Source organism: Anolis sagrei, chromosome Y (assembly GCF_037176765.1).
Source record: "Anolis sagrei isolate rAnoSag1 chromosome Y, rAnoSag1.mat, whole genome shotgun sequence".
Lineage (NCBI taxonomy): Eukaryota > Metazoa > Chordata > Lepidosauria > Squamata > Dactyloidae > Anolis > Anolis sagrei.
This window is the reverse complement of record NC_090035.1, coordinates 11409331-11553509: the sequence shown is the minus strand read 5'-3', so window position 1 is coordinate 11553509 and position 144179 is coordinate 11409331. Positions and strand designations below refer to the sequence as shown.

Below are 144179 nucleotides of genomic sequence, written 5' to 3'. Positions count from 1 at the left end.
CTGTCTCCCTTCCTTCCTCCCTTCCCTCTTTCTGTCTTCCTCCCCCTCTTCTGTCTCTCTCCCTCCCTTCCTTCCTGTCTCCCTCCCTCCCTCCCTTCTCCCTCGGTCCCTTCCATCTCCCTTCCTTCAAAGCTCCCCCTTCTGGCTTCTTCCCTCCCTTCCTTCCTTCCCTCCTTCCTCCTCCCACCCATCTCCCTTCCTTCTGTCTCCCCCTCCCTCTCTTCTGTCTCCCTCCCTTCCTTTCTTCCTTCCTTCCTCCTCCCAACTCCCTTCCTTCTGTCTCCCTCCCTCCCTTCCTTCCTTCTCCCTTCCTTCTGTCTCCTTCTCCCTCTCTTCTGTCTCTCTCCCTCCTTCCCTCCCTCCCTTCTGTCTCCTTCTCCCTCTCTTCTGTCTTCCTCCCTCCCTCCCTCCCTTCCTTCCTTCTATCTCCCTCCCTCCTTTATTTATTTATTATTTACAGTACAGTAGAGTCTCGCTTACCAACCTTCATTGAAGCCCCCGGGGAGAGCACGGATGAGTTCCCTCTATCAGCTCCAGCTCCCCATGTGGGGACATGAGAGAAGCCTCCCACAAGGATGATAAAACATCAAAATATCCGGGCGTCGCCTGGGCAACGTCCTTGCAGACGGCCAATTCTCTCACACCAGAAGCGACTTGCAGTTTCTCAAGTCGCTCCTGACACGACCAAAAAAACCAACCTTCATTCATCCAACGTTCTGTATTATCCAACATGGTCTGCCTCCCATCCAGATCCACAGCTGTTTCAATACATTGCGATGTTTTGGTGCTAAATTCGTAAATACAGTCACTACTACATAATGTTACCATGTATTGAATTGCTTTTTTCTTTTGATTTGGTGTAAAACATGATGTTTAGGTGCTTCATTTATAAAATCATAATGTAATTTGAAGTTTAATATGTTTTCCCTTAATCCCTCCTTATTATCCAACATTCTGCCGACCCATTTATGTTGGATAAGCGAGACTCTACTTTGTTTGTATTCTGCCCTTCTCACTCTGAAGGGGACTCAGGGCGGATGACAGAATATATATATACGGCAAACATTCAATGCCGATTATACAATGATGAGACAGACAACAGACAGAGGCATATATATAGGCTTTCCCCATCTTTCAGCATCTTTGGAGGTTGTGTTCGATTCTGGCCACAGGGGGGTGCTGTCGCTCCATCTCCTTGCTAAAGAGCTTTCTTTGTTCCTAAACTTTCCTCCTTTATCTGATTGAAAAGACGTGCCTAAAATACTTCCCTGCTTTAATACGCTTCCTATTAATCTACTCACATTGCTGTTTTCGATTTGCTAGGTGGGTGAGGAGCTGAGATGAAGGTCAGGAGCTCACCCTGACCCAGCTTCGAACTGTCAACTTTTCAGTTGGCAAGATTGAATGCAGCTGCAACTGGTGATTAACCTGCTCTGCCAAAGCTGTCCCTTCTGTCTGTCTCCCTTCCTGTCTTCCTGACTCCCTTCCTTCCTTCTCCCTCTCTCTCTCCTTCCCTTCCTTTCTTCCATCTCCCTCCCTAGCTCTCCTCTGTTTTTCTCCCTTCCTTCTCCCCTTCTGCCTTCCTTCCTTACCTCTCTTCCTTTCTTCCTTCTGTCTCCCCTTCCTTCTTTCCCTTCCTCCTTCCTTCCCTCCTTCCTTCCTTTCTTCGATCTCCCTCCCTCGCTCTCCTGTGTCTTCCTCCCTTCCTTCTTCCCTTCTGCCTTCCTTCCTACCCTCTCTTCCTTTCTTCCTCCTGTCTCCCCTTCCCTCTCTCCCTTCCTCCTTCCTTCCTTTCTTCGATCTCCCTCCCTCGCTCTCCTCTGTCTTCCTCCCTTCCTTCTTTCCTTCTGCCTTCCTTCCTTACGTCTCTTCCTTTCTTCCTTCTGTCTCCCCTTCCCTCTCTCCCTTCCTCCTTCCTTCCTTTCTTCGGTCTCCCTCCCTCGCTCTCCTCTGTCTTTCTCCCTTCCTTCTTCCCTTCCGCCTTCCTTCCTTCCCTCCCTTCCTTTCTTCCTTCTGTCTCTCCTTCCCTCTGCCTCCTTCCTTCCCTCCTTCCTGCCTTCCATCTCCCTCCTTTGCTCTCCTCTGTCTTCCTTCCTTCTTCTCTTCCCCCTTCCTTCCTTCCCTCTCTTCCTTCTGTCCCCCTCCCTCCCCTCCTCCCTCCTTTCCTTTCCTTCCTTCCTTCCTTCCTTCCTTCCTTCCTTCCTTCCTTCCGACTCCCTCTCTCCTGTCTTCTCCTTTTTCCCTTCCCCTTTCCTTCCCTCTCTTCCTTCTGTCCCCCCTCCCTCTCTCCCCTTCTCCCTCCTTTTCTTCCTTCCTTCCAACTCCCTCCCTCGTTCTCCTGTCTTCTTCTCTTCCTTCCTTTTCCCCTTCCCCCTTCCTTCCCTCCCTTTCTTTCTTCCTTCTGTCTCCCCTTCCCTATCTCCCTCCCTCCCTTCTTCCCTCCCTTCCTTCTGCCTCCCTCCCTCTCTTCTGTCTTCCCCCCTCCTTTCCTTCTTTCCTTCTCTCTCTCCCTACTTCCCCTTTTCTCCTTTCTCCCCTGTTCAAGTGCAAAGGGCTGTTTGGGGTAGAGTTTCCCCCTTTCTGGACAAAACCTCACTCCAGCAGCAGAGACCACTAGGGCCCCATCTACACTGCCATATAATGCAGTTTAACTGCACTGAACAGCATGATGTGGCAGTGTAGGTACATATAATCCAGAGCTCTGGCCTGGGCTGGTCCATGAGGTCAGGAAGAGTCAGAAGGGACCAAACAAATAAACAATAACAACAGATGAGGCCTAAGCAGGCTCTTTGGCAAAGAAAGCCTTGAGCCTCCCTGTGCAAGTGTGCTGATGCTTCACACAACTACAACTCCCAGGATCGCATGGCACTCAGCATTGGCAGATCAAATAGCACCAAACTGCATTAAACTCACAGTGTAGATGCATTCCCTTCGGAGTCCCAAGTTAGAATCCCTGCTCAACCATAGAAAGCCATTGGACGGGTCACACTCTCTCAGCTTCAGAAGCAAACCAAAGAATGGTTTGAAAGCAAACAACAACAACAGAGTTAGAATCCTCGCTCAACCATAGAAAAGCCACTGGACGGGTCACACACTCTCAGCCTCAGAGGCCAACTAAATAATGGCTTGAAGGCAAACAACAACAACAACAGAGTTAGAATCCCCGCTCAACCATTGAAAACCATTGGATGAGTCACACTCTCTCAGCTTCAGAGGCCAACCAAAGAATGGCTTGAAGGAAAACAACAACAACAGAGTTAGAATCCCCATTCAATCATAGAAAGCCACTGGATGGGTCACACACTCTCAGCCTCAGAGGCCAACCAAAGAATGGTTTGAAAGCAAACAACAACAACAACAGAGTTAGAATCTGCGCTCAATCATAGAAAGCCACTGTACGGGTCACACACTCTCAGCCTCAAAGGCCAACTAAAGAATGGCTTGAAGGCAAACAACAACAACAACAACAGAGTTAGAATCCCCACTCAATCATAGAAAGCCACTGGATGGGTCACACACTCTCAGCCTCAGAAGCCAACTAAACAATGACTTGAAGACAAACAACAACAACAACAACAGAGTTAGAATCCCCGCTCAATCATAGAAAGCCACTCGACAGGTCGCACACTCTCAGCCTCAGAGGCCAACTAAAGAATGACCTGAAGGCAAGCAACAACAACAACAACAGAGTTAGAATCCCCGCTCAACCATAGAAAGCCACTGGACGGGTCACACACTCTCAGCATCAGAGGCCAAACCAAAGAATGATTTTAAGGCAAACAACAACAACAACAGAGTTAGAGTCCCTGCTCAACCATAGAAAGTCATTGGATGGGTCACACTCTCTCAGCCCCAGAAGCAAACCAAAGAATGGCTTGAAGGCAACCAACAACAACAGAGTTAGATTCCCAGCTCAACCATAGAAAGCCACTGGACGGGTCACACACTCTCAGCATCAGAGGCCAAACCAAAGAATGGTTTTAAGGCAAACAACAACAACAACAGAGTTAGAGTCCCTGCTCAACCATAGAAAGTCATTGGATGGGTCACACTCTCTCAGCCCCAGAAGCAAACCAAAGAATGGCTTGAAGGCAAACAACAACAGAGTTAGAATCCCCGCTCAACCATAGAGAGCCATTGGACGGGTCGCACACTCTCAACCTCAAGAGGCCAACCAAAGAATGGGTTGAAGGCAAACAACAACAACATCCACCTTTAATAACCAACGGTTACTGAAATAACAATTGGACGTAAATCCATTGAAACTGTAGAATAAATGTTAGAGCAAAGATGATAAATTCTATCAAAAATGACAATTATAGGGAAAGAAACAGCTGCTTTTGTCCAAACCTTACATCACATTTCTCTGTATTATTGTAAGCTTTGATATTGCTACGGGTCTGTGTATGTATGTATAAGTGTGTCTGTGTGTGTGTGTGTATCTATATCTATATTTCTCTATACACATACATACTATTCGTCCCCTGCCACATGTTGCTGTGATCCAGTCTGTGTATATGTGTTTTGTGTGTGTATATATGTGTATATATGTGTGTGCTTGTGTATATGTGCTTTTGCGCATGCATTGTAATGTTTTTTTGGGTTTTTTTGGCTTTTTAAGTCTCTTCTGCTGTGTTTTTCAGTGTGTTTATGAGTGATGGTCACTCGTTGGCCTGAGAGGTGTCTTGTGTCCAAATTTGGTGTCATTTTACCCAGTGGTTTTTGAGTTATGTTAATCCCACACACAAACATTACATTTTTATTTATATAGATATACTTGAATGCAGTATTATTAATAATAATAATAATCCAGAATTATTACATGTTAAAGTGTATACTTATTTTTTGTAAAAGATGGCCGTCGTAATAACAATCCAACATTGTAAGATGTTAGATCTGGCCTGGGCAGATTTTGGCCCTCCAGGTGTTTTGGACTCCAACTCCCACCATTCCTAACAGCTTCAGGCCCTTTCCTTTTGCCCCACATTTTTGGTAAATATCCAACTTCAGAAGGGCTGAGTAAGGGGAAGTAACATCTGAATGTATCAACACGCAACTCCAAAGCGAATTTTTGAACTTCAGGGGGCTGGGAATGAGAGACGTAACATCTGAACACCTGACACGCAACTCCAAAAAGACTCCCTGACGTCAAAGGCATCCTGAATGTGTCAACACGCACCTCCAAAGCGAGTTTTTGACCTTCAAGGGGCTGGGAAAGGGGGACGTAACGTCTGAATGCCTGACACGCAACTCCAAAGGGACCCTAAATGTGTCGACATGCAACTCCAAAGCGAGGTTTTGACCTTCAAGGGGCTGGGAAAGGGGAAGATAACATCTGAACGCCTGACACACAACTCCAAAGTTATTCCTTGACCTTAAAGGGGTCTTCAAAGGGGAAGTAACGTCTGAACATGTGGACACGCAACCCCAAAGCAAGTTTTTGATCTTCAAGGGGCTGGAAAAGGGGAAGGTAACGTCTGAATGCCAGACACGCAACTCCAAACTGACCCCCTGACGTCAATGGGGTCCTGGAAGGGGAATTAACGTCTGAACGTATCGACACATGACTCCAAAGCGAGTTTTTGACCTACAAGGAGCTGGGAAAGGGAGAGGTAACGTCTGAACGCTGGACACGCAACTCTAAACTGACTGACGCCTGACACACAACTCTAAACTGACTCTCTGATGTCAAAGGGATCCTGGAAGGGGAAGTCACGTCTGAATGTGTCTACAGGCAACTCCAAAGCGAGTTTTTGACCTTCAAGGGGCTGGGAAAGGGGGAGGTACCGTCTGAACGCTGGACACGCAACTCTAACCTGACTCCCTGATGTCAATGGGGTCCTGGAAGGGGAAGTCACGTCTGAATGTGTCTACAGGCAACTCCAAAGCGAGTTTTTGACCTTCAAGGAGCTGGGAAAGGGGGAGGTAACGTCTGAACGCTGGACACGCAACTCTAACCTGACTCCCTGATGTCAATGGGGTCCTGGAAGGGGAAGTCACGTCTGAATGTGTCTACAAGCAACTCCAAAGCGAGTTGTTGACCTTCAAGGGGCTGGGAAAGGGAGAGGTAACGTCTGAACGCCTGACACGCAACTCTAAACTGACTCCCTGACGTCAAAGGGACCTTGGAAGGGGAAGTCACATCTGAACGCATGGACACGCAACTCTTCCTCCATGGGTTCCAACCTGGTAAGCCACCTATATCCCTTTGGCGAATTAAACACGCGTCTTCGAGCATCACGCAAAAAATGCCACGATTCAGGGCGAAAAGAAAACAATCCTGTTGACAAACACGCCTCCCGTTAGCCATTGTTGTCTCGACACGGGAGTAACTCCATTGCAACCAATGGGTCTACTCTAATGGGAAAGCAAAACCAAACCAGCCTTTCTCAATGCAAGCCTTTGTTGGCTCGACACGGCGGTAAATGCATTGCACTGAATGGGTCTACTCCAATGGGGAAAATGTCATCACAAAAGGGGAAGAGGATTGGGTGCCTCGGGCCTCTTACCTCGACGAGGAAAGGGATGACCCTCCGTCGGGATTCCTCCATCAGACGCGCATCTGTCCCGGGAGATCCGCACTGAGGCTCTGCTCCACATCCAAGGGAGGGGGGGAATAAAGGAGGAAAGGGGGGAAGGTGGGAAAGGAGGAATGGAGCCCGGCTTGACAGGTTCAAGGACGAGAGCGTTGCCTTCCCTTCCCTTAGCCCGGGGCTTGGCTCTGCTTTGCCCAGCAGACACCCATCGCGCGTGGAAAGGCAATGCGGAGGAGAGAAGGAGGAGAGAGAGAGGGAGAGAGGAAGAAAGAGGGAAGGAGAGAAGGAGGGAGGACCAGGAAGGGAGCCGGGAGCCCTGCCTGGGAGCCTCGGAAGCCCGCTCTCCGGTTTCCAGCCCCCCTTTCCCCTTCTCCCCTTGGCAGACACGCAAAACACACAGACACACGCACTCACACGCACCCAGCAAGGACACGAAGGAGGGAGGGAAGGAGCCAAAGCCAGGCAGCGCCACCCAGAGGAGCAACACCGCCGACCAATGGACGCCTCTGGTATTGCAGCCAGGGGGCCAAGTTACTACACTGGAATGAATGGCTGTGAAATAGTAGTAGTAGTAGTAGTAGTAGTAGTAGTAGTAGTAGTAGCAGCAGCAGCAGCAGTGGTAATAGTAGTAGTAGTCGTAGTAATAATAATAATAATAATAATAATAATAATAATAATAATATAAAATAATAATAATATAAAATAATAATAATATAAAGTAATAATCTATATAAATAAAAATGTAATGTTTGTTTGTGGGATTAACATAACCCAAAAACCACTGGAAGAATTTATTGTCGAAGGCTTTCATGGCCGGAATCACTGGGTTGTTGTAGGTTTTTCCGGGCTATATGGCCATGTTCTAGAGGAATTTTTTCTCCGGACGTTTTGCCTGCATCTACAGCAAGCGTCCTCAGAGGTAGTGAGGTCTGTTGGAAGTAGGAAAAATGGGTTTATATATCTGTGGAATGACCAGGGTGAGACAAAGGACTTTTGTCTGCTGGGGCTAGCTGTGAATGTTTCAGCTCATCACCTTGGTTTGCATTCAATGGCTTGGAAGCGCCTGGGGGGAATCTCTTGTTGAGAGTGAATTGATGTGCCTGATTGTTTACTCTCTGTTGTTTTGCTGCTGTAATTTTTGAATTTTTTAATACTGGTAGCCAGATTTTGTTCATTTTCATGGTTTCTTCCTTTCTGTTGAAATTGTCCACATGCTTGTGGATTTCAGTGGCTTCTCTGTGTAGTCTGATATGGTGGTTGTTGGTGTGGTCCAGCACTTCTGTGTTCTCAAATAATGTGCTGTGTCCAGGTTAGTTCATCAGGTGCTCTGCTATGGCTGATTTTTCTGGTTGGAGTAGTTTGCACTGCCTTTCATGTTCCTTGATGCGTTTGGTGGTCCCTATGTAGACTTGTCCACAGCTGCATGGTACACGGTAGACTCCTGCAAAGGTGAGAGGATCCCTCTTGTACTTTGCTGAACATAGCATTTGTTGGATTTTCTTGGTGGGTCTGTAAGTGGTTCTGTAAGGCCAATGGAGACTCCACCTCAGACATCAGACGAGCTGCAAAACCGAGAACAAGCCACGAGAGTAAAGATGAAGATCCACCCAGAGGAAAAGTGTTCCTGCCATACATCAAGGGAACCACTGACCGCATAGGGAAACTGATGAGGAAACACTACATACAAACCACTTACAGACCCAGCAAGAAAATCCAGCAAATGCTCCATTCAGCAAAGGACAAAAGGGATCCTCTCACTTCTGCAGGAGTCTACCGTATTCCATGCAGCTGTGGACAAGTCTACAGAGGGACCACCAAACGCAGCAGCATTGCCCAAACACGCATCAAGGAACATGAAAGGCACTGCAGACTACTCCAACCAGAGAAGTCAGCCATAGCAGAGCACCTGATGAACCAGCCTGGACACAGCATATTATTGGAGAACACAGAATTGCTGGACCACACCAACAACCACCATGTCAGACTACACAGAGAAGCCATTGAAATCCACAAGCATGTGGACAATTTTAACAGAAAGGAGGAAACCATGAAAATGAACAAAATCTGGCTACCAGTATTAAAAAACTCAAAAATTACAACAGCAAAACAACAGAGGGGAAACAAACAGGCACATAAAATCACTCTCAACAAAAGATTCCCCCCAGGCACTTCCAAGCCATTGAATGCAAATCAAGGTGATCAGCTGAAACATTCACAGCTAGCCCCAGCAAACAAAAGTCCTTTGTCTCACCCTGGTCATTCCACAGATATATAAACCCATTTTCCCTACTTCCAACAGACCTCACTACCTCTGAGGATGCTTGCCATAGATGCAGGCAAAACGTCAGGAGAAAAATTGCCTCCAGAACATGGCCATATAGCCCAGAAAAACCTACAACAACCCAGTGATTCCGGGCATGAAAGCCTTCGACAATACAATGTAATGTTTGTTTGTGGGATTAACATAACTCAAAAACCACTGGAAGAATTGACACCAAATTTGGACACACAATAAATGTATCAGGCCAACGAGTGACCTTCACTCATAAAAACACTGAAAAACACAACAGAAGAGACTTAAAAGGCCAAAAAATTACATTACAACACATGTGCAAAACCATATATATATGCAAACACACATACACACATATATACACACACAAAACACATATACACAGACTGGGCCAGAGCAACAAGTGGCAGGGACAGCTAGTAAATAATAAATCTATATAAATAAAAATGTAATGTTCGTTTGTGGGATTAACATAACTCAAAATCCACTGGACGAACTGACACGAAATATGGACATAATACACCTATTAGGCCAACGAGTGACCATCACTCCTAAAACACTGAAAAACACAACAGAAGGGACTTCAAAAGCCAAAAGAGCAAAAAGACGCTACAGTACATGTGCAAAAGCGACTCCCCCGGCAAACAAAACACACAAAAGCATATCCACGCTCTCTTCCGGACTACAGCTCCCAGCATCCCCAAGACCAGGCCCTTTAGGAGAGGAGGATGATCCAAATGCACTGCTTCCAAGCTGCAAGCTTTCTTCTCCTTGGATCCCTTTGAGAGCATCCAAATCCCTGCATATTTCTAATTTCCTAATCCTGGATGCAACTCCCAGCAATCCTCCAGATTGATAGATGAGATAGAGATAGATAGGTAGGTAGATCGATCAGGAGGACTGCTGTGAGTTGCAGTCCAAGAATAGGTAGAGAAGGAAGAAAGGAAGGAAAGAGGAAGGCAAAGAAAAGGGAAGAAAGGGAAGTGGAAGAGAAGCAAGGAAAGAGAGAAGGAAAGAAAAAAAGGGAAGAAAGGAGAGAAAGAAAGGAGGAGAGAAAGAGGGAGGGAAAGTTGGCCACAGCAATGCGTGGCGGGAACAACTAGTAATAAATAATAATTTAAAAAACAAAGTATGGATCGTGGATGTTGCCATCCCAGATGACAGCAGGATTGAAGAGAAACAACTGGAAAAGCTGACACAATATGAGGATTTAAAGATGGAACTGGAAAGACTCTGGCACAAGCCAGTCAAGGTGGTGGCTTGGTGGTCGGCACACTGGGCGCAGTGCCTAAAGAGATTGGCCTGCACTTAAACACAATCGGCCCTGACAAAATTACCATCTGCCAGCTGCAGAAGGCCACCTTACTGGGATCTGCATGCACTATTCACCGATACATCACACAGTCCTAGACACTTGGGAAGTGTCCGACGTGTGATCCAATACAACAGCCAGCAGAGTGTCTGCTGTGGATTCACCTTGTTGTTTTCCATATAATAATAATAATAATAATAATAATAATAATAATAATGGTTCAAGCATAGGGAATCATGAGAGCTGTAGTTTAACAAGATCTGGAACACAAACTTGTAGCTATGCTGTGTAATGAATGCAGTTTGGAATCATTTGAATTGCCTTGACTCTATTATTCCTATTATTATTATTATTATTATTATTATTATTATTATTATTAGGCCATAGTTCAAACTTAGAGAATCCTGTTTGTTGTAGTTTCACCAAGTCTAGAGCCCAAAGCTATAGCTATGCTGTGGAATGAATGTAGTCTAGTGTCACTTAAACAGCCATGGCATATATAACAACAACAACAACAACAACAACAACAGTTGTTGTTTTTTATTACCCAACTCTCCTTATGGCTCAAGGCGGAGGACAACATAATCAAAATATGCCTGGAAAAGCACTCTGGTGTATTAAAACTTACACATATTAAAATACATGAAACCAAACTGAAAACACAATAAACACAGGTGTAAATTATACCATTCCTTCTTTCTCTGAATGTAAACGAATATAGATTGCAGAGATCCAAATCTGTTTATGCCTGCTTTCATTATAATAGGCTCCCCTTCTACACTGCCATATAATACAGATTATCAACGCAGATAATCCACATTTGAACTGGATCATAGGAGACCCCTTCTACACTGCCATATAAAATCCAGATTATCTGCTTTGTATTGGATTATATGGCAGTGTAGACTCAGATAATCCAGTTCAAAGCAGATAATGTGGATTGGATGGCATCCTTGAAGTGACTGGACTGACCTTGAAGGAGCTGGGGGTGGTGATGGCTGACAGGGAGCTCTGGCGTGGGCTGGTCCATGAGGTCACGAAGAGTCGGAGACGACTGAACGAATGAACAACAACAATGTGGATTATCAACTTTGACAATCTGGATTATATATTGCAGTTCAGAAGAGGCCTTAGAACCCTTCCACGCAGCCATATAATTCAGAATATCAAGGCAGAAAATTCCACAATATCTACTTTGAACTGGGTTGTCTGAGTCCACACTGCCATATATCCCAGTTCAAAGCAGATAATGTGTGATTTTATATAGCTGTGTGGAAGGGGCCTGAGTCTACACTGTCATATAATCCAGTTCAAAGAAGATGATCTGGATTTTATATGGCAGTGTAGATGGGGCCTGAAAGGACAAACATCTGTCATGGTTTCCGCTTGCTTATATTTTTCTTTAAAGTGAAATTAAAGGTTCTAATTTATGGCCCTTCCACGCAGTCCTATATCCAAGGATATCAAGGCAGAAAATCCCACAATATCTACTTTGAACTGGGTTATCTGAGTCCACACTGCCATATTTTCCAGTTCAAAGCAGATATTGTGGGATTTTCTGCCTAGATATTTGGGGATAGAGGGATGTGTGGAAGGGCCCTTAGCTCTCAGGCTTAAATCCTGCCTTGGAAAAGTGAAAACTGCATTTTAAAAAGGTCAAGCCATATATTTAGCAGCTGAAAGGGAGAGGTCAGTGAGTGATTTATAGTTCTCCCTGTTGACCCAGGTTCTGCAGATTTAGCAGCTTCTGTGGGAATCTGATAGAAAGCCAAATGCCTTGGAAGTTTACAGTCCTGGGGAGGAGAGTCAAAAGGAGAAGATGGAAACCTCCTGAGATAGTTGTTTTCGGGGGTGGGGGTCTTGATCTAAATCTCTGACTCTCTATGAGATAATTGTCTTAGAAAGTGCAGGGCCATAAAGGCATTCAGGGGAGTCAGAAGCAGCAACAGAAGATAAGTAATCGAGTGAAGAGCTGAGTGAGAAGGAGGGTTCCCATGGGAAACCACCTGTAGTTATGGAGATCAACAAAAGTCTTCTTGGGGAAGAGACTCAAAAAGAGAAGACAGAAACCTTCTGAGATAGTTGTTGTAGGGGGAAAGGGGTCTTGATCTGAAGGAAAAATAGGGGAAGGTGAGAAAGGGAGGGAAGGAAGGAGACAGAGGGAGGGAGTGTTGTAAATCAGCCACCAGAGGCTGATGGTTGAACTGATGATTTAGAGAGGATTGCGAGCTTTCCTGTGGCACAAAGTGATGGGGTCTCAAGTCTGAGAAATTCAAGTCTTGGAAATGATGAACTCTCTGTGAGATAACTGGCTTGGAAAGTGCAGGGCCACAAAGGCATTCAGGGGAGTCAGAAGCAGCAACAGAAGATAAGTAATTGAGTGAAGAGCTGAGTGAGAAGGAGGGTTCCCATGGGAACCCACCTGCAGTTATGGAGATCAACAAAAATCTTCTTGGGGAGGAGACTCAAAAAGAGAAGATGGAAACCTCCTGAGATAGTTGTTGTGGGGGGGAAAGGGGTCTTGATCTGAAGGAAAAAATAGGGGAAGGTGAGAAAGGGAAGGAAAGGAGGGAGGGAGGGGAAAAAGGAAGGAAGGAAGGAGACAGAGGAAGGGAGTGTTGTAGATCGGCCACCAGAGGCTGATGGTTTAACTGATGATTTAGAGAGGATTGTGAGCTTTCCTATGGCACAAAGTCATGGGGTCTCAAGTCTGAGAAATTCAAGTCTGGGAAATGATGACTCTCTGTGAAATAACTGGCTTGGAAAGTGCAGGGCCACAAAGGTATTCAGTGGAGTCAGAAGCAGCAACAGAAGATAAGTAGTTGAGTGAAGAGCTGAGTGATAAGGAGGGTTCCCATGGGAACCCACCTGTAGTTATGGAGATCAATAAAAGTCTTCTTGGGGAGGAGACTCAAAAAGAGAAGATGGAAACCTCTTGAGATAGTTGTTGTGGGGAAAAGGGGGTCTTGATCTGAAGGAAAAATAGGGGAAGGTGAGAAAGGGAGGGAAAGGAGGGAGGGAGGGAGGGAGGGAGGGAGGGAGGGAAGGAAGGAAGGAAGGAAGGAAGGAAGGAAGGAAGGAAGGAAGGAAGGAAGGAGACAGAGGGAGAGGGTGCTGTAGACCAGCTTCCAGAGGCTGATGGTTTAACTCCGTGGTTCTCAACCTGGGGTCCCCAGATATGTTTGGCCTACAACTCCCAGAAATCCCAGCCAATTTACCAGCGGTTAGGATTTCTGGGAGTTGAAGGCCAAAAACATCTGAGGACCCCAGGTTGAGAACCACTGGTTTAACTGATGATTTAGAGAGGATTGTGAGCTTTCCCATGGCACAAAGTGATGGGGTCTCAAGTCTGAGAAATTCAAGTCTTAGAAATGATGAACTCTCTGTGAGATAACTGGCTTGGAAAGTGCAGGAAGACATTCAGGGGAGTCAGAAATAGCAACAGAAGATACGTAATTGAGTGAAGAGCTGAGTAATAAGGAGGGTTCCCATGGGAACCCATCTGTAGTTATGGAGATCAACAAAAGTCTTCTTGGGGAGGAGACTCAAAAAAGAGAAGATGGAAACCTCCTGAGATAGTTATTGTGGGGAAAAGGGGGTCTTGATCTGAAGGAAAAATAGGGGAAGGTGAGAAAGGGACAGAGGGGGAAAAGGAGGAAGGAAGGAAGGGAGAAAGGAGACAAAGGGAGAGAGTGTTGTAGATCAGCCACCAGAGGCTGATGGTTGAACTGATGATTTAGAGAGGATTGTGAGCTTTCCCATGGCACTAAGTGATGGGGTCTCAAGTCTGAGAAATTCAAGTCTTGGAAATGACTCTCTGTGAGGCAACTGGCTTGGAAAGTGCAGGGCCACAAAAACATTCAGGGGAGTCAGAAATAGCAACAGAAGATAAGTAATTGAGTGAAGAGCTGAGTGATAAGGAGGGTTCCCTTGGGAACCCACCTGCAGTTATGGAGATCAACAAAAGTCTTCTTGAGGAGGAGACTCAAAAAGAGAAGATGGAAACCTCCTTATCACTCAGCTCTTCACAAAAGTCCAGTCACTTCAAGGATACCATCCATCCATCTTGTCCTTTCTTAGTCCTGATTTTTATATGCTTTAGCAACAGTAAGAACTGACCATGATTATGGAACAACAGATTGGGAAAGGCGTACGGCAGGGTTGTATACTCTCACCCAACCTATTCAACATGCGATGTGCGGGACTTGACGAATCCACACACACACACACTTTTCTTACCGCCATGTATTCCTTTTATCTAGCATCCAAGCAGCTGTTGTTGCTGCTACGGCAACAACAACAACAGAAAAAGCCACCAATTTGGCTTGCAACGAGCCCCAGCCGTGTCACCATAGAAACCCAAGCCAGAAGTGTTTCAAGGATGTGGCAGCAGGTGAAACATGAATTTCCATCCATTGCATTAGCTGAAGAGCAAGGCAAGGCACTCTAGTATTTCATAGCATTGAGCCATGGCAGATGATAGTGGTGTCAAAGTGTAGATCAGGCATGGTCCAACTTGGGCCCTCCAAGTGTTTTGGACTTCAACTCCCACCATTCCTACCAGGCTCGGGCTCTTTCCTTTTCCCCCTCAGCCGCTTAAGCGGCTGAGGGGGAAAAGGAAAGAGCCCGAGCCTGGTAGGAATGGTGGGAGTTGAAGTCCAAAACACCTGGAGGGTCCAAGTTGGACCATACTTGGTGTAGATGCTACCCAGGAGATGTCATATTTTCCCATAGAAAGGGATGTACATAGAGTAGTTAGGGACTGTAAAAGAGACTTGGAGGTCATAGGGCAAAAGTAACTTACCGTCAAGAAGATTGAATGGGATTAATCTTTCCCTTCTACATTCTCTCCTGCCGTGCCCATTCTTCCACATTATGATCCTTTCCCTATGTAGACGGCATACCCATAGGTCACATCCCAGTTTCCATTTTGAACCGTTGGATCATATGCAGTTGATATTTCATTCCCTTTTCTTCTTTCCTTCTCTGCTTCCTTCCTTCTCTATCTCTTTCCTTACCTCCCCCCTTTTTCTTTTCTCTCTTTTCTTCCTTCTGTGCCGCTTTCCTTCCTTCCTTAGCTTTTTGCTTCCATCCTTCCTTCTCTTTCCTTCTTTCCTTCCCTCCCTCTTTCTCTCCTCTTTCTCTTCTTCCTTTGCTCCCTCTCTCCTTCCTTCCCTTTTTATCTTTCCTTCCCTCCTTTCTTCCTTCTCTACCTCTTTCCTTCCCTCCCTCTTTCTCTCCTCTTTCTCTTCTTCATTTGTTTCCTCTTTCCTTCCTTCCCTTGTTCTTTCCTTCTCTCCTTCCTTCCTTCTCTACCTCTTTCCCTCCCCCTTTTTTTCTTTTCCTTCCTCTTTCTCTCCTTTCTTCCTTCTTTACCTCTTTCCTTCCTTAGCTTTTTGCTTCCATCCTCCCTTCTCTTTCCTTCTTTCCTTCCGTCCCTCTTTCTCTCCTTTTTTCTTTTCTTCCTTCACTCACTTTTCTTCCTTCCCTTTTTTCTTTCCTTCTCTGCCTCTTTCCTTCCTTCGCTTTTTGCTTCCATCCTTCCTTCTCTTTTCTTCTTTCCTTTCCTCCCTCTTTCTCTCCTTATTTCTTTTCTTCCTTCACTTTCCTCCTTCCTTCCTTCCTTCCTTCCTTCCTTCCTTCCTTCTCTACCTCTTTACTTCCTCCCCTCTTTTCCTTTTCCTTCCTCTTTCTCTCCTTTCTTCCTTCTCTACCTCTTTCCTTTCTTCCCTTTCTTCTTTCCTTCTCTCCTTCCTTCTCTATCTCTTTCATTCCCTCCCCCCTTTTGTTTTTTCCTTCCTCTTTCTCTCTTTTCTTCCTTCTGTGCCTCTTTCCTTCATTCCTTATCATTTTCCTTCCATCCTTCCTTCTCTTTCCTTCTTTCCTTCCCTCGTTTCCCTCCTTCCTTTGCTCCCTCTTTCCTTCCCTTTTCCTTTCCTTCTCTACATCTTTACTTCCTCCCCTCTTTTCCTTTTCCTTCCTCTTTCTCTCCTTTCTTCCTTCTCTACCTCTTTCCTTCCTTCCTTCCTTAGCTTTTTGTTTCTATCCTTCCTTCTCTTTCCTACCCTCCTTCCTTCCCTTCCTCTTTCTCCCCTTCTTTCTCTTCTTCCTTCACTTCTTCTTTCCTTCACTTTTTATCTTTCTTTCTCTACTTCCTTCCTTCTCTCTTTCCTTTCCTCCCACCTTTTTCTTTTCCTTCCTCTTTCTCTCTTTTCTTCCTTCTGTCCCTCTTTCCTTCCTTCCTTAGCTTTTTCCCCCATCCTTCCTTCTCTTTCCTTCTCTCCTTCCATCCCACCACCTTTCTCCCCTTCTTTCTCTTCTTTCTTCACTTCCTCTTTCCTTCCTTCTCTTTTTTCTTTCCTTCTCTCCTTCCTTCCTTCTCTACTTCTTTCCTTCCCTTCCCCCTTTTTCTTTTCCTTCCTCTTTCTCTCTTTTCTTCCTTCTGCACCTCTTTCCTTCCTTCCTTAGCTTTTTGCTTCCATCCTTCCTTCTCTTTCCTTCTTTCCTTCCCTCCTTCTTTCCCTGCTTCCTTCACTTCCTCTTTCCTTCCCTTTTTTCTTTCCTTCTCTCCTTCCTTCTCTATCTCTTTCCTTCCCTTCCGCCTTTTTCTTTTCTTTCCTCTTCCTCTTTCCTTCCTTCCTTAGTTTTTTGCTTCCACCCTCCCTTCTCTTTCCTTCTTTCCTTCCCTCCTTCTTTCCCTCCTTCATTTACTCCCTCTTTCCTTTCCTTTTTTCTTTCCTTCTCTCCTTCCTTCTCTACCTCTTTACTTCCTCCCCCTTTTCCTTCCTCTTTCTCTCCTTTCTTCCTTCTCTACCTCTTTCCTTTCTTCCTTCCTTAGCTTTTTGCTTCTATCCTTCCTTCTCTTTCCTACTCTCCTTCCTTCCCTTCCTCTTTCTCCCCTTCTTTCTTCACTTCCTCTTTCCTTCCTTTCCTTTTTTCTTTCCTTCTCTCCTTCCTTCCTTCTCTACTTCTTTCCATCCCTTCCCCCTTTTTCTTTTCCTTCCTCTTTCTCTCCTTTCTTCCTTCGCGACCTCTTCCCTTCCTTCCTTCGCTCTTTGCTTCCATCCTTCCTTCTCTTCCCTTCTTTCCTTCGCTACCTCTTTCCTTCCTTCCTTTGCTCTTTCCTTCCATGCTTCCTTCTCTCTTTCTTTTTTTCTTCCCTTCCTTCCCTCCTTCTTCCTTCCCTTTTTTCTATATCATCATTTACTTTTTTGTCATGTAGCTTTTTGGGTTTTTAAGTCCTTTCCGCTGTTTTTTTGGGGGGGAGGGGAGGTATGAATGATGGTCACTCATTGGTCTATTAGGGGTATAGTGCCCACATTTCGTGTCAATTAGTCCAGTGGTTTTTGAGTTATGTTAATCCCACAAATGAGCATTACATTTTTATTTATATAGACTAGCCATCTCCTGCCATGCGTTATTCAGATTACATGGGAAAGTTGTGAAATAAATTCACGGGAAACTGAATGATTTCATGGGTGTCTATTAAACAACAAACTGAAATTAAATCCAGACAAGACAGAGGTACTCCTGGTCAGTCGCAAGGCCGAACAGGGTATAGGGTTACAGCCTGTGCTGGACGGGGTCGCACTCCCCTTGAAGGCGCAGGTTCGCAGCTTGGGTGTGACCCTGGACTCGTCGCTGAGCCTGGAACCCCAGGTTTCAGCGGTGACCAGGGGAGCATTTGCACAGCTCAGGCTCGTGCGCCAGCTGCGCCCGTATCTTGGGAAGTCTGACTTGGCCACGGTGGTACACGCTTTGGTCACATCCCGCCTCGACTACTGCAACGCGCTCTACGTGGGGCTGCCCTTGAAAACGGCCCGGAAGCTCCAGCTAGTCCAGCGCGCGGCAGCCATGTTGTTAACAGGAGCAGGGCGTAGGGAGCACACAACGCCCCTGCTGTCCCAGCTCCACTGGCTGCCGATTTGCTACCGGGCCCAATTTAAGGTGCTGGTACTATCCTACAAAGCCCTAAACGGTTCCGGCCCAAAATACCTTGCAGACCGCATCTTGGCCTACGAGCCCACGAGGACCTTGAGATCATCCGGGGAGGCCCTTCTCTCGATCCCGTCTGCCTCACAGGCACGCCTGGCGGGGACGAGAGAGCGGGCCTTCTCGGTGGTGGCCCCCCGGCTGTGGAACGCCCTCCCTGCTGAAGTTAGACAGGCGCCCTCCCTTATGGCCTTTCGTAAGAGCCTGAAAACATGGCTCTTCGAGTTGGCCTTTAACTGAGTTCTATATCTTGGCAATGATGACCGGAATGGACCACGACTATGAGACTGACTATGACCCATGATATGACGAAGCGGATTTTTAGTATAAGTATATGTCAAGTAGTAGTAGCATGTTATGTATTGTTCTGATTACTGTAAATTGTCTTTTCTATGTTGTTGTTCACCGCCACGAGTCGCCCCCTGGGCTGAGAGTGGCGGTAAATAAGTGCAAGTAATAAATAAATAAATAAATAAATAAATTTACCTTAAAGTCAGTTCAGACAACACTGCATTAGAGTGAGAAGCTAAGCCTGAGTTCTCTTGTTCATGTTCAAGCCAAGCTTTGATTTTGGGTTTAATATATCCTGGAAGTTTTCTGTGTTCCTGTTCATGTACTCCTGTTCACATTTTACTAGTTATACCTTCTTGATTGCGGACGTACGCTGTACCTGTGATTTCTAGCTGTTCCTGGACTTTGTTGCCTCTAGAACCTTATTTGGATTATTATTTGGTTATCACTTGTTGCTAAACCTTTTTGGATTATGTATATATATATATATATATATATATATATATATATATATATATATATATATACATAATGTGCTTTGTGTGTGTATATTTTTGTATATGTGTGTTTGTGTATATATATGTGGTTTTGTGCATGCTTTGTAATATGTGTATATGTGTGTGCATATATTTGTATATATATATGTGTGTGTGTATATATATGTGTGTGTGTGTGTGTGTGTGTTTGTGTATATATGTGGTTTTGTGCATGCATTGTAACGTATTTTTTGTTTTTTAAGTCTCTTCTGCTGTGTATTTCAGTGTTTTTATGAGTGATGGTCACTCATTGGCCTGATAGGTGTATTGTGTCCAAATTTGGTGTCAATTCGTCCAGTGGTTGTTGAGTTATGTTAATCCCACAAACGAACATTACATTTTATTTATATAGCTAGAATAGAATAGAAGAGATCAGTCTGCTTTTAAATATCATCATGTAATACACTGCCATCACCAGCAGGTGGCACTGTAGGCAAAGACTGGGAAAAGAGGGCACTGGAGTAATGCTTTTGGCTGGTCTTTTGGAAGGAAAGCAAGGAAACCATTCAACTTTAAAGTGCTGCTCTCGCCCTGAGATTCCTCCCCAATTCTTTGAGGAATAGGGAAAAGGGACCAGGGAAGCCCTATATATCCTGCCTTTAAGGAATGTGAATTTAAACTCAGTTGCTGTTTTGATTAGGTTTCCTAGTAGGCCACAAGGTGAATAAGAGTCAAGAGTGTGATGCAGCAGCTAAAAAGACCAATACGATTCTAGGCTGCATCAATAGAAATCTAGCGTCTAGAGCAGAGCTTTCCAAACTAGTGTGTCACCTGTAGTCTATAGATGTGTTGCATGAAAAAATGATCCCCACAGACACAGGCTGTCTGGCAGGAAGGACACAGTCAAAACCCTCCTGGCAGATAGCCATCCAGCCTCAGTTCAAAAACTTCAATGGACCTCAGACAGTCTATACTTCACTAGAGTTGGAAACGATCCCCAAAGGGCATCTAGTCCAACCCCTTCTGCCATTCAGGAAGACACAGTCAAAACTCTCCTGGCAGATAGCCATCCAGCCTCAGTTCAAAAACCTCCAATGGACCTCAGGCACTCTATACTTCACTAGAGTTGGAAGCGATCCCCAAAGGGCATCTAGTCCAACCCCTTCTGCCATTCAGGAAGACACAGTGAAAGCCCTCCTGGCAGATAGCCATCCAGCCTCAGTTCAAAAACCACCCATGGACCTCAGGCACTCTATACTTCACTAGAGTTGGAAGCGATCCCCAAAGGGCATCTAGTCCAACCCCTTCTGCCATTCAGGAAGACACAGTGAAAGCCCTCCTGGCAGATAGCCATCCAGCCTCATTTCAAAAACCTCCCATGGACCTCAGGCAGTCTATACTTCACTAGAGTTGGAAACGATCCCCAAAGGGCATCTAGTCCAACCCCTTCTGGCATTGAGGAAGACACAGTCAAAACCCTCCTGGCAGATAGCCATCCAGCCTCAGTTCAAAAACCACCCATGGACCTCAGGCAGTCTATACTTCACTAGAGTTGGAAGGGATCCCCAAAGGGCATCTAGTCCAACCCCTTCTGCCATTCAGGAAGACACAGTCAAAACCCTCCTGGCAGATAGCCATCCAGCCTCAGTTCAAAAACTCCCATGGACCTCAGGCAGTCTATACTTCACTAGAGTTGGAAGCGATCCCCAAAGGGCATCTAGTCCAACCCCTTCTGCCATTCAGGAAGACACAGTCAAAGCCCTCCTGGCAGATAGCCATCCAGCCTCAGTTCAAAAACCTCCAATTGACCTCAGGCAGTCTATACTTCACTAGAGTTGGAAGGGATCCCCAAAGGGCATCTAGTCCAACCCCTTCTGACATTCAGGAAGACACAGTCAAAACCCTCCTGGTAGATAGCCATCCAGCCTCAGTTCAAAAACCTCCCATGGACCTCAGGCAGTCTATACTTCACTAGAGTTGGAAGCGATCCTCAAAGAGCATCTAGTCCAACCCCTTCTGCCATTCAGGAAGACACAGTCAAAGCCCTCCCAACAGATGGCCATCCAGCCTGCATTGAAAAGCCTCCAGAGAGTTTTCATCCCTGCAGAATTGGGGCGGTTCAAGTGCAGTTACAGTGATAACTTTTATAATTTGCATGATTTGTGGATTGATTTGCAGTAATTACCACTAAAATGGCTATGTTCCTAATTAAGAAAAAATCTGTTGACAACTATGCTTGTGAGGAAACACATGAAGCGGCTATAGAAGAAACTACACAAGAATCAACTGTAATATGTAAGAAGTCTTAAGGGGGAAAATCCAAACTTCGTTTATACAGTAAAGATGACACGAAACGTGCGTGTATAGTATATATTATATTATATGCAATTCTATAATTTATATATTGCATGAAACTCTTCTAAGGTTGGTTTGACCTCTGCTTTGGTAGTAAACGTGAATCACCGTTCCATGAAAGGATGTTAAAGTGGCTGGGGGGAGGAAAGGGCCTGAGGCTGTTAGGAATTGTGGGACTTGAAGTAGAAAACACCTAGAGTACAGAAGTTTGCCCATGCCTGGGTTAGATGGCCGTCTGTTGGGAGGGCTTGGATTGTGTCTTCCTATAATGTAATGTGTTGTCAACAACTCTTTTGGATGGGAGATAAAAAAACGTGGAATGTTCCAAAAGGTTTGTCCTTGTGAATTAGTCTCTGTTGAAGCAGTTCAACCGTTCTTTGTTTGTTTGCCCCAAATATAATAGACGGACAAAATACAGGAATTCCGTTTTTTCACAGTGTTCTCAATGGCAAAGGTGATACACAATTATGTATCTTCTGAACAACTCTGATGCATTATTTTGTGAGAACTTCTGCAAATTTTATTTTTGAGATTAGTAACTTTTAAATATTTGATTTGGTTTTTTATCTGTGACTAGCTGTACCTGCCACGCGTTGCTGTCGCCAACCTTCCCTCCCTCTTTCTCCCCTTCTTTGTTTCTCTTCTTCCTTTTTTCCTCCCTCTTTCCTTCCTTCCTTTGCTTTTTTCTTTCATTCTCTCCTTCCTTCCTTCCTTCCTTCCTTCCTTCCTTCCTTCCTTCCCTCCTCCTTTCCTTCCTTCCTTTTTTGCTTTCATTCTCTCCTTCCTTCCCTCACTCTTTCCTTCCTTCCTTTTTTCTTTCATTCTCTCCTTCCTTCCTTCCCTCCCTCTTCCCTTCCTTCTCTTTTTTTCCTTCTCTCCTTCCTTCCCCCCTCTTTCTTTCCTTCTTTCCCCCCTCTTTCCTTCCTTCTTTCTCTTTTTCTTTCATTCTCTCCTTCCTTCCTTCCTTCTTTCCTTCCTTCCTTCCTTCCTTCCTTCCTTCCTTCCTTCCTTCCTTCCCTCCCTCCCTCCCTCTTTCCTTCCTTCCTTTCCTTTTTTCTTTCATTCTCTCCTTCCTTCCTTCCTTCCTTCCTTCCTTCCTTCCTCCCTTCCTTCCCTTTTTTCTTTCATTCCCTCCTTCCTTCTCTCCCTGCCTCTTTCCTTCCTTCCTTCCTTCCTTCCTTCCCCTTTTTCTTTCATTCTCTCCTTGCTTCCTTCCCTCCCTCTTTCCTTCCTTTCTTTTCTTTCCTTTCATTTCATTTTCTCCTTCCTTCCTTCCTTCCTTCCTTCCTTTCATTCTCTCCTTCCTTTTTTTTCTTTCTCTCTCTCTCTCTCCTTCCTTCCTTCTCTTCCTCTTCCCTTCCTTCCCCTTTCTTTCCCTTCCTCTTTCTTCCATTTCTTCCTTCTCTACCTATTCTTGGACTGCAACTCCCAGTCTTCCTGATCAATCTATCTAGCTACCTATCTATCTCTATATAATCTGTCTGTCTGTCTGTCTGTCTGTCTATCTGGAGGATTGCTGGGAGTTGCAGTCCAGGATTAGGAAATTGGAAATATGCAGGGACTGGGATGTTTTCAAAGAAATCCAAGGAGAAGAAATCTTGCATTTTGGAAGCAGTGCATTTGGATCATCCTCCTCTCCTAAAGGGCCTGGTCCAGGGGATGCTGGGAGCTATAGTCTGGAAGAATGTGTGGATGTGCTATTGTGTGTTTTGCTTGCTGGGGGGGGGGGGGAGGAGAGTTGTTTTTGCGCATGTACTGTAGCATCTTTTTGCTTTTTTGGCCTTTTGAGTCCCTTCTGTTGTGTGTTTTTCAGTTTTTTTATGAGTGATGGTCACTCGTTGGCCTGATAGGTGTATTGTGTCCAAATTTTGTGTCAATTCGTCCAGTGGTTTTTGAGTTATGTTACTCCCACAAACGAAAATTACATTTTTATTTATATCGACTAGCCGTCCCCTGCCAGGCGTTGCTGTGGCCCAGTCTGGTGATCTGGAAAATTAAGTAATGCGAAAGTGTTGGTTTCTAATATATGTAATGTCTTTCTGTTTGTGGGTAAACAGTATTTCGTGTTGTTCCTTTGTCAGTGTTGATGTGGAGATTGTCAGGTTTGCCTACTCTGGAACATGCAACATATCATTGTTCTTCTTTAGGGGTCCCTTTCAAATCTATGATACTATATCTGTCATATACATATGTGTGTGTGTGTGTGTGAATCATATCTATCTATCTATCTGGCTGGATGGCTCTTTGTCAGAAGGGCTTTGATTATGTTTTCTTGCCCTGGTGAAGGGAGGTGGACTGGATGCCCTTCAGGCAGCATTTCTCAACCTGGGGGTTGGGACCCCTGAGGGGGTCACAAAGGGGTGTCAGAAGGGTTGCCAAAGACCACCAGAAAATACAGTATTTTCTGTTGGTCGTGGGGGTTCTGTGTGGGAGGTTTGGCCCAATTATATTATTGGTGGGGTTCAGAATGCTCTTTGATTGTAGGTTAACTATAAATCCCAGTAACTACAACTTCCAAATGTCAAGGTCTATTTCCCCCAAACACCCATCTGTGTTCATATTTGGGTATATGGAGCATTCATCCCAAGTTTGGTCTAGATCCTTCATTGTTTGAGTCCACAGTGTTCTCTGCATGTAGATGAACTACAACTCCCAAACTCAAGGTCAATGCCCACCAAACCCTTCTAGTGTTTTCTGTTGGTCATGGGAGTTCTGTGTGCCAAGTTTGGTTCAATCCATCATTGGTGGAGTTCAGAATGCTCTTTGATTATACGTAAACTATAAATCCCAGCAACTAAAACTCCCAAATTGGTTGTTTTGAGTGATGGTCACTCGTTGCCCTGATAGGTGTATTGTGTCCAAATTTGGTGTCAATTCATCCAGTGGTTTTTGAGTTACGCTAATCCTACAAATGAACATTACATTTTTATTTATATAGACTAGCTGTCCCCTGCCACATGTTGCTGTGGCCCAGTCTGGTGGTCTTTGGCAACCCCTCTGGCACCCCCTCATGACCTCCCCCAGGGATCCCAACCTTCTGTGTGGGTGGTTTGACTCAGTTCTATCGCTGGTGGGGTTCTGAATGCTCTTTGATTGTAGGTGAACTATAAATCCCAGCAACGACAACTCCAAAATGTCAAGGTCTATTTCCTCCAAACTCCCATCTGTGTTCATATTTGGGCATATGGAATATTTGTGCCAAGTTTGGTCCAGATCCATCATTGTTTGAGTCCACAGTGGTCTCTGGATGTAGGTGAACTACAACTCCCAAACCCTTCTAGTGTTTTCTGTTGGTCGTGGGAGTCCTGTGTAGGAGGTTTGGCCCAATTATATTATTGGTGGGGTTCTGAATGTTCTTTGACTGTAGGTGAACTATAAATCCCAGCAATGACAACTCCAAAATGTCAAGGTCTATTTCCCCCAAACTCCATCTGTGTTCATATTTGGGTGTATGGAATATTTGTGCCAAGTTTGGTCCAGATCCATCATTGTTTGAGTCCACAGTGGTCTCTGCATGTAGGTGAACTACAACTCCCAAACCCTTCTAATGTTTTCTGTTGATCATGGGAGTCCTGTGTGTCACCTTTGGTTCAATTCCATCATTGGTGGAGTTCAGAATGCTCTTTGATTGTCGGTGGACTATAAATCCTAAGAACTACAACTCCCAAATAACAAAATCAAAAATTTTTGAGTGAAAGACATACATTGGGTTGTTAGGTGTCTTCTGTCCAAATTTGGTGTCAACTCGTGCAGTGGTTTTTGAGTTCTGTTAATCCCACAAACGTACATTACAGTTTTATTTATTTAGATTTCCTCTGGCCTGTGTTGTGATTGTGTTGTTGCATGTCAATAAAGGTTGTGTATGTGTCTCCCGCTATAGCAGAATGGGGTTGGACTTGATGGCCTTTGGGGTCCCTTCCAACTCTAGGATTGTGTGATTTCTTTGCCTCTTGTCAAGTGACTTATATTTCTGGGCAAAATGTACAACCTTTTCGACAGCTCTCTCGCTGTTTCCAGGAAATTATTTCTGTCCCTTTCTTTCTTCTCTTCCTCTCTTGAGAGATAGAGAGAGGTCAGAACAACTCTCAAATCTAATAGAAGTCATCACGGGAGGAGGTCTGGATGACATTTGCAGAGTTGCAAAGCACTGGCTGTTCCAAGGCTTTGTGCAGTTGGGTTTCCCTCGCTTTGCATCCTTCCTCCCACAAGGCCAAGACCCATTCCCAGGCGAGTGAAAAGCAACAGGTCAAGATGTCCAAGGGGAATCGATATTCGGAGAAATCCTCTTTGTGCTGTTGCCCTCCTCTTCTGTTAAGTCCTTCTCGAGTTCTGCGAAAAGATGGGCACTTCAACCTCCTATATTATTATATACTAAGTAAGGGGCTTTGAATGAAATTAACAGCAAAAGAGAGACATACCCTTTCTCTGTAGAAAAAGAGCACTACGGAAGAAACAAGATGTGACATATTAAGGTACTTTCTTACACAGGATGCTTGTGGTTAACTTCAAAGGTTGTTTTTTTTAAGCACAGAGCCCTCGGTGGCGCAGTGGGTTAAAGCCCTGTGCCGGCAGGACTGAAGACCAACAGGTCGCAGGTTCGAATCCGGGGAGGGGCGGATGAGCTCCCTCTATCAGCTCCAGCTCCTCATGTGGGGACATGAGAGAAGCCTCCCACAAGGATGATAAAACATCAAAATCATCCGGGCGTCCCCGGGCAACGTCCTTGCAGACGGCCAATTCTCTCACAACAGGATACTCCTGACACGACAAAATTTATTTATTTATTTATTTATTTAAAAGTCTTATATACCGGCCTTCTCACCTCTCTTGAGGGACTCAGGCCAGTTTCCAACCATAATATCACAGACAATCAATAAAACATCATAATTCATATTACAGTAAAACATTAAAACAGCAATTACAATCAATAACTACTGAAAGGGTCTTTGAGATAAATTTGCAAATACTAAGTAAGGGGCTTTGAATGAAATTAACAGCAAAAGAGAGACATACCCTTTCTCTGTAGAAAAAGAGCACCACGGAAGAAACAAGATGTGACATCTTGTTTCTTCCGTGGTGCTCTTTTTCTACAGAAAAAACAACCTTTGAAGTTAACCACAAGCATCCTGTGTAAGAAAGTACCTTAATATGTGACATATTAAGGTACTTTCTTACACAGGATGCTTGTGGTTAACTTCAAATGTTTTTTTTTTTTGAAGCGCAGAGGCCGCATGTACAAGAAGGTACTTTCCATCAAAAGGTCAAGAGGGGGGGCTGGAAAGAGGGTACTTTCCATGACAAAAAAATGTTCTTGTTTACTTGATATTTAATGGTCAAAAGCCAAGGGGGCACGGCAGTCACTTGAAGGGTATCATCTGTGCATGCTACCCGGCTGTCCGTCTTCTTCATGAAGAAACTAAAATAAACCTTGTTTTTTGACCTTTTTTGGGACTGTCTCCTTCATTCTGTGCTCCCGCGACGTGGACCTAAAAAGATCCAATTTAAAGTCTCTAACACTACAATGGTCAGTCGTCACACTAAAATCGTTGTTCATCATCCTCCATCCATATCTCAGGGTGTTGACTCACTCGTCGAATGCCTGTCTCCATAGCCAAGTCTTCACCTGTTTCCTAAATGTCAGGATAGAAGGGGCGGTTTTGATCTCCAGTGGGAGAGTGTTCCAGAGCCAAGGGGCCACCACCAAGAAGGCCCTGCCCCTCGTCCCACCAGACGCACTTGAGAGGCCGTTGGGACCGAGAGCAGGGCGTCTCCAGACGATCTTAATAATCTTGATGGTTCATAGGGGAGAATACGTTCGGAGAGGTAAATAGGGCTGGAGTCGTTTAGGGCTTTATAGGTTAACACCAGCACTTTGAATTGTGCTCGGAAGCTAATTGGCAGCCAATGGAGCTGGTGTAGCAGCGGAGTGGTGTGCTCCCTGTACCCAGCACCCGTCAGTAGTCTGGCTGCCGAGCGTTGGACTAGCTGCAGCTTCCGGGCAGTCTTCAGAGGCAACCCCACATAGAGAGCGTTGCAGTAGTCTAAATGGGATGTAACTAAAGCGTGGACCACCGTGGCCAAGTCAGACTTCCCAAGGTATTATTATTATTATTATTATTATTATTATTATTATTTACATGTTATAACATTATTCTTATATTATTATTATTTACCTATTATAACATTATTCTTATATTATTATTATTATTATCAAGATTATTATTACTATTATTATTACTATTATTATTATTATCCACATTATTATTACTATTATTATTTACCTATTATAACATTATTCTTATATTATTATTATTTGCCACATTTTTATTATTATTATTATTTACCTATTTTAACATTATTCTTATATTATTATTATTTGCCACATTATTATTATTACTATTATTATTTACCTATTATAACATTATTCTTATATTATTATTATTTGCCACATTATTATTACTATTATTATTTACCTATTATAACATTATTCTTATATTATTATTATTTGCCACATTATTATTATTGCTATTATTATTTACCTATTATAACATTATTCTTATATTATTATTATTTGCCACATTATTATTATTGCTATTATTATTTACCTATTATAGCATTATTCTTATATTATTGTTATCCAGATTACTATTACTATTATTATTTACCTATTATAACATTATTATTATATTATTATTATTTGCCATATTATTATTATTATTACTAGTATTATTTACCTATTATAATATTATTCTTATATTATTATTATTTGCCACATTATTATTATTATTATTATTATTATTTACCTGTTATAACATTATTCTTATATTATATTATTATTATTATTTGCCACATTATTATTACTATTATTATTATTTACATATTATAACATTCTTATTATTATTATTTGCAACATTATTATTATTATTATTATTATTATTATTATTATTATGCTCGAAACAATCCACCTGTAAGGCACACCAGTTTCATTGTGGACATATGGGCCAATATTCCTTCAGATGGAATCCTTTTGTAGATTTCTGCCATGGCTCAATGCATTTGGATGCTGGGATTTATAGCTTTACAAGGACTGGAGCCCACTAATACATTTGCACAGCAGAATTAATATAATTTTGTGCCACTTGAAACTGCCACAACCCATTAATGCATCCACACTGTAGAATTAGTGCAATTTGGCACCACTTGAAACTGCCATGGCTCAATGCTATAGGATGCTGGGAGTTATAGTTTTACAAGTACTGGAGCCCACTAGTACATTTGCACTGCAGAATTAATATAGTTTGGTGCCACTTGAAACTACCATGACTTCATGCAATAGGATCATGGGGTTTATAGTTTTACAAGGACTGGAGCCCGCTAGTACATCTGCACTGCAGAATTAATATAGTTTGGTGCCACTTGAAACTGCCATGGCTTCATGCGATGGGATTCTGTGAGTTATCGTTGTACAAGGACTGGAGCCCACTAATATATTTGCACAGCAGAATTAATATAATTTGGTGCCACTTTAAACTGCTATGGCTCAATGCAATGAGATGCTGGGATTTATAGTTTTACAAGGACCACAGTCCTTGTAAATGCACCCACGCTGTAGAATTAGTGCAATTTGGACCCACTTGAAACTGCTATGGCTCAAGGCATTGGGATGCTGGGATTTATAGTTTTACAAGGACTGGAGCCCACTAGTACATTTACACTGCAGAATTAATATAGTTTGGTGCCACTTGAAACTGCCATGGCTCAATGCAATGGGATCATGAAAGTTACAGTTTTACAAGGACTGGAGCCCACTAGTATATCTGCACTGCAGAATTAATATAGTTTGGTGCCACTTGAAACTGCCATGGCTTAATGCAATGGGATGCTGAGATTTATAGTTTTACAAGGAATGGAGCCCACCAATGTGTCTATACTGTAGAATGCTAGGAATTATAGTTTGGCGAGACTCCAGCAATCTTTGACAGAAAAGGCTCAAGACCTTGTGGAACTACAACTCCCAGGATGGCCATCTGTCAGGGGTGATTTGAATGCAATATTCCTGCTTCTTGGCAGGGGGTTGGACTGGATGGCCCATGAGGTCTCTTCCAACTCTTTGATTCTAGGATTCTATGATTCTATGATTCTATGTACAGCATTCAACCTTGGCAGTTCAAGTAGGGTCAAAGTGCATTTATTAGATGATGCAGCTGTGCCTTAAAAGCAGCAACTTTAGTTGAATTTGCCTGCAGACCTCCTTTCCGTTTTGCCTTTTCCAAAGGTCTTCTGGAGCAAAAAGAACAAGCCACCTCACGTTTCAGTGCAGGAATGCTCATCGCTGGCATGGATCAATCAATAACATCCTCAGAGGAAATAATAAACACCTTGGGGCTGTTTTTCCTCCCAAGAAGCCCTTCTCACACATTCGAGCCATGTGTCGCCGCCGGAGGGAGGCTTCCCCACATGCGCAAACACTTGGGAAGCCGATCAAAAGTCACATTTCACCTTCGCTTTATTGACCTTGCAAAGGTAGTGGATCGCATCGCTCTCTGGACCGCCCTCCAAAAAATCGGATGCCCTGACAAATTTGTGAACATCCCACAACTCCTCCATGATAGCAAGAGTCTTGGACAGCAATGGCTCCCAAAGTGACCCATTTAAGGTGAAATCAGGAGTTCAAACAGGGATGTGTTATTGGCCCAACCTTATTTTCCATCTTCGTCGCTACCATATTTCGTCTTCTTGATGGGAAGCTTCCCACTGGAGTGGAAATTGTCTATCAGACAGATGGCAAACTATTTAAACTCAGCAGACTGAAAGCCAAAACTAAGGTCACAACAACATCTGTTATAGTGAAGTCGATAGGAACTTTAGAAGAGTATACCCCAGGAGGAGAGACCCTGCGGCCCCACCAAAGAGGGATCGCTACGTTGGTGAGAGAAGAGAAGTCTAGTTTTAAGCAATTTATTTTCCCTAAGTTCCCAAAAAGAATCTCACCAAAGTTGAAGAAAGCGCCACCGAGATGATTTATTAGCGATTCAGCTGAAAAGGATGAAAGGCAGCAATCATTCAACAAGCCAAGCATACATGTACAGAAATAAATACCATTTTTATAGAAAATACAGAGTTGTGTGGTTCAAATCCCCCACTCCCCGCCCCTCGCCCAGCTCGGTGATTGGCTGGCACGCAAACAGCTGGGAGGAGGCTTGGCCATCCCCCATGCGTCTGGGCCAATCACAGGGCTCCCATGGTGTGCCAGAGCCAATCAGAAGACTCCTGCTGCCTCTGCACTCCAGCGAATCAGAAGGAAAGGAGGCGGGATGAAGGAAAACAATGCATTCTTGAATGGATTATGGAGTTACAGGAAATGTCCAGGCGGCCTAACGAGTCCGAACCGGTCTTCAAGAAAAGCCAATCTATTGTGTTGTGATTGATCTGAGATAAGCATCGATGTGAGCGATACTACTTAATCCGGGTTTTCCTCTTGCAGTCAGGCAGGGGCACAATGGGGGAGATTTCAGGTGAATGTCTTTAATGGAAAGGCTTGAAAGGAAACGGGTTAGGAGGAAGAAAACTTTCCGAAGGTCCTCTTTCCCCCTATTGTAATGTGATTAAAAGTCTGCCAAGCAATTATCTCCCTGATGGTCAAATCCTCCGAAGTCAGAGAGATATTTCTTTGTTATTTTTCCATGCAAGAAATGTCCTCAGATAAGGGTTTCCACAATCGCTAATTGCTTTTCTTTTCAGAGGCAAGGCAACTTCCTTATACATTTTTCCAACAAAGGGAATGGGGCAGAAAGGGTCAGGAGAAAGTTACATACACAGGAGAAAATATGAGAATATAGAAATCATAATACAGAGAGTAAACCCAACTACCCTCCCCCAGTGTCCATAGTTCATATTATTCATAGGAAGGTCCATAAAGGGAAATATTTCCATCAGCAGCCCAGGTGTGTCTCAGATGGAAAAAGTCAAATACTTTTGCGGCATGATTTTCAGTAATAAATTGGTTACCTTCTGCTATAAACATATGAAAATAGGGCATAAAGCCTTGATTAAATGATACACACCAAATTGACCAAGGCTTAACCCTTATTATCCAGTCTGGTGACCTTGCCCTTAGCAAAACTATAAGTTACTATCTCTTATGGGGGGGGGGGGTCATGTTCGGCTTCATTACAATTCCAATATGCCGATGATAACATAGTCTGTGCACATTCAGAAGAACACCTACAAGCCACCCTAAACACCTTTGGAGAAGTGTACGAGAAGCTCAGCCTCTCATTGAACATCGGAAAAACCAAAGTGCTCTTCTGGCAGTCACTAGCTAATCGCTCTGCAATGCCAGAAATACAGATTAATGGTGTAACATTAGAAAATGTTGACAGTTTTCGCTACCTTGCAAGCCACAAAAGTCAACACTGACACTGAAATACAGCACTGCCTGAGCTCTGCGAGTGCAGCATTTTTCTGAAATAAAGAAAAGAGTGTTTGAGGATCGGGACATCCGTAGGGAGACCAAGGTGCTTGTTTATAAAGCCATTGTCCTCCCAACCCTGCTATATGCCTGCAAAAGGTGGACTGTCTACAAACGTCACACTCAACTCCTGGAATGATTCCATCAGCGTTGCCTCCGGAAAATCCTGCAAATCTCTTGGGAAGACAGGCAGACAAGTGACAGTGTGCTGGAAGAAGCATTGAGACGATGCTCCTATGCCATCAACTCTGCTGGACTGAAAACCACATTGTCCGAATGCCTGATCACCGTCTCCCAAAGCAGTTACTCTACTCCAAACTCAAGAACAGAAAATGAAATGTTGGTGGGCAGGAAAAAAGATTGGGCTTAAAGCTAACCTTAAAAACTGTGGCAGATACACCAAGAACTGGGGAGCCCTGGCCCTTGAGTTGGAGGTCAGCTGTGACCAGCAGTGCTGTGGAATTTGAAGAGGCACGAATGGAGGGCAAAAGGGAAAAATGTGCCAAGAGGAAGGCGCATCAAGCCAAACCTGACCAGGACCGCCTTCCACCTGGAAACCGATGTCCTCACTGAAGGAGAACATGCGGATCAAGAATAGGGCTCCACGGTCACCCACAAACCCACTGCCAAGACACAACACTTGGACAGCCATCGTAGACAACGAGGGATCGAGTAAAAAAGGAAGGAAGTCTCCAAAATACACCAGTATTCCCTTAAAAACCACTGTGATTTGTTATTTCTTTGGAGCAGCCAAGGAAACCCCAAACCCAATGCGATCAAGGGATGAAGAAATGCCAGTTGCCTTGGGCAGCTAGCAAACTATGTCCAGTTTGGACAACAAGAATGATATGGAGAAACTGGAAGATGTTTCCATTGGAACAACCAAATTGATCCATTGAGAGAAAAGAAGACTGAGGGCTGGCATGAGAGGTACCTTAAGAAAGCAAAGAAAATGGAGCTGGGTTAGAATTAATGCCATTGTACCCCACTTTAACTGCCATAGCTCGATGCTTGGAGCTGTAACTTGGCAGAGAAGGCTTTAGACCTTGTGAACCTACCTTACGCTTCCATAGCATTGAGCCAAGGCAGTTACGAGGGTTGAATGTAAACTAATGTCTCCACCTTCGTTACTTGGGTTTGGATGGGAATATTTTAATAAACCAAATGCAGAAATAATCCTTAGAATGTACTCTTTGACTACCACCATTCACTTCTCCACATAATCACCAGACAATTGGATACATTTCTGCCAACAATGAACAAGTTTTCTGAAGCCAACACGGGAGAAACCAACACTCTGTTTCCGCAACCAGCGTCTCACGGTTCTCTCATCCTGGGTACCCATTGTGCACAGATCTTCCGGTAGACAAGCAAAGTACTAATGTGACCCATATGCTCTTGTGAAATGCTGATTATGCTTGAAATTTCTCTACGAGTGATATGACGATCATCTTGAATCACTCTGTCAACCTTTTGCCTATGAAATTCAGTTGTTGCTGTCACAGGACATCCAGCTCTTTGTTTGTTGTGCAAGTCAGATGTTCCCACCTCAAAATCTTTAAACTTACTCGCCCAACAACGCACAGTACTCACATCAACACAATCAGCATAAACAGCTTGCATTCTCTGATGAATCTTCTTTGGGGTGACACCTTCTGCTGTCAAGAATTCAATGACTGAACGTTGCTTAAGTCGCATTGACCAACCGTCTGCACAGGGTTCCATACTTCGCACTTTAACAACACAACCATTCAATGCTAAGGCTTCCTGCCAAAATTGAACTGTAGAGGAGAGTCTACTGAACAAGCCAGTACCTGACGCATACCATTACTGCCATCTGTTGAGGAGTTACAAAGGTGGAGGCATTACTTTTCATTCAACCTTCATCAAATGGTAGTAAACCGCGTCAACTCTGCACAAACCAATTGGTTCAAATGGAAACAAGACAGAATCAGGGATACCTTGAAGCAGGAGATCGTACGTATCAACCCTGATGGCCCAGAGTTCTTCATTCAAATGCAAAACCCTGATGCAGTAAATATCTTGGATGGAAATATTTTGGAGCCATACATCTTCCATAATGGACTTGCACGGTCGTGTAACATCTGTATCCAAAAAAAGGGGGTTGCAATACTACATTGGGGAGCCATCAAAACATTAGATGCACCATGGGACTCATTGTGCATCATTCTGATTGTGCTCCGTTCCAATTGTGCATCATGTTGAGCTGTATCCAAACATCAACTAAGGAGTGCTCTTGAGCATGGAGATGTCATAGCTTTTGCACCGTTATTCCTGTTTTCAATTCACCTATCAGGGCTTCTTGGTGTTTTTACTATGTAATTTAGTGTATATTAGAGTGGGCAATGTGGTCTATGTAGCTAAATAGGTGTAATGTTGTGTATGGGAAGTGATAGAGGATCCCCACCATTTATTGCTTTCAAAGTGCTGCTCTCGCCCCAATGGAGAAAAGGGACCAGGCTCCATTATTTGAGGCCTTGGGATCTGACAGTCCTGAATTATAACACCTAATTTTGGTGTCCTTCATCTCCCTGCTTTCCTCGTGCAACAAGGACACGTTGCAGAAGCCTGAAAACAAACACTGAGTTCTGCGAAGGACTTCTTTCTGGATCCAGCCGCAACCTGTTTCAGGCCGGAGGGCAATTTGGGGAGAGACGCGAACAAGTTGAGCTATTCAAGGCAGAGGGAGTTGACTGCCTTCTCTATCCGACGGGAACGTTTCGGAGAACCCAAAGGAGGCATCAACAATGGGGTGCTTTTATTTCCATAAAGGGATTTGCATGTGGAGACATAGTACGCACCAAACAATGCCACCGCACACTTGAAAACATCAAACAATGCCACTCCACACTCGGAAATGTATTAAATAACAGCACGTGGATACGATGGCACCTGTCGAACGAACGAACCCCATGCCCTGGGTGGCTTGCCTTCAGAGAAACTGAATTCAAACTCAGTTTATTTATTCCCAACCTCCAAAGAGGGACTCGGGACTACTTCTAACTATATAAAAACACCAATAAAATACACAATTACATAAAATGATAATGAATATACATTTAAAACAGTTCACCAAGTTTAAAATGTGCTCCAAATCAGTCCAAAAAATGCGGTCCATACAATCTCATCTAAGCCAATAAAACCCATCTATTCTGTGAACGCTTGCTCTCACAGCCAAGTCGTAAGTATCTTCTGAAAATTCAGGAGGGAGGGGGCAGACATAACCTCTTTAGGGAGGGAGTTCCACAGCCGAGGGGCCACCACAGAGAAGGCCCTGTCTCTCGTTTCCACCAAACACAACTGTGATGGTGGCGGGACCGAGGGCAGGGCCTCCCCAGATGATCTTAAAGTAATATTAATATGTAATATTATGTAGTACTAGTGTTATGAATGATGTAATAGTACTATGCTAGTTATGTATTATGTAGTATGTTGTATGTACTTATGACTTGTAAGCCGCTCTGAGTCCCCTTCAGGGTGAGAAGGGCAACATATAAATGTCGTAAATAAATAAATAAATAAAAGTCCTTGATGGTTCATAGGGAGAGACACATTCAGACAGGTAAAGTGGGCCAGAGCCGTTTAGGACTTTATAGGTCATAACCAGCACTTTGAATTGTGCTCGGAAGCTAATAGGCAGCCAGTGGAGCTGGTGTAACAAGGGCATTGTGCACTCCCTGTACCCCGCTCGTGAAAGTAACCTGCCTGCCGAGCACTGGACTACCTGAAGCTTCTGAGCAGTCTTCAGAGGCAACCCCACATAGAGCGCGTTGCAGTAGTTTATTCGGGATTAACAAGAGCGAGGACCACCGTGGCCAAGTCAGACCTCCCAAGATACTGGCATAGATGGCACACAAGTTTCTATTTGGAAGGAATTGGCAATCATTTCTATGCTAGCCATCCCAGGTTGGCATAGACAGACCCAATTGGGATATCTCTTTCAAACTGGGACAGTTGTTGTGACACTCCACCTATTACTAAGACGTTGGGTTTAGAGCAATGGTTCCCAATGTGTGGTCCATGTGCCATCATTGGCCCCAAGAACTAAAATATGGTCCTCACTGTTACTACACCTTTGCAATGAGAGGGACTGGTCTCTCAAAACCCTCTTATAGTGCCGAGGCAATGGGGATGTCGGGAGGGGAGAGGCTGACTACCCACAAAAGGCACGACAACAAACCTGTTAACGAAACCTCTGTGTATCTATCCAGCATGCCAATGACTTAAACCTATTAGGGGAGGTTCTCCTTCAATATGGTGGTTACATTATATATCAAGATGGAGATAACCTCTCACAGTTTTGGCTTCCCCCAATGTAGAATACCTTTCCGAGTGGAGCCATTCCATGTGGCAGCCTTGGTATTTACTTACTTACTTACTTACTTACTTACTTACTGTATTTGTATACCGCCTTTCTCAGCCAATCGGCAACCCAAGGCGGTTTCCAACAAATCAGTACATATAAAAACATAATGCAGATTAAAACATTGAACAATATAAAACACCACAAAAGCAATAAAAACAACATCATTAGCGTCTCATTATTATCAAGCATTGTCCAGTTCCATTGTCAAATCGTTCAATTTCCTATATTACCTACTCTGCATTTGTAAACGCTTGCTTGAACAGCCATGTTTTAACTTGCCTCCGAAACGTTAAGAGGGAGGGAGCAGATCTAATCTCCCTAGGAAGGGTGTTCCATAGCCGAGGGGCCACCACTGAGAAGGCCCTGTCTCTCGTCCCCGCCAAACATACTTGAGACGAAGGCAGAACCGAGAGCAGGGCCTCCCCAGATGATCTTAGAGTCCTCGATGGTTCGTAAGGGGAGACACGTATCTTCAGTTTTAGGCCTGTTCCTGGTGTTTTTTGGTGTTCTGATTCAGAAAATTGCACTGGATAGACCACATCAGCTCTAGATTATTAAATATGGTTTTCTGTGGATGAGCAGATGGCAACTACTGGGTGGCATATGTTCTGTATCAGAAACTAGAGCTGATGTGGTCTATCCAAGGCAATTTTCTCAATCAGCACCCCAAATAACCAAACTGAATCTAAAGTTGACTAAAAACAGATTCATAACCCTTTTGGTACTAATGTTGGAGAGTAGTAGTCCCTGGTCAAAGTGGTCCCTGGTCAAAAAGGGGTTGGGAACCACATTCACCTTCAAGCTAATGAGATTTCTGGTTCCTGATGTGTGACATTTGCAATTAGCGAGGCTTGCCAGGCGTCCCTCTGCTGTCCACGGGACTTAGAAAAACTCCAAATTTCCAGCATCTCTAGGAGCAGAAAAGAGCAACCTTTGAATGTCAAAAAGCTCAGCAAAGCAGCCTCTGCAGACCCAGAACAATGATTCTGTGGAGGAGGTTTGCCAAAGCAATCTCCCTTTTGCAGGCATTTCGAACAAGTGGAGGTCAGCATGACAGAGTGAAAAATACTCCGTGTTCTGGCTCGCATCTGTACATCGGTCAAGAGCTCTCCAGCCGACATAAGAGCAGGAGAGAGGGGGGTTGTATAGGAAAGCAGGAATAGAGGAATACAAATGTGCGTTGAGCCACAATATGGGCCAATATTCCTCAAATACATACATATACGCATAAATATACAAATATACATATAGGACTTCATCCTAAACAATATTGGCCAATGTTCCTATATGCGAGGCAGACCAGATTTCATGCTTCATCGCTGGCTCTAACGTTGGGGACTTGTAGGTCTCAATCGAGAGATAAATAGTAGGGCTGGGCGGTTTCGTTTCGTTAATTCGTAATTCGTTAATAGTTCGTTATTTTTTTAATTACAAAACGATAACGAACCATTCTGGAGCAATTTTTTTAAAAAACGAATTTTTAAACACGTTTTGTAAATGCTTCGTATTTCGTTATTGTATTCGTTTCGTTATTGTTCTGAGGTCGTTTCGTTATTATTTCCGCATGTCTGGGGCAAGTTTTTTGTTTAATTAGTGAAAAAAAATTATAATATCACACCAACAGTCAACAACAGAGGGAGAGGGAAGCTTCAGAAGTTTTTGGAGGTTTTTTAGCGTATTTCGCGGTCGCGTCCGCCATTAACGAATCGATTCGTTATTGTTTCGGAAATCGATTCGTTAATGTTTTGTAATTTTTTCACATTTACGAAATTTCGTAAATATCGAACTTTTTAAAAGGAAAATTTTGTAATTATTTTAAATAACGAAACGCAAAAACCCCCAAAAAACGAATCGATTTTAGAAACAAATTTTTCCGTTGTTACCCAGGCCTAATAAATAGGGATGGCAATAATAATAATACCCAATTTCTTTGTTCCTAAGAAATATGTTTTTCCCCCTATAAACATATCTAAAAATGGGGTGTGTCTTATAATAGAGGGTGTTATATCTATAAGGGAACCCCCTGTGGTGCAGTGGGTTAAACCCCTGTGCCGGCAGGACTGAAGACCGACAGGTCACAGATTCAAATCCAGGGAGAGGCGGATGAGCTCCCTCTATCAGCTCCAGCTCCTCATGTGGGGACATGAGAGAAGCCTCCCACAAGGATGGTAAAACATCAAATCATCCAGATGTCCCCTGGGCAATGTCCTTGCAGACGGCCAATTCTCTCACACCAGAAGCGACTTGCTCCTGACACGACAAAAAAAAATCTATAAGGTAAAGGTAAAGGTTTCCCCCTGACATTAAGTCCAGTCGTGTCCGACTCTGGGGGTTGATGCTCACCTCCATTTCTAAGCCAAAGAGCTGGCATTGTTCGTAGACACCTCCAAGGTTATGTGGCCAGCATGACTACATGGAGCACTGTTACCTTCCCACCGGAGTGGTACCTATTGATCTACTCACATTTGCATATTTTTGAATTGCTAGGTTGGCAGAAGCTGGGCCTAACAGCAGAAGCTAATGCCGTTCCCCAGATTTGAACCTGTGGCCTTTCGGTCAACAAGCTCAGCAGCTCAGCGCTTTAACCCATTGCACATCTATATCTATATCTGGGTTGTTGTAGGTTTTTCCGGGCTATATGGCCATGTTCTAGAGGCATTTTCTCCTGACGTTTCGCCTGCATCTATGGCAAACATCCTCAGAGGTAGTGAGGTCTGTTGGAACTAGAAAAAAAGGGTATATCTATATCTATCTGTTGGTGACACAGAAATTAGTATGTGTCTTACAATCAATAATATCTTAGAATTGAGAAAAATGATAATAATTAATAATAGGTATCTGCCATATAGGTGAAGACATAACATCCAAGGAAACAAAGGGACTTGTGGGTCTCAACCAAGAGATAAAAGCAGGATACAAATATAATAATAATAATAATAATAATAATAATAATAATACCGTATTTCTTCAATTCTAAGGCAAACTTTGTTCCCATATAAACATCTCTAAAGATGGGGTGCATCTTAGAATCAAGCGTGTTTTATACATACATGTATGTTGTCTTATTGATAATGTTATATGTTTATCGTCTATGTTTTAATTGCTTGTATTGTTGTGATTATTGCTTGTATTGTTGGGCTCGGCCTCATGTAAGCCGCACCGAGTCCCTTGGGGAGATGGTAGCAGGGTACAAATAAAGTGTTATAAATAAAGCGTTATTATACCCGACACACACACACGCACACAGATTGTTTTCTTTGGTGGTACTTTTCTTTCGTGTCAGGAGTGACTTCAGAAACTGCAAGTCTCTTCTGGTATGAGGGAATTGGCCGATCTGCAAGGACATTGCCCAGCGGACGCCTGGATGTTTTGATGTTTTACCATCCTTGTGGGAGGCTTCTCTCATGTCCCCGCATGGAGAGCTGGAGCTGACAGAGGGAGCTCATCCGCGCTCTCCCTGGTTTGAACCTGCAACCTGTCAGTCTTCAGTCCTGCCAGCACAAGAGTTTACCCCACTGCGGCACCGTGGACTCCTGAAATTATACGTATTACAATCGATGGTGTCTTAGAATCAGAGAAATGTGGTAACAGTAATAATAACTCTCTGGCACATTGATGAAGACATAAAAGCTGCAACACCAAGAGTGCAACTACATTGTAGAATTCATGCACTTTAACTTCTATGGAATCCTGGGATTTGTGGCCAAACTACAACCCACACAATCCCCTAGTATTGAGCCATGGTGGCTAAAGTGGTACCAAACTGCATTAATTCTCCAGTGTAGATGCTCCCCGAGATACCTCTGGCCCTGGCGTTTTGACCAACCCATGAACTCACTCTTAGTCTGAACTCGAAGAATCCAAGCCTCCCAAAGAAATTCATTGCTATGGATAGTGCTTTTAACATTCTCACAGTTTTCAAATGATGATAGATGGGAGGTATGTTCAACAACCATCTTGTCCCAGCAGAGATGTTTGGATTTTCTGTGGATTATCATCTCCCAAAATGCCTTGGTTGTTGTGCAAAGGAGCCCAAGTTTCCTGCCTGGTGGGAAACGAGTTATTTTTTCTTGGAAAGTTTATTTTGGAAGCCCTCCTTTGCCTCTCCGTGTTTCTTCTGCTTTTACAAGCCTTCAGCCGACAAACGTACAAAAGCAAGGAGACATCCAGAACAAACACACAGGACCCATAGATTTATTAGAGGCAGGCGGAGGAGCTGACCTTGGCTCTTCTCAGATAAAAAATTCCTTTGACTTTTCCAAAGTTTTTATTATTATTATTATCCACTTTCTAGGAGAGTCTTGACGTATACATTTTTTGTACGTGGTGCTTTTCAAACCTTCCCTTGTCGACTATGTCCCTATTAAATGAGGACAATGGATCCACTCTGGGTTTTAGTCTGAACTTTAAGAGTTTGAGAGTCCCCACAGCATGCTCTCCAGGCATCCTCCTTCTTTGAAGGCTTTTAAACAGAGGTTGGATGCCCATCTGTTGGGGGCAGTTTGACTGTAGTTTTCCTGCATGGCAGGGGGTTGGACTAGATGGCCCATGTGGTCTCCTCCAACTCTGATTTTATGTTCCTGGGGTGCATCTACTGCACTGTCAAATGAATGCGGTTTGGCACCACTTTGACTGGCAATGCTCAAAGTCATGGACTCTTGGGAGTCATAATTTGGTGACCACCAGACCTCTTTGGCAGGGAAGGTTCTGGACTTTGTGAAACTACAACTTCCAGGATTCCATAGCACTGAAAGTGTTGCCAAACTACATTAATTTGACTGTGTAGCTGTATGTCTGGTTACTTCTCTGCCTCCCTCTTTTTAAGCTGCTTTTAAAATGTCCTGGTTTCTCTCTCTTCCGCTCACTTTCCTCCCCAGCTTATTTGTATTTCTGCAAAGAACAGAAGGAGGGGAAAGCAACAATGGAGAAATCCCAATAGATTTAGTCAAAAGCAAACTGCTACAGCATCTTCTAGTTTGCCTGTCCTTTCTCACACACATTATTGTTTTCCATTTGCCATTTTCTCACATGGCTTGGCACCCCATGTCTCCACATCCACCCCTGAAATGATCCTTATGTCCCACTGAAAACAAAACGTGATTCTGAGATGGAGAGATCCATCAAAGCTGCTGGATTCAAAACACAAAAGCAGCCTGTGTTTTGAATCCAGAGCCAGATAGTCATCTGACACACATGACTCCCTGGTTTTATAGTGTTTTGGCTACTAGTGGTTACAAAGGATCCAATGTGTGCACAAATATAGCACAACATGCCATTGTGGGTCTCCCCTGTGAGTCAAACACATACCCTGTGCCATGGGGCAAACTGCTTTGGGGATGAACTTCATTCGAAGGATTTTTTGGGAGGAGGATGGGGCATCTCCACTGTTGATTCAATGCAGTTTGACTGTCATGGCCCAATGCTAGGAAAACCTGAGCATTGCAGTGTGCACTCTTTGGCACAAAAGGCTCAAGGCCTTGTCAAATGATAACTCCCAGGATTCCATAGCTTTGAGCCGTGGCAGTTCAAGTGGCTCAATGCTATGGAATTTGGGCATATTGGGTATTTGTACCAAATTTTGTCCAGTGAATGAAAATACATCCTGCATGGGAGTTCTGAGTGCCAAGTTTGGTTCGATTCCATTGTTGGTGGAGTTCAGAATGCTCTTTGATTGTAGGTTAACTATAAATCCCAGCAACGACAAGTCCCCAATTGACAAAATCCACCCTGTCTCCAACCCCACAACAAAAATACATCCTGCATATCAGATATTTACATTATAGTAGCAAAGTTACAGTTATGAAGTAGCAACAAAAATAATGTTATGGTTGGGGGTCACCACAACATGACAAACTGTATTAAAGGGTCGCGGCATTAGGAAGGTTGAGAAACACTGACCCATATTGTAGAATCAACACATTTTCTCCCCACTTAAACTGTCATGCCTCAATGCTATGGAATCCTGGGAGGTGTAGTTTGCACTCTTCGTGGCAAAGAAGGCTCATATCCTTATAAAGCTACATCTCCATAGCCTTGAGCCTTGGCATAGAATCATAGAATCATAGAGTTGGAAGAGACCTCATGGGCCATCCAGTCCAACCCCCTGCCAAGAAGCAGGAATATTGCATTCAAATCACCCCTGACAGATGGCCATCCAGCCTCTAGTTAAAAGCTTCCAAAGAAGGAGCCTCCACCACACTCCGGGGCAGAGAGTTCCACTGCTGAATGGCTCTCACAGTCAGGAAGTTCTTCCTCATGTTCAGATGGAATCTCTTCTCTTGTAGTTTGGAGCCATTGTTTTGCGTCCTAGTCTCCAGGGAAGCAGAAAACAAGCTTGCTCCCTCCTCCCTGTGACTTCTTCTCACATATTTATACATGGCTATCATGTCTCCTCTCAGCCTTCTCTTCTTCAGGTTAAACATGCCCAGCTCCTTAAGCTGCTCCTCATAGGGCTTGTTCTCCAGACCCTTGATCATTTTAGTCGCCCTCCTCTGGACACATTTCAGCTGTCAATATCTCTCTTGAATTGTGGTGCCCAGAATTGGACACAATATTCCAGGTGTGGTCTAACCAAAGCAGAATAGAGCATGGGGAGCATTACTTCCTTAGATCTAGACACTATGCTCCTATTGATGCAGGCCAAAATCCCATTGGCTTTTTTTGCCACCACATCACATTGTTGGCTCGTGTTTAACTTGTTGTCCACAAGTAGTGTCAAACTGCATTCTTTCTATAGTGCAGATGCATCATTCGAGCTGCAATATATATTTTGTTTACTTACTCAAGCCTTCACAGATATATTTGTTTCCCTTCGCCAATATGCAAAAGTTTGGCAAAACATGGATTGGCTTTTTAGGAATGTGCATCTAATTTGCCTATTCTTTTCCATCATGAATTTTGAATCCACTAATTGCATACCCAGCAGTGCATTTGTTTGGAGCTCTACCTGTAACGCCGCCTTTTCCAGCAAGTGCCAGTGGTTAACCTTCATTTGAAGTTTTTTTTGGAGGAGGACAGGGCCTCTACACTGTAGGTTTAATGCAATTTAACTATCATAGCCCAATGCTATAGAAACCTGGGCATTGTAGTGTGTGCTCTTTGGCAGAGGAGGCTCAAGGCAGTTTCAAACTATAACTCCTATTATTCCATAGCCTTGAGTCATGGCTGCTCCAGTTGTACCAAACTGCATTCATTTAATGGCAACAACTTGCCAAGGAAGCAAACGTCGGCATGTGAAGCTAGGCCTCTAGGAGTCCTGGGTTCAAATCTCTTCTCAGGAGTGAACTTTGGCAAGTCATGCTCTCCCAGTGTCCAAGGCAGGCAACTTCAAACCACCTCTGAACAAGTCTTCCCAAGAAAATAGCCTCTGAGGCAACTTGGAGGCAAAAGCTATCAACTGTTTGTGAGCAAGGGGCTTCTGAGCATGCGCAGAGGATTTCCCCCCTGCCTTTTTAGTTCATGGAGTCACAGAATCACAAGTTCTGAACCTGCTGACCATCCAAGGCACAATTGGGACAGCGAGGCATGAAAATATGATCCCGCTGGGCTGCCTTTCCCTCTCTTTATTTCCAAACGATATCCGGTTTTTAATGAGCTCCAAAGGGTTAGCGTGGCTCGGCTGTATCCGAAAAGGCCTTCTGCATCCAGACTCACGTGTCGCCTATTGCAGTTCATTTTCCTCTCTCTCTTTTTTTGGCAAGAACTAGTTTCTTCCAACTTTTAAAAACTACTTGCTATTATGCATTAGCCCCATTTTGGCCCTTGAGTTGTGCTATTTTCACACAATTGGTTTTCAGCCTTCTTGAAATGTCATCTCCATAAGCCAGTTTGGTGTTGTGAACATTAGATTATGACTATGGGGAGACCTGGGTTTGGATCCCTGCTCCGTGGAAACTCAAAGTCACATTCTCTCAGCCTCAGAGGAAGGCAACCGCTCCTAAACAACTCTTCCCAAGGAAACTCTATAATAAGGTTTCCTTATGACTCAAAAGCACAAGAAAGAAGGTGGAAGGAGGAGAGAGAAACCGGGACATTTTAAAAATCAGCCAAAAAAAATATGGGAAAGCATAGGAGCAATTTTCAAATTGAGAGGAATTGGGTGTATAATCCAAAATGGAAGTCTTTTGAGGTCCCATGTTCTCTTACATGTGTTTCTAGCACTTTGAAATAAACTGGAACTATTTGTTTTGATGGTAAAGCGAGGGCTTTCTGAAGTGGTCCTCACCTCACTGTTGTTGCCATGCTTCCGTAATCGATTTCCGACTCTTCAAACCCCTGGTGAAGAGGTTGAACCTATTCAGAAAGGTTTTTTTGTACTTTCCAGATGGAAAGGAAAATAAGCAGAGTCTCACCACGGTTACATAAGGACCCATTTACCCTTTTAATATGCAGTGCATTAAGTGGGTTTCATGGAGAGCCTTTTTAGAGTTCAACTGGGATCAAGGAAAGATCGTAGGAGGATACTGGCTTTATTATTATTTTGTTCCTGTTTTGAATAGGTTTGCCCTCCTTTCAAATCTGCATCCAAGATCAAACTAGAACTCTCCAGGGATGGATGGCACAGCAAGGTGGACTGTTTGGTGGGATGAAAATCACACATAGTTCACATCTTTACAAATCCACACACTGTCTTGCCAGAGAAAAGATATACCACGTAGATAACCAGTAAATAACAAGGTGTTTAATCTTTGTTATGCAGAGCAACATATATACAGTCATGTGAACAGTTGCACTGACTCACACAATGTCCTCTGAGAAAGATTCAAATGGTGTCCATGTGAAGGATCTTCTTCCACCAGCTCAGAAGCAAAAATACAAAACTGACTTGGTACACTCCCTGCACAGAAAACCTAAACATGTAACTGTTGCCAAAACTCCCAGACTCAGCTAGCCTTTCAGCTGTGGCCCAACCAATAAGCTTCATGCTTTGCATTATTCAGTTAACACACTTACCAACTGATTTTTACATGCTCCAACAGACAGTGGACTCATTTCCACTGTGAGAATGCATGCAATTTGAAACTATTTTGATTGCCATGGTTCAGTGCTATGCAATCATAGTTGCAGTTTGCCCTTCTGGGACATAGAAGCTCTCAAGACCTTGAGGAATTACAACTCCCAGGATTTCGTTGCAGTTAAAATGCTGTCAAACTGCATTCACTCTACAGCAGTGGTTCCCAATCTTTTTTTGACCAGGGACCACTTGATCAAGAACTACTTTGACCAGGGACCACTCTCCAACATTAGTACCAAAATAGTTATGAATTAGTTTTTGCTCAACTTTAGATTTGGTTTGGTTATTTGGGTGCTGGTTCAGAAAACTGCACTGGATAGACCACCTTAACTCTGGTTTCTGATCCAGAATATATGCCCTCCAGTAGTCACCATCTTACTTACTTAAGCGATCCCTCGTTGCCTGAGTAGGATAGTCTTCCAGGATCAGAATTCTTGTGAGTCTGTGGGTGGCTGTGGAGCCCTATTCTTGATCTGCATCTTCTTCCGCAGTGAGAGCATCGGTTTCCAGATGGAAGGCGGTCCTGGTAGGGGTTGGCTTGCTGCGCCTTCCTCTTGGCACATTTCTCTCTTTCACCCTCCATTCGTTCCTCTTCAAATTCTGCAGCATTGCTGGTCACAACTGACCTCCAGCTGGAACGCTCAAGGGCCAGAGCTTCCCAGTTCTCAGTGTCTATGCCAGAGTTTTTAAGATTGGCTTTGAGCCCATCTTTCAATCTCTTTTCCTGTCCACCAACATTCCATTTTCCATTCTTGAGTTCGGATTAGAGCAACTGCTTTGGGGGACGGTGGTCAGCCATCCCGACAACGTGGCCGGTCCAGCGGAGTTGATGGTAGAGGACCATTGCTTCAATGCTAGTGGTCTTTGCTACTTCCAGCATGCTGACATTTGTCTGCCTGTCTTCCCAAGAGATTTGCAGGATTTTCCAGAGGCAGCACTGATGGAATTGTTCCAGGAGTTGCATGTGACGTCTGTAGACAGTCCACGTTTCGCAGGCATATAGCAGGGTTGGGAGGATGATAGCTTTATAAACAAGCACCTTGGTATACCTACGGACGTCCCATCTGCTCACCCACAGAAAAACACATTTAATAAGCCTTGGTACTATAAGAGGGTTTCATGAGTAACGGTGATGCCGCGGACCATATTTTATTTCTTGTGGACCACTGGTGATCCATGGACCACTAGTTGGGAACCACTGTTTTACAGTCTGGATGCATCTAAAGACTCTAGGCTCAGGCAAAAGCAAACTACGGCATCCTTTCCTAGTGTTTACATTCTTCCTCATTCATAACTTTGGACACTTTGGCCACATAGAATCATAGAATCAAAGAGTTGGAAGAGACCTCATGGGCCATCCAGTCCAACCCCATTCTGCTAAGAAGCAGGAATATTGCATTCAAACCACCCCTGACAGATGGCCATCCAGCCCCTGTTTAAAAGCTTCCAAAGAAGGAGCCTCCACCACACTCTGGGGCAGAGAGTTCCACTGCTGAATGGCTCTCACAGTCAGGAAGTTCTTCCTCATGTTCAGATGGAATCTGCTTTCTTGTAGTTTGAAGCCATTGTTCCGCATCCTAGTCTCCAAGGAAGCAGAAAACAAGCTTGCTCCCTCCTCCCTGTGGCTTCCTCTCACATCTTTATACATGGCTATCATATCTCCTCTCAGCCTTCTCTTCTTCAGGCTAAACATGCCCAGTTCCCTAAGCCACTCCTCATAGTGCTTGTTCTCCAGATCCTTGATCATTTGAGTCGCCCTCCTCTGGACACATTCCAGCTTGTCAATATCTCCTCTTGGCCATTAGTCTGTGAAATCTTGGAAGGTATGAAATAAATAAATTAACTCCCTGGTCAGTTGTCCTTTGCCTCAGCTGTCATTTTGGATCATGGAAACGTCCCTTGCCAGCATCATGGAAAGGAAAGCAACCCCAGGTTGCAAACCAGTGGCCAAGAAAGATTCAAGAATCAATTACTTTGGCATTTTTATAGGGTCGCGTTTGTTGGCCAACACTCATAACAAAGCACATGACTATAGAGGCAAGCAATGACCCTTAAGGAAATAATAATAACAATGGAAAAGCCCAATTGTTTGAGACATACATACATACATACACACACACACACACACACACAATTAAAGAGGTTCATGATAAAGAACCAAAAACAAATTGGCTCATTAGAGAAAAATGTGGTTGCAATTCTTAAGATGAAGATTGGGAGCAGCAGGCAAGCCAAAGTTAATACGAGCCATGATTATGTAAAACTATACATCCCAAGATTCCATAGCCTTCGGCCATGGCAATTCAAGTGGGGTTAAACTGCATTCCTTCGAAAGTGTGGACACAACCTCAGGGAGACGTCCGACATGTGCCAGGTGCCAGCGTCTGCCTTCTGTTTACAGTGCAAAGTCCAGGCTTTCCAGGACCCATTGCAGTCAGCCGGTCGATCCCTTTACCAACCAAAGCTTCTCCATCTGGAGGCTGAGGAACCCCAGGAAGGTTAGTGGCTTCCTTGAAATCCCAATCCCATTCACTTTTCCCGTTTCTTCCAGGGTTAGGATGCTTTGTGTGTTCTGTTAGGGTGCATCTACACTGCCAAATGAATGTGGGTTGAGCTCACTCGAACTGCCATGGCTCAAGGCTAATGGGATCTTGGGAGTTGTAGTTCTACAAGGTCTGGACCATAGGGGTGCATCTTATTTGCAGGATCGATGCTGTTTGACCTCACTCAATGCTCAATTCTATGCGGTCCTGGGAGTTACAGTTCTACAAGGTCTGGACTGCAAGAGTGAATCTTACCTGCAGGATTGATGTGGTTTGAACTGCCATGGCTTAATGCTATGGGGTCCTGGGAGTTGTAGTTCTACAAGGTCTGGACCCCAAGGATGGATCTTACCTGCAGGTTGATGCGGTTTGACCTCACTCAAACTGCCATGGCTCAATGCTATGAAGTCCTGGGAGCTGTAGTTTTACAAGGTCTGGACCCTAGGGGTGCATCTTACTTGCAGGATTGATGCAGTTTGACCTCACTTGCCATGACTCAATGCTATGTGGTCCTGGGAGTTATAGTTCTACAAGGTCTGGACCCTTACTTGAAGGATTGATGCCATTTGATCTCACTTGCCATGATTCAATATTATGGGGTCCTTGGAGTTATAGTTCTACAAGATCTGGACCCTAGGTCCACATCTTACCTGCAGGATTGATGCAGTTTAAACTCACTTGCCATGATTCAATGTTATGGGGTCCTGGGAGTTGTCGTTCTACAAGGTCTGGACCCCAGGGGAGGATCTTACCTGCAGGTTGATGCAGTTTGATCTCACCCGAACAGCCATGGCTCAATGCTATGGAGTCCTGGGAGTTATAGTTTTACAAGGTCTCGATCCTTCTCTGCCCAAAAGGGCCAAACTACAACTCCTAGGATTCCATTACATTATATCAACACAGATTAACTGCATTGAACTGGATTATCTGGCAGTGAAGACTCATTCAGTCCAGTTCAATGTGGTTCAGTCTGCATAATATGAGCCTAAATTGGATTATGTGTCGTCCATGGATATATGTTGTCCTTGCATGGCTCAGTGCTTTGATAGTTCAGTGAGGCCTCAATCCTCTTTGCTAAAGACCTTGTCAAACTACAACGCCCAGGGCCCTATGGCAGTGAAAGTGATTTGAAGCTGTGTTGATTCGACAATGTAGAATTCCAAGTTCAGCTTCCAGAAAATGTTGGGGAAATCTCCTAAAGAGGCTTAAAACACGCCTAACGTGTGAACCCACCCTCTGTACACGTGTAGGGAGGGCAAGAGCCTAAAGAGGCAGGAAACTACATCCCCCAGCAAGCTTTGCGGTAGATTACGAAGCTGTGACTCATCAGGAAGCAGGAGTCGATTGAGCAAAGCTTTTTAAAATATATATATATACATTGCAACCAGCAAACAGAAGACAGATTCAGGTTTGGGGTGCTTTTGGGGAATGCATCCTGGGCTCCCCCCTTTGGATTGCTGTGAAGGATTGAATAATGTGGATTATAGCAAGGTAGAGCCTTTATTTATTTGCAAATTCGCATTTTCCCAGGAATTTCCCAAAGGAGGTTTGGGGCAAAGCTGGGGACTCATTGTGCCAAAGGCAGGGGTGCATCTCCATTGGAGAATTCAGGCACACACACAAAAAAAGGAATCCTGGGAGTTGCAGTTTTGGAAATATAATTCGCCTTCCCTTCCCAGAGAAGTGCTGGTGCTTTACCAAACTATAAATCCCAGGGTTATTGAGCCAGGGAGGTAGAAGTGGTGCCCAACTGCAGTCATTCCAAAGTGTAGATGGAACTCTTGGCTCTGATGGTTTTGCTTTCCTGGAGATGGCAACAAAAACATACAAAGTGTGGCCTTTCTGTATCATCCACATTTGGGTTTTGCAACTATGTCTTTCCTCCTTGTTGCCAAATCTTGTAACTTTCCCATTTCCTCCTCCTTCCATTCTCCAGTTCTATCCACTTTCACTTTCCCACAAAGTTACTTTGATCATAGAAGTTCCTAGATTTAGAAATCTGGCCAAGTTCAGTTTGCAAAGGTCCTGGGAGTTGTAGTTCTACAAAGTCTGGACCCCAGGGGAGGATCTTACCTGCAGGTTGATGTGGTTTGACCTCAAACTGCCATGGCTCAATGTTATGGGGTCCTGGGAATTGTAGTTCTACAAGGTCTGGACCCCAAGGATGGATCTTACCTGTGGGTTGATGTGGTTTGACCTCACTCAAACTGCCATGGCTCAATGTTATGGGGTCCTGTGAGTTGTAGTTCTACAAGGTCTGGACCCTAGGGCCACATCTTACCTGCAGGATTGATGCAGTTTGAACTCACTTGCCATGACTCAATGTTATGGGGTCCTGGGAATTGTAGTTCTACAAGGTCTGGACCCTTACTTGCAGGATTGATGCCATTTGATCTCACTTGCCATAGCTCAGTGCTATGGGTCCTGTGAGTTGTAGTTCTACAAGGTCTGGACCCTAGGGCCACATCTTATCTGCAGGATTGATGCAGTTTGAACTCACTTGCCATGACTCAGATTTAGAAATCTGGCCAAGTTCAGTTTGCAAAAGCATTTGCAAGCAGTGGGTTTAAGAGGCCTTTCTTTGGCACCACCTTGTACAGCTTGGGATCTTCACTTTAATTCAATGTTTCTCAACCTTCCTAATGCCGCAACCCCTTAATCCAGCTCCTCATGTTGTGCTGACCCCCAACCATAACATTACTTTGTTGCTACTTCATAACTGTCGTTTTGCTACTGTTATGATTTGTCACATAAATATCTGATATACAGGATGTATTTTCATTCACTGGACCAAATTTGGCACAAATACCCCGTACGCCCAAATTTGAATATTAGTGAGGTTGGGGAGTTTGATTTTGCTATTTGAGAGTTGTAGTTGCTGGGATTTATAGTTCACCTACAATCAAAAAGCATTCTGAACTTCATCAATAATGAAATTGAACCAAACTTCCCACACAGAACTCCCACAACCAACAAAAAATACTGGAAGGTTTTGGTGGGCATTGACCTTGAGTTTTGGAATTGTAGTTCACCTACATCCAGAGAACCCTATGGACCCAAACAATGATAGATCTGGATCAAACTTGGCATGATACTCCACATGCCCAAATGTGAACACTGGTGGAGTTTGGGGGAAATTGACCTTGACATTTGGGAGTTGTAGTTGCTGGGATTTATAGTTCACCTACAATCAAAGAGCATTCTGAACCCCACCAATGATAGAATTGGGCCAAACTTCCCACACAAAACCCCCAGGACCAATGGAAAATACTATGTTTTGTGATGGTCTTTGATGACCCCTCTGACACCCCCTTGCAACCCCCCCCCAGGGGTTCCAAACCCCCAGGTTCAGAAACATTTGGGAGTTGTAGTTGCTGGGATTTATAGTTTGCCTAAAATCAAAGAGCATTCTGAATCCCACCAATAATAGAATTGGGCCAAACTTCCCACGCAGAATCCCCTGGACCAAGAGAAAATACTGTTGACCCCTCTGACACCCCCTGGTGACCACCCTCTCAGGAGTCCCAAACCCCCAGGTTCAGAAACATTAGGGAGTTGTAGTTGCTGGGATTTATAGTTCACCTGCAATCAAAGAGCATTTTGAACCTCACCAACAATAGAATTGGGCCAAACCTCCCACACTGAACCCCCATGCCTTGAATGCACTTGCAATCTTGAGTCTCCCTCTAGCCTCGCACACTCTCCCTTGTCCACAGATGCGCACCACACTGCCATGCGCTGAACACACCTGCTCTCCCCTCCTTGCTTGGGCTCAATTCTATCTAAGAAACAGCTCTCCCCTTGGCTGAGAGGCCGACCAATCATAGCAGGAGGAAGACTCTTAGTGGGAGGATTCGCTGTCTGTTTCCAAAAAGAAAGAGAAGGACAGTCTGAGAGATCTTCAGCCTTCTATCAAAGGGGTTCCTACGACCATCATAAATATATGTTTTCTGATGGTCTTTGACGACCTCTCTAACCCCTCTAAAAACCCCTTTGCAGGGTTCCTGACACCCAGGTTGAGAAACACTGCTTTAAATGGATCTTTGGTATGAATAACATTTCAACAAATGTAAACACTAGGAAAGGATGCAGCAGTTTGCTTTTGCCTGAGCCTAGAGTCTTTGGATGTATCCAGACTGTAGAATGAATGTCTGTGAAAACACTTTAACTGTGATAGGATCCTGGGAGTTGTAGTTCCTCGAGGTCCTGAGGGCTTATCTCTCCCAAAAGGGCTAACTGCAACTCTGTGATTCCATAGCATTGAGCCATGGCAATCAAAGCAGTTTCAAACTGTACACATTCTCGCTTTTTTTTCATATCAGAAGCGACTTGAGTAACTGCAAGTCGCTTCTGGTATGAGAGAATTGGCTGTCTGCAGTGACATTGCCCAAGATGTGTTACCATATTGTGGGAGGTTTCTCTCATGTCACTGCATGGGAAGCTGGAGCTGACAGACAGGTGCTTACCCCATCTCGCAGATTTGAAGCACTGACCTTCAGGTCAGTAGTTCAACCGGTACAAGGGTTTAACCCATTGCACCTCTGAGGCTCCTTCATTGTGCCATTCACGGTCCATCCTTCGGTGCCATTCATCCCAAGAGAATTCTAGTTTGACCTTGGATGCAGATTCGGAAAGGAGCGCAAACCTATTCAAAACAGGAACCAAATCATAATAAAGCCAATATCCTCCTGCAACCTCTTCTCGATCTCAGTTGAACTCTAAAAAGCTCTCCATGAAACCCACTTAATGCATTTGCATCTTAAAAAGGGAAATGGGCCCTTACGTAAGTGTGGTGCGACTCTGTTCGCTTTTCTTTCTTTTCATTTGGAAAGTACAAAAAGCCTTTCTGAATAGGTCCAACCTCTTTGATGGAGGTTTGAAGAGTCAAAAATCGACTCTGAAAGTCATGGCAACAGCATTGTGGTGAGGACCACTTCAAAAAGCCCTCGCTTTGCCATCAAAACAAATCTCTCCAGCTTAATGTATTGTCGAAGGCTTTCATGGCCAGAATCACTGGGTTGTTGTAGGTTTTTCAGAGGTAGTGAGGTGAGCTTATTTGGAAGAGCTAAAAACAAATATAAGAGAACATTGGATCTCAAATGGCTTCCATTTCCGTACCCAGCTCTCTCAATTTGGAAATTACTTCCATGCCTTCCCACTTTTTTCAGCTGATTTTTAAATGTCCTGGTTTCTCTCTCCTCCTTCCACCTTTTTTCTTGTGCATTTGAGTCATTTCCAACTTTATAGTAACCTTATTATAGGGTTTCCTTGGGAAGAGTTTTTTTAGGAGCGGTTGCCTTCCTCTGAGGCCGAGAAAGAGTGACTTTGGTTTTCCACACAGCAGGGATCTGAAGCCAGGTCTCCCCATAGTCATAATCTAGTGTCCAAAGCTTTTTTGTGTATGTGTGTCAGGAGCGACTTGAGAAACTGCAAGTCACTTCTGGTGTGAGAGAATTGGCCGTCTGCAAGGACGTTGCCCAGGGGACATCCGGATGATTTGATGTTTTTATCATCCTTGTGGGAGGCTTCTCTCATGTCCCCGCATGAGGAGCTGGAGCTGGTAGAGGGAGCTCATCCGCCTCTCCCCGGATTTGAACCTGCGACCTGTCGGTCTTCAGTCCTGCCAGCACAGGGGTTTAACCCACTGCGCCACCTGGGGCTCCGTCCAAAGTTATGAATTAGGAAAAATGGGAGAGGGGAAGTTAAATATAATTAAACTCTTAAGATGAAGGTTGGGAGCAGCAGGAAAGCCAAAACCAAATCTACTTCCCCATCAAGGGAAATAAGTCACATAGGATATGGATGGGTGACACCAGCTTGGTAACAGTCAATTTGAAGGGGATCTAGGGGTCTTTGCAATCTGAACATTCAAACTACAAGAAAGGAGATCCCATCTGAACATTATGAAGAACTTACTGACTGTGAGAGCTGTTCAGCAGTGGAACTCTCTGCTGTAGAATGTGGTGGAGGCTCCTTGTTTTAAGCAGAGGCTGATGGCCTATCTGTCAGGGGTGCTTTCAATGTGATTGTCCTACTTCTTGGCACAATGGGGTTGGACTGGATAGCCCACGAGGTCTCTTCCAATTCTAGGATTCTATGATTCTATGACATGAGCCAACAGTGTGGTGCGGCAGTGAAAAAAGCCAGTGCGATCCTAGGCGGCATGAATAGGAGGATTGTGTCAAGATCAAGAGAAGTGATAGTCTCTTGAGCTTTCTCTTCCAGAGGCCAGAACACAATGGAGTCATGGATTCAAATGGCAGAGGGAAAGTGATGCTACATAAACATCAGGAAGAACATCCTGATCAAATTGCGATGCATTTGCAGTCTCCTTGAGATAAATTCCTCCTTGCTTCTCTGTGGGTCTTCTAATAGATTTGTTCATTCTTTCAACCGGCCTGCATTTCACAATGTTATGTTTAATACCCAAAGAAAAGATAAATCCTCAAAGCCTGGAATGTCTCTATTTGTCATACAAAAATATAAATCCCAGGGAGATATAAATATATAGTAGCGGATGGAAAAATGGAGAAGAGAGGAAAATAAAATAGAGAGAGACCAAGCTGGAAAGAGAGCGGAAGAAAAAATGGATGCATCTGCACTGTAGGATTCATACCGGTTGAGCCTACTTTTAACTGCCATGGCTCAATACAATAGAAATCTGGGATATGTAGTTTGGTGAGGCATTAGCACTATTTGCCAGAGAGGGCTAAAGATCTTGTAAAACTACATCTTCCAAGTTTCCATAACTTGGAAGCTGTAGATTCCATAGTGATTTTTTGCTGATGTTGCAAAAGGTGTTCCGATGTTTTTTTAATTGTTATTTTTAATGTTATTGTTATTTGTTGCTGTTGTTTTCGTTGAAGGCTTTCATGGTTGGAATCACTGGGTTGCTGTGAGTTTTCCGAGCTGCATGGCCATGTTCCAGAAGCATTCTCTCCTGACATTTTGCCCACATCGATGGTAGGCATCCTCAGATGTTGTGAGGTCTGTTGGAAACTAGGCAAGGTTTTTTTTCCCCATGTCAGGAGCAACTTGAGAAACTGCAAATGACTTGTGGTCTGCAAGGTCGTTGCCCAGGGGTCACCCAGATGTTTTATCCACCTGTGGGAGGCTTCTCTCATGTAACCGCATGAGAAGCTGGAGCTTATAGATGGGAGCTCACCCTGCTCCCCAGATTCAAACTGCCAACCTTCTGGCCAGCAGTCCTGCCAGCACAAGGATTTAACCCATTGCATCACTGTTTGATCCCTATATAGACTTGTCCACAGCTGTATGGTGAACCAAACACAGCTCCCAAACACGAATCAAGGAACATGAAAAGCACAGATTAATTCAACCAGAGAAATCAACCATAGCAGAGCACCTGATGAACCAACCTGGACACAGCATATTATCTGAGAACACAGAAATGCTGGACCACTCGCACAACCACCATGTCAGACTACACAGAGAAGCCATTGATATCCACAAGCATGTGGACAATTTCAACAGGAAGGAGGAAACCATGGGAATGGACAAGATCTGGCTGCCAGTATTAAAAAAAACTCTAAAATCAGAACAGTAAATAAAGAACAACACTAAAAAAAACCCAAGGGAATTCCAGACAGGAATCAATCAGGGCCAACTAACACCTCCCAACAAAGGATTCCCCCAGAAAGGAAGCAGACAGGCTTTGAAGCTACAAGGCCATTCAATGCTAATAAAGTTGGCCAATTGCAACATTCACACTTGCCTCAAGCAGACAAGAGTTCTTTCTCCCACCCTGGACATCATTCCACAGATATATAAGCCTAGTTTCCTACAGACCTCACAACCTCTGAGGATGCCTACCATAGATGTGGGTGAAACGTCAGGAGAGAATGCTTCTGGAACATGGCTAAAACTCACAGAAAACTCACAGCAACCCATTATTATTATTATTATTATTATTATTATTATTATTCATAGTAGTATATAAAAATCACACAATAAGAGAATAAGGGAATACAGTAGGTAAAGTTAAAGGTCTTTCCCTGATATTAAGTCCAGTCGTGTCTGACTCTGGGGGTTGGTGCTCATCTCCATTTCTAAGCCGAAGAGCCAGCGTTGTCTATAGACACCTCCAAGGTTATGTGGCCAGCATGACTGCATGGAGCACCGTTCCCTTCCTGCCGGAGCGGTACCTATTGATCTACTCACATTTGCGTGCTTTCGAACTGCTAGGTTGGCAGAAGGGACTACAGTGCAATAATTAAAAAATACAATTCAATAAGGGAGAAATAGTAGTGATGATGATGATGATGATGATGATGATGGTGATGATGATGATGATGACAATAAGAAGAATATTGGATGGTAGGCATGGAGCCCGCGATGGCACAGTGGGTTAAAGTGTTGAGCTGCTGAGCTTGTTGACCGAAAGATCACAGGTTCGAATCCGGGGAGCGGCATGTGCTTCTGCTGTCAGTCCCAGCTTGTGCCAACCTAGCAGTTCGAAAACATGCAAATGTGAGTAGATCAATAGGTACCGCTCCATCGGGAAGGGAACGGTACTCCTTGGAGGTGTCTATGGATCTTGGAGGTGTCTATGGAGGTATCTATGGATCTTGGAGGTGTCTATGGAGGTGTCTATGGACAATGCTGGCTCTTCGGCTCAGAAATGGAGATGAGCACCACCCCTTAGAGTCGGACACGACCAGACTTAATGTCAGGGGAAAACCTTTACCTAGACCTGGTCAGTATTTGTGACTGGTTTGTGGATTCTGGACATTGTAGTCCCTAATATCTGGGGAAAATTGAGCATTAAAAACTCACTGATTTGATTGAAGTTTTGGAGTGTTGGGAAAAAATTTCCTCCATCCAGGTTTAGCACTCGACCGGTAATATTTCTAAACCGAGCTTCAAGTGGGTTGCAAATTAATTGCCCGTTTCCCCGAAAAATGCAGAAAACCTGTCATTTGAGTCAAAGCATCAGAAGAAACCTTAGAGCAGTGACTACTCTCCCTGTTGGGCCACAAAAGGCCTCATGCTGCACCGCTGTGTTAAGTGATGGAGGAGAAATATATCCATTCCATTATCAACCTCCCGAGGATGTGAAGTGGAGTTGTTTCAAGCAACGAAATGTTCCAACCTGTCGCAATTTCTGGTTTCAAGCTCATTCTGAACTCCTACGCCTCTCTGTGGGGTTTAGTTCCCCCAAATGCAAAGAAATCAGTGGGCAGAAAGATATGGCTGTGTTGTCGTGCTTAGGGAACATTATAAAAATATAATACTAGTTTGAATATTAGGTCAAAATACTTAGATCAGGCATGGGCAAACTTTGGCCCTCCAGGTGTTTTGGACTTCAACTCCCACAATTCCTAACAGCCGGTAGGATGATGGAATTGCGGGAGTTGAAGTCCAAAACTATAGAAAATAATCATAGAAGAGTTGGAAGAGACCTCATGGGCCATCCAGTCCAACCCCATTCTGCCAAGAAGCAGGAAAATTGCATTCAAAGCACCCCCGACAGATGGCTATCCAGACTCTGTTTAGAAGCCTCCATAGAAGGAGCCTCCACCACACTCCGAGACAGAGAGTTCCACTGCTGAACAGCTCCCACAGTCAGGAAGTTGGGTTTTTGTAGGGTTTTTTTGGGCTATATGGCCACGTTCTAGAGGCATTCTCTCCTTTTTGGGCTATATGCCTCTAGAACATGGCCATATAGCCCGGAAAAACCTACAACAACCCAACTGCTAGGTTGGCAGAAGGGACTACAGTACAATACAATAATACAAAAAAAAATACAATTCAATAAGGGAGAAATAATAGTGATGATGATGACGACGACGACAATAAGAATATTGGAAGGTAGGCATGGAGCCCCCGATGGCATAGTGGGTTAAACCTTTCTGGTAGTTTGAAGCCATTGTTCTGCGTCCTAGTCTCCAGGGCAGCAGAAAACAAGCTTGCTCCCTCCTCCCTATGACTTCCTCTCACGTATTTATACATAGCTAATATGTCTCCTCTCAGCCGTCTCTTCTTCAGGCTAAACATGCCCAGCTCTTTAAGCCGCTCCTCATAGGGATTGTTCTCCAGACCCTTGATCATTTTAGTCGCCCTCCTCTGGACACATTCCAGCTTGTCAACATCTCACTTCAATTGCAGTGCCCAGAATTGGACAAAGTATTCCAGATATGATCTAAACATAATAATAATAATAATAATAATAATAATAATAATAATAATAATGTTTTTAATAGGTGGACTTCTCAGTCATGACTCTCCTCTTCAATTCCGTGGATCTGACTGACTCCAGTTTTGTGTCCGCTGTCCTTTGCATTGCCTTTAACCCACTTTTCTGGAATCTGGTAATGTACCGTATCCTCTGTTTTTCGTTGTTGTTTTTTTGTGTATTTCTCTTATCGACTGCTGTTTCATTTCTCGGTTTTATGACACTCGCTGCCCGGCATGGCCTAGTTCCATAAGAGTGTTTTGTTCCTTAGCAATTGCATTGTCGAGAGCTCTTCAGTCTTCCTTCTCTGACTCTAAAGAGAGCCGATTTTATGGCTTTGGGAAGCATGAATGGGACTACAATCTGTGACTGTGTCCCTATGTCAAGGGGTGGGCTAACAACAACAATAATAACAATAATCCCACCTTTATCTTGCAGTTGGAATCCAAAGACACTCTCAACATTAAAAAATAATGTGATTTATAATCTGCAACATACAAATATTAAAATACTAGCTTGGATATTCAGCATTGCCTGGGTCATTTGGAAAAGTACCTACAAGTCACATCATGCCAGGTTAATAAAGGTAAAGGCTTCCCCTTGACATTCAGTCTAGTTGAATGGTGCTCATCTCCATTCTAAGCCAAAGAGCCAGCGTTGTCCATAGACACCTCCAAGGTCATGTGGCCGGCATAACTGCATGGAGCGCCATTACCTTCCCGCAGAAGCGTTACCTATTGACCTACTCAAATATGCATGTTTTTGAACTGCTAGGTTGGCAGAAGCTGGGGCTAACTGCGGGAGCTCATCCCATTTCCAGGATTTGAACTGCCAACCTTTTTGTCAGCAGCAGCTCAATAACTTAAACTGCTTCACCACCAGGGGCTCCCATGTCAGGTTAACCCCCTGAAACTCCATCGGTAGTTAAAGTTTGTCACTTTGGCAAAGTTTGATCTCTAGATTATCATCAATAAGGTCCGTGTGGTCTCTGGCTGCAGGATGAACTACAGCTCCCATCATAGTAGGTCAGTCCCCTCAAACCTCTCCAATAGGTTCAGTTGGTCATGGTGGTCCTGTGTGCCAAGTTTGGTCCAGACCCATCGTCGTTTGGGTTTACAGAGCTCTCTGAATGTAGGTGAACTACAACTCCCCCAAATCAAGGCAAATTCCCCCCCAAACCCTCCAGTATTTTTTGTTGGTCATGAAGGTTCTTTGTGCCAAGATAGGTCCAGGGCCATCATTGGTGGGGTTCAGAGTGCTCTTTAATTGTAGGTGAACTATAAATTCCAGTACTATAACTCTCAAATGTCCAGGCCAATTCTCCCCCAAACTCACCAGTATTCAAATTAGGGCATGTTAGGTATGTGTTCTAAATTTCCATTGTTGTTTGGGTTCACAATGCTCTCTGGATGTGGGTGAACTGCAACTCCTATACATCAAGGTCAATTCTGCCCAAAGACCTCCCATATTTTTGTTGGTCATGAGGGTTCTGTGTGCCAAATGTCGTCCAGGTCCATTGTCAATGGGGGTCACAGTGCTCTGTCTTGATCAGGGAGAACTACAACTTCCATCATGTTGAGTCAGTCCCCCAACCCCCCAACTCCAGTATGTTCAGTTGCTGATCAATTCTGCTCTGTTTGCTGTGCACCATGGAGAAGAGTAGGAAAGGGTTATGGGAGAGGCAGTGGGCAGGATCATGCAAATTCCACACCAATGGAGAGAGTCAGAAACACTGGGATGTCTGTGGTGGAGGAAACACATAAAATCTGGGATGAAAATCTCCCCATTTGAAAGCATTCACTTGGGTGGTGGACAGTCTTGTGTTTGTGTAGGACGCTACCAGGGGTTGTATATGTTCACGGTGCTTGCTATAACCTGCAATGTCATTGGAGGAAGGGCCTTTGGTGGCTCCTCATGGGTGGGATCATAACTGTTCGTGGAAGTGGGAGCCTGTCTGTGAAAGTGTGCACCCTAGCCACATACAAACATAAATATTTTCACTTTTATTGTATGTATATATGGATGGATGTATAGATAGATAGCTTATGTGTGTCTCTCACAGCCCCAGTGTTTGCCCCCATTAGCCATTTCCAATGCCTCTAGATTTCCCCAGTTTGAAATATATGTATGTATGTGTATATGTTTATATCTGTGTACACATAACATTTTTCCAGTGGTTTATTTTTTACCTCTAAATGGGTCACAGCTGCTGCAAACCAGGTCAGTTTTCTCCCCACTGTTCTTTGAAACCTTAACATTAAACACCAAGGAAAACCTAGGGAAATGGATCCAAATTTCAGAAAGTGCTGTAATCATGCTTTTTTTCCTGTTGAGTGTGATGGGTCAGTACTGGGGCAAAAAAGCCCCCCCCCCCCTGGTCTGTATGCTGGTGGGACAAGTAGTGAATTTTGGAAATGGTTTGGGAGGAATAGAGGATGACCTTGGAAAGGAGAACTTCAATAGCAAAATTCATAGTGTTTTAGGGAGAGATGTCTGCAGAGAAATGTGTTTTTGAGGCTATACCGTGGTTCTCAACCTTCCTAATGCCACAACCTCTTAATACAGTTCCTCATGTTGTGGTGATCCCCAACCAAAAAAATATTTTTGCTGCTACTTCATAATTATCATTTTGCTACTGTTATGGATTGTAATGTAGATATCTGATATGCAGATATTCTCAACCTTCCTAATGCCGCAACCTCATGTTGTGGTGACCCCCAACCATACAGCTCCTCATGTTGTGCTGACCCCCAACCATAACATTACTTTGTTGCTACTTCATAACTGTCATTTTGCTACTGTTATGATTTGTCACATAAATATCTGATATACAGGATGTATTTTCATTCACTGGACCAAATTTGGTACAAATACCCGATATGCCCAAATCTGAATACTAGTGGGGTTGATTTTGTCATTTGGGAGTTGTATTTGCTGAGATTTGTAGCTCAGCTACAATCAAAGAGCATTCTGAACTCCACCAACGATGGAATTGAACCTAAATTGTCACACAGAACTCCCATGACGAACAGAAAATACTGGAATCGTTTGGTGGACTTAGAGTTTTGGAGTTGCAGTTTACCTACATCCAGAGAGCACTGTAGACTCAACCAGTGATGGATCTGCACCAACCTTGGCACAAATACCCAATATGCCCAAATATGAACACGGGTGGAGTTTGGGGAAAATAGACTTTGACATTTGGGAGTTCTAGTTGTTGGGATTTATAGTTCACCTACAGTCACAGAGCATTCTGAACCTCACCAATGATGGAATTGAGCCAAACTTGGCACACAGAACTCCCATTACGAACAGAAAATACTGGAAAGTTTTGATGCGCACTGACCTTGAGTTTAGGAGTTGTAGTTCACCTACATCCAGAGAGCACTGTAGACTCAACCAATGATGGATCTGGACCAACCTTGGCACAAATACTCAACATGCCCAAATATGAACACGGGTGGAGTTTGGGGAAAATAGACCTTGACATTTGGGAGTTGTAGTTGTTGGAATTTATAGTTCACCTACAATCAAAGAGCATTCTGTACCCCACCAATGAGAGAATTGGGCCAAACTTCCCACACATAACCCCCATGACCAACATAAAATACTGTGTTTTCTGATGGTCTTTGACAACCCCTCTGATACCCCCGTGGCCCTCAGGTTGAGAAACACTGGGCTAAGAGATCTGAAAGATATGGTCTTCAGATGCCATATGACCAGACTTTGGCCCCATCTGCCATATAATACAGTCCCAGAATGCAGTTTAACTGTATTGAACTGCATAATATGGCAGCGTTGAGTCATATAATCCAATTTAGTGTAATCAATCTGCATTCTGAGACTGCATTATATGTCAGTTTGGATCCAGCCTTTGTTAGATGCAGACACATCAGCAACAGTTGGAGCAAGATGATTGGCTTCAATTGTTCCTAAATGCCTTCAACTTGACATCCAGCCAAAGTATTGGGATCAGAGGAGTATGTCTTAGGCTGGATCTACCCTACCCAATCATCCAGATCAATGCAATTAATCCACATTCTGAAACTGGATTATAGGGTAGTGTAGATCCAGCTTCAGACTTTTGGGAGACACCAAGATGGGTCAGTCTCCTCTAGAGTTTTGGATCAACCTGATGTCTCTCCAGATGTGTTGGGCCATGGTCTTTATACATCAGTTTTGGATCAAGCTGCTGTGTCCAGGATATGTTGGACCGTGACTGCTATATGCCATTGTTTTGGATCAACCTGCTGTCCCCAGATGTCTTGGACCATCACTTCTATCTGCCATTGTCCTCCACACAATTCCACAGTGTCTTTCCTAGGCTTGAAGGAAGACACTCAAAAGAGGCACTAGGAGGAGAAAAAGCCACCATTGCACTCCAAACATAGCCTTCAACCAAAAATAATTCACTCATTAGCAAAACAGTCATATATCAACATCACCCTCTATTACATTAGCTTCCAAGGGCAAAACAACACAGAATGGAGCTAGACTGACTTCCAAAAGCACATGTCCTTCAGAAGCCATGAGAATGTCCTTCAGATGCAACAGACCATCATTCAGCAGCCAACTATACTCTTTTGTTTGCTATTCTTGTCTGCCTTCAAATCATGTCCTACTTTTGGTTACCTTAAAACAAATCTATCTGTTTTCCTCTACAAGGTTTGCTCAGAGAGGGTTTGCCTTTGCCTTCCTTTGAGGTCCAGAGATTGTGACTTGCCCAAAGTCACCCAATAAGTTTCCAGGGCTGAACAGGGATTCAAATGTTGGTTTCCAGAGTTCAACACTTGAACCACTTCACCAAAGTTTGGATGGCTACCTTTTAGAAATGTTTTCCTTGTGTCTTTCTGTATGGAAGGGGGTTGGACTGGATGGACTTTGCAATCAATAGGGTTGTGCTTCCTATTCTGGATCAAGATACTTTAATGAGGAACTAAGATCCTTTAGAATCATAGAATCATAGAGCTAGAAGAGACCTCATGGGCCATCCAGTCCAACCCCATTCTGCCAATAAGCAGGAAAATCACATTCAAAGCACCCCTAACAGATGGCCATCCAGCCTCTCTTTAAAAGCCTCCAAAGAAGAAGCCTCCACCACACTCCAGGGCAGGGAGTTCCACTGATGAAGAGCTCTCACAGTCAGGAAGATCTTCCTCATGTTCAGATGGAATCTCCTTTCTTGTAGTTTGAAGCCATTGTTCCATGTCCTATTCTCCAGGATAGCAGAAAACAAGCCTGCTCCCTCCTACCTATGACTTCCCTCGCATCTTGATCCATGGTGCTCATCTTGTCTCCTCTCAGCCTTCACTTCTGCAGGATAAACATGTTGTTGTTGTTGTTCATTTGTTCAGTCGTCTCCGACTCTTCGTGACCTCATGGACCAGCCCACGCCAGAGCTCCCTGTCGGCCATCACCACCCCCAGCTCCTTCAAGGTCAGTCCAGTCACTTCAAGGATGCCATCCATCCATCTTGCCCTTGGTCGGCCCCTCTTCCTTTTACCTTCCTCTTTCCCCATCATAATTGTCTTCTCTAGGCTTTGCTGTCTCCTCATGATGTGGCCAAAGTACTTCAACTTTAAACATACCCAGCTCTTTAAGCTGCTCCTCATAGGGCTTGTTCTCCAAACCCTTGATCCTTTGAGTCACCCTCCTCTGGACACTTTCTAGCTTGTCAATGTCAATCGCAGTGCCCAGAATGGGACACAGTGTGATTCCAGGTGTGGTCTGACCAAGGTAGAATAGAGAGGGAGCATGACTTCCCTGGATCTAGGCACAAGACTCCTCTATTAGCTCCTTCTATGGAGGCTTTTAAACAGAGGCTAGATGGCCATCTGTTGGGGTGCTTTGAACGCGATTGTCCTGCTTCTTGGCAGGGGGTTGGACTGGATGGCCCATGAGGTCTCTTCCAACTCTATGATTCTATGATTTATGCAGGCCAACATCCCATTGGCTTTTTTTGCCGCCTCATGACATTCCTGGCTCCTGTTCACCTTCCTGTCCATGAGGACTCCAAGATCTTTTCCCCACATCCTGCTGTTGAGCCAGGCATCATCCCCCATTCTGGATCTTTGCATTTAATTTTTCCTGCCTAAGTGGAGTATCTTGCATTTGTCCCTGTTGAACTTAATTCTGTTAGTTTTGGCCAATCGTATCTGTAATCTGTTCAGACCATTTTGAATTCTGCTCATGTCTTCTCAGGTACTGGTTATCCCTTCCAATTTGGTCTTGTTTGCAAACTTGATGATCATGCCTTCTAACCTTTCATATAAATCTATATAAATAAAAATGTAATGTTCATTTGTGGTATTAACAGAACTCAAAAACCACTGGACGAATTGACACCAAATTTGGACACAAGACACCTAACAACCCAATGTATGTCCTTCACTCAAAAAAAATTGCTTTTGTCATTTGGGAGTTGTAGTTGCTGGGATTTATAGTTCACCTACAATCAAACAGCATTCTGAACCCCACCAACAATGGAATTGAACCAAACTTGGTACACAGTTCTCTAATGACCAACAGAAAATACTGGAAGGGTTTGGTGGGCAGTGTCCTTGGTTTTGGAGTTGTAGTTCACCTACATCCAGAGATCACTGTGGACTCAAACAATGATGGATCTGGACCAAACTTGGCACGAATACTCAATATTCCCAAATGTGAATACTGGTGGAGTTTGGGGAAAATAGAATCTTGACATTTGGGAGTTGTAGTTGCCAAGGATTTATAGTTTACTTACAATCACAGAGCATTCCGAACCCCACCAACAGTAGAATTGGGCCACAGAACCTCTATGTAGGCCACAGCAACGCATGGCAGGGAACGGCTAGCCATCAATAAAGATATTGAACAGGACTGGGCCCAGGACGGAACCCTGCTGATAGCACTCCACTTGTCACTTCTTTCCAGGATGAAGAGGAAGCATTGGGGAGAATCACCTGTTGGGTTCGTTCGCATAAGCAATTACAGATCCACCTAACTGTAGATTTGCCTAGCCCATATTTGACTAGTTCATTTGTCAGAAGGTCATGAGGAACCTTGTCAAAGGAAGGCCTTCTTGGAATCCAGATACTCTTCCTTGATTGGCGAGTTCAAATTCTCTACAATTTTAGGTGTCTCTTGACCTTGTTTTGGATATGGGTGAATTCGCCATCTTAGAGAGGAAAAATAGGGATGGTTGGTGACCGACTGCCCTAATCCCTGATTACAATGGCTGTCTTTGTCTCTTGCATGGTCCCATTTAGTGAATTGAGATGTTGGAAAGAGCATTGACTGGAAGGGCGGGAGGAACTGAAACCAAAAGGGATGGTTGTTGTCAACTCAAGTGAGCAAGCATCGATCCCTGCTCCTAAGTGTCTCATCTGTCTGGCGGTGAAGCGACAAAAGGTTTAAATGGGCTAACATATAACTCCCAACACCTGGGGAGAGGCGATGACAGAGGGAAAACAGTGTGAACAGCTAAATTTAGCCCACCAGGAACAAAGGCGGCAACAAAACTGGGTCAGGAGAGCATCCATGGCTCGGCAAAGTGTGGGAGTGCGTCTTGCGTCATTTGCAGCAGGGTGCATCTACATTGTAGAATGAATGCAGTTTGGCGCTGCTTGAAAATGCCACGGCTCAGTTCTGTGGAGCTGCCACTTCGCAAGATCTTCACTGAGCCATGGCAGTGAAAGACTTGTTGCACCACATTCGTTCTGCAGCTTTGCCGTCTCCGAACCCTGAGTCTGAATTCAGTCTTGTTTTCAGAAAACGACAAAAACCTTTGTAAAATGAGTATCAGTTGGGATGATGGCATGTTTTGGCCGTTTGGAGCTGATGGGAGCTGTAGTCTAAAAAATTGGGAAGTAAATGTAAAGTAGTGGGTTGCTGTGAGGCTGTGTTCCCAAAGCATTCTCTCCTGACATTTTGCCCACATCTATGGCAGGCATAGAGGTTTATATAACTGTGGAATACACACACACACACATATACACACACACACACTAGCCGTCCCCTGCCACGCGTTGCTGTGCCTAGTCTCTGTATATGTGTGTGCATATATTTGTGTATATGTGCATATACGTGTGTTTGCATATATAAATGTGGTTTTGCACATGCGTTGTAATGTATTTTTTAAATATTTTTTGCTTTTTAAGTCTCTTCTACTGTGTTTTTCAATATTTTTATGAGTGATGGTCACTCATTGGCCTGATAGGTATATTGTGTTCAAATTTGGTGCCAATTCATCCAGTGGTTTTTGAGTTATGTTAATATCACAAACAAACATTACATTTTTTATTTATATAGATATATATGTGGAATGTTGAGGGTGGGAATAATAACTCTTGTCTGCTTGAGGTAAGTGTGAATGTTGCAATTGGCCAACTTGATTAGCACTGAATGGCCTTGCAGCTTCAAAGCCTGGCTGGTTGCTACCTAGGGGAATACTTTGTGGGGAGGTGTTAGCTGGCCCTAATTGATTCCTGTCTGGAATTCCTCTGTTTTTTTTAAGTGTTGCCCTTTATTTTAGAGTTTTTTTAATACTGGAAGCCAGATTTTGTTCATGTCCATGGTTTCCTCCTTCCTGTTGAAATTGTGGATTTCACTGGCTTCTCTGTGTAGTCTGACATGGTGGTTGTCAGAGTGATCCAGCATTTCTTTGTTCTCAAATAATACGCTGTGTCCAGGTTGGTTCATCGGGTGCTCTGCTATGGCTGACTTCTCTAGTTGAGGTTTGTTTTACGGTTTTTTGGGCTATGTGGCCATGGTCTAGAGGCATTCTCTCCTGATGTTTCGCCTGCATCTATGGCAAGCATCCTCAGAGGTAGTGAGTCCTCACTACCTCTGAGGATGCTTGCCATAGATGCAGGTGAAACGTCAGGAGAGAATGTCTCTAGACCATGGCCATATAGCCCGAAGAAACCTACAACAACCCAGTGATTCCGGCCATGAAAGCCTTCAACAATACATTCTCTAGTTGAGCCTGTCTGCAGTGCCTTTTATGTTCCTTGATTCGTGTTTGGGCAGTGCTGAGTTTGGTGGTCTCTGTAGACTTGTCCACAGCTGCATGGAATACAGTAGATTCCTACAGAGGTGAGAAGATCTCTCTTGTCCTTTTCATGAAGGGAGCATTTGCTGAATTTTCTTAGTAGGTCTGTAGATAGTTTGTAGGTTGTGTTTCCTCATCAGCTTCCATATGTGGTCAGTGCTTCCATTGATGTATGGTAAGAACCCTTGTTCTTGATCTTGCAGCTCTTCTGATGTCTGTGGTGGAGTTTCCATTGGCATGTAAAGCCCAGTTGAGATGGTTCAGTTCACCTTGGAGGAGGTGGGCTTTGCAGATTTGTTTTGTATGGTCTTCCAGGGCTTTAACTGTGCTTCTTTTTTGACTTGGGTGATGGTTGGAGTTTTTATCTATCTGTGTGTGTGAGTTTTCTGTAAGTTGTTGCTTGGGTTTGCTTTGCTGGTGACATCTAGGAATGGCATTTTCCCTTCATTTTCTTTTTCCATGGTGAATTGGATGTTTGGGTGGATACTGTTAAGGTGGTCCAGGAACTTGTTGAGTTCTCCTCCTCCATGGCTACAAATGGTGAAGGTGTCATCCACATATCTGAACCACTTGGTGGGCTTTTTTGTTGCTGTTTCCAGGGCTTGTTTCTCAAAGTGTTCCATGCAAAAATTTGCTATGACTGGGCTGAGGTGGCTCCCCATGACTACTCCATCTTTCTGTTCATAGAATTCATTGTCCCACCGGATGTAGCTTGTGGTGAGTCAATGGTGAAACAGAGCTGTTATGTCTTCAGAGAAAGACATAACAGCCTCCATAATCAGAAACCCTGTTCTTTTGAGCACCAAATTATTGGACTAAGCCTCCAACTGCCCCAAATAAAGAAGGACCTAATCTTCTAGCCTCAGTTTCTCTTTGTTAGGATTATTTTTCATGCCAGTTTGAAAAATGGCCAATAGGGAGCACTGTAGGAGCACCACGTATCTCTTTCCAATCTCTTCTGCAGCCTGGTAGATGCTGCCTTGAGTAGAGAGATCTTCCTGTATTTGAATCATTCTCTCTATCCATCCCTTTATGTCGAATTCTGAAGTACTAAATACTCCAAAATCATTTTCATGGAAGAATGAAGTGCATCTACATAGTGGAATGAATGCAGTTTTGCCCCGCCCCCCGCCCCCCCTTTAAGTACCATGGCTCAATGTTTTGGAAATCTGGGAGCTTTAGTTTCACAAGGTTTTTAGATTTCTCTGGGTGCATCTCAACTGCAGTTTGAGTCCACTTTAACACCCATGACGTAATCCTATGGAATTGTGGGATTTGTACTTGGGTGAGGCCCCACAGCATTGAGCCATGGTTTTTAAAGTAGGGTCAGGATTTGTCCAGGTCTGTCATTCATGGGGGTCGCAGTGGTCTCAGGAAGTGAGTGAAGGTACTGCAAATCCCATTATCCATGGTCCATCCTCCCCCAAACCACACCAGGATGTAAAGTGGGTCATCGGGGTGGGTCTGTGTGGCAAGTTTGGTCAAGTCCCGTTGTTCATGGGGGTCCCAGTGGTCTCAGGAAGTGAATAAAGGTATTGCAAATCCCATTATCCATGGTCCATGCTCCACCAAATCACACCAGGATGGAAAGTGGGTCATGGGGGGTCTGTGTGGCAAGTTTGGTCCAGTCCCATCATTCGTTGGGATTGCAGTGGTCTCAGGAAGTGAGTGAAGGTACTGCAAATCCCATTATCCATGGTCCATCCTCCCCCAAACCACACCAGGATGTAAAGAGGGTCATGGGGACAGGTCTGTGTGGCAAGTTTGGTCAAGTCCCGTTGTTCGTGGGGGTCCCAGTAGTCTCAGGAAGTGAATGAAGGTACTGCAAATCCCATTATCTGTGGTCCATGCTCCACCAACCACACCAGGATGGAAAGTGGGTCATGGGGGGGGGGGGTCTGTGTGGCAAGTTTGGTCCAGTCCCATCATTCGTTGAGATTGCAGTGGTCTCAGGAAGTGAGTGAAGGTACTGCAAATCCCATTATTTGTGGTCCATACTCCACCAAACCGCACCAGGATGTAAAGTGGGTCATGGGGGAGGGTCTGTATGGTAATTTTGGTCCAATTACATCATTCATGGGGGTTGCAGCAGTCTCAGGAAGTGAATGAAGGTACCTCAAACCGCATCTTCTGCAAGTGTGGTACAGATTAGCCATGGGCAATCCATGGTTCTAAAGGATTCTAAAGGATTCTAAAGTACTTACAAAACTAGAGGGTGCTAGTGCTTTGCTTCTAAAGTGTTGCTAAAGTTCTGGTGGTGAAAATTTCAGAACTCTAACAAAACTATCAAAATTTCATTATGATTTCGTTATTGGTGATTTTTTTATGACAGAATCAATTAGGAACTGCCATTTATAACGAAATTTTGAAAGTTTTGTTAGAGTTCTGAAATTTTCACCACCAGAACTTTAGCAACACTTTAGAAACAAAGCACTAGCGCCCCCTAGTTTTGTAAGTACTTTAGAATCCTTTAGAACCATGGATTGCCCATGCCTAGTACAAATCCATCATGGGTTCGGTTCACAGTGCTCTCTGGATGTAGGTGAACTTTGTTCATTCATTCAGCCGTCTCCGACTCTTCGTGACCTCATGGACCAGCCCACGCCAGAGCTCCCTGTCGGCCGTCACCACCCCCAGCTCCTTCAAGGTCAGTCCCGTCACTTCAAGGATGCCATCCATCCATCTTGCCCTTGATTGGCCCCTCTTCCTTTTGCCTTCCACTTTCCCCAGCATAATTGTCTTCTCTAAGCTTTGCTGTCTCCTCATGATGTGGCCAAAGTACTTCAACTTTGTCTCTAGTCTCCTTCCCTCCAGTGAGCAGTCGGGCTTTATTTCCTGGAGGATGGACTGGTTGGATCTTCTCGCAGTCCAAGGCACTCTCAGAACTTTCCTCTAACACCACAGCTCAAAAACTACAACTCCTATAAATCAAGGTCAATTCCTCCCAAACCTCTTGTTCAGTTGCTGATCAATTCCTGTTTGCTGTGTGCCATAGGAAAAGGTAGGAAAGGGTTAAGGGAAAGGTCATGTAAATTCCACACTTATGGAGAGAGAAAGGAACCCTGAGATGTCCATTCTGGAGGAAACGCAGAACATCTAGGATGAAATTGTCCCTGAATGAAAGCATTCCTTGTGTGGTGAGCAGTATGGTGTTTGGGGAGGACATCGACAGGGGTTGGGAGACATGCTCATGGTGCTCACTATAACCTGCAATGTCCTGGGAAGGGAGTGCTTTGGTGTCTCCTTAGAGATGTGGGTTATGGCTCTCTGTGTGGGTGGACACCTCCACCAAATACCACTTTTATTATGTGTATAGATAGATAGATTTTGATGATGATAATGATGATGATGATGATGTTTATTACTATGTTTGTTTATACTCCACCGTTTCTCTCCACAAAGAGACTCAAAGTAGCTGGTAACTTTAGAAGATGGGTAGCACCCCATGTTTGTTCAATAGGGCCCAAGTCTCCCAACCGTTGGCAATGGACTGGCACATATAGAGCCACCCATTGTATTGACACTTCTCCGATCTGTTTAGGATGCAGCTGGATCATTATTCAAGAGTTATTTAATCATGGACGGCCTTTTGCAGAGATGGGCCAGGGAGGAAAACAATCCCAGCGTGACTTTGATTTGCATGTGTTGTGGCCATCAACAGCAGGGATGGTCCAGATTTAGCCTCTCGCCTTAATGACAAGAGCCGTGCCGGATTCTAAGCTGCCCAATTAAGGCAGGACTAAAAGGGAGGGAAGGGTTTGGTTGTTGAGAAATGATGGTTGAGTTTATGAAGCTGTTATTAAGTCTGCTTTGAGTTTGGGTCTATCTCCACTGTAGAACGAATACAATTTGAGACCACTTAGAATCATAGAATCATAGAATCAAAGAGTTGGAAGAGACCTCATGGGCCATCCAGTCCAACCCCATTCTGCCAAGAAGCAGGAATATTGCATTCAAATCACCCCTGACAGATGGCCATCCAGCCTCTGTTTAAAAGCTTCCAAAGAAGGAGCCTCCACCACACTCCAGGGCAGAGAGTTCCACTGCTGAACGGCTCTCACAGTCAGGAAGTTCTTCCTCATGTTCAGATGGAATCTCCTCTCTTGTAGTTTGAAGCCATTGTTCTATGTCCTAGTCTCCAGGGAAGCAGAAAACAAGCTTGCTCCCTCCTCCCTGTGGCTTCCTCTCACATATGTATACATGGCTATCATATCCCCTCTCAGCCTTCTCTTCTTCAGGCTAAACATGCCCAGCTCCTTAAGCTGCTCCTCATAGGGCTTGTTCTCCAGACCTTTTATCATTTTAGTCGCTCTGCTCTGGACACATTCCAGCTTGTCAAGATCTCTCTTGAATTGTGGTGCCCAGAACTGGACACTCAACTGCTGTGGGAGTTGTAGCTTGCCCTCTTTGGCAGAGAAGACTGAAGTTGTAAAAATACAGCTCCCAGGATTCCATACCATTAAGCCTTGGCAGTGAAAGTGGATTAATTTTACATTGTAGATGCACCTGCAGACGTGTCTCGGCTTCTTCGCTTCTGGTTGGAGAAGACCTGGCACCTAGTGGCCAAAAATGGTAGTACACACATTCATTCTGGGTCAGGCATGGGCAAACTTTGGCCCTCCAGGTGTCTTGGACTCTGACTCCCACAATTCCTAACAGCCTCTTCAAGCCCCTTGCCATGGCTCAATGCTATGGGGTCCTGGGAGTTGTAGTTCTACAAGGTCTGGGCTCCAGGGTAGGATCACACTTGCAGGATTGATGCAGTTTGACCTTCCTTGCCATGGCTCAATGCTATGGGGTCCTGGGAGTTCTACAAGGTTTGGACCCTAGGGATGCATCTTACTTGATGCAGTTTGATCTCACTTGCCATGGCTCAATGCTATGGGGTCCTGGGAGTTGTAGTTCTACAAGGTCTGGGCTCCAGGGGAGGATCATAGTTGCAGGATTGATGCAGTTTGACCTCACTTGCCATGACTCAATGCTATGGGATCCTAGGAGTTGTAGTTCTACAAGGTCTGGACTCTAGGCATGCATCTTACTTGCAGGATTGGTGCAGTTTGACCTCACTTGCCATGACTCAATGCTATGGGGTCCTGGGAGTTGTAGTTCTACAAGGTCTGGACCTTAGGCATGCATCTTACTTGCAGGATTGGTGCAGGTTGACCTCACTTGCCATGGCTCAATGCTATGGGGTCCTGGGAGTTGTAGCTCTACAAGGTCTGGACCCTAGGCATGCATCTTACTTGCAGGATTGGTGCAGTTTGACTTCACTTGCCATGACTCAATGCTATGGGGTCCTGGGAGTTGTAGTTCTACAAGGTCTGGACCCTAGGCATGCATCTTACTTGCAGGATTGGTGCAGTTTGACCTCACTTGCCATGGCTCAATGCTATGGGGTCCTGGGAGTTGTAGTTCTACAAGGTCTGGACCCTAGGCATGCATCTTACTTGCAGGATTGGTGCAGTTTGACCTCACTTGCCATGGCTCAATGCTATGGGGTCCTGGGAGTTGTAGTTCTACAAGGTCTGGACCCTAGGCATGCATCTTACTTGCAGGATTGGTGCAGTTTGACCTCACTTGCCATGGCTCAATGCTATGGGGTCCTGGGAGTTGTAGTTCTACAAGGTCTGGACCCTAGGCATGCATCTTACTTGCAGGATTGGTGCAGTTTGACCTCACTTGCCATGGCTCAATGCTATGGGGTCCTGGGAGTTGTAGTTCTACAAGGTCTGGACCCTAGGCATGCATCTTACTTGCAGGATTGGTGCAGTTTGACCTCACTTGCCATGGCTCAATGCTATGGGGTCCTAGGAGTTGTAGTTCTACAAGGTCTGGACTCTAGGCATGCATCTTACTTGCAGGATTGGTGCAGTTTGACCTCACTTGCCATGGCTTAATGTTGTGCCGTCCTGGGAGTTGTAGTTCCCATTACTGTTCTAGGTGCACTCTTTGCTCATGTTGATTTTAGCCTCTGGCAATCCCCTGAATGAGAGACCTCCAAGGGTACATCTACACTGTAGAATTAAGCCAGTTTAACCCCAGTGTGACTCAATGCTATGGAATCATGGCAGCTGTGTTTTAAAAAGTTCTTGAGCTTTCTCTGCGCAAAACTACTGGTGCCTCACTCAACTACAAGTCCCAGGATTCCAGAGCATTGACTCACGGCAGTTAAAGTGATATGAAACTGCATTATTTTTACAATGTAGATGCAGTTGTAGACGTGGCTCAGCTTTGTCTACTATGGTTAGGGACATTCTAGCACCTAGTGGTTGAAGATGGTATTGCAAGGTGATTGAACTTGCTACAGATTTGAAACAAAATACATAATTGCCAAGTTTCAGAATCCAGGAGCTGCAATACAGACAGAAAGACAGACACACATCCTGTCGGCATAATAGATCTCCTGGCCTGGTGTTTAATATTTTCCAAAGACTCCCTGATCAATGTGGACCCCCTGCGACCCGGCTTTTGATACCACCAAGGGAAGTGTTCTATGCAAATCCCACCGTAGGGCGGTGTTCCTATTGAACATTATTTAATGACTTCCTCCACATGGTGTGTATATGAAGGCACAGCGGAGTGCCAAAGCGAGGTGGCGGATGGCGGTTCCCAACCGCCGCGTTGGCCTCTGGCACATGACAGGGGGTTCTTTTGATGGCGGACGGAAATAGCACCTCGGAAAAGGCACTCATGAATTAATAGCGAGGTTCTGACAATCTGCTTTGTTCACCCGACGGATGATGAAACCCACCAGAGCCTCGTTGTATGCCATTACCAGCATTTCATTCAATGGGAGGGATTCAGAGATACTCAAAGGGTCGGAAAGGGAGAGTGGATCCTCTGGCTGAAATGGGGTTCAACAATGAGTGGCTGCAAGCTGCCATTGGTGACTAGTCACGGCCAATTCTCTCACACCAGAAGCGACTTGCAGTTTCTCAAGTCGATCCTGACACAACAAAAAAATATATATTGTGACTATACATTCTGTATATTTTTCATAAAAGCCTCTCGGATTCTCTTTTGTGGAGAGAAGAAGAAAGATATAAAAGGTAAAGGTTTTTGTTATTTATGAAAAAGATCTTGGAGTCCTCGTGGACAACAAGTTAAACATGAGCCAACAATGTGATGTGGCGGCAAAAAAAGCCAATGGGATTTTGCCCTGCATCAATAGGAGCATAGTGTCTAGATCTAGGGAAGTCATGCTCCCCATGCTCTATTCTGCTTTGGTTAGACCACACCTGGAATATTGTGTCCAATTCTGGGCACCACAATTCAAGAGAGATATTGACAAGCTGGAATGTGTCCAGAGGAGGGCGACTAAAATGATCAAGGGTCTGGAGAACAAGCCCTATGAGGAGCGGCTTAAGGAGCTGGGCATGTTTAGCCTGAAGAAGAGAAGGCTGAGAGGAGATATGATAGCCATGTATAAATATGTGAGAGGAAGACACAGGGAGGAGGGAGCAAGCTTGTTTTCTGCTTCCTTGGAGACTAGGACACGGAACAATGGCTTCAAACTACAAGAGAGGAGATTCCATCTGAACACAAGGAAGAACTTCCTGACTGTGAGAGCCGTTCAGCAGTGGAACTCTCTGCCCCGGAGTGTGGTGGAGGCTCCTTCTTTGGAAGCTTTTAAACAGAGGCTGGATGGCCATCTGTCAGGGGTGATTTGAATGCAATATTCCTGCTACTTGGCAGAATGGGGTTGGACTGGATGGCCCATGAGGTCTCTTCCAACTCTTTGATTCTATGATTCTATGATTCATTCAGTTGCTTCGGACTCTCCCTGTCGGTCGTGGCCACCCCCAGCGCCTTCAAGGTCAAACCAGTCACTTCAAGGATACCATCCATTCATCGTGCCCTTGGTTGGCCCCTCTTCCTTTTTTTCATTGTGGCTATAGTAAAGGTAAAGGTAGTCCCCTGACATTAAGTCCAGTCATGTCTGACTCTGGGGTGTGGTGCTCATCTCCATTTCTAAGCCGAAGAGCCAGCGTTGTCCGTAGACACCTCCAAGGTCATGTGGCCGGCATGACTGCATGGAGCGCCCTTACCTTCCCGGTACCTATTGATCTACTCACATTTTGCATGTTTTCAAACTGCTAGGTTGGCAGAAGCTAGGGCTGACATCGGAAGCTCACGCCGCTCCCCAGAATCGAACCTGCGACCTTTCGATCAACAAGCTCAGCAGCTCAGTGCTTTAACCCACTACGCCACCGGGGGCCCTTGGTTGGCCCCTCTTCCTTTTTTTCATTGTGGCTATACATTCTGTATATTTTTCATACAAGCCTCTTTGATTCTCTTTTGTGGAGAGAAGAAGGAAGGTTTAAAAGGTAAAGGTTTTTGTTGTTTATTCATTCAGTTGCTTCCCACTCTCCCTCTCGGCCGTGGCCACCCCCAGCTCCTTCAAGGTCAATCCAGTCACTTCAAGGATACCATCCATCTATCGTGCCCTTGGTCGGCCTCTCTTCCTTTTATTCATTGTGGCTATACATTCTGTATATTTTTCATCCAAGCCTCTTTGAATCCCCTTTGTGGAGAGAAGAAGGAAGGTATAAAAGGTACAGGTTTTGTTGCGTATTCATTCAATTGCTTCCAACTCTCCCTCTCAGCTGTGGCCACCCCCAGATCCTTCAAAGTCAGGCCAGTCAAGCCTTCAACAATACATCAAGCCAGTCACTTCAAGGATACCATCCATCCACCTTGCCCTTGGTGGGCCCCTCTTCCTTTTTCCTTCCATTTTCCCCAGCATTATTGTCTTTCTTGTCTTCTCATTATGTGGCCAAAGGACTTCCTCTTTGCCTCTACTATCCTTCCCTCCAGTGAGCATTAGGGCTTTCTTTCCTGGAGGATGGACTGGTTGGATCTTCTTGCGGTCCAAGGCACTGTCAGCATTTTCCTCCAACACTGCAGTTCAAAAGCGTCTCTCCTCCTATGCTCAGCCTTCCTTATGGTCCAACTCTCACATCCATAGGTTACTACGGGGAATGCCATTGCTTTAACTATGCGGTCCTTTGTTTCCAGTGTGGTGTCTCTACTCTTCACTATTTCATCAAGATTGGATGGACATTGCTTTCCTCCCAAGAAGGAAACGTCTTCTGATTTCCTGGCTGCAGTCTGCATCTGCAGTAATCTTTGCTCCTAGAAATACAAAGTCTGTCACTGCCTCCATGTTTTCTCCCCTTATTTGCCAGTTATCAATTCAAAGGTTTCCCCTGGCATTAAGTCTAGTTAAGTCCAACTCTGGGAGGTGGTGCTCATCTCAATTTCTTAGCAGAAGAGCCAGCGTTGTCCAAAGATTTATTTATTCATTTATTTTGTCATGTCAGGAGCGACTTGAGAAAATGCAAGTTGCTTTTGGTGTGAGAGAATTGGCTGTCTGCAAGGACGTTGCCCAGGGATGCCCAGATGATTTGATGTTTTTACCATCCTTGTGGGAGGCTTCTTTCATATCCCCACATGAGGAGCTGCAGTTGATAGAGGGAGCTCATCTGCCTCTCCCCAGATTTGAACCTGCGACCTGTCGGTCTTCAGTCCTGCCGGCACAGGGGTTTAACCCACTGTGCTACCAGGGGCTCTTGTCCATAGATGACTCCAAGGTCATGTGGCCAGCATGACTGCATGGAGCACTTTTACTTTCATGCAGAAGTGGTACCTATTAATTTACTCACATTTGCATGTTTTCGAGCAGCTAGGTTGGCAGAAGCTGGGGCTAACAGTGGGAACTCACTCTGCTCCCCGGATTTGAACCACCCGACTTTCAGCCAGCAAGTTCAGCAGCTCAACCATTTAACCCGCTGTTCCACCAGGGGCCCCAAAATATAAATATACATAGTAAAGGTGGTCCCACCAGTGGTGATCGGCACGCTGGGTGTAGCGCCCAAAGACCTTGGCATGCACTTAAAAACAATTGCGCTGACAAAGTTACTATCTGGCAGCTGCAAAAGGCCACCCTGCTCGGATCTGCACGCATTATTCGCCAATATATGACACAGTCCTAGACACTTGGGAAGGATCCGACGTGTGATCTGCAAAAGCCAGCATAGTGATCTTGTTTGCTGTGCACTACTCTTGTTATGTATCAAATAATAATAATTAGAGCATTAATAAATGTAATAATAATAACAATAACAATTAGAGCATTTTCAGAGTGTCAGTTAAGCATAAACGCATAGCCACAGGGAGAGGCAGGTAATTAATTCATTATGATGATGACGATCGCCCAAGAGTTATGTTTTGTCCAAGGATGGGCAAAAGTCAATACAATCAGTGTGTCCATATTTGCAGATTTAACTCTTACAGACTTGGTAAATATGTTTACCTTCAGAGTGCATCTACATTGCAGAATCAATGCAATTTGGCCCCACTTTAACTGCCATGGCTCCATGCTATGGAATCCTGGGAGATGTAGTTTTGCAAGGTCTTCAGCCTTCTCTGGCAAAGGGGGTGGTTCCTCATTAAACTACAGCTCTCGGGAGTCCAAGTCATTGAACTGTGGAAGTTAAAAGTGGCTTCAACCTGTATTAATCCTGCAGTTTAGATGCACCAACAGTCCTTCTGAGTTGAAAGCCTGACAGTTACGGAACAGATTGTGGCATGACCTTGATTTAGAACGTCACAGGGAGTTTAGGGGTCACTCTGTCTTTTGGAGAGGATTTCCCAAGGACTGGGGGAAAAAAATAGAAAATGAGATTGGCCAGGATTATGGAATTTCCATGTTGCTTTCTATATGAGAGGTGATTAAAACATATGGATGTCTTTTGGTCTGGAAAGGAAACAAGATGATTTGATATTATGAGAGGGACAGTTGAAAGGTCTCTCAGAGCTCAAAGGCATCTTGGATTTGGACTACAATTCCCATTATCCACAATCTGTGTGGCTCGTGGATTCTTGGAGAGATAGTCCAAAGCCAGTCACATTTCCAAGCTGTCCCAAGAAACAACTCCAATACTTCAATTGGGTGATGGCGTCCCAATGTGTATCTCTTCCCAGTATCCCCAGACAGTGTAGCCAGCGGATACTGGGGGAGGTAGTCCAAAACCAGTCCCATTTCCATAGAATCATATAGTTGGAAGAGACCTAATGGACCATCCAGTCCAAAGCCCTGCCAAGAAGCAGGAAAATTGCATTCAAAGCACCCCCGACAGATGGCCATCCAGCCTCTATTTAAATGCCTCCAAAGAAGGAGCCTCCACCACACTGGCTCTCAAACTTCAACTGTGAAATAGCATCCCAAAGTGGGGATCCTTTCCCAACCAATGTGGCTAGTGGATACTGGGGGAGATAGTCCATAAACAGTCCTATTGCAAAGAAACTACCTCCCATACTTTGACTTGAAAATGGACTCACTGTCCCCTCAAAGTGTCCATTTTTCTGAGCTCTTCCAAGAAACTGCCTCCCAAACTTCAAGTATGAAGTGGTGTCCCAATGCCCATCCAGCCCAGTATCCTCAGCCAGTGGATACTGGGAGGGGCATTCCCCAAAAGAGACACGTTTCCAAGCTTTTCCAAGAAACCTCAACTGGGAAATGGAGTCCTGGTGATCAAATGGGTGATCCAAATGGATTGGCAGCGAACCCTCAAAGAGCGGGGTCAACCCCAAACAACATGTTCCTTTTGACATCTGCTTTCAAAGATGGATTAGATGGATCTGCAGAGATTTAGGGCCCCGAGCTGCTCTTGGCTAGTAGCCATGACACCTCCACAAATATGGAACAAAAACCGGAGCGACCCAAGGGAGCCCAAGGGTCATTTTGGGTAGCTTCATTCCCTTTCCGGCAAAACACAGGCCTTTGTTTGTTTGCTTTTCGGTTTGGCGGTTTCTTTGGATTTGATGACCATGAATAGGCAAGGGCTTGGGCTTATCCAGATATCCTCAAAAGGTCTAGAAAGGGGAGGGAATCCATTCGACCTGATTGACTTCCTTATCTTCGAGCTTTGGATCAAGTAAGACGGGCAGAAAAACACCGAGAAAGAGATGCAGGTTTCATGAGGTCTAAGGAGTTGTTTTGCTTTTGTAGCCATTTGTGGAGATTATGTCTCCATCAAACCCTCACATGATATGACAACCTGATGGAGATTTCATCTCTTTAATAGTGTTTACGGGTTTTGGGGTGAAAGCAAGGTCGCCTTGCTCAGTGCTGGATTTCTTCTCCAAATATCCCTTTCTCCAAATTTTCAGTAAGAAGTAGAACAGTGGTTCTCAAGCTTCCTAAAGCCACGGCCCCTTAATACAGTTCCTAATATTGTGATGACACCCAACCATAAAATTATTTTAGTTACTACTTCATAACAGTCATTTTGCTACTGTTATGAATCGTAATATAAATATTTGATATGCAGGATGTATTTTCATTCACTGGACCAAATTTGGCACAAATACCCGATAAGCCCAAATTTGAATACTGGTGGGGTTGGGAGGGGGATTGATTTTGTCATTTGGGAGTTGTAGTTGCTGGGATTTATAGTTCACCTACAATCAAAGAGCATTCTGAACCCCACAAATGACGGAATTGAACCAAACTTGGCACACAGAACTCCCATGACCATCAGAAAATACTGGAAGGATTTGGTGGTCATTGACCTTGAGTTTTGGAATTGTAGTTCACCTGCATTCAGAAAGCTTGTGGACTCAAACATTGATGGATCTGGACCAAACTTGGCACGAAACCTCAATATGCCCAGTGTGATTTCCTCACTGGGTTTCCACGACTGAGTGGGAATTCGAACCTAGGTCTCGAGAGTCCAGCTGCCTTCATATGAAACTGAGAGAGCGTGACTTCCTCAAGTTGGTTGAATGGGTTTCCATGGCCAAGAGGGGCTTCAAACCCAGAGTCCAACTGCCTTCCTCTGGGGCCGAGGGAGCGTGACTCATCTAATCGGTTTCCATGGCCAAGCTGGGATTTGAACTCGAGTCTCTTCAGGCTTCGGATGCAGACCCTTGAACCACCAGGACTCCATTCCTTCTCTCCAAAAAGAGACACATGTTTAGGAGTGCAACAACATCCCTGGTTGCACATTCTCCCAACGCGATAGGGAAGAATATGATTGCGGCGCCGTTGCCCATAATTGTTCGCAACGGGTTGCGTACTCTTTAAGCAGCCTAATTAGCGTCGCCTAATTGGCCCTGGGCTTGTTGGAGGCGTCGTGGCGTTCCCTCCTTGGGAGAGACACCTTGAACGTTCCTCTGATCCGGCCTCACGTAGGAACATCTCTTCAGAGGCGCTCATTAGAGGGTTTGCATGCAAATAGCGTCTCCTCTTAATTGCTCGCTTGTACAAATTAATTAGCGGCGGAGGGGAGGGTTGTTCTGTTCCCCTCTTGGCATTTTTTTCCCCCACCAGCAATTAAGTTTGCCGTCTCGCTGTTTCTTATTTCAGGTGGCGATGCGGAGAAGCCCGTTGCGGTCCAAAGGCTCAAGGCCTTGTCAAACTACAACTCCTTCTAATCTAACCATAATATTAATTCAATTGCTACTTCATACCTGTATTTATTCTACTGTTATGAATTGTAATGCAAATATCTGATATGGAGGATGTATTTTCATTCACTGGACCAAATTTGGCACAAATACCCAATACGCCCAAATTTGAATACTGGTGGGATTGGGGCAGGGACGATGTTTTCATTTGGGGGTTGTAGTTGCTGGGATTTATAGTTCACCTACAATCAAAGAGCATTCTGAACTCCAACTACGATGGAATTGGACCAACCTTGACACAGAATCCCATGACCAATAGAAAATACTGTAAGGGTCTGGTGAGCATTCACTGGACCAAATTTGGCACAGATTTGGCACAGATACCTGATATGCCCAAATTCGAATACTGGTGGTGTTGAGGGGGATTGAATTTGTAATTTGGAAGTTATACATGCTGGGATTTATAGTTCACCTACAATCAAAGAGCACTCTAAATTCCACCAAGGATGGAATTGAACCAAACTTGGCACACAGAATTCCCATGAGCAACAGAAAATACTAGGTTTGGTGGGCACTGACCTTGAGATTGGGAGTTGTAGTTCACCTATAACCAGAGACCATTGTGGACTCAAACAATGATAGATCTGGACCAAACTTGGCACAAATACTCAATATGCCCAAATGTGAACACTGGTGCAGTTTGGGGAAAATAGACCTTGACACGCTGCCATGTGCTGAGGTCTCCTGCTCTCCCTTCCTCGCTTGGACTCTCAGAAACTGGCCTTCCTTTGGCTGAGAGCCCAACTGAGAAGATTCACCATCTGTTTCCAAAAAGAAAGAGGACAGGTGAGAGATCTTCAGCTTTCTCTGCCAAAGGGGTTCCTAAGACCATCAGCTTTGGTGACCCCTTTGACACCCCCCCTTGCAACCCCCCCCCCCCAGGGGTCCCAACCCCCAGGTTGAGAAATGCTGCCATAAAGGAAGACACAATCCAAGCCCTCCCAACGGATAGCCATCCAGCCTCTGATTCATCGTATTTAAACATGGTTCCCTTCTCTCAAACTTCTCTTCTCCAGACTAAACATACCCAGCTCCGCCATGCATTGATCTCCATCCAAATTCACTTTGATGGGGATCCATGCTTGTACCATTACGTTTGCTCATGCCAACATTGAATCGCTTTCTTCTTTTCTCCCCATCCCATGGCATTTGCAAAGGGAGGAACGTGCTCTTCATGCGTGTGCATCTCCAAATTGCTCCAAGGTCAGGGCTGCATGGATAGGCGTGGGTGCATGTGCATTAGATATATAGATTACTCCATTCATAATAATGGCACTAAACCTAGATGACAATGCCGGATCACACAAAGCACGTTTGCACCCGACGGGGAAGGATAAACTTATGACTCGGCAACAGAAATTAACCTTTTGAGAGCGATGGCAGTCTATGCTCCTTTCCATTTTGTAAACAACAGGGATCAAACTGAACAGAACAGTCAGTATCTTTACGGCCCAGACATTGGAAAATATCCAGGACTGGTCTTGTTTTGGAGATTTATGGCACGTATTATGAGAGAAGGAGAAGAAATATAAAACCTTTCCCAAAGGGTTTGGTCTGAAGATAATGGTGGACCATACAAGATTCATATTGGCCACTGATGAAGATCACTCACCAAAACACATCTCACTATCTTGTGAGGTGCTTTGAGATATTATTGTTAGTAGTAATAAGTATTACTACTACTAATAATAATTAGTATATTTACTTTTTTTGTCATGTCAGGAGGGACTTGAGAAACTGCAAGTCGCTTCTGGCGTGAGAGAATTGGCCGTCTGCAAGGACGTTGCCCAGGGAACGCCCAGATGATTTGATGTTTTTATCATCCTTGTGGTAGGCTTCTCTTATGCCCCCATATGAGGAGCTGGAGCTGATAGAGGGAGCTCATCCGCCTCTCCCCGGATTCGAACCTGCGACCTGTCGGTCTTCAGCCTGCTGGCACAGGGGTTTAACCCACTGCGCCACCAGGGGCTCCTATTTACTAATTGATCTATCATTTTAGTATTATTGATACTCGTAAGTACCATCTGTCAGAAGTGTGTGTGTGTGTGTGTCAACTGTAAAATAAGATGCATGAAGCTGATTGGTTGGGCTTTCCCAGGGAGCAGGCTGAGCCTGGGACTTTTGATTACTGTTACATTTTTGTTCAGGCTTGAGCTATGCGCGTGCACAGAGAGAGAGAAAGAGAAAAGGAGAGAGATCAAGTTTGGAGTGTGCTCTTGTTTACTGAGCTGCTGAAGGCTTTGATTCACATGGACAAAGAAAGACAATTTTCAATGTCTCATAAAAGGACATTATGTGAGTTGATGCAACTGATCACATTGCACCTATGTTGTCCTGAACTACGAAAAGTAAACTACTTATTCTTTACTGTTCACCTGTGTGGCATATTTTCTTTCTCTGGCAAGGCAGTGTGTGGGCTGATCAAATACAAACTACTCATGGTTTATTTTACATTACATCACAAGAAGGGTTTGGATAGTGGCATCCTGCCTAGTAGAAGGGGTTGGGCCTCTTCCATCTGAACATGAGGAAGAACTTCCTGGCTGTGAGACCCGTTCAGCAGTGGAACTCTCTGCCCCAGAGTGTGGTGGAGGCTCCTTCTTTAAACAGAGGCTGGATGGCCATCTGTCAGGGGTGATTTGAATGCAATATTTCTGCTTCTTGGCAGGGGGTTGGACTGGATGGCCCATGAGGTCTCTTCCAACTCTTTGATTCTATGTGATACTTCCAACTCTGTTGTTGTTGTTGTTGTTGTTGTTGTTGTTGTTATTTAGAGGCTGGATGGCCATCTGTCAGGGATCACAGTGCTCTCTGGATGTAGGTGAACTACAACTCCCCCAAATCAAAGTGAATTTCCCCCAAAGACTGCCAGTTTGTTTTTTGTTGTTTTTGTTTTGCTGGACATGGGGGCTCTGTGTGTCAAATTTGGTCCAATCCATCTTTGGTGGAGTTCAGAGTGTTCATTGATTGCAGGTGAACTATAAATCTCAGTACCTACAACTCCAAAATGTCCAGGCCAATTCACCTCAAAACCCACCAGTATTCAAATTTGGGCATATCGAGTATGCATGCCAAGCTTGCTCCAGATCCATCATTGTTTGGGTTCATAGTGTGCTCTGGTTGTAGGTGAACTACAACTCCTATAAATCCCCCCAAAGACCTCCAGTATGTTTTCTTGGTCATGGGGTTTCTGTGTGCCAAGTTAGTTCCAGGTCCATCGTTGGTGGAGTTCAGAGTGCTCTTAAATTGTAGGTGAACTATACATCCCAGTCCCTACAACTCTTATAAATCATGAATTCTCCCCAAACCTCTCTCGTATGTTCAGTTGCTGATCAATTCCTCTGTTTGCTGTGTGCCATAGGAAAAAAATAGGAAAGGTTTAAGGGAGAAACAGTGGGTGGGGTCATGCAAATTCCATGGAGAGAGTAAGAAACACTGGGGTGCCTGTGGTGGAGGAAACACATAATATCTAGAATGAAATTGTCCCCGTGTGAAAGCCTTCACTTGAGTGGTGGGCAGTATGGTGTTTGTGGAGGACATTGACAGGACTTTTAGATATGTTTACGGTACTCACTGTAACCTGCAATGTCATTGGAGGGAGGGCCATTGGTGTCTCCTGAGTGGTGGACATTATAGCTGTTTGTGGAGGCAGGAGCTTGTCTGTGAAAGTGGACATTCCAGCCCCACATACATATATATGTATTCATTTTTATTATGTGTATAGATTATTATTATTATTATTATTATTATTATTATGGAGAGGTGGAATTTTTTTTGTCATGTCAGGAGCGACTTGAGAAACTGCAAGTCACTTCTGTTGTGAGAGAATTGGCTGTCTGCAAGGACGTTGCCCAGGGGATGCCCGGATGATTTGATGTTGTTATGATCCTTGTTGGAGGCTTCTCTCATGTCCCCGCATGAGGAGCTGGAGCTGATAGAGGGAGCTCATCTGCCTCTCCCCGGATTCGAACCTGCGACCTGTCGGTCTTCAGTCCTGCCAGCACAGGGGTTTAACCCACTGTGCCACCGGGGGCTCCACCAGAGAGGTGGAATGGCCATCTGTCAGGAGGGCTTGGATGGTGTCTTCCTGCCTGGCAGAAGAGGGTTGGACTGGATGGCCCTTGGAGTGTCTTCCAACTCTAGGATTCTAGTAGTAGAATTGGTATTAGCATTATTAAGCAGAGGCTGAATGGCCATCTGGCACGGCTTAAGGCATGGCTGTTAAAGTGGTACCAAACTGCATTAATTCCATAGTGTAGATGCACCCTTGCTCATAATTGGGGAGAGGGGGGAGTAGCCAAAGTCCATCCATCCTCACCTTGGCCTTGTCCCCCTACAGATTGCAGTGTTGTAGAGATGCAGCATAACCTTGTTATCCAATAATAATGCAATGTTTTCCTTCCAGCTTTGGAGACGAAAGTCTTTCTAGGAATCGTTGGGCCAAAGGCTGTACAAGGGACTTTGTGCTCATGTTCCATTTAATGTGGTTCTGCAGATAACGCCAGGTCTGTGTTGCTTTGCCCCACCGCTTAAATAATACAATAGCCCTGTCTTCCCCAAGGCTTCCAATCCGAGCAGAGAGAAAGCGAAAAACAGAATCAATTGCCAACACAATGAGATTTCTGATCCTAAGTTGGGATAGCAAGCGGTCAGCGGCGCTCTCCAAAGGACTGGCAAATGCAACCCGAAAATGGTTTGAAGCTGTAAAACCTTTTGAAGTACAGGAGTACATAACAAAGCCTCTGGAAAAGAGTCTCCTTTTTACAAAGAATAACTCTGTGTCCACTTGGCAACACAATTCAAGGAGATAAACAAAATGGTATTATTATTATTATTAAGCAGTGGCTGAATGGCCATCTGTTGGGAGGGCTTGGGTGGTGTCTTCCTTCTTGGCAGAAAGGGGTTGGACTGGATGATCTTTGGGGGCCTCTTCCAACTCTAGAATCCTATGGTTCTTCTTCTTCTATTATTATTATTATTATTATTATTATTATTATTATTGTCGGAGGCTTTCATGGCCCGGAATCACTGGGTTGTTGTAGGTTTTTTCAGGCTATATGGCCATGGTCTAGAGGCATTCTCTCCTGACGTTTCGCCTGCATCTATGGCAAACATCCTCAGAGGTAGTGAGTGACCTCACTACCTCATTTGATCTACTCACTACCTCTGAGGATGCTTGCCATAGATGCAGGCGAAACATCAGGAGAGAATGCTTCTAGACCATGGCCATATAGCCCGAAAAAACCTACAATAACCTATTATTATTATTATTATTATTATTATTATTATTATTATTATTAAGGAGTGGCTGGATGACCATCAGTCAGGTTGGTTTGCATGGTGTCTCGCTTTCTGGCAGAAAGGGGTTGGACTGGATGATCTTTGGGGGTCTCTACCAACTCTAGGATTCAATATGTACTAAACCCCAAAGCATATGGCTCTAGTCCATTTTTCTTGCCACATTCCACGGGTGGGTTTCCTTGAATAGAGAGGTATTGCTGGGGAATGTTTTGCAACCCAAGGACATGTGGCCTGTTTTGCAAGGGATGCCTCTTCTGCTCCCGAAGGCACATGAGGGAGCCACATGTCTGATTGGCAAATGCCTTGGACTCCGGGAGGTACAGAGAATCAATTCCTTTTCGAGGTAGTCCTTGTGCAAAAAAAAATCAATGTGCATCAGTCTGGTTGTGTGGGCCGGTAACGTGTTGCCGAGCTATGTGAACACCAGTGGGGAAAAAACGTACAGTGCCACATTTAGTAAAGGAAATTTTAAGTCCATTAAGTCCAGTTGTGTCCGACTCTGGGAGTTGGTGCTCATGTCCATTGCTAAGCCTAAGAGCCGGCATTGTCTGTAGACACCTCCTAGGTTATGTGGCCAGCATGACTGCATGGAGCGCCGTTACCTTCCCTATTGATCTACTCAAATTTGCATGTTTTTGAACTGCTAGGTTGGCAGAAGCTGGGGCTGACAGCGGGAGCTCACGCCGCTCCCCGGATTCGAACCTGCGACCTTTTAGTCAGCAAGTTCAACAACTCAGCAGTTTAACCTACTGCGCCACCAAGGGAACACTTAGGTAAGTGGGTTAAACTACTGAGCTGCTGAAATTGGTGACTGAAAGGTCGCAGGTTCGAATCCGGGGAGCGGCGTGAGATCCCCGGATTCGAGCAGCTTTGCTATGGGATGGGTGGCTAGAAATCAGTCCATGCAAAAAAGGGATCCCAGAGAGTCCATGCATCCTCACCTTGGCCTTGTCCCTCTACAAATCGCAGTGTTGTCGAGATGCAACATAACCTTGTTATCCAAGTCTTGGTAGACCATAAACTGAGTATGAGTCGAGAGTGTGATGCAGCAGCGGAAAAGGCCAATGTGATTATAGGCTAGACCAGTTAAAGTTGCTTCTGGTTGCTTCTGGATCGAGAGAATCAGCCGTCTACGAAGACATTGCCCAGGGGACGCCCGGGTGTCTTGCAATCCTGCGAGGAGGCTTCTCTCATGTCCCCCATGTCATGTGTCTTTCACCTTAAGAACAGACAAGCAGCCCGAGCTCTGAGGATTACCTGGGAAGGAATCCAACTGGAGAATTGCAGGACACCCAAATACCTGGGAGTCACTCTGGACCGTTCTCTGACCTACAACAAGCACTGCCTGAATATCAAGCAAAAAGTGGGTGCTAGAAACAATATCATACAAAAGCTGACTGGCACAACCTGGGGATCACAACCAGACACAGTGAAGACATCTGCCCTTGCGCTGTGCTACTCTGCTGCTGAGTATGCATGCCCAGTGTGGAACACATCTCACCACACTAAAACAGTGGATGTGGCTCTTAATGAGACATGCCGCATTATCACAGGGTGTCTGTGCCCTACACCACTGGAGAAATTACACTGCTTAGCCGGTATTGCACCACCTGACATCTGCCGGGAAGTAGCAGCCAATAGTGAAAGGACCAAGGCAGAGACATCTCTAGCTCATCCCCTGTTTGGGTATCAGCCAACTTAAATCAAGACATAGTTTTCTTAGAACTACAGAGACACTCTCTGGAACACCTCAGCAAGCGAGAGTCCAAAAGTGGCAGGCTCAAACCCAGCACCTCAATCCATGGGTGATACCAGATGAGAGACTCCCTCCTGGGCACACAGAAGACTGGGCGAATTGGAAGGCGCTGAACAGACTGCGCTCTGGCACCACGAGATGCAGAGCCAACCTCAAGAAATGGGGCTACAAAGTGGAATCCATGACATGCGAGTGCGGAGAAGAGCAAACCACTGACCACCTGCTGCAATGCAACCTGAGTCCTGCGACATGCACAATGGGGGACCTTCTTGCGGCAACACCAGAGGCACTCCCAAGTGGCCAGATACTGGTCAAAGGACATTTAATCAACTACCAAGTATGCAAAATTTGTGCTTTTTTTCTCTCTGTTTGTTTCGTTCTGTTAGAAATGTAATACAATGTTCTGGTTGCGGATGACACGATAAATAAATAAATAAGTCCATGCAAAAAGGGATCCCAGAGAGTCCATCCATCCTCACCTTGGCCTTGTCCCTCTACAAATCGCAGTGTTGTAGACATGCAACATAACCTTGTTATCCAAGTCTTGGTAGACCATAAACTGAGTATGAGTCGAGAGTGTGATGCAGCAGCAGAAAAGGCCAATGTGATTATAGGTTATACCAGTTAAAGTCTAGTCTAGATGAAAGGAAATAATACAATCGACAAGTGACCTCTCGCTTAGAAACAGATCATGTGAAAAGGGATGTAGGAGTATTAGTAAACTGCAATCTGAACTGAGTCAAGAGTGTGATGCGGCAGCTAAAAAGGCCAATATGATTCTAGATTGCATTAATGTGTTGATAGAATCATAGAATCAAAGAGTTGGAAGAGACCTCATGGGCCAAGAAGCAGGAATATTGCATTCAAATCACCCCTGACAAATGGCCATCCAGCCTCTGCTTAAAAGCTTCCAAAGAAGGAGCCTCCACCACACTCCGGGGCAGAGAGTTCCACTGCTGAACGGCTCTCACAGTCAGGAAGTTCTTCCTAATGTTCAGATGGAATCTCCTCTCTTGTAGTTCGAAGCCATTGTTCTGCATCCTAGTCTCCAAGGAAGCAGAAAACAAGCTTGCTCCCTCCTCCCTGTGGCTTCCTCTCACATATTTATACATGGCTATCATATCTCCTCTCTGCCGTCTCTTCTTCAGGCTAAACATGCCCAGTTCCCTGAGCCGCTCCTCATAGGGCTTGTTCTCCAGACCCTTGATCATTTTAGTCGCCCTCCTCTGGACACATTCCAGCTTGTCAATATCTCTCTTGAATTGTGGTGCCCAGAATTTGACACAATATTCCAGATGTGGTCTAACCAAAGCGGAATAGAGGGGTAGCATTATTTCCTTAGATCTAGACACTATGCTCCTCTTGATGCAGGCCAAAATCCCATTGGCTTTTTTTTGCCGCCACATCACATTGTTGGCTCATGTTTAACTTGTTGTCCACGAGGACTCCAAGATCTTTTTCACACGTACTGCTCTTGAGCCAGGCGTCACCCATTCTGTATCTTTGCATTTCGTTTTTCCTGCCAAAGTGGAGTATCTTGCATTTGTCACTGTTGAACTTCATTTTGTTAGTTTTGGCCCATCTCTCTAATCTGTCCAGATCATTTTGAATTCTGCTCCTGTCCTCTGGACTATTGGCTCTCCCTCCCAATTTGGTCCCGTCTGCAAACTTGATGATCCTGCCTTCTAGCCCTTCATCTAAGTCATTAATAAAGATGTTGAACAGGACCGGGCCCAGGACGGAACCCTGCGGCACTCCACTTGTCACTTCTTTCCAAGAGCGAAGTCCTAATCCCACTCTATTCTGTGATGGTCGGACTTTTGCTGCAAAGGGTCCCAAATGAGATGGGGCCATATAAGGACCTAGACAGGTGGCTCCGTATTTGGCACAGCGCCTTCTGTTTGCGGTAAGCCGGAGATAAAAATGGAACGGCGCAAAATAGAAGCAGGCGCCAGGTTTGTCGAAGTTAATGAAAATGCAGCAGGACGGACTTGGATGCAGGGGAAACCGTATCCCCGTCTCCCTGGAACAAACACTTAATATGAATGGAGCAAAGTAGGCATGAAGCGTGCCCTGTGGCCTTTGCAACTCATTAAACTGAAGAGGTTTTTGCAAAAAAGGGGGAGGGAAGAGGAGGTGGGGAGCAAGGGCCGTGCATATCATCAATGGGTAAGCCGTTGCACGTTTCGGATGCAAAACGCACATGCCGTTCGAAACTGTGAGCCCTTTTTGGGGGTTTCATCGTCAACCTTGCACTTGCAGAAAGCTCATAGTCATCAGGGTACACTTGGGTCAACAAACCGTGCATCTACACTGTAGAATTAATCCATTGTGGCACCACTTTTACTGAGGTGATCCCTCATAGCCCAAGGATGATGGTCCTCCAAGTCAGGTGTCTTGGCAGTGGGTCTATTCTTGATCCGTATGTTCTCCTGCAGTGGAGACATCGGTTTCCAGGTGGAAGGCAGTCCCAATCAGGATTGGCTTGATGCGCCTTCCTCTTGGCATGTTTTTCCCTTTCGTCTTCCATTTGTGCCGCTTCGAATTCTGCAGCACTGCTGGTCGCAGCTGACCTCCAGTAAGAGCGTTCAAAAGCCAAGGTTTCCCAGTTCTCAGTGTTTACGCCACAGTTTTTAAGGTTGACTTTAAGACCATCTTTAAATCTCTTTTCCTGTCCACCAACGTTACACTTCCCATTCTTGAGTTGGGAGTATACTAACTGCTTTGGGAGACAGGCATTCGGACAACGTGGCCAGTCCAGTGGAGTTGATGGCGAAGGAGCATCACGTGAATGCTGGTGGTCTTTGCTTCTTCCAGCACGCTGACATTTGTCCACCTGTCTTCCCAAAAGATTTGCAGGATTAGCTACCATGGCTCAAGGCTGTGGAGTCCTGGGATTTGTAGTTTACTAAAAGCACTCTCTGGCGGTATCTACAGTATAGAAAGAATGCAGTTTGGCACCACTTTGCTTGCCATGGCTCAAGGAATCATGGGAGTTGTAGCTTTACAAGCATTTTGTCTTCTCAGCCGAAGGGAGCCAGTGCCTCACCAAACTACAACTCCCAGGATTGCATAGCATTGAGCCAGAGCAATCTAAAGTGTTATCAGACTACATAAAATCATAGCGTTGGAAAAGACCTCATGGGGCCATCCAGTCCAACCCCATTTTGCCAAGAAGCAGGAAAATCACATTCAAAGCACCCCCAACAGATGGCCATTCAGCCTCTGTTCAAAAGCCTCCAAAGAAGGAGCCACCATCACACTCCGGGGCAGAGAGTTCCACTGCTGAACAGATCTCACAGTCAGAAACTTCTTCCTGATGTTCAGATGGATTCTCCTTTCTTATAGTTTGAAGCCATTGTTCTGCATCCTAGTCTCCAGGGAAGCAGAAAACAACTCGCTCCCTCCTCCCTATGACTTCTCTCACATATTTATACATAGCTATCATGTCTCCTCTCAGCCTTCTCTTCTTCAAGCTTAACATGCCCTGCTCTTTAAGCCGCTCCTCCTAGGGCTTGTTCTCCAGACCCTTGATCATTTGAGTCGCCCTCCTCTGGACACGTTCCAGCTTGTCAATATCTCTCTTCAGTTGAGGTGCCCAGAATTGGACACGTTTCGCCTGCATTTAGGGCAGGCATTGTCAGAGGTTGTGAGGTGCAGGTGAAAGGTCAGGAGAGAATACTTCTGGAACATGGCCATACAGCCCAGAAAACTTACAGCAACTCAGTGATTCTGACCATTTTATTTATTTATCATGTCAGGGGCAACCAGACAATTGTATTACAATTCTAACATAACAAAACAAACAGACAGACAGACAGACAAAACACAAAATTTGCAAGCTTGGTAGTTGATTAAATGTCCTTTGATCAGTATCTGGCCACTTGGAGTGCCTCTGGTGTTGCCGCAAGGAGGTCCTCCATTGTGCATGTGGCAGGGCTCAGGTTGCACTGCAGCAGGTGGTCTGTGGTTTGCTCTTCTCCACACTCGCATATCGTGGATTCCAGAGCGCAGTCTGTTCAGCGCCTTTCAAGTTGCCCAGTTTTCTGTGTTCCCAGGGAGGAGTCTCTCATTTGGTATCAGCCATTGGTTGAGGTTCTGGGTTTGAGCCTGCCACTTTTGGTCTCTCGCTTGCTGAGGTGTTCCAGCGAGATTCTGACCATGAAAACTTCAACAATACATTAATGTAGTGGTTTGCTCTTCTCCACACTCGCATGTTGTGGATTCCACTTTGTAGCCCATTTCTGACGGTTGGCTCTGCATCTCGTGGTGCCAGAGCACAGTCTGTTCAGCGCCTTCCAAGTCGCCCACCACTGGGACCACCTTGACTGTGCCCAGGGGGGAGTCTCTCATTTAGTATCAGCCATGGATTGAGGTTCTGGGTTTGAGCCTGCCACTTTTGGACTCTCGCTTGCTGAGAGATTCTGCGAGATTCTGACCATGAAAGACTTCAACAATACATTAATGTAGTGCTGTGATACTCCTTGCACTTATATGGCTCAAGGCTATGGAATCCTGGAAGTTGTAGTTTGACAAGGCCTGCCGCCTTCTCTGACAATGCAAGGGTGCAAACTACAACTCCCAAGATCCAATACCTTTGAGCTACAGTGATGAAAGCGGTGTGAAACTGCATTGTCGCTGCACCCTTGAAGACATAATACCAGGATCTATCCACTTAGTTGTATTCAGGTTCGCAGGGGGAAAAAACCGTGTGTGATCAGCATGCAAGTGGCATCCATTGCTCCGTGCGAAAGGCATCAATAACAGCTTGTTGATTGCCTGCCTTCCCGTTCGCTCCATGACTCAGGTTCAAATCCTGGCGTCATTCAATAAAGTATCTGCGACTCATGCCTTCACCCCCAGACCCTTTTTTTTTTTTTGCCGCAGCTCCCATTATAGCAGCCGGCTGACGCATTTTCCGCCGAAGGTTGTTTTTAGCGTTTGCCTTCCTCCCAAATTGAATTTACTATACTGCAAGCTATTTATATCAAAGAAGAAATAGTCAGGGAGAGGCGTCGGTGGGTTGGCAAAAAGCACACACGGGCGAAACGCGTTCTGGGTTGTGTTATCCGTGGAGTACGATCCATCTCTATTTATTGCCGCTCCGTTGTGCCTTTCTTTGACGTTGTGTTGAAATGGCAATTTTCGGATGCCCTGTATCAAACACGAGAGTGATTTCACGCGCTCTGGAAATGATGCTTCGTCTTGTAGGTTGTCTCTTTTTATGATTTTTATATAGCCGTCGGGGGAGAAGGCGGCCACAAAAGCATTGATTGTAATCCTACGTCTCAGGATGGATATAAGAAATATGTTTTACTATTTCGAATTATGCCAGGCAAAAGCTTTTAGAAAAGATGTATATGCGAAAGTTGTATTACAGCACAAGCTGAATCTGGGCAACAGGGTGACGCAGCAGCTAACAAGGCCAATACGATTCCAGGCTGCATCAATAGAGGGATAGTGTCCAAAACTGGCATGAGCAAACTTGGGCCCTCCAGGTGTTTTGGACTTCAACTCCCACAATTCCTAACAGCCGGTAGGCTGTTAGGAATTGTGGGAGTTGAAGTCCAAAACACCTGGAGGGCCCAAGTTTGCCTATGTCTTCTCTATATGGAATGTACAAGTTTGATCTAGTTTTTAAGCAGAGATGGGTGGCCATCTGTCAGGAGGGCTTTAATTGTGTCTCCCTAAATCACAGAAGGGTGTCAGCCTAGATTGTCTTTGGGAGTCCCTTCCAACTCTATGTCTGAAGGGGAGGAAGGGCACCATCTCCCAGTCTGGCGCAAACCGTTCCTGGCAGGAAGGGGTTGGACTGGATGATCTTTGGGGGTCTCTGGCACAAGCCAGTCAAGGTGGTCCCAGTGGTGATCGGCACACTGGGTGCAGGGCCTAAGGACCTTGGCCTGCACTTAAAAACAATTTGCTCTGACAAAATTACCATCTGTCAGCTGCAAAAGGCCACCCCACTCGGATCCGCATTGTTCACCGATACATCACACAGTCCTAAACAATTGAGAAGTGTCCAATGTGTGATCCAATACAACAGCCAGCAGAGTGATCTTGTTTACTGTGTACTTACTTACTTAGGCGATCCCTCGTAGCTTGAGAATGATTGTCTTCCTGATGTGGTGTCTTGGTGGTGGCTCCGTAGGTGGCTGTGAAGCCCTGTTCTTGATCCGCATGTTCTCCTGCAATGAGGACATCAATTTCAAGATGTCCTGGTCAGGGTTGGCTTGACGTGCCTTTCTCTTGGCACGTTTCTCCCTTTTGCCCTCCATTTGTGCCTCTTTGAATTCTGCAGCACTGCTGGTCACAGCTGACCTCCGGATAGAGCTCTCAAGGGCCAGGGCTTCCCAGTTCTCAGGGTCTATGCCACAGTTTTTGAGGTTAGCCCATCTTTAAATCTCTTCTCCTGTCTGTGATTCTAATAATAATAATAATAATAATAATAATATCTTCTGGCTGTTGTATTTATTATTATTATTATTATTATTATTATTATTATTATTATGTTGCTGTGAGTTTTCCGGACTGCATGGCCATGTTTCCAGAAGCATTCTCACCTGACATTTCACCCAGGAAGCAGTCAGGCTTTGAAGCAAATCAAGCTGGCCAATTGCAACATTCACACCTGCCTCAAGCAGACAAGAGTTTTTTCTCCTACCCTGGACATTATTTCAGATATATAAACCTCAGTTGCCTAGTTTCCAACAGAACTCGCAGCCTCTGAGGATGCCAGTGTAGATGTGGGTGAAACGTCAGGAGAGAATGCTTCTGGATACATTGCCATACAGCCCGGAAAACTCAGAGCAATCCCGTGACTCCGGCCATGAAAGCCTTCAACAACATGTTGTTGTTGTTGTTGTTGTTGTTGTTGTTGTGTTTCTGTAAGTTTTCTGGGCTGCATGGCCATATTTCCAGAAGTATTCTCTCCTGATGTTTTGTCCAGGAAGCAGGCAGGCTTTGAAGCTGCAAGGCCATTCAATGCTAAACAAGGTGGCCAATTACAACATTCACACTCAAACTGATAAGAGTTCTTTCTCCCACCTTGGACATTATTCCACAGATATATAAACCCCATTTGCCTAGTTTCCAACACAAGCTCTGAGGATGCCAGCCATAGATGTGGGAGAAACGTCAGGAGAGAATGCTTCTGGAACAATCCTGTGACTCTGGCCATGAATGCCGTATTATTATTATTATTATTATTATTATTATTATTATTATTATATCCCTTTTTGTTGCCCTTTTTAGATGGCCAGATGGGAGCACAGGACTCGGTCGCTGACTCGCCTCTTCCGGTCTCCTTATGTGGCTTGCTACTGTTTGGGAGCCATCATCTTACTCCTCAATTTCCTACGGAGTCACTGGTAAGTTTTGAGGGTGTTGGAGGGTGCATCTACACTGTCACATTAATGCATTTGCACCACTTTAACTTCAGCAGCTCAATGCTGTGCAATCACAGGAGGAGCAATTTTAGAAGGTCTCGAGCCTACTCTGCTCAAGAGTGCTTGTACCTTGCCAAACTACAGTACCCAAGGTTCTGTCACATTGAGACATAATAATTAAAGTGGTGTCAAATTGCATCAATTTGATAGAGTAGACATGCCCTTAAGATAGTGGTTCTCAACCTTCTTAAAGCTGCAAGATCCTTAGTACAGTTCCTCATGTTGTGGTGACCCCCAACCATAACATTATTTTCGTTGCTACTTCATTTTGCTACCATTATGAATCGTAATGTGAATCCTCTGATATGCAGGATGTATTTTCATTCACTGGACCAAATTTGACACAAATACCCAATACACCCAAATTTGAATACTGGTGGGGTTGAGTATGTCATTTGCTGGGATTTATAGTTCACCTACAATCAAAGAACATTCCGAACTCCACCAACGATGGGACACAGAACTCCCATGACCAACAGAAAATACCGGAAGGGTTTGGTAGGCATTGGCCTTGAGACTGGGAGTTGTAGTTCACCTACATCCAGAGAGCACTGTGGACTCAAACAATGATGGAATTGAACCAAACTTGGCACACATAACTCCCACGACCAACAGAAAATACTGGAAGGGTTTGGTGGGCATTGGCCTTGAGACTGGGAGTTGTAGTTCACCTACATCCAGAGAGCACTGTGGACTCAAACAATGATGGATCAGGACCAAGCTTGGCACAAATACTCAATATGCCCAAATGTGAACACTGGTGGAGTTTGCGGAAAATAGACCTTGACATTTGGGAATACTGATTGAGTTTTGGGAAATAGACCTTGACATTAGGGAATTGTAGTTGCTGGGATTTATAGTTCAGCTTCAATCAGAGTGCATTCTGAACTCCACCAACGATGGAATTGAACCAAACTTGGCATACAAAACTCCCATGACCAACAGAAAATACTGGAAGGGTTTGGTGGGTATTGGCCTTGAGACTGGGAGTTGTAGTTCACCTACATCCAGAGAGCACTGTGGTCTCAAACAATGATGGATCTGAACCACACTTGGCATGAATACTTAATATGCCCAAATGTGAACACTGCTGGAGTTTGAGGATAATAGGCCTTGACATTTGGGACTTGAAGTTGCTGGGATTTATAGTTCACCTACACTCAAAGAGCCCCTTAAAACCCACAAATGATAGAATTGGGCCAAACCTCCCACACAGAACCCGCATGACCAACAGAAAGTACTGTTTTCTAATGGTCTTTGGTGATTCCTCTGACACCTTGCAACCCCCCCCCCCCCCAGGGTCCCAACCCCCAGATTGAGAAATTCTGCCTTAAGAGCTGAGGAGAGCAAAGAGCTCCCCAAATGCCTTGCAGAGGCCCCTGCAAGCTCACCTTCCCTGCCTTGGATTACCTTCGCTGCGCCGGGAACATCTAAGGACACATTACCATAATGTACAGTACATCACTCCCAAGGGATTACTAGCGCATCGAGGAGGAGGAGGGAAGCGAAACCTTTATGTCATATCAAAGATAAGAGAGTCAAAGCAACCTGCCTGCAAGAAAAACACAACAGAGGTAATGCTGGAGGAAAAAGGAAAAACAGAACGCCGAGACCCCTTTCATCCCTAAAAGCATGAAGGACTACCTCACAAGGATGTCGCTCTCTAATGGAGTGATAATGAACTCGTCTCGCTGTCCATCAGAGGCTTCAGAAAAGATTTTATTTATTTACTTATTTACAATATTTACAGTCCACCTTTCTCATCCCGAAGAGGACTCAGGGCTGATCACGGAACACATATACGGCAAACATTCAATGCTGTTATAAGCTGACAAGGTTCAGAAGGTTCTTTGATAAGGTGCACTATAAATCCCAGCAACTACAACTCTCAAATGCCCCAACTCCACCAGTGGTCACATTTGGGCATATTGAGTATTTGTGCCAAGTTTGGTCCAGATCCATCACTGTTTGAGTCCACAGTGCTCTCTGGATGTAGTTGAACTACATCTCCAAAACTCAAGGTCAATGCCCACCAAACCCTTCCACTTTTTTCTGTTGGTCATGGGAGTTCTGCATGCCAAGATTAGTTCAATTCCATCATTGGTGGAGTTCAGAATGCTTTTTGATTGTAGGTGCACTATAAATCCCAGCAACTACATCTCCCAAATGTCAAGGTCTATTTTCCCCAAACTTCATCAGTGTTCACATTTGGGCATATTGAGTATTCGTGCCTAGTTTTGTCCAGATCCATCATTGTTTGAGTGCACGATCCTTTCTGGATGTAAGTGAACTGCAACTCCCAAACTCAAGGTCAATGCTCACCAAACCCTTCCAGTTTTTTCTGTTGGTCATGGGAGTTCTGTGTGCCAAGTTTGGCCCAATTCTATCATTGGTGGGGTTCAGAATGCTTTTTGATTGTAGGTGAACTAGAAATCCCAGCAACTGCAACTCAGAAATGTCAAGGTCTATTTTCCCTAAACTCTACCAGTGCTCACATTTTGCATATTGAGTAGTCATGCCAAGTTTGGTCCATATCCATCACTGTTTGAGACCACAGTGCTCACTGGATGTAGGTGAACTACAACTCCCAGTCTCAAGGCCAATGCCCACCAAACCCTTCCAGTATTTTCTCTTGGTCATGGGAGTTCTGTGTGCCAAGTTTGGTTCAATTCCATCATGGATGGAGTTCAGATAGCTTTTTTATTGTAGGTTAACTATACATCCCAGCAACTACAACTCCCAGTGAGAAAATCAATCCCCATCAACCTCACCAGTATTCAGATTTGGACATATTGGGTATTTGTGCCAAATTTGGTCCAGTGAATGAAAATACTTCCTGCATATCAGATATTTACATTATGATAATGTGATGGTTGGGTGTCACCACAACATGAGGAACCATATTAAGGGGTCGTGGCATTAGGAAGGTTCAGAACCACTACTCTAATACGTCCCAAGGTGAAACTCTCTCTTTCTCGAAGTGGATCTGGGTTCAAAGCCTAATTGCCCTGATTCCTGGATTACGGGAGCCTTGAGTCAGTTTTCCTCCGAAACAACAGGAGCGACTACACCCACCGCTGCTTCCTTTTTGTTATTATGGCGACGATTATTCAAAGTGCTCGTGGTGCGTTTTTCCTGGAACCTGTGTAGTAAAAGGTTGCAAATGGGTCGGAATTGATTCCCAAAGTAATTGCCAGCTCAGCCTTTGCTTGACTTATGTAATAGCGAGATAAGTGTGTTTGAGTTTTCACTGCCTTTGGCAAGCTCTGGTTTCTCCATCTCCAGCCTGTTTCCGGACTGAAACCAGTGGGGGGGGGGGGGGAATATATAGGGCCAGAATAGTAGCCCGCTGTCCATCTACAAGTCCCAGATTCCCATTGCATGGAGCCAAGGCAGTTAAAGTGACATGATAGCAACAGTCTTGGACAGCAATGGCTCCCAAAGTGACCCATTTAAGGTGGAATCCGGTGTCAAACAGGGGTGTGTTATTGCCCCAACTTTATTCTCCATCTTCTTCGCTATGATACTTCACCTTGTTTATGGGAAGCTTCCCACCGGAGTGGAAATCATCTATCAGACAGATGGCAAGCTATTCAACCTCAGCAGACTGAAAGCCAAAACCAAGGTTACAACAACATCTGTTATAGAACTCCAGTATGCTGATGACAACGTGGTCTGTGCGCATTCAGAAGAAGAACTACAAGCCACTCTAAACACCTTTGCAGAAGCATACGAGAAGCTCGGCCTGTCACTGAACATTGAAAAAACCAAAGTGCTGTTCCAGCAGACACCAGCCAACCCCTCTCCAATGCCAGTGATACAGCTTAATGGTGTAACATTAGAAAATGTTGATCATTTCCGCTACCTTGGCAGCCACCTCTCCACCAAAGTCAACATCAACGCCGAAATACAACACCGCCTGAGCTCTGCGAGTGCAGCATTTTTCCGAATGAAGCAGAGAGTGTTTGAGGACCGGGACATCCGTAGGGATACCAAGGTGCTTGTTTATAGAGCTATGGTCCTCCCAACCCTGCTATATGTCTGTGAGATGTGGACTGTCTACAGACGTCACATGCAACTCCTGAAACGATTCCATCAGCGCTGCCTCCGGAAAATCCTGCAAATCTCTTGGGAAGACAGGCGGACAAATGTCAGCGTGCTGGAAGAAGCAAAGACCACCAGCATTGAAGCGATGGTCCTCCGTCATCAACTCCGCTGGACCAGCCACGTTGTCCGGATACCTGACCACCGTCTCCCAAAGCAGTTGCTCTGCTCCGAACTCAAGAACAGAAAATGGAACGTTGGTGGACAGGAAAAGAGATTTAAAGATGGGCTCAAAGCCAACCTTAAAAACTCTGGCATAGACACCGAGAACTGGGAAGCCCTGGCCCTTGACCGCTCCAACTGGAGGTCAGCTGTGACCAGCAGTGTTACAGAATTTGAAGAGGCACGAATGGAGGGCGAAAGGGAGAAGCGTGCCAAGGGGAAGGCGTGTCAAGCCAACCCTGACCGAGATTGCCTTCCACCTGGAAACCAATGCCCTCACTGCGGAAGAAGATGCCGATCAAGAATAGGGCTCCACAGCCACATATGAACCCACAAAAATATTGGAAGACAATCCTCCTCGGAAAACGAGGGATCACCTAAGTAAGTGGTGCTAAACTGCAGTGTAGATGCACCCCTAGAGATCCAGCATTGCTGTTGTGAGCAACCCTTATGCTATCATCTGTAGCCGACTCTTTTGTATGCTTCGGAGAGGGTCAATGACACATCTTTGGGTGCCCTTTTGCACAAACGAAAGTAGCAGCCCAAAGGGAAAGGTGGGAGTCTTGAATGGCTCATCGTTGGAAGGTCGGGTTACGTCAGAGCAGCCCAGCCTGGCTTTTCTCTCCCTTCGCCTGTCTCTTTCCCCTTTTTAATTTTTTCTGACTCACCAAATGCTTTCCCAACTGAAATACAGCCACTCTTCGTCCTCCTCATCACTCCATCCAGAGAAAAGGCCGGCTGTGCATTTAGTTCTATAGCTAATTTACGTCATTGGCAGCTCTTTCCAAACTCTAGCTTGAGTGACGGGGGGGAAAGGACAACCTTGTCTGTCTTTTGATGCTTTCTGCTTTGTTCAGGAGGGATCTTTGGAGTATTGTGGTGCCTGAAAGCAATGGATAAGAGTAGGGTTTTTAATACATAGGTCTGGAAGGAGACTCCGACCATTGTCTGATCAGGCACATCAAATCACTCCCAACAAAAGATTCCCCCCAGGCACTTTCAAACCATTAAATGCTAATCAAGGTGGTCCGTTGAAACATTCACACCTAGCTGCAGCAGACAAAAGTCCTTTGTCTCACCCTGCTCATTCCACAGATATATAAACCCATTTTCCTACTTCCAACAGACCTCACTACCTCAGAGGATGCTTGCCATAGATGCAGGTGAAACGTCAGGAGAAAAATGCCTCTAGAACATGGCCATATAGCCCGGAAAAACCTACAACAACCCATTGTCTTATAGTTGCACAAGGCAAAGAGAGGCCAAGTTGGCTGTGCCAAGGAAGCATAATGGAAACAGCATCCCAGATTGCAGAATTGTGCAACTTTGTCTTTCGTTTGATGCATTCTGGCTTGTTTGGTAGTTATCTCCAATTGTTTTGTTGGATATGGTTGCATTTTCATCCATAGGTCTAAGCAAAGTGTGGAAGGAAACTCAGGCCATGATCCGACCAAGCAAAATCCTAAAGAGAATACCTGTTTAGAAATCTATAGATCCTCCAACATAATTTAGAGAGGATGCTTCCCTAGGAATCTTTCAGTCTTCCAATGCAACTCTAGAGAAGACATCTCTTTAGGAATCTCTAGGTCCTCCAGTGCAATACTACCAAGTCTCTAGGTCCTCCAGTGCAATTTTAGAGAAGGCACATCTTTAGGAATCTCTAGGTCCTCCAGTGCAATACTACCAAGTCTAGATTCTCCAGTGCAACTCTAGAGAAGACATCTCTTTAGGACTCTCTAGGTCCTTCAGTACAATGCTACCAAATCTCTAGGTCTCCAATGCAACTCAAGATATCTCTTTAGGAATCTCTAGGTCCTCCAGTGCAATACTACCAAGTCTCTAGGACCTAAAGGGCAGATCTTCTCTAGAGCTGCATTGGAGGACCTAGAGTCTAGGTCCTCCAATGCAACTCTAGAGAAGATATCTCTTTAGGAATTTCTAGGTCCTCCAATGCAAACCTAGAGAAGATATCTCTTTAGGACTCTCTAGGTCCTCCAGTACAATGCTACCAAATCTCTAGGTCTCCAATGCAGCTCTAGAGAAGATATCTCTTTAGGAATCTCTAGGTCCTCCAGTGCAATACTACCAAGTCTCTAGGTCCTCTAGTGCAATTCTAGAGAAGGCACGTCTTTAGGACTATCTAGGTCCTCCTGTGCAATACTACCAAGTTATAGGTCCTCCAATGCAAATCTAGAGAAGATATCTCTTTAGAAATCTCTAGGTCCTTCAGTGCAATACTACCAAGTCTCTGTCTCCTCCAGTGCAACTCTAGAGAAGATATCTCTTTAGGAATCTCTAGGTCCTCCAGTGCAATACTACCAAGACTCTAGGTCCTCTAGTACAGTTCTAGAGAAGGCACGTCTTTAGGAATATCTAGGTCCTCCTGTGCAATACTACCAAGTCTATAGGTCCTCCAATGCAACTCTAGAGAAGATATCTCTTTAGGAATCTCTAGGTCCTCCAGTGCAATACTACCAAGTCTCTACATCCTCCGAATCAACTCTAGAGAAGGCATGTCTTCAGGAATCTCTAGGTTCTCCAATGCAATGCAACTCTAGGGAGGATACCTCTCCAAGGAACTGTAGGTCATCTAATGCAAATGTAGAGAGGATGCCTCTCTAGAACTCTTTAGATCCTGCAGTGCAACTCTAGAGAGGATATCTTTCTAGAAATCATAGGTTTTCCAATGCAACTCTAGAGAGGATGCCTCCCTATGAGTCTCTAGGTCTTTCAATATAGCTCTAGAAGGGATACATCTTTAAGACTCTCTGGGTCTTCCAATTCAACTCTAGAGATGGTACCTCTCCAGGAGACTGGGTCGTTCAATGCAACTCTAGAGAGGATATCTTTCTAGAAATGTTTAAGTCCTCTAATGCAACTCTAGATACTCTTGAGGTCCTGCAATGTAACTTTAGAGAGGATGCCTATCCAGAAATCCCTAGGTCCTCCAGCACAACTAGGGATACATCTGTAAGAATCTTTAGGTCTTCCCATGCAACTCTAGAGATGAGACCTCTCCAGGAAACTTGAGGTCCTCCAACACAGCTCTAGAAGGGATACATCTTTAAGACTCTCTAGGTCTTCCAACGCAACTCTAGAGAGGATACCTCTCCAGAAACTCAAGGTCCTCCCAACACAACTCTAGAAGGGATACATCTTTCAGGCTCTCTAGGTCTTCCAGTGCAGCTCTAGAGATGATAACCCAGGAAACTCTAGATCTTTCAATGCAACTCTAGAGAGGATATCTTTCCAGAAATCTTTAAATCCTCCAGTGCAATTGTAGAGAGTCTCTAGGTCCTGTATTATAACTCTAGAAAGGATGCCAATCCAGAAATCTCTAGGTCCTCCAGCATAACTCTAGAAAGGATACGTCTTTAAGGCTCTCTAAGTCTTCCAACGCAACTCTAGAGAGGATACTTCTCCAGGAAACTCTGAGTCCTCCTGCTCAACTCTGGGAGCAAAAATCAAGTAATATAACAGCATTTGGTTGTAACCACAGTCAAGCAGAACGAATCGGGTCAAAAGGAGGATCCGGAGCCAAGAAAAAAAGAGGCTGCTTGAGATAACACTTACATACTGACCCAAATAACAGGCATAACATGCCAAATAGACCTGGGAGGAGGCAAAGAAGGTTATTATCAGTTGGAAGATGCTGCGAAGGGAAAGAACAGCATGGCAAGGGGGCCTGGCAGGAGAGAGATTGCTTTTGCAAAATGGAGCAATCTGTTTCAGGCTTATAAAAGGGTTGGCAGGATGCCTCCCATCAGAGAATGGTCAAGGGAAAATCAACATCTCTTCCCCAAATCCCAGGCTGGGGACCTTCCAGTCCTTTTTCTTGGTCCAATTTATGGCCAGGAGAGCAGACTGCCCTGCCAAGCCTCAGTTTTCGTTGAATGATGTAACTCGCATTTCCAGAGTTGAAAAAGAGGTTGTTGAGATTGTGGGTCTTTTTGATTCAGAAGCTGTGGGGCTCTGTTTCCTTGGGGTCACAAGCAATGCATTTACACTATAGAATTAATGCAGTTCTACATTTCTTTAATTGCCATGGCTCAAGGCTATGACGTTCTGGAAGTTATAGCTTTTCAAGAGTCTTTAGCCCTCTGTACCAAGGAGCATTTGTGCCTCACCAAACTACACTTCCCAGAATCATAGAATCAAAGAGTTGGAAGAGACCTCACGGGCCATCCAGTCCAACCCCCTGCCAAGAAGCAGGAATATTGCATTCAAATCACCCCTGACAGATGGCCATCCAGCCCCTGTTTAAAAGCTTCCAAAGAAGGAGCCTCCACCACACTCCGGGGCAGAGAGTTCCACTGCTGAACTGCTCTCACAGTCAGGAAGTTCTTCCTCATGTTCAGATGGAATCTCCTTTCTTGTAGTTTGAAGCCATTGTTCCTTGTCCTAGTCTCCAGGGAAGCAGAAAACAAGCTTGCTCCCTCCTCCCCTTGACTTTCTCTCACATATTTATACATGGCGACCATATCTCCTCTCAGCCTTCTCTTCTTCATTCTAAACATCCCATAGCACTGGGTCATGGAGGTGGAAGCAGTGTCAAACTGCATTAATTCTGCGGTGTAGATGCATCCCAACCATGTCTATTTGAATCTGGTTGACATTCCTGTACAGCAGCATTTCTCAACCTGGGAGTCAGGACACCTGAGGGGGTGTCAGAGGATTCTCCAAAAACACAGTATTTTCTGTTGGTCATGGGAGTTCTGTGTGGGAAGTTTGGCTCAATTCTATCGTTGAAGGGGTTCAGAATGCTCTTTAACTGTAGGTGAACTATAAATCCCAGTAAATACTATTCCCAAGTGACAAGGTCTATTTTCCCTAAGCTCCACCAGTGTTCACATTTGGGCATATTGAGTATTTGTGCCAAGTTTGGTCCAGATCTATCATTGCTTGAGTCCACAGTCTGGATGCAGGTGAACTACAACTCCAAACTCAAGGTCAGTGCCCACCAAACCCTTCCAGTATTTTCTGTTGGTCATGGGAGTCCTGTGTGCCAAGTTTTGGTTTGATTCCATTGTTGGCAGAGTTCAGAATGCTATTTGATTGTAGGTGAACTATAAATCCCAGCAATTACAACACCCAAATGACATAACCAACCCCAACAGTATTCAAATTTGGGCATATTGGGTATTTGTGCCAAATTTGGTCCAGTGAATGAAAATACATCCTGCATACCAGATATTTCCATTATGATTCATAACAGTAGCAAAATGTCAGTTACGAAGTAGCAATGAAAAAAATTATGTTTGGGGGTCACCACAACACGAGGACACAGCATTAGGAAGGTTGAGAAACACTGCTGTACAGTCTTCAAGGGCCACCCAATGCGTGCAACATATTGCAGTAGTCTATCCCGAATTTTTATCAGGGCACAGTGCTTTGTGTCATAGATATTACTTTTGTGTTAGAAATAATGGACATGCAACTGATTGCGTGGCCTTGAGTTTCTTTTCTTTCAGATTGAATCAATAGGTGTGTTCCCAGCCAAAGGACCCAATTTTCTGAAAATAGAAAGTACTTGGGAAAAGACAAGATGGGTGTTGATGGTGCTAAGCAATGGCAAACCTTTTCAGAAATACAGATATTGGACCCCAGTTGACTTTCGGCTGCTGAACAAGTTATATCATCCGAAGCAATCAATCCTCCTTGTTATGTCCCAGTGCTGCAAACGCTAGCAAAGGCGACTTGAGTTCGTGCATTATACAAATAGAAATACAGTGTTGGAAACTATGGTTTCCGCAACAGAGTCGTTGCCACTCCCTCCGGGGAGAAAATGGCCCATTTCCATGGTACATTACCATCGGCAAACAATTTTATTCTTCCAAGTAACTGAAATTCGGATGGCCAAGGGGTTGAATGCCTTATTTGCACAAGTATCGAGGCACAAAGGAAAATAAGAGTAAGCGAAAAGGTGCCAACAGCAGAGTTGCAAACTCATTTCAGGACCCTTCCACACAACCATATAACTCATAATAACAAGGCAGAAAATCCCACAATATCTGCTTTGAACTTGGTTTTCTGAATCCACACTGCCATATATTCCACTTCAAAGCAGAAAATGTGGGATTTTATTCAGCTGTGTGGAAGGGGTCTTAGGTGTCCATTTGATCAACTATGGGTGCATCTGCACTGTCAAATTGTTGCAGTTTGACATCACTTAGAATCCTAGAATCATAGAATCAAAGAGTTGGAAGAGACCTCATGGCCCATCCAGTCCAACCCCCTGCCAAGAAGCAGGAATATTGCATTCAAATCACCCCTGACAGATGGCCATCCAGCCTCTGTTTAAAATCTTCCAAAGAAGGAGCCTCCACCACACTCCAGGGCAGAGAGTTCCACTGCTGAACGGCTCTCACAGTCAGGAAGTTCTTCCTCATGTTCAGATGGAATCTCCTCTCTTGTAGTTTGAAGCCATTGCTCCATTGCGTCCTAGTCTCCAGGGAAGCAGAAAACAAGCTTGCTCCCTCCTCCTTGTGGCTTCCTCTCACATATTTATACATAGCTATCATATCCCCTCTCAGCCTTCTCTTCTTCAGACTAAACATGCCCAGCTCCTTAAGCCGCTCCTCATAGGACTTGAACTGGCATGGCTCAGTGCGGTGGAATCCTGGAAGTTGTAGTTGTGATGAAGCATTGATTTTTAACTGTAGGTTAAGCTTAGTTATGTATATGTGTCTCTACAGTTAAATATGATTGTATTTATTTATCGTGTCAGGGGCAACCAGACAATTGTATTACATTTCTAACAAAGAGACAAAACACAAAATTTGCAAGCTTGGTAGTTGACTAAATGTCCTTTGACCAGTATCTGGCCCCTTGGAGTGCCTCTGCTGTTGCCGCAAGGAGGTCCTCCATTGTGCATGTGGCAGGGCTCAGGTTGCATTGCAGCAGGTGGTCAGTGGTTTGCTCTTCTCCACACTCATGTGTCATGGATTTCACTTTGTAGCCCCATTTCTGAAGGTTGGCTCTGCATCTCGTGGTGCCAGAGCGCAGTCTGTTCAGCGTCTTCCAAATCACCCAGTCTTCTGTGTGCCCAGGAGGGAGTCTCTCATTTGGTATCAGCCATTGATTGAGGTTCTGGGTTTGAGCCTGCCACTTTTGGACTCTCACTTGCTGAGATGTTCCAGCGAGTATTTCTGTAGATCTTAGAAAAACTATTTCTTGATTTAAGTAGTTGGCATGCTGGCTGATATCCAAACAGGGGATAGGCCAGAGATGTCACTGCCTTGGTCCTTTCACTATTGGCTGCTACTTCCTGGCAGATGTCAGGTGGTGCAATAGCAGCTAAACAGCGTAATTTCTCCAGTGGTGTAGGGCGCAGACATGCCGTGATAATGCGGCATGTCTCATTAAGAGCCACATCCACTGTTTTAGCATGGTGAGATGTGTTCCACGCTGGGCGTGCATACTCAGCAGCAGAATAGCCAAGTTTAAGGGCAGATGTCTTCACTGTATCTGGTTGTAATCCCCAGGTTGTGTAGATGGGTCCTCAATCAACGTCTTTCCTTTCCTTTCCTCCGCAGTTTCACAGAAGCCATGAAGAGCCAACCCAAGCTGGAAGTAATGGATTGTCTCCTTGGGTACTACGTCGGTGTGGCCTTTGCAGCCGTTGGCTCCCTCTTTGTCATCTCCAGCTTCCTTGCCTTAGGTTTCTTTGGGACGTTCTTGGGTAAGCTTCAAAACAAACTCATGCATGACCATATAAGGTCAGGTTTCAACCAGGTGGTCAAGTTCTCAAGTTGGAACTTTGATTGTCAAAGAAGGGGAGGATTTACACCAGGCATCCTCAAACTGCATCCCTCCAGCTGTTTGGGCCTCCAACTCCCAGAAGCCCTAACAAGCTTGTTCAGTTGTCAGGAATTCTGGGAGTTGAAGGCCCAAACAGCTGGAGGGCCTCATAATTGACAACTCTTGGCATCAATGTCCATGGAGTCATGGGCTTTTAATTCTAACTTTAAAGGAAATCCCCAAAGTGCTTACCCTTAATCTCTTAAATTGATGGGGAGATATTGGAAATATATTGATACATAAACTGTATGTACTTTAGAAGGATTAAAATGTAAGAAAAATCAGGCTCTCTCTGTGTTAGAAAGCTGAGCTGACAGGCCAGGAAGAATGCTGCAGGAGATCTGTGTTGAAAGGGGGAAGAGAAGCGAGGCATGTTATCTATGCAGAGACTGGTACAGTATAGCACAGGCTATACCTTCTTACTTCTAAGTAAGGAATCTCTCTCCCTCCTGACAGGTCAAAGTAGGCCTCATGATGGATTGGTGTAAGCTGTAAACTGCTCTTAGGAGAAAAAAAAAAGAGAGTCATGCCTCTTGCATGTTGGAAGATAGAATTTTATCTTTCTATGATGCTAAAGTGACATAGAGATGATGTAATGTATGTAGAATTATGTTTCTTTGTTTGCCTGCATTTGAAGAAATATAAAAGGCAAAGTCAACTCCTTTATCCTCACTCTGGTTGCTTTTTTACACAACTCCTCACCAGAGTCCCAGCTGGAAGTAAACGTACTTTTCTGACCTCCAAACAAAGGATTGCTCTTGGTATTATCTCTCCTATCTGCTGCTACAAAAATTAGATCAACTCCTTGGTCTACCTTCTTGAAACTTTGGACTAAAACCCAGAGTGGAGTCATGAAATGGAGAGCACCAGATGCTACACTTGAATGGTTTTGAGCTTCATCTCAGAAAGGAGCAAACCTAAAGGCTCAAGTTCTAGAACAGCATTTCTCAACCTGGGTCAGGGGGGTCCTGTGTGGGAAATTTGGTTCAATTCCATCATTGGTGGGGTTCAGAATGCTCTTTGATTGTAGGTGAACTATAAATCCCAGGAACTACAACTTGCAAAGGTCAAGGTCTAACTCCACCAGTGTTCACATTTAGGCATATTGAGTATTCGTGCCAAGTTTGATCCTGATCCATCATTGTTTGAGTCCACAGTGCTCTCTGGATGTAGGTGAACTACAACTCCCAAACTCAAGATCAATACCCACCAAACCTTTCCAGTATTTTCTGTTGGTCATAAGATGGTTCAATCCCATCGTTGGTGGAGTTCAGAATGCTCTTTGATTGTAGGTGAACTATAAATCCCAGGAACTACAACTCCCAAATGTCAAGCTCTATTTCTCCCAAACTCCACTAGTGTTCGCATTTGGGCATATTGAGTAGTCATGCCAAGTTTGAGTCCATCCAGATCCATCATTGTTTGAGTCCACAGTGCTCTCTGGATGTAGGTGAACTACAACTCCAAAACTCAAGGTCAGTGCCCTCCAAAGTATTTTCCATTGGTTATGGGAGTTCTGTGTCAAGTTTGGCTCAATTCCATCGTTGGTGAAGTTCAGAATGCTCTTTGATTGTAGGTGAACTATACATCCCAGCAGCTACAGCTCCCAAATGTCAAGCTCTATTTCTCCCAAACTCCACCAGTGTTCGCATTTGGGCATATTGAGTAGTCATGCCAAGTTTGGTCCAGATCCATCATTGTTTGAGTCCACCATGCTCTCTGGATGTAGGTGAACTACAACTCCCAAACTCAAGGTCAATGCCCACCAACCCTTCAAGTATTTTCTCTTGGTCATGGGAGTTCTGTGTGCCAAGTTTGGTTCAATTCCATCAAGGGTGGAGTTCAGAATGCTCTTTGAGTGTAGGTAAACTATAAATCCCAGAAACTACAACTTCCAAATGACAAAATCAGTCCCCACAACCCACCAGTATTCAAATTTGGGCGTATCGGGTATTCGTGACAAATTTGGTCCAGTGAATGAAAATACGTCCTGCATATCCAATATTTACATTACGGCAAAATGACAGTTATGAAGTAGCAACAAAAATAATTTTATGGTTGGGGGTCAGCACAACATGAGGAACTGTATTAAGGGGTCACGTCATTAGGAAGGTTGAGAACCACTGTTCTAGAAGCTCCTAGTAAGAACCCCTGGAAGGTAGGAAAATCACCTTTCCTTTCTCCATAGGGCTCTCCTTCTTAAGTCGTGCCATTCAATTAGGCATTTGAGAGATGTTTCGAAAGTGGCACATAGTGCATCGCTCGAACTAAAGCGTTTCTCTGTGGCTTCCCAATTTCCTTCGCAGCAGGGGCCACTTTTGAACGGTGGGGTCTCTTCATTCCAAGCTCACTCGCCCTATTGCTTCCCTTCCTTAATTTTCACAGGAGTGTGAACTCAGTAGGGTAGCACACCTACATCTACCTGGGCCATTGTTCCTCCAAAACCATTGTGCCGAAGCTCTGGCGCTCTCCGGATTGCTCATTTTTGAATGCTTAGATGTATTTGTTTCCCATTCTCTATAAGGCTTTTGCCCTATTTTCTGCAACATGTCACGATTAATCCATGCCTTGGAGGAGGTAATGAGGTTTCTGTTGAAAGGAGGCCAGGCAGAAGAGGGCAGATATGGGAACCTTTCTTAGCTGCTTTACTATCATTACAACTAGACCACTCACATATACAACAGCAGCAAAGGGATACATCTGTAGAATGTATGCATTTGTGATGTCACAACTCAATGCTATGGAAGCCTAGGATTGGTTGTTTGGCGGCCTAGGATTTGTCGTTTGTATTTGTGTGTTGCACCTTGAGTGCTTTTGTGAGCTTCCCCAAGTCCCTTCGGGGAGATGGTGGTGGGGTACAAATAAAGTTTATTATTATTATTATTATTATTATTATTATTATTACTAGCCGTCCCCTGCCACACGTTGCTGTGGCCCACATGGGGGTTCTGCGTGGGAGGTTTGGCCCAATTCTATCATTGGTGGGGTTCAGAATGCTCTGTGATTATAGGTGAACTATAAATCCCAGCAACTACAACTCCCAAATGTTAAGATTCTATTTTCCCCAAACTCCACCAGTGTTCACATCTGGGCATATTGAGTATTCGTGTAGAGTTTGGCCCAGATCCATCATTGTTTGAGTCCACAGTGACCTCTGGATGTAGGTGAGCTACAACTCCAAAACCAAAGGACACTGCCCACCAAACCCTTCCAGTATTTTCTGTTGGTCATGGGAGAACTGTGTGCCAAGTTTGGTTCAATTCCATCGTTGGTGGGGTTCAGAATGCTCTTTGATTGTAGGTGAACTATAAATCCCAGTAACTACAACTCCCAAATGACAAAATCATTTTTTGAGTGAAGGATATACATTGGGTTGTTAGGTGTCTTGTGTCCAAATTTGGTGTCAATTCGTCCAGTGGTTTTTGAGTTCTGTTAATCCCACAAACGAACATTACATTTTTATTTATATAGATTATTATTATTATTATTATTATTATTATTGTAAATTAACCAAAATAATATAACGCATAGGAGGTTGTAAATTTATTTTTGCCACCCAATTGCTATTTTGATAGCAAAAAGTGTTATTTATTTACTAGCCGTCCCCTGCCATTCATTGCTGTGGCTCAGTCTGTGTATATGTGTGTGTTTTGTGTATATGTGTGTATATATTTGTGTATATGTGCATATATGTGTGTTTGCATATATATCTATGTGGTTTTGCGCATGCATTGTAATGTATTTATATATATATATATATATATATATATATATATATATATTGCTTTTTAAGTCTTTTCTGCTGTGTTTTTCAGTATTTTTATGAGTGGTGGTCACTCGTTGGCCTGATAGGTGTATTGTGTCCAAATTTGGTGTCAATTCATCCAGTGGTTTTTGAGTTATGTTAATCCCACAAACGAACATTACAGGTAATCCTTAGAGCTCAGGATGCTTGTCTGTTCTTAAGGTGAAAGGCGCATGTCTGTGTTTTAGATGGATTAGGGATCAGCTTGTTTTCCCTGTAATAGGCAGTAAGACCACCTAAAGTTTCAGAGAGCTTCTGTTCAACCATTTCAAAGCTCCCTGCTTGGGCGGTGATGGCACAATCGTCGGCATAGATGAAACTCTCTGTCCCTTCTGGTAGTGGCTGATAATTTGTGTAATGTTGAACATTGATGGAGCAAGCACGCTGTCCTGAGACAGGCCATTTTTCTGTTTCCACTATCTGCTTCTAGCGCCCACTTTTTGCTTGGTATTCAAGCAGTGCTTCTTGTAAGGCAGAACACGGTCCAGAGTGACTCCCAGGTATTTGGATGTGCTGCAGTGTTCCAGTGGGATCCCTTCCCAGGTAATCCTCAGAGCTCGAGATACTTGTCTGTTCTTAAAGCACACTGTACTGGGAAGCATTATAATTGATTGAAAAGGTATCCAGGAGCGTTAACTCTTGGCCAGAAAAAAATGGGATTCTGGAGATGTTGAGAACCAAGATCCAGGGGAGCAAACTGCTTTGGTTAGACCACACCTGGAATATTGTGTCCAATTCTGGGCACCACAATTCAAGAGAGATATTGACAAGCTGGAATGTGTCCAGAGGAGGGCGACTAAAATGATAAAAGGTCTGGAGAATAAGCCCTATGAGGAGCAGCTTAAGGAGCTGGGCATGTTCAGCCTGAAGAAGAGAAGGCTGAGAGGGGATGTGATAGTCATGTATAAATATGTGAGAGGAAGCCACGGAGGAGGGAGCAAGCTTGTTTTCTGCTTCCCTGGAGACTAGGACGCAATGGAACAATGGCTTCAAACTACAAGAGAGGAGATTCCATCTGAACATGAGGAAGAACTTCCTGACTGTGAGAGCCGTTCAGCAGTGGAACTCTCTGCCCCGGAGTGTGGTGGAGGCTCCTTCTTTGGAAGCTTTTAAACAGAGGCTGGATGGCCATCTGTCAGGGGTGATTTGAATGCAATATTCCTGCTTCTTGGCAGAATGGGGTTGGACTGGATGGACCATGAGGTCTCTTCCAACTCTTTGATTCTATGATTCTATGAAACAGTTGCCTTTTGGAGAGAGTTTGGGGCAAAAATCACCCCAAAATTTAAAAATTGGGGCAGGTTTTTGAAAGCTTTAGGGAGGGTCCCTGCCCCCCCCCCCCAAATCGCATTTAGGGGCCCCATTAGGTGCTGCTGGGCACCCTTTATGCATACAATGGAAAACTAGCAGTGGAGAGGAATGGTTTTCATTGAGAGAAACAATCCCTCCATGAGCTGCGGTTTGCTCGGATTTAGTAACCAAACCATTCACACAGCTTTGTTTAATGTGCTCTTAAGGAAGATTAGCACAAATGCCCGACTTATGCTTTTCCAGGTACTGTCAAAACATCTTGTTTCTCTCTCTACTGGTTTGTGTGTCTGTCGGGCTGGAGAATTAGAGCAACTCAAAAGCTTGCTCTCGGGTCTTTGTGTTCTTCCTCTGTGCCCCAAATGCTCCCAATTTGGACTCCAAATCCCTACTGTTTCTGCAATTTTTGGAAAGGACAAAGCTTTCCAAGGCCAAGTCTGGTTGTCTCTTTATCTCCCCCATCTGACATCCAAACGAGCGTATAGACGCCCAGGAATTCATAAGAGGCGCCTAATATACAATTTGCAGAAAAGTAGGAGGAGGAAGGTAATATTTCAGGGAAAAGACAGGCAATTTTCTTGCAGCGAGATGGAATAATAATGATACCTCCGCTGAGAACGAAAGGTCTTGGATTGTGATGGTTGCCTCGAATGATGGGCAGGTTTGGCGTCAGTGGAGTTTGGGAGAGAAGGAGGAAGTCCTGTCCCATGTTTGTTTGTTTACTTGTTTATTTGTTGCATTTCTATACCGCTCTTCTCACTCATATCAAAATGGCAAAAAATCAATGACGAACATACATATAAAAGCAATACATAACCTAACTAAATTAATAACATATAAATATGAATTAAAACCATTAATAACTATACAAAGACATATCATAACGTAATAAACATTGGGTTATTGAGAGTTTTCCGGGCTGTACAGCCATTTTCCAGAAGCATTCCCTCCTGACGTTTCGCCCACATCTATGGCAGGCATCCTCAGAGGTTGTGAGGTCTGTTGGAAACTTGGCAAGTGGGGTTTATATATCTATGGAATAATGTCCAGGGTGGGAGAAAGAACTCTGGTCTGCCCGAGACAAGGGTGAATGTTGCAATTGGCCACCTTTATTAGCATTTAATGGCCTTGTATTGTCGAAGTCTACATAGGGACCACCAAACACAGCGCCCAAACATGAATCAAGGAACATGAAAGGCATTGCAGACTACTTCAACCATAGCAGAGCACCTCTTCCTTTCTGTTGAAATTGTCCACATGCTTGTGGATTTCAATGGCTTCTCTGTGTAGTCTGACATGGTGGTTGTTGGTGTGGTCCAGCATTTCTGTGTTCTCAAATAATATGCTGTGTCAAATAATATTATGCTATTATTTGAGAACACAGAAATGCTGGACCACACTAACAACCACCATGTCAGACTAAACAGAGAAGCCATTGAAATCCACAAACAAGTGGACAATTTCAACAGAAAGGAAGAGACCATGAAAATGAACAAAATCTAGCTACCAGTATTAAAAAAAACTCTAAAATTACAACAGCAAAACAGCAGAGAGGAAACAACCACGCACATCTTAACACCTCTCAACAAAAGATTTTCCCAGGCTCAGCCAGGCCTTCAAATGCTAATGAAGGTGGTCAGTTGAAACATTCACACCCAGCTCCAGCAGAGAAGAGCTCTTTGCCCCACCCCAGCCATTCCACAGGTATATAAACCCTTTGTCCTAATTCCAACAGACCTCACTACCTCTGAGGATGCTTGCCATAGATGCAGGCGAAACGTCAGGAGAAATGCCTTTACAACATGGCGCTATAGCCCGAAAAAACCCACAAAAACCTAATTCATTCTACCCCCTTTCAACCCAGCGCCATCTAGAGCTCAGTCTTGTAATTACAAGATATAAATATAAGCTTCCACTATTCAACCGATTCTGTTTTCTGACTGTGATCCATTCCCTTAACCAAGTGCTTTCTAGATCAAATTAAGAAGTAAATTGGGATAGAATGCAATCATATATGAATAGAGGGAGTGCCTTTTTTGGACTGGCATCCTTAATCGGCACAGTCCCTGGCCTTGCAACAACGGCACTGGCTTTTCTGAGCTTCCGACATTCCCTTGCATAGCTTACAAATACCAGTTTCCACTTCTTGTTTTTCTCCCTGCTTCACTTTGAAGGAAAAGGGCGGCTTATCAAACCCTTTAAGTCAAATTAAAGAGGGAGCGGTGCGAAATGAATGGATGGGTTCTAAAGTGCCTTTGAGTCGGAGAAGTGCTTTGTGCTGAAATTACAATGGGCACTTATAGCACGGTCCCCCATTGTTTTAGCGTTCTGCTGCCCCCACCTCAATCAGTGTGAAGTTGACATGACTCGGAATTGACATTTGCACAAAGTGCAACACGCTATAATTTACGTGCATTACTACCCAGGGCCAGATCTACAATCGCTTTGGCCCCACGCTGTGCCAGAAAAAGGCCACTCGGCTTGAAGCCCCGAGAATGAATGGCCCTCATCCCATTGTTTTTCTGTCCCCGAACTGGCCAAGTGGGATAATGACACAGCAGAAAACTTTAGAAATCATGCCTTGCCTGTTGCTTGGCGATGGCGTTGACAACCTGCTGAGTCAGCCTTACAAATGTCGGAGTTCGAACATTGGCTTTGAGATTGCCGCACAATGACAATGATTGTTTTTTTTCTCCGATATGCAGAAACATATTGAGGATATGGGGGTAAAAATCTTGGGGTTCAATTGGAAGGGAAAAACCGGAGGGTTCATTCAATTGCAGGGTTCCATTGCATGAAAATTTGCAATTGGGGTTCAATTGGAAGTGCAAAATGTTTTTGTTCCTGTCAGTATGCACTTCATTCAATTTTGGGGTTCAGTTGCTTGCAAATGGTTGGATTCGATGCTTAGGTGCTAAATTGGATGGTGCATTCAATGGTGGGGTTCAGTTGCATGCAATTTGTAGGGTTCAAATGCAAAATTGGAAGGGTTGAATTGCAAGTGCAAAATGGTTGAGTTAATTGAGGGTTCTGTCCTGGGCCCGGTCCTGTTCAACATAGATCATAGAATCATAGAATCAAAGAGTTGGAAGAGACCTCATGGGCCATCCAGTCCAACCCCATTCTGCCAAGGAGCAGGAATATTGCATTCAAATCACCCCTGACAGATGGCCATCCAGTCTCTGTTTAAAAGCTTCCAAAGAAGGAGCCTCCACCACACTCCGGGGCAGAGAGTTCCACTGCTGAACGGCTCTCACAGTCAGGAAGTTCTTCCTCATGTTCAGATGGAATCTCCTCTCTTGTAGTTTGAAGCCATAGTCTCCAGGGAAGCAGAAAACAAGCTTGCTCCCTCCTCCCTGTGGCTTCCTCTCACATATTTATACATCTTTCTTAATTACTTAGAGCAGTGGTTCTCAACCTTCCTAAAGCCGCGAGCCTTAATACAGTTCCTTATGTTGTGGAGACCCCAACCATTAAATTATTTTCACTGGTCCAAATTTAGCACAAATGCTCAATACGCTCAAATTTGAATACTGGTGGGGATTGTTTTTGTCATTTGGGAGTTGTAGTTGCTGGGATTTATAGTACACCTACAACCAAAGAGCATTCTGAACTTCACCAACAATGAAATTGAACAAATGAACCAAACTTAGCACAAAGAACTCCCATGACCAACAGAAATTACTGGAAGGGTTTGGTGAGCATTGACCTTGAGTTTTGGAGTTGTAGTTCACCTACATCTAGAGAGAACCGTGGACTAAAATAATGATAATTCTGGACCAAGCTTGGCACGAATACACAGTATTCCCAAATGTGAACACTGATGGAGTTTGGGGAAAATAGACCTTGACATTTGGGAGTTGTAGTTGCTGGGATTTATAGTTCACCTACAATCAAAGAGAATTCCCCACAAACGATATAATTGGGATTAAACTTCCTACCAGAAAATACTGTGTTTTCTGATGGGCTTCGGCGACCCCTCTGACACCCCCTCGTGACCCCCCCCAGGGGTCCCGACCCCCAGGTTGAGAAACCCTGACTTAGAGGAAGGGTTAGAAGGCAGGATCATCAAGTTTGCAGACGACACCAAATTGGGAGGGATAGCCAATACTCCAGAAGACAGGAGCAGGATTCAAAACCATCTTGGCAGATTAGAGAGATGATTGGCCAAAACTAACACGATAATGTTCAACAGGGACAAATGCAAGATACTCCACTTAGGCAGAAAAAAGGAACTGCAAAGAGACAGAATGGGGGACGATGCCTGGCTCGAGAGCAGTATGTGTGAAAAAGATCTTGGAGTCCTCGTGGGGAGGAAGGAGAGCATGAGCCAACAATGTCATGTGACAGCTTAAAAAGCCAATGGGATTTTGGCCTGCATAAATAGGAGTCTAGTGTCTAGATCCAGGGAAGTCATGCTCACCCTCTCTTCTGCCTTGGTCAGACCACACCTGGAATCACATTGTGTCCAATTCTGGGCACCGCAGTTCAAGGAAGATGTTGACTCCAAGCTGGAAGGTGTCCAGAGGAGGGCAACTCATATAATCAGGGGTCTGGAGAACAAGCCCTATGAGGAGCGGCTGAAAGAACTGAGCATGTTTAGCCTGCAGAAGAGAAGGAGGAGAGGAGACATGATGAGGGTCATGTATAAATATGTGAAACTGCATTCATTCTACAGCAGGCATGGGCAAACTTTGGCCCTCCAGGTGTTTTGAACTTCAACTCCCACAATTCCTAACAGCCTCAGGCCCTTTCCCTTTCCCCCTCAGTCCAAAACACCTGGAGGACCAAAGTTTGCCCATGCCTATTCTACAGAATAGATCTCCAAACCTTTCGAAGCTCTGGATGGATCTTTGGTCTGCTCCGGCATTTGATGTTTCAAGTCCTTAGCTAAAATATTTGTCTTTTTGGCTTCTAGGCGACTACTTTGGCATCCTAATGGAAGCAAAGGTGACCGGCTTCCCCTTCAGCGTCTTGGACAACCCCATGTACTGGGGAAGCACCATTGTCTACCTTGGATGGTCTCTGATGTGAGTCATGTGGGGACGGGGGAGATGGTTATACTTGTCACTCAAGACTTTGCAAAACTACAACTCCCAGGATTCTATGGGATTGAGCCAGGACAGTTCAAGTGGTGTCAAACTGTATTTATTCTCCAGTGTACCCCTAGATTAAGAAACTGAGACTCTTGCTAGTTTTAAGCATGGAAACCTTCTCCCAAAGATTAAGTCCGCTGTTGTTCTGATGTCAACGATCAATGTCACCATGAAATATCCCAAATCCTGGTAGATCTGGCAGGATCTTTATTTCCAAGGTGACCCAATTGAAACCCTAGCTGCCGAGGATGAATTAATGACCATCTCTGACTCTTTGTCATCACCAAGGACTTCTAAATAATGCAAGAAAATTGCAAAAGGTGCCACGTCCATTGCATTCTTTTGTCCTGTATAATCCAGGAGCAGCTCGGTGTTGCCAAGTCTCATTTAAGAGATGAAAATGGGGGATAAATATAATAAATACAATAATGATAATGATAATGATAATGATAGACCTGGCTTTGGGTACCATTTTGTCTTTTGCTTTGGGAAGCTAAATATTTAGTCCTCTTGTCCTCTATCGATCTATCTGTCTGTCTATCCATCTATCCATCCAATGATCTATCTATCTATCTATCTATCTATCTATCTATCTATCTATTCATCCAGTCATCCTTCTACCTACCTACCTGTCCAACTGTCCATCCAATAATCAATCCATCCATCCACTTGCCTACCTAATCCATCCATTTAATAATCAATCTATCATTTATCCCTCTCTCTCTCTCTCTCTCTCTATCCATCCAATTATTATCTATCCATCCACCCACCCATCCAATCATCTATCTGTCTGTCTATCTATCTATCTATCTATCTATCTATCTATCTATCTATCTGTTCATCCAGTCATCCATCTACCTACCTATCTACCTACCTACCTACCCAACCACCCATCCAATAATCAATCCATCCATCCATCCATCCATCCAATCATCCATCCATCTATCTATCTATCTATCTCTATCCACTCACCCACCCGCCTAACTACCTATCCAATAATCTCTCTTTCTCTCTCTCTCTCTCCATCCATCCATCCATCCATCCACTCAATCATCTGTCTATCTATCTATCTATCATCTATCTATCTATCTATCTATCTATCTATCCATCCATCCATCAATCAGTCCAGTCATCCATCTATCTACCTACCTACCCACTTACCTACCTATCCCATCCATCCAATAATCAATCCATCCATCCAGTCATCCATGTACCTACCTACCTACCTACTTACCTACCTATCCCATCTATCCAATAATCAATCAATCCATCCATCCATTCAGTCATCCATGTACCTACCTACCTACCTACCTACTTACCGACTTACCTACCTATTCCATCCATCCAATAATCAATCAATCCATCCATCCAGTCATCCATGTACCTACCCACCTACCTACCGACTTATCTACCTATCCCATCCATTCAATAATCTATCTATCTATCTATCTATCTATCTATCTATCTATCTATATCTATTTATCCAATCATCCATCCATCCATCCATCCAATAATCCATCTATCTGGCTATCCATCCATCAGTCTCTTTAGTTCAGTCATCTTCTCTGCTAAGGAGAGTTCAGTGGTGTCAAAACTGCATTATTTCTGCAATGTAGAGGCACCCCAAATTCCTGAAAATGGAGCAAAACATAAATGCAGCCACCTTCCCCTTCTTTCTTGCCTCTCGAAGCCTCGCGATGCTTCTCTTCTCCAGTTTACTTGGGCAGCTGGTTAATACTGATTTGACCTTTTCGAAGAAGGATCTTATGTAATAATGGCGCCAAAGCCAGCAAAAAAAGAAAAGAAAGGAAAGCTGCTTAATCCTCTTGGACTTGAATTCAGAACAGGACTTTCTGTCGCATTCGCCGCGTTTCCAAGCCGGATGATGCAGATGCAGGTGTGGGACAAGGATAGATATTTCTAGTAGTATCATTATATAATTTCTCAAACCTTTCTTAAACAATTTTGGAAATTATTTCCAAATATTCTTCCTGCCTTTACAAAAAAGGCACCAATTTTCTCCTAATTGTGGTTACCCTCCCATCTGCCCTTCTGGACAATTCAATCACGGTCTCCATGACGCCCACAAACCAAGGCTGTTTCCTTCCATCCCAACAAGAACATGTTCTGGGTGACCTCACGAAAGGCACTTAGGGAACGTATCCGATTTCCTGGGCTTCATATTCTGACTTCTTTTTAAAGTCAAAGGAAAAGACAGGATAAAGGGAAAAAGACGAGCCAGAATGACAATCTATAGACAATCTATGCATCCTTCAGTCTTGGGTACCATCATTTCCATTTTTGGTGGGGAAATAATATTTTTTAAGTCTCTAAGGGTGCATCTACATCAGGCATGGGCAAACTTTGGCTCTCCAAGTGTTTTGTACTTCAACTCCCACAATTCCTAACAGCCTATCGGCTGTTAGGAATTGTGGGAGTTGAAGTCCAAAACACCTGAAGGGCCAAAGTTTGCCCATGCCTAATCTACATTGTAGAATTGATATGGGTTACCCCTTGAACTCTCATGGTCTTGGCTCCGTAGAGCCAACAATGGGCAATCCTTGGAAGATAGAGACTTTGGATACATCTACAACTTTGAATTAATACAGTTTGATACCACTTTGACTGCCATAGGATTTGTAGTTTGACAAGGGCACCAGCACTGTGGCACTGAAGAGTGAACTGGAACTACCAGAATCCCATAGCAAAGGTCCAAATGGTACCCATAGTCATTTATTATTATTATTATTATTATTATTATTATTATTATTACCCAACTTTCAATCCTTAAATGAAAAAATGGTATCAATTGCATTCGTTCAGAGGTGTATTAGAATTACTATTATTACATGGCAATTCATTCAAAGGTGTATTATTATTATTATTATTATTATTATTACCCAACTTCGATATCTTAAATAAGAAAATGCTGTATCTTCATCATCACCCTATTATTATTACCATTATCATAGTCATTATTAGTATTACCAAACTATTATTGTTTTAGTCCATCACATTGTTATTGTGGTTATGTTTATTGGAATGCTATTTTATTACTGTGTTTATATCTTTTTTTTTCTTTTCTTGATGTAATTTGATGATGTTGTTTATTATTAAGTTCTGGTTTTATCTTGTTTTATATGTTTTCCGGGCTTGGCCAAATGTAAGCCGCTCCGAGTCTCCATTGGGGAGATGGTGGTGGGGTATAAATAAAGTTTATTATTTATTATTATTATTCAGTGCTAATCAAGGTGGCGAACTGCAACATTTACGCTTGCCTCCAACAGACAAGAGTTCTTTCCCGCACCCTGGACATTCCACAAATATATAAACCCCACTTGCCTAGTTTCCAACAGATCTCACAACCTCTAAGTATGCCTGCCATAGATGTGGGCAAAATGTCAGGAGAGAATGCTTCTGGAACGTGGCCGTGCAGCCTGGAAAACTCACAGAAGCTCATTATTTTGATCTCTGATATTGCTGTTTTTAAATTGTTTTAAATTGTTTTTAAATTGTGTTTGATTTTAGCCTGTACTTGTAAGCTGCTCCGAGCCCCAGGGGAGTGACGGCATATAAGTTTGAATAATAAATAAATAAATAAATATCCAGATTCCACCTCTTAAATGAGAAAATTGTATATAGTGATGATGATGATTATGATGATTATCCAACTTCCATCCCCTACATGAGAAAATGTTATCAAACGGCATTCATTCAAAGGTGTAGATCGCACACACAATCCACTTGGACCTCAAAAGTCCTGGGCTGCATGGCCTCTGGAGACCCCTTCCAATGCTATGACCCTGTGATTCACACCTTCCGGTCCTGAATATTGTCTTTAGCCTACTTTTGCCTTACGTTCTGCCTTAGCATAACAAACCACAGGGCGATTCTCTCGTCGTCGTAACGCCGCGGAGTCCGCACTCATTTCAAACTGAAGTGTTTACTTCTGCAGCTTGGCCTTATTATTCGTCTCCGGTGTTTACATGCTTTGTCTCCGCAGCGGCACCCCACTCCCTGGCATGATGCTGCCTCTTGAGTCATATATACAGTCCTCCTCTTTGAATCATCGCCGAGACCTCTTCTAAGTCGCCCTCATTTCCATTTGTGACCCACTTTCGGAGTGGTTTTTCGGTCCGATCGAAACAATACGCAAAGCAGGTTGAGTCTCGATCGAAGCAGGATGAAAGATCATACCGAAATGAAAAATAATATTGGAAGACGGATCGAGAGAACAGCTTGTTCCATGGTTGTCACCTCTCCAAATGGACCAAGTTTTCCCAAAAGGGTCCCGTTATATATGGCATCCAGATCTCATTATATATGGCATGGTCCAGGCATGGGCAAACTTGAGTCCTTCGGGTGTTTTGGACTCCAACTCCCACAATTCCTGGCCTCAGGCCCCTTCCTTTTCCCCCTCAGCCGCTTAAGCGGCTGAGGGGGAAAAGGAAAGGGCCTGAGGCCAGGAATTGTGGGAGTTGGAGTCCAAAACACCTAGAGGGCCAAAGTTTGCCTAGGGCAAAAATCAAGGTTTGCATTCAAGCCATATTAGGTATATATGGCACACCCTTTTCTTGACTTGACAGCAAAAACTTGATTTTGCCAGTTTGTATAACACTTTACGAGGTCGTTGTCAAATGTTATGTAAACTGGCAAACGGCATCCTAAAACGTTATGTAAACTGGTCATGTCAAGGTTCGATGTCAAGTCAAGGTGTGCCGTATCTAAAATGGCAAAAACAGAGATTGCTTTTCAGGTGCCACTACTGCATCGGCAATCGGTGGACATAAATGGCATCCGGAGTCGGATTTGGCCACAGTGGTCCACGCCTTAGTTACCTCTAGATTGGATTATTGCAATGCGCTTTATGTGGGGCTGCCCTTGAAGACGGCCTGGAAACTTCAATTTGTCCAACGAGCGGCAGCCAGATTACTTACTGGTGCGAATTACAGGGAGTGGTCCACCCCCGGTATTTATTTATTTATCGTGTCAGCAGCAGCTAGACGTATGTATTGCATTTTTAACTAAAACAAACAGACAGACAAAACACAAAGTTTGCAAGCTTGGTAGTTGATTAAATGTCCTTTGACCAGTATCTGGCGACTTGGAGTGTCTCTGGTGTTGCTGCAAGAAGGTCCTCCATTGTGCATGTAGCAGGTCTCAGGTTGCATTGCAGCAAGTGCTCAGTGGTTTGCTCTTCTCCACACTCGCATGTCGTGGATTCCACTTTGTGGCCCCATTTCTTAAGGTTGGCTCTGTATCTCATGGTGCCAGAGTGCAGTCTGTTCAGTGCCTTCCAAGTCGCCCAGTCTTCTGTGTGCCCAGGGGGGAGTCTCTCATTTGGCATCAGCCATTGATTGAGGTTCTGGGTTTGAGCCTGCCACTTTTGGACTCTGGCTTGCTGAGGTGTTCCAGCGAGTGTCTCTGTAGATCTTAGAAAACTATTTCTTGATTTAAGTCGTTGACGTGCTGGCTGATACCAAACAGGGGATGAGCTGGAGATGTCACTGCCTTGGTCCTTTCACTATTGGCTGCTACTTCCCGGCAGATGTCAGGTGGTGCAAATAAAGTATTATTATTATTATTATTATTATTATTATTATTATCCCTAAAATCAAGGGTTGCCTTTTGGATTGGTAGCTAAAAAAGCCAATTGGATTTTGGCCTGCATAATGGATTATGGCTCAATGCTATGGAATCGTTGGGAGTTCTAAGTCTGCCAAGGGGTACTTTTGCCTCTCCACATCCCAAATGTAGCTCAATGAGATTTTGGCCTGTATCAATAGGAGTCTAGTGTCTAGATCCAGGGAAGTCATGCTACCACTCTATTCTGCCTTGGTCAGACCACTTTACCTGGAATTGCACTGTGTCCAATTCTGGGAGATGTTGACAAGCTGGAATGTGTCCAGAGGAGGGTGACTCAAATGATCAAGGGTCTGGAGAACAAGCCCTATGAGGAGCGGCTTAAAGAGCTGGGCATGTTTAGCCTGCAGAAGAGAAGGCTGAGAGGAGACGTGATGAGGGCCATGAATAAATATGTGAGGGGAAGTCATAGGGAGGAGGGAGCAAGCTTATTTTCTGCCACCCTGGAGATTAGGATGCAGAACAATGGCTCCAAACTACAGGAAAGGAGATTCCACCTGAACCTTAGGAAGAACTTCCTGACTGTGAGAGCTGTTCAGCAGGGGAACTCTCTGTCCTGTTAGGAATTATAGGAGTTGAAGTTCAAAACACCTAGACAGCCGAAGTTTGTCCATGCCTGCTCTATAGAGATGGACTCACAGAACCAGGGCAGCCTTGGGTACGCTACAAATTCCCTTTCCATCTTTCAGCTTGGCCTACATTTCTGCAGCTTCATCATCCCTGTCATCCTGGTCTTATATAACCGTCTTTTCAGCTCTTAAGTCACCTACCTAATCTCCCTCTTCGGCAAGGGAAATCTCATTGTTTAACCCACCATGAGTAAGAAAGAGAAAAGGCAGATGACCCAATTAGGTCCAGAGGCTAATGGATGTTACCGTCATACAGAGCTCGGATGCTGACCAACCGGAAAACTATATATTACAAAGATATCGAGTCCCTTCTCTTGCGGGAAGACATGAGATGGGGTCCTCTCAATGGTGGCCCCTTGTGTCCTTCCAAAAAGCAAGAATGTTCTCTTCCTTCCTATTCTATGATCCTATGATCAACAGGATATTAGGATACTGTTGTTGTTGTGTTGTTGTTGCTACTATCATTATTAGAACTGGAGTGTGCCGTTTTCATATGAAACATGCATTTATTGGTTAACTATGGCCCTTTCCATATTAAAATAATAATAATAACAACAACAACAATGTGTTGTCAAAAGCTTTAATGGCTAGACTCACTGGGTTGCTGTGAGTTTTCCGGTCTTTATGGCCATGTTCCAGAAGCATTCTCTTCTGATGTTTCGCCCACATCTATGGCAGGCATCCTCAGAAGTTGTGAAGTCTGTTGGAAACTAGGCAAGTGGGGCTTATATATCTGTGGAATAATGTCCAGGGTGGGAGAAAGAACTAATGTCTGTTTGAGGCAGGTGTGAATGTTGCAATTGGCCAGCTTAGTAAGCACTGAATAGCAGGCAGCAGCCAGGCTTTGAAGCTGCAAGGCCATTGAATGCTACTCAAGGTGGCCAACTGCAACATTAATTGCCTCAAATAGACAAGAGTTCTTTTCCCCACCCTGGACATCATTCCACAGATATATAAACCCCACTTGCCTGGTTTCCAACAGACCTCACAATCTCTGAGGAGGCCTGCCACAGATGTGGGCAAAATGTCAGGAGAGAATACTTCTGGAACATGGTCATACAGCCCATGTTCTAGAAGTACAGCAACTCGATGATGATGAGGATGATGAGGATGATGATGATGCCAGAATTGAAAAGTTGACGACAGATCCCAAATGTAGACTCTGCAAGGAAGCAGATGAAACAATAGATCACATCCTCAGCTGCTGCAAGAAGATCGCGGAGACAGACTACAAGCAGAGGCATAATACCGTTGCTCAGGTGAGTCACTGGAACTTGTGCCACAAATACCATCTGCCTGTGACAAAGAACTGGTGGGATCACAGGCCTGAAAAAGTTACAGAAAATGAACATTTCAAACTACTCTGGGACTTCCGAACTCAGACTGACAGAATTTTGGAGCACAAGACTCCTGACCTCTCAATCGTGTTAAAAAACAAAGTATGGTTTGTTGATGTTGCAATCCCAGGTGACAGCAGGACTGAAGAGAAACAACTGGAAAAGCTGACACGATATGAGGATTTAAAGATCGAACTGCAAAGTCCTTGGCACAAGCCAGTCAAGGTGGTCCCAGTGGTGATCAGCACACTGGGTGCAGTGCCTAAAGACCTTGGCTTGAACTTAAACACAATTGGCACTGACAAAATTACCACCTGCCAGCTGCAAAAAGCCACCCTACTGGGATCTGCACACATCATTCACCAATACATCACACAGTCCTAGACACTTAGGAAGTGTCCAACGTGTGAACCAATACAACAGCCAGCAGAGTGATCTTGTCTGCAGTGGACTCATCTTGTTGTGTTTCAAATAATAATAATAAATAGCAGGAAGACACCTCCAAGCCCTCCTGACAGATAGACATCCAGACTCTGATGATGATGATGATGATGATGATGATGATGATAATAATAATAATAATAATAATAATAATTGTTCTGTCGCGCACTGGGCCTGTAACAGCTGTACTTTTCTACAGGACGTATACTTTAAGCTCAGCGGGAAGTCATGGCGCCTCAAAGAGAGGTTCTCAGGGATTTTTCTGAAGTGATGGTCTTTAGAGTCTTTAATGATACAACAAAGTCTTTATTATGGAACAAACAACAAATCTTCAATGGTTCAAACAACACTTCAAGGTTTTCTTAGTCTAGTCCTCAATGGACTGGTACCTGATTTTGATTAACTTTCTCTGTAGGAAAAACCATTTTTAACCTCTCCCAGGCTGTTTACTATCTAAGCCTCTTCGGTGTGGGTCCTACTACCGATTCCAAATGCATCTGGGTATCGAGTAGACCTACCAGCCGAGGCTTGAAGATATTTCAGATGGAGTTCCGTGGATCTGTAGTGCTGTCCTCCCTCCGAGAATTCTTTGAGAACTTCAGGGCTGTTTTCTTTCTGTTTGCTGTGAGGCTGAGAGGCTGTGAACTCTCAGCCAGAGCCTTGGGACCTTTTCCCTGGAATTTCTGTTTCCCCGGATGTTCTTGAGAAGAGAAGCTTTTCTACGGGACGAGCTGGTCTACGTCCTATAGTTTAGCATCCTTATGTGAGACTGCCCAAAAATGGCTCCTTTCCTTCCCAGAGCCCTGAACAAAGGGCGGAACCAAAGCTTAATTATGATGGACAGGAGGCCTGCCCTATGACTGCAAACAGATAACAGAAAGAAAATAAAGTTGGAGCTCCTGGTACAGGACAATAATAACAACAATAATAATACAGATCAAGCATATATATCTCACTTGCTGTGTCATACTGTGTTTTTGTGTCAGAATAACAACAACAACAACAACAACAACAACAATAATAATTCCAGCAGACGTTTATAACAGGAGGATTTTGGCAACAGAATTCAAGGGACTGGTGTATTTGCTTTAAAATATACAGCCTTTTACCCTTGTAAATATATTATTTATTTAATAAATAAAGCCACACTATAAGGTTTGTTGTTGCTGCTGTTAAAACAAGCTTTTAGAATAGGAGGATTTTGATTAAAGGACTTTCAAGAGAGTGGTATATTTGTTTTCAAAAGTAATGTCTTTCGCCCTTTGAAATGTATCGCGTATTTGATAGCTATGACGTCTTCGACACTGCGTGGCTATAGGACAATGATTCTGCATCAACAGCCTTGGCTGCATCCTGGGATTTGTAGTTTGGTGAGAATTTCGCCCCAGAAGCCATAGCATTCAATGGGATATTGTCATGGCAGTTAATATGGAATTATAGCACTATAACTATGTTGTTTGGAAAGGCCCTATATTATGTATTATTATGGGAGTAAGGAAATATTTACGTCTTTACTTTCCTCAATTTTCTTGTCTTTTTCCCAACTAGGCATGCAAGTCCGGCTGGTCTGGTCCTGACGGCGGTTGTGGCCTTCTGCTATGCCATTGCTTTGCTCTATGAAGGGTGAGTTGCTCGGGCAATGAAATAATTAGAAATAATTCCTTAGTGTCAGAGAATTAGAGGAAAGAAAGATTAATTCCACGGTCCTGTTTTGCCTGTGGCAATTTATCCTAATATTGCATCGATTGCCACTTGAACTGCCACGGCTCAAGGCTCTGGAATCCTGGGGAGGTGCAGTTTTGCATGGTCTTTGCCATCTTGGCCAAAGAGTGCAAACTACAGCTCCCATTATCCATAGTCTTGAGCCATCGTAGTTAACGTGACACCAAACTGCATTCATTCTACGGTGTATAGGCACCTTGCGAGATGATCCCAATGGGAATGTTTAGAAGCGACCCACCTAAGGCCCAATGCCGCCACAGTCCAAGAAAGAAATATGTTCTACTTTTGCAAAGTACGTGTTTCTTTCTCTCTGGTGCCCACACATCTGGGTTCAAACTGGGTTAATGGCAGGTTGGCAACTCAACATAGTTCCTTCGGCAAGACGTTCAATGGAAAAGGGGAGTTTTTCACCCCTGCTTCTGCTCTGACCCCGAGGCGGTTCGGGTTTTATGGCATTAATTATGTGCCGATATAAAAAGGACCTGTCAATCTAACAAGTGGGAACTGGAATGAGACCCACAGATGGGGCAAAGATCCTGCTGGGAGGCTGCAGAACGGAGACGTTGTGTCACAATGATTGCGCCCACTCCTCCGTCTTCTGCCATCCGCTTACATCTGGTTCAGGGCTGTATTGCCACAAGGGTTAGCGCAGGCCTCTCCTTTCTGTTTGGAGGGTATTCTGGGGGCACATTTTAGTTGGGGCCAGACCCAGGGGTCAAAAAGATGGGGCCAGGATGCCACCACAGCTGAGAATGAAGTTCACCTTTCTAGTAACTGAGATTGAATCACTCCCCCTCTCTCTTTCTTCTTTCTGTCCTTCTTTCCTTTTCCTTTCTCCTTTTCCTCCCTTCCTTCTTTCCATCCATCCATTTCCCCAATCCTTTTACCCTTCCTTCTTTCCCTCTCTCCCTTCTTCATGTCCATTTCCCCTTCCTTCCTTCCTTCCTTCCTTCCTTCCTTCCTTCCTTCCTTCCTTCTTTCCTTCCTTCCTCTTTTCTTTCTATCCAACCATTTTGCCTTGAATCTCAATGTCATCTTTCTCTCCATTTGTTTCTTCCTCCCACCTTCCTTCCTTCCTTCCTTCCTTCCTTCCTTCCTTCCTTCCTTCCTTCCTTCTCCTGTCCCTTCTTTCTAACCATCCATTTCATCTTGATTCTTCCTTTCTTCTTGTTCATTTCTTTTGCTTCCTCCTTCCTTCCTTCTATCCATTTTCTTCCTTCCTTCCTTCCTTCCTTCCTTCCTTCTTCTGTCCCTTCTTTCTATCCATCCATTTCACCTTGATTCTTCCTTTCTTCTTGTTCATTTCTTTTGCTTCCTCCTTCCTTCCTTCTATCCATTTCCTTCCTTCCTTCCTCTTTCTGTTCATCCATTTCACCTTGCTTATTTCTTCATTTTTCTTCCTCATTTCCTCATTTCTTTCTTTCTTTCTTTCTTTCTTTCTTTCTTTCTTTCTTTCTTTCTTCCCTCCCTTCATCTGTTTTCTCTTCCTTTGCCCTTTCCTCCTTTCTTTATTTGTTTCTCTTTCTTCTTTCTTTCCATCCATTTCACCTTGATTCTTCCTCCCTTCTTGTCCTCTTTTGCTTCCCCCTTTCTCCCCTTCTATCCATTTTTCTACCTCCCTCCCGCCCCTCCTTGCTTCCTCCTTCTGTCCATCCATTTCACCTTGCTCTTTCCATCTTTTCTTCCTCTCTTCTTTTTGTACATCTATTTTCCCTTGTTTCTTCCTTCCTTTTCTTCATCCTTTCCCCCCTCCATTTGTTTTCTCTTCCTTTTGCCCTTCTTTCCTTCCTTCCGTCCTTCCTTCCTTCCTTCCTTCCTTCCTTCCTTCCTTCCTTCCTTCCTATTTCCTCCTGTCTTCTTTCTGTCCATACATTTCAACTTGATTTTTCTTCCCTTATTGTCCATTTCTTTTTTCCCTTCTTTCTTCCCTCCTATCCATTTTCCTTTCCTTTTGGTCTTCCTTGCTTCCTTCCTCCCTCTTTCTGTACATCCATTTCACCTTGCTCCTTCTGTTTTTTCTTCCTCTCATCTTTCTGTACATCCATTTCACCATGCTTCTTGCTTTCTTTTCTTCCTTCTTTTCTCCTTTCTTCCCCCTTCATCTGTTTTCTCTTCCTTCTGCTCTTCCTTTTCCCCTCCCTCCCTCTCTTCTGTCTGTCCATCCCTTTCACCTTCCTTCTGTCCTTCCCTCCACCTTTATTCTTTCTTTCTTTCCTCCTTCCCAACTTTTCTTCCTTACGCCCATTTATTTTGCCCTCCCTCCCTTCTATTTTCCCCCATCCATTTCCCTCCTTCATTCTTTCCTTCCTTCCTTGTATTTCCCAGGCCTTTTACAGAAGAAATCTATCGCCAAAAGACAAGGAAGAACAAATAGTGCCAAACTCTTCTGCGGAGGAGAATCCGAGGAGAACCAGAAGCAAACATCCAGTCTGCTTTTGCAGCCCATCCAGCGAAATGAATGGGGAAAGAAACAAAATCCAACTGGAGTCTTTCATTCGGCTTTCCCCAAACTCTTCCAAAGTTGTTTTTTTTTTTCCAGTTAGAAGCTGAGCCCACCTTCAGTTTCCTGCAGCTCTCATCATATCCTCACAAGCCTGAATGGGTTGAAAACATACTTAAGCTTCTAAAGAAAAGGGAGAATGAGCAAGAATAACACGGGTATTGCATGTGAATGGTCTCTTGCACCAATGGACAAATAATGTAGTTTCATTTATGGAAAAGCAAGAGATGTGCCCTAGACTTGTGCGCGGAATGAATTTCTTCTGTTTCCTCCATTTCTTTTGTTACCTTCAGTACTTCGGGAGCCCATAACGGTAAGGGCATTCCAGGTACAAAAACCTGCTCAACATGAAAGCAAGCGGGAGCTGATCTCAGCTCCTCTTCTGTTTTTTGACCCCCCCCCCCCCTCCCCATCCAAACAAAAAGAAAACTCTCATTCCCTGAAAACTACTCTCCTTTTCCAGGAGGTCATTGCTCTTCCTTACCTGGAAGTGGGAAGCCTCTTTAGCCTTGGAAAGAGTGTGTGGCTGTTGGTGTGGTGCAGCCTGGGAGAGAAAGCAAATGCCTGCCTGCATCCAAGCACCTCTCCTCTAGAGTAAGAAACAAAACTGACCTCTTTGCCTTGGAAAGAGTGCGTGCAGCCTGCAAGCCCAAGGGAGAAAGTGCCTGCCTGCAGCCAAGCACCTCTCCACCAGAGTAGAAATAGATAAGAATCATCCTTAAAGCACGCACCTGCCTGCAGCTGAGTGCCTCTCCTCTAGAGTAGACACAGGTAAGAAGTTTCCTTAAAGCACACACCTGCCTGCAGCTGAGTGCCTCTCCTCTAGAGTAGAAACAGGTAAGAATCGTACTTAAAGCACGCAGCTGCCTGCAGTTGAGTGCCTCTCCTCTAGAGTAGAAACAGGTAAGAATCATCCCTAAAGAATGCAGCTGCCTGCAGCTGAGTGCCTCTCCTCTAGAGTAGAAACAGGTAAGAATCATCCCTAAAGCACACACCTGCCTGCAGCTGAGTGCCTCTCCTCTAGAGCAGAAACAGGTAAGAAGCTTCCTTAAAGCACGCACCTGCCTGCAGCTGAGTGCCTCTCCTCTAGAGTAGAAACAGGTAAGAATCATCCCTAAAGCACACACCTGCCTGCAGCTGAGTGCCTCTCCTCTAGAGCAGAAACAGGTAAGAAGCTTCCTTAAAGCACGCACCTGCCTGCAGCTAAGTGCCTCTCCTCTAGAGTAGAAATAAGTAAGAGTCATCCCTAAAGCACGCACCTGCCTGCAGCTGAGTGCCTCTCCTCTAGAGTAGAAACAGGTAAGAATCGTACTTAAAGCACACACCTGCCTGCAGCTGAGTGCCTCTTCTCTAGAGTAGAAACTGGTAAAAAGCTTCCTTAAAGCATGCACCTGCCTGCAGCTGAGTGCCTTTCCTCTAGAGTAGAAACAGCTTAAATGCCTAAAATGACGGGAAGGGGAGCCTGGGAAGCCCCTCCCCATAATGAGCCAATAGAAAACGGATCTTTCGGCACCCCAGAGCAAAAACAGATATCTGCCCTCCCAATTTCGGGAGGCTCCAAAAAATGGATCAGGGCCCCCACTGAAAGCAAGGACACCGAAACGGGTCAAGATATACCCAGATTGCACAAGCCTAGTGTGCCCTTGCATTTGTTGTATAATGTTGTTTTTGGGGGGGAAAGCTGGACATGTTTTGATGATGGAAGAATGGAAGAACCAAGGGAGCTCCTTTATCAGAAAGCTAAGATCTTTTTGCTTCTGGGCCTCGCGCTGCTATAAATTCTTTCCCCTGTTTGCTTTTTGCAAAAAATAGTTTCTTCACACCCCAGTCGTGAAAATATCTTAAATTCCTCCCACTCTTATTGTTTCCAAACTCATCCCAATTAACTCAAATTCCTTCCATTGCCTCACTCTTGTCTTTTTTGCCAACTTTAACTTTCCAAACCAGCCCAATGATCAACAAAGAGCAAAAAAAAAAAAAAAAATCAGGTGGTGAGATAAGATTTCACAAAGCTGCATCTACATTGAAGAGTTAAGACAGATTGATGCCACTTGAACTGCCATGGCTCCTGGGAGTTGTCTTTTGGAGAAGCACCAGCACTTTTGGACAGAGAAGTCTCAAGACATCGTACCCAGGATGCCCATAATATTGAGCCATGTGAGAATGAGCTCACAGGCCCCTGTCTTCAAGCTGATCTGACCGCGCAGCAGGGAGTTCCACAGTTCCTGGGAGCATAGACTTTCAAGATGACAAAGGGACTGTGGCTCCAGCAGCAGCTTCAATACAGAGACCTTTCCTTTTCTTGCTGGATTCCCCCTGCTTCATTGTAACAATCCCCCAATAAAAAGTATCCTTTCTTTCAACCTTTTCTCTCTCTAGAATGATTAATTGTCTCCTTTACTGACTCTAACTCCACTCCCATTATGAACTTGCTGGCTCACTCAGGACGCTCTTACTGCCTTCCGGGGAGGCCAAAACTGCATTACTTTGAACCACGGATACGGAGACCTATCGGGCCCCCGTATCCGTGGGTCAACAAATCATCTCCAAACTGGTGTCATCTTTCTCCTAGACTAATTTTAAGACTAACTGCTATCTTTTTGTATAATGGACCCCTGCATCCCGGGAAAACCATTTGTCACAAAACCTCATGTGGGGACTAGCAAGCTTCTTTCCATGGCTCCACACTGCGATGATGTTCATGTCTCCATTTCATGTACACCAGAAAGCCTGATGACCCCGAGAAAGTCCCTTGTGATCATCCCCTGGGACCCCCGGACCCCTGGCAGGCCGTTTTGGAATTTATGGATTGGATCTACAGTTTTCTTCTTTTGTGCTCCTCCCATATGCTCCCCATGAACTCTTGGGAGCTCTTATGGACTTTCATGAAATTTCCAAGAACTTTTATGAACTTTCTCCAACTTCTATAAATTTTTGAGAACTTTTATCAATTTTTGCGAACTTTTAACAACTTTCATGAACTTCAATGGACTTTGGAAAGGGCTGATTTAGGACAACCACCCCCCCCCCCCCAACTCTGCATGATTTCTCCTCTCCTTATGAATTCCTTGTATGTTCCCTTGTCTCATTTCCAATTCCCTATATGTATGTATGTCAATATTTTAAAAATGAAGGAAAAGCCACCTTTTCATGAAACCAGCACCTCGTGGCTCCTGGAAGTTTCCCAATTTCCTGGGCCAGTAAATCCCAAACAAAGGGCTCAACCAAAACCTATTTGCACGGACAATAGATAAATGACTTATCAGACTGGACCTCGGAGGGTTGAAAGCCAGGCCATCTGGAATGATAGGGTCTATGGACATTTTGGATCACCCAACACCCAGCAATTCTCTATCTTCGAGGAACCAGGGATTTCGCCACAGCCTCACCATTGTGTCATATCTTGACTGGCCAAAACCAACATCAACTCCCTCAATGAACTCCATATCTCAGGATAGTAAAACAAAAGACCTAGCCTCCCAGGGCTAGACAAAGATGATTCAAAAGGCTAAAACAATAACTCAGATCTGACTTGAGAGCCTAAGCTATCGTTGGGTCATTGGGCAAACATGGTCATTCTAATCCTGTCATTTTGCCTCTCTCATTCATTGTTTCCCACCCAGCATGCCTCCTGCCTCCTCATTGGCTGAGCAGCCGAAGTGGGGCTAGTGCTCTGATTGGACAGGGTGCAATCTATCTGACTGCACATCCCAGCCAGCGGATGTCTCCAGCCAATCAGCGCAAAGCTGGTTCAGAGGTCAGGCCCGAGAAATTTGAATTTGACAGCTCTATATTTCCTATAAATATTGCATTATTTTGCCCAACGGGTCATGTCGGCTCCTAGGCAAATGATTGCGGTCGTCATCCGTTCCAGCTGGAATGAAATAAACATCTTGGTTGCTTTTCTTCAACTTGTTGAGATTTTATTGGGAAAAATAAGGGGAAAAGTCCTTTGGGTCCTTGCTTGTTTCGCCAGGGTCCCGGATCCTCCTTTTTGGGTCTGGCCAGTCTCCGCTTTGCCAGGGCCTCCCAAATTCATGCTCGACAACACATGGACCTTGGAATTGGTCTGGAAGACCTCCAAATGCCCAGCATTTTTAGGTTTCTCTAGATAGGCATGGGCAAACTTGGACCCTCTAGGTGTTTTGGACTTCAACTCCCACAGTTCCTAAGAGCCTTAGGTCTCTTAAGTGGCTCAGGAGGAAAATGAAAGGGCCTGAGACTCTTAGAAATTGTGGGAGTTGAAGTCCAAAACACCTGGAAGGCCAACGTTGACCCATGCCTGGTTTAACCCATGGGATGACTATTCCTTTTGTTTCTCTCTTGCATGACCTCATCGTTCGGCAGCTTGCTCAGGTTGACTTGACAACCCTTTTTGGTTTTCCACTCCTTGCATAATCCATCCATCAGCTAAATTGTGTAAGGAGATGAACGGCGGCCCTGTCAATGAGCCAGAGATGCTGAGGCAGAGCCGGGCTGGTCTTGTTCTGGGCAGTTTGCTGCTCAGTCGCCTTGCGGGCATCTTTCTTCCCTCCTGAGTGAAGCCCTTCCCGGACCTTTGGCTGCCCAAGATTAAATTGCTATCGACCCTTCGCTCTAAAGAAGTCATCATTAATTACTGGGCCAATTTCTAAGAACCTGAACAGACTCACTCTGCAGCGTTTGCAAACCATTGCCTGGCTAGAACTGGCAAGAGGCGGTTCAGATCTTGACTTTCCTTCACTAACAAACAAATTTAGCAAAAGGGAGCCCAGTTTTTTAGGAAGCTCAAAATAAAAATTGGTATCTCGTTAATAAAGGAAAAATAGCAAATAATAATAATAATAATAATAATAATAATAATAATAATAGAAAAACGGGTAAATATATTGTCGAAGGCTTTCATGGCCGGAATCACTGGGTTGTTGTAGGTTTTTTCGGGCTATATGGCCATGGTCTAGACTAGAGGCATTCTCTCCTGGCATTTTGCCTACATCTATGGCAGTGGTTCTCAACCTTCCTAATGCCGTGACCCCTGAATACAGTCCCTCATGTTGTGGTGACCCCCAATCATAACATTGTTTTTGTTGCTACTTCATAATAGTCATTTTACTACTGTTATAAATCATAATGTAAATCTCAGATATGCAAGATGTATTTTCATTCACTGGACCAAACTGGGCACAAATACCCAATGCACCCACATGTAAATGTTAGTGGGGTTGGGGGAGGATTGCTGGGATTTGTAGTTCACCTATAATCAAAGAGCATTCTGAACTCCACCAGCGATGGATTTGAACCTAATTAGCCACACAAAACTCCCATGCCCAACGGAAAACATTGGAAGGGTTTGGTGGGCATTGACCCTGAGTTGGGGAGTTGTAGTTCACCTATATCCATAGAGCACTGTGGACTCACACAATGGTGGATCTGGAACAAACTTGGCACAAATACTCAATATGCACAAATGTGAACACTGGTGGAGTTGGGGAAAATAGACCTTGACATTTCTGAGTTGCAGTTGCTGGGATTTATAGTTCATTACAATCAAAGAACATTCTGAACTCCACCAATGATAAAATTGGCTCAAACTTCTTACATGGAATCCCCATGACCATCAGAAAATACTGTGTTTTCTGATGGTCTTTGGCGACCCCTCTGACACCCCTTTGCGACCCCCTCAGGGGTCCCGACCCCCAGGTTGAGAAACACTGAGCTATGGCAAGCATCCTCAGAGGTAGTGAACATACTCTGAGGATGCTTGCCATAGATGCAGGCAAAACGTCAGGAGAGAATGCCTCTAGACCATGGCCATATAGCCCGAAAAAACCTACAACAACCAAACTGGTAAATAATAATAATAATAATAATAATAATAATAATAATAATAATACAAAAGTTGCTAATACTAATAGAAAACATGACAAATAATAATAAAAGAAAAGTTGCTAATAATAATAACAGCAATAATAAAAATAAGATGGCATTTAATGATAATAATAAATGAAAAGCTGGTAAATAATAATAGAAAAGTGACTAAGATAAGCATAAAGGTTTCACCCTGACAATAAGTCTAGTATCCGACTCGGAGCGGGGGCACTCATCTCTATTTCTAAGCGGAAGAGCTGGCATTGTCCATAGACACCTCTAAGGTCATGTGGCCAGCATGACTGCATGGAGTGCGGTTACCTTCCTGCAGAAGTGGTACCTATTGATCTACTCATATTTGCATGTTTTCGAACTGCTAGTTTGGCAGAAGCTGGGGCTAACAGCAGGAGCTCACCCTGCTCTGGATTCGAACCGCCAACCTTTTGGTCAGCAAGTTCAGCAGCTCTGTAGTTTAACCCACTAGGGTTAGAGTGACTAATAATAATAATAATAATAATAATAAGAGTTGCAAAGGAAGTGAATTAATGTTAATGCCCAATGGTGATTGCTTTGATTTTTACAGAATAATAAAGAGAAGTAACCTGCTCTTTTCTCCCATTTCTCTTCCATTCTTTTTTTTAAAAAAAACTTCAAGTAAATGGGAACATCAACATGCCCTTCGAGGACTAATGGCACATCACCGTGACATTTGTGAATGGTGCGTCCTGCATGGTCATGCTGAAGCTTAAGCCGGCCGTTTTCGGCTCTGTTGCTATTTATTCAAGGGGTGATTATTTTGAACGATGGCCTCCTCTGATTAATTGGGTTCCCAGGTAGATGGAGTCGGTTTGTACCTGTCTTGGTTAATAAACAGAGGAGAGAACGGCCATTTGGTTGCAGCAGGGAGATGGCCCCTTAGAAGAGATCCAGTCCAAGACTCTTCTGACATACAAGGAAGACACAATTAAAGCCCTCGAGACAGATGGCCATCTAGCCTCTGCTTTAAAGCCTCCAGAGAAGGAGATTCCAATTTATTTTAGTTATTTATTCTAAGTTGTGCGCCAGCTAGGAAGTCTGACTTGGCCACGGTGGTCCATGCTCTGGTTACATCCCGTATAGACTACTGCAATGCTCTCTACATGGGGTTGCCTCTGAAGTCTACGTGGGAGCTACAACTAGTCCAACGAGCAGCAGCCAGATTACTAACAGGAGCAGGGTACAGGGAGCACACTTCTCCTCTGTTGCATCAGCTCCACTGGCTGCCAATCAGCTTCCGAGCACAATTCAAAGTGCTGGTGCTGACCTATAAATCCCCAATTGGCTCCGGACCAGTTTACCTGTCCAAACGGATTCTCCACTACAAATCATCAAGGTTGTTAAGATCTTCTGGAAGGGCCCTGCTCTCGGTCCTACCACCTTCGCAATTGCGTCTGGTGGGGACGAGGAACGGGCCTTCTCGGTGGTGGCCCCTCAGCTGTGGAACTCTCTCCCAATGGAGATTAGATCTGCCCCTTCCCTTTTGACTTTCAGAAAGCTAGTAAAATCCTGGCTCGGGGACATAGCATTCTCAGAATGATTAGCGAATCAACCCCACTGGCCGATGGTGATGAATGGGATTTTATCTTGACAATCTGGCTTTATGTATTTATTTGGTTTGTATTTTAATGTATTATAACGATTGGCACTGACAAAATCACCACCTGTCATCTACAAAAGGCCACCCTACTTGGATCTGCACGCATTATTCGCCAATATATCACACAGTCCTAGACACTTGGGAAGTGTCCAGTGTGTGATCCAATACAAATCCAGCATAGTGATCTTGTTTACTGTGTACTAATCTTGTGTATCTAATAATAATAATAATAATAATAATAATAATAAAGAAGCATGGCTCTCTTGTCCCCTTCTCCCTACCTTCTGTTTTCCAAGTTCGAACTACATACCTAGCAACGTAAACCACTCCACATAGAGATTCATAGTTTCCAGACCTCTGAGCATTTTTGTTGCCCTTCTCTGGACACATTGCATCTTCTCCATATCTTTCTCAAATTGCATTGCCCAGAATTGAAAATAGCATTTCAAGTGAAGGCTAATTAAAGAAGAATAGAGTGGGACTATGATTAAACCCACTATTGAGGTAGCCTAGAATCGCATTGGCCTTTTTCGCTGCTGCATCACACTATTGGCTCAGGTCACTATTTTCAAGCCAGGTGTCACCCTTTCCACATCTAGTCATTTCATTTTTTTGTCCTACTTTACATCTACACTCAAGTCCTGTTAATGCAACCTAGAATCGCATTGGTTTTTCTGTAGATTCTTGAAAAAGAACCACTTGGACAATGGAACAGGGCCGAGGAGAGTCAAGCATTATTTCCCTGCAAAGTGTGGAGAATCCGGCCCGTAAACATCCCCAGATGGCTCCTCCCTCACCTGTGTTCAGAAACGTTTCCACCTGTGTGTCTCGCGTGCGCCACGTGTTTGGCGTTTGTTTTGCTCCAAAACAACCCCAAGTCGCATCCGTGGCTCCATCCCAAGCGGGCATCGAGTCCTTTTTTTTTGGGGGGGGGGGGTACCCAACTAGGCAGAAAAGAAAGGCTATCTTGTGCCATCTTTGGTAAATATCAGCAGCCATCCCAAGGGTTCTGTGGAATGAAAACAGCAAAAGGAAAGATAAACACAAGCTCAAGGCTGCGAGAGAGATGGAGAAGGTAGCAATTGAGGAAGCTCTGAAAATGTCCAATGTCAGGCATGGGCAAACTTTGGCCCTCCAGATGTTTTGGACTTCAACTCCCACAATTCCTGACAGCCTCAGGACCCTTCCTTTTCCCACCTTAACTGATATGGCTACCTATTGAATTTGCTGATTTGTAGTTTTGCGAGGCCTAACCGTGGTGAATGGCGGAAGCTTTTAACTCAAGGTGTCTGAGGGCTGGAGCATCTCTAATATCTCTCAAAAGTGTCTCAAAAGAGTGTTAGTCTCTAAAATCCCTCAATGTGACAATGGCCGCTGTGTCTATCTGGATGAGGAGGAACAAGCTGAAGATCAGTCCCGACAAGACAGAGGTTCTCTGGTTGGTCGTAAACCTGACCGGGGTATAGGGTGGCAACCTGTGCTGGACGGGGTTACACTCCCCCTGAAGTCACAGGTCCGCAGTTTGGGAGTCTTCTTGGATTCATCGCTTATGCTTGAGGCTCAGGCGTCGGCGGTGTCCGGGAGGGCTTTTGCACAATTGAGACTCGTGCGCCAACTGCGACCGTACCTCGCGAAGGTGGATCTGGCCGCAGTGGTCCATGCCTTGGTCACCGCCAGATTGGACTACTGCAATGCGCTCTACGTGGGGCTGCCCTTGAAGACGGCTCGGAAGCTCCAACTGGTCCAACGATCAGCAGCCAGGATGCTAACTGGGGCCCCTTACAGAGAGAGGTCAACCCTCCTGTTCAAGGAGCTCCACTGGCTGCCGTTTATATTCCGAGTCCAATTTAAGGTGCAGGTGTTTACCTACAAAGCCCTGAACGGTTTGGGACCAGCCTACCTGCGTGACCGCATTTCCATCTAGGAACCCACACGTTCACTTCGGTCATCTGGAGAGGCCCTGCTCGTGATCCCACCGGCGTCGCAAGCGCGCTTGGTGGGGACGCGGGACAGGGCCTTTTTTGTGGTGGCCCCCGACTCTGGAACACCCTCCCCAAAGACCTTAGACAGGCCCCTACTTTGGCTGTCTTCAGAAAGAACTTGAAGACCTGGCTTTTCCGATGCGCCTTCCCAGATTAGGAAATCTCCACTACCAAGTCCCATAAGCACTGTATCAGAACCAATGATTGCTGCACATCGCACACCGCACTTGCCCTAGAAGCCCTATATACATCTCCTGTCACATCAGCACTTTTAATCTTTGTACCCATTGCTCTGGCCCGGCCCAGTTTTATTGTGTTTTACTGTATTGTGCCTGTTGTTTATTTTGCTTTATTTTGTTTTTAATTGTTTGATTTGCTTAGATTGTATTGTTGTGTTGTGTGTTGAAGCCTTGGCCTGTGTAAGCCGCATCGAATCCTTCGGGAGATGCTAGCGGGGTACAAATAAAGTTTAATAATAATAATAATAATAATAATAAAAGATAATATCATACCAAATTGTTATTGCACTATTATGCCACCTTAACAGCTACTGCTGTCTCCTGTGGAATTCAGGGATTTGTAGTTTAGTGAAACCTAATTCTGGGAAATTATGGAAGCTTTTAACTCAAGGTATCCAAGAACTGGAGAATTAAACGAACAACGGACTTTAAAATCCTTCCAATTTGGATGCGATAAAGGGCAAAATCATGCTATGTTGTTGTTGTTCTATTATTAGCTGTTATTGATGAGGAGGTATTGGAAATATAGATATTTATTTATGAATAAATTGTATGTACTTTATAACCATTGAAATGTATAGCAAAATCAAGTTCTCTCTGTATAGAAACAATGCTAACGGACAAGCGAGTTGCAGTCCAGGCACAGCAAAAGAGGGGCTGGCGATGGAGGCATGTTATCTATACATTCCAGGAAAAAGATAAGTCTGCCCTAGGAGCAACAAGCTGGTACAACTAGGCTCTAAAAGGAGCCCCCCTCTCTCTCCTGACAGGTCAAAGTTAGGCCCCTTGATTAATGAATGTAAGATGCTTGCTCTTCAGAAAGACACAGAGACATGCTTTTTGTATGTTGGAAGGTAGAACTTGATATTCTTATGATGCTAAGATGACATAGTAAATGAAATCAATGTATGTAGAAGCATGTTCTTTGTTTGCTTGCATTTGGAGACTATAAAAGCCACAGTCTGTACCTATATCATTGCTCTGGTGCTTTTGGACAGAACTCCTCACCAGAGTCCCAGCTGGAAATAAAGCCATACTTTTCTTTTCTCCGGAAAGGGTCTCTCTTGATAGTATCTCTCCTATTTATGCTGCAACATTTCGGCTACTTCCAGAATTGGGGAATTTGTAGTTTTGTGAAGCCTAACTCTGATGAAAGGCAATAACTTTTAACATAAGGTTTCCAAAGGTTGGAATATCTGTCTCTAAAATACCTCAAATGTGGCAATAATGAAGGGCAATATCATGCTATGTTGTTAGAGCTCCATTATTGCACCTCCTTGAGTGTGGATTTGTAGTTTAGTGGGACCTCTCTGGTTGAATGTTCTAATCTCCAAACTACAAATCACCAGCTTCCATAGGAGAGACCAGAGTTCAAATACCTGCTAGGCCATGAATCCCCATTGGGTGGCCTTGGGCAAGTCACACTCTCTCAGCCTCAGAGGAAGGCAATGACTAACTGCTTCTAAACAAAATTTGTCAGAAATATAAAAAAAATTAACTACACTTGATCTTAGCCAAAAGGCCAAGAAGCGATTACCTAGGTATTTTTAATTACAAAAATGTGAGTCAAGCACTGAAAGGATTAAATGGATGCAATGACTCAACAGGAGCTGCAATTCAGTGTAAGTAGGTATGCTTAGTAGCCACCACTCTGAGGTAGCACTCAGTGTGAAAGAAGCCTCTGTGTGAGAGAGGCCTCAGTAGGAGAAAGGTTTCATTGGGAGAAAGGCCTCAGTGTGAGGTAGGCCTCAGTGTTAGTAGGTCTCAATATAAGGCCTGAAAAGGTCCGTTGGTTGTTTTGCTTGCTTGTTTGCTTGCATGCTGGTTGCTTCTGTGGCGAGAGAATCAGCCGTCTATGAAGACGTTGCCCAGGGGACGCCCGGATGTCTTGCAACCCTGCGAGGAGGCTTCTCTCATGTCCCCCATCTAAAACACAGACATGTGCCTTTCACCTTAAGAAGAGACAAGCATCCTGAGCTCTGAGGATCACCTGGGAAGGAATCCCACTGGAGCATTGCAACACACCCAAATACCTGGGAGTCACTCTGGACCATGCTCTGACCTACAAGAAGCATTGCCTGAACATCAAGCAAAAAGTGGGTGCTAGAAACAATATCATACGAAAGCTGACTTGCACAGCCTGGGGGTCACAACCAGACACAGTGAAGACATCTGCCCTTGCACTATGCTACTCTGCTGCTGAGTACGCATGCCCAGTGTGGAACACATCTCACCACACTAAAACAGTGGATGTGGTTCTTAATCACGCATTATCACGGGGTGTCTGTGCCCTACACCATTGGAGAAATTACACTGCTTAGCTGGTATGGCACCACCTGACATCTGCTGGGAAGTAGCAGCCAATAGTGAAAGGACCAAGGCAGTGACATCTCCAGCTCATCCCTTGTTTGGGTATCAGCCAACACGTCAACAACTTAAATCTAGAAATAGTTTTCTAAGAGACACTCGCTGGAACACCTCAGCAAGCGAGAGTCCAAAAGTGGCAGGCTCAAACCCAGAACCTCAACCAATGGCTGATACCAAAGGAGAGACTCCCCCCTGGGCACACAGAAGACTGGGCGACTTGGAAGGCACTGAACAGACTGCACTCTGGCACCAGGAGGAGGGATGCAGAGCCAATCTTAAGAAATGGGGCTAAAAGTTGAATCCACGACATGTGAGTGTGGAGAAGAGCAAACCACTGACCACCTGCTGCAATCCACCCTGAGCCCTGCCACATGCACAAGGGAGGACCTTCTTGCAGCAACACCAGAGGCACTCCAAGTGGCCAGAAACTGGTCAAAGGACATTTAATCAACTACCAAACTCACAAATTTTGTATTTTGTCTGTTTGTTTGCTTTGTTCTGTTAGAAATGTAATATAATTGACTGGTTGCCCAGACACAACAAATATAAGGCCTTGTGTGTGAAGCTCCAGTGTGAAGGTTGAACTTTATTTGTGTTATGGGAACCTTGTTTTTGTGAATAGTGCAACCATATTATTTTGCCATTAAAAAAATCCTCTTATAGAAAAGATAACATTGGTCTATGTGTTTGTTCTTTTGACCTCTTTTGGTTACTGGTGCTGGGTCACGCCTCTGCTGATAAGTTACTCTACTGTGCATTTATGATAGGGGTCTTTTGTTAATAAGCCCACTCCTCACCCCAAATGCCAAAAAAAACCACACCCCAGACTATTAGAGGGTGTCACCATCACCATCATTATATTGCCAGCACCAATTAAAAACATTTGCAATATTTTGAAACATTGCAATATTTGGGAATGTTGCAATATTGAGAAAGTTGCAGTCTTTCTTCTCCTATCCAATCAAAAATGCTTCTTTTTTTAATAATTATGCAAATTTTGAGAGAAAGATTTGGCCGGAAGATGGCCCTTTCCCATGAATAAAGCATGAACAGATGCTGGGGAAGATATACGAGGTTTCCGCTGTCTCGTAACCCGGGCACAATGGAAAATGGCACGCTTTGCCTTCTGCCAATGTTTTATGGGCACAGCTCAGCACTTGGTGCCAACTCCATCCTTTCTGCTCTGTCAGGCATTGAAATGCTATTCAGCCCTGATTTTGCCTCCTATTCCTCTTCTTCCGCTACTTTCTCTACTGTTGTGTCTGCATTGTGGAACAAATGCAGTGTGATGCCACTTTAAATGCATCTGCTCAATGCTATGGAGTCCTGGGAATGGTAGTATGGTGAGGTGCCCCATTCTTCAGCAGCTTGTGAGACTACAGTTCCCAGAGTTCCAGTGAGGCCAGTGTATTCATTCTACAGTGTAGATGCACCCTTTGCTGCTTTTATTCCAATCCAGTTGCCATTTCTGAACAGTCTCCAAGGGCCGCCCTATGAATATTACATGCTGCAGTAGTCTATCCCAGATTTTTATCAGGATACGAATAAGTAGTAAAGGTGCTTTGGGCCACATATGTTACTCTTGCATTACACAAAATCTGGGAGAACAATCCCTATGAGGAGCGGCTTAAGGAGCTGGGCATGTTTAGCCTGAAGAAGAGAAGGCTGAGAGGAGATATGATAGCCATGTATAAATATGTGAAAGGAAACCACAGGGAGGAGGAGGGAGCAAGCTTGTTTTCTGCCTCCCTGGAGACTAGGACGCAGAACAATGGCTTCAAACTGCAAGAGAGGAGATTCCATCTGAACATGAGGAAGAACTTCCTGACTGTGAGAGCCGTTTAGCAGTGGAACTCTCTGCCCCGGAGTGTGGTGGAGGCTCCTTCTTTGGAAGCTTTTAAACAGAGGCTGGATGGCCATCTGTCAGGGGTGATTTGAGTGCAATGTTCCTGCTTCTTGGCAGGGGGTTGGACTGGATGGCCCATGAGGTCTCTTCCAACTCTATGATTCTATGATTCTACAACACGCAATACAGCATACGTCCTAGGCTGCATTGAGGCATGGTAGAGAAAGTGGGACCAAACTGTGTCAATTCTACCATGTGGATGCACCCTAGGCAAGCGACAGTGCAAAGAAAACAAGAGATCGAATTTGGGTACTTTTGAAACTTTGTTCTGATTGGCATTTTACATGTGCCCCTTAGGCAGAAAACCGACCCGATACCCAATTTACTTGCCTACTTTGGTGCAAGATGGACTACTTTCTATTATTTGGGTCTGTGGGTCTCGATGAAAAGAGGAAAGCAGTAATAAGTAATATTTTTATTATATCACGTGTGGCCATGTTCTCTGAGCCATGCCATTGAAACAGGCCTTTGATAGCATCAGACAGCACATGAGGATGGTTCTGCCTCGTGCCTTTGTTTACCCAATGTCGTATCTATTGCCGCCGCAATATTTTCCCCGCTTTTCTGGTATTCCTTTCCTAGAACTTTAAAATGCTGCTTTATTTCCTCAGTGTGTTTATAAGAAAGGTTATGAGTCAGCCAGAGATTTCCCTTTTGGAGACTCAGATATAAATATTTTATTGCCTCCTGGGCAATAAAAGTCCAGCTTTGAGGAATATTTGTGTGTAAAGCAAAGGTGAGCAAAGGGAGGCATTGATGGTGATCATGCATAGAATCATAGA

General features: G+C 44.5%; 2 protein-coding genes and 1 pseudogene across 3 annotated transcripts in view; 1 reads left to right on the top strand and 2 right to left on the bottom strand.

The window, feature by feature from the left end:
• LOC137094713 (retinoic acid-induced protein 1-like) overlaps positions 1-6979 on the bottom strand; it is a 225493-nt gene extending 218514 nt beyond the window's left edge. Inside the window, exon 1 of the mRNA XM_067461768.1 lies at positions 6510-6979. The gene's annotated coding sequence lies outside the window, so the exon portion shown is untranslated. The remainder of the gene's footprint in view (positions 1-6509) is intronic.
• Positions 6980-47541: 40562 nt separating this feature from the next.
• LOC137094728 (phosphatidylethanolamine N-methyltransferase-like) lies at positions 47542-131783 on the top strand. Of its 2 annotated transcripts, none has more exons than XM_067462178.1 (7): positions 47542-47624; positions 57893-58000; positions 94680-94795; positions 106675-106820; positions 116971-117082; positions 126747-126821; positions 129246-131783. In XM_067462178.1, exons 2-7 carry the CDS (start codon positions 57908-57910, stop codon positions 129292-129294), a joined length of 591 nt encoding a protein of 196 aa, XP_067318279.1. In that variant the 5' UTR covers positions 47542-47624; positions 57893-57907; the 3' UTR covers positions 129295-131783. The 2 variants fall into 2 exon arrangements, with proteins under 2 accessions (XP_067318279.1, XP_067318278.1); XM_067462177.1 differs by lacking the exon at positions 47542-47624 and adding an exon at positions 49000-49160.
• Positions 131784-140523: 8740 nt separating this feature from the next.
• Positions 140524-140658, bottom strand: LOC137095738 (U2 spliceosomal RNA; annotated as a pseudogene).
• Between the last annotated feature and the right edge of the window lie 3521 nt (positions 140659-144179).

What these genes read in the sequence shown, in the direction of transcription:
- LOC137094728 (XM_067462177.1), top strand. Translation starts at nt 49,098, where the DNA reads ATGCATCCTGGGCTCCCCCCTTTGGATTGCTGTGAAGGATTGAATAAT. An exon ending in TTTCTTTGGGACGTTCTTGG is followed by an intron (nt 106,821 to 116,970) that starts GTAAGCTTCAAA and finishes TTTGGCTTCTAG; the next exon opens with GCGACTACTTTGGCATCCTA. An exon ending in ATTGCTTTGCTCTATGAAGG is followed by an intron (nt 126,822 to 129,245) that starts GTGAGTTGCTCG and finishes TGTATTTCCCAG; the next exon opens with GCCTTTTACAGAAGAAATCT.